The sequence below is a fragment of the Schistocerca americana genome, chromosome 3 (genome assembly GCF_021461395.2).
Source record: "Schistocerca americana isolate TAMUIC-IGC-003095 chromosome 3, iqSchAmer2.1, whole genome shotgun sequence".
Taxonomy (NCBI): Eukaryota; Metazoa; Arthropoda; class Insecta; order Orthoptera; family Acrididae; genus Schistocerca; species Schistocerca americana.
This window is the reverse complement of record NC_060121.1, coordinates 425,820,851-425,965,029: the sequence shown is the minus strand read 5'-3', so window position 1 is coordinate 425,965,029 and position 144,179 is coordinate 425,820,851. Positions and strand designations below refer to the sequence as shown.

Below are 144,179 nucleotides of genomic sequence, written 5' to 3'. Positions count from 1 at the left end.
TGACCTCCGAAACAAAACTGAAGGTACCTTTACAAGAATCAACAGGTAGGTGGAAACGCAAAAGAATCTATCGACCACATAGACAGGGAACGGAAGAGAAGCAGGAATTGTATTATAACAGAATGGAAAAAACATAACGGCCAAACTATCGATGAGAATGAAATAAAAACTGAGATCACCACTCACTTTACAGACCTATTCAAAGACAGCGACGTTAACCCATCTGCGATAAAGAGTTTTCTTCAGGGAACACCTCACATGCTTATCGAACTAGTCTTAACGAGCCCTTCACTTCAGATGAAATTGAGAAAGCAATAAAAACGAGCTCTGAAGGAAAATATCCAGTAGTGGATAGGCTTCGTAGTGAATTTTATCTGAAACACTTCGGTATTTTAGGGGGGTTTTGATAGACATTGCTAATGAAGTCCGTAGTGGTGTCGACATACAGGAAGGACTTCTAAGGGGACACATCACACTGATACCAAAAACTAAAGGAACACCAAATGTACAGAATCTACGTCCGATCACATTGTTCAACATTGACTATAAACTAATCGCTCGGTGTTTTGTTGGGAGGTTAAAGCGAACAATGAAAAAAGTGATCAGTCCGTATCAAAAGTGTGCCGTTCCGGACAGAAACATATATGACGCCTTACCAGCATTTAGAGGTTATATTTCGTACCCAAAAACCGACATATCAAAGGAAGCAGCAATTTTTTTATAGACTTTAAAATTGCTTTCTATAGGGTTAGTCATAAATATAGGGAAGAAGTCATGATTAAAATGTTTTGGCACCAGTTTCACGAATGCAATTGAGAATATTTTGGGCAACGCTTTGTCATAAGCCATTGTTAATTATAGATTAAGTGAGTAAATTCCCATCAAAAGATCGTTCACACAAATTTGTCCGTTGTCTATGGCGTTATATGCAATAGCACTAGATCCGCTCCTCCTTAACTTATGTTGTGAGTGCTAAGGAATTTCAATAGGAAACGAAACGCTCACATGCTGAGCTTACGCCGATTACTTGGGTGTTTTCATGGACAGTTCAAAAGATGTTGATACCTTGCGCAGCATCCTCCGACAGTAAGAAAAAGCTGCAGTGCTATTGTTAGCCCCAAACAGACTGTGATATTGCCAATTGCAAATAATAAGTGGAATATACAGTGGAGCTGGCACACTACCAGAAATCAACACCAAGTGTTAGGCGTCATTATGGCAAATAACCCATAAAGAATAGAGACTCCGAATTGGCGCATAACATTATATAAAATGAGAGCGGTAGTAAAAATCCACGCAGATGGAAATTTAGCTATGACAGGAAACGTTAAGCTGTGTAACACACAAATACTCGCGAAAGCGTGGTACTTAGCTGAGGTCCTCCCGATGCCCAAAAACATAGAGAGGGCTATACAACAAGCGATATACTGGCTAACATGGAGTGCTGAAATCTTTAAGGTTTCTCTGCCGACCTGCAGCCTCAACTTAAATGAGTGAGGACTGGGACTAACGGACTTGCGCGCAAAAAGCGCGGCACTACTCGTCAACAGAACCAAGTGTATAATAGAAAACGGACCACACTCGCCAACTGCTGTACTCTTTCACAAACTTAGCCCAGCATCAGAATTAGCGCCAGCTTACATTGGCACTATCCCACCACCCATTAAACTTCGTCCAAAATTATTATCTCAATAAAAGCTATAAACCAACATACGTCGTAAAACAAAGAAAAGTTCGTAACATGGCCATAGCTCTCAAAGGAATACCAATTCCTAATAAATGGGAGCTGCGACTATCGCAGTACAACTGGAAATCCTGTGGGAAAATTTGGCGATGAAAATGATACCAGAAGACGCCAGGTCGACTTGGTACAAAGTGATAAGCCGGAGAATAGCGACCAACTCCAAGCTTTACTCCATCCAGTTAAAACCGTCAGCCGCATATGGAAATTGTAATTCGGGGAACAAATCGAACATCGCTTTGAGAGCCCGAAATTTGTCGAGATGTAGCACACAGCAAGGGACGTGGTTCGACTGATAAACAGAACGGACATACGCAGTATACATGTTTCTAACGCCATGATATCTGAATGGAAACAGTTTTGCAACTCACTGCGGCACGCAACAATGTGATCATGGCACACACATTTCATGTAATTTTTGGACTTAAATTAACAGACATATTACCTGACATACTTACGGGATGAATACGAGAAAGTAATTCGTCATCCTAAATACAGGCTTACATTGCGAATTTTCTCAAGATTTCAATACGTAAGGCTTATGACAGTATTTTGACATGAAACCTCATGGGAAGAAAAGGAAATTTAATGTGAATTCAATAAATGTTGAATGTAAGAAATAACCCAATGGACAATTTCTGGCAGGTTTACGCACAAAGGACTGAAATGTCGAAGTGTTTTAATGTATATAATTGTCTTTCAAATGAGTTTGTCTTCTGTTATTACCTGAAACTGTTAAATGCTAAATAAATATCTCTGAAAAAAATGATTCATTCAACATTTTTAATTTTAAATCTTTATCAAGATCACTTAGACCATTAATTTTATTCAATTAATTGGTTTAAATGTAATTTCTTATTTTCATTCCTTTATCCAATCAGAATTCTTGTGAATATGAACTTAATTATGTTTATTTATTATACTATTAAATTATTTGTAATCCCGATCCATCAGTTACAAAACAAAAGACCAAATACTCTATTTATACTCACTGTGCAGCGGTGCGAAAAATGTATCTTTTCATTACCAGATGTGGAATGTTTTTGCATCTTAATCGTCATACAAACATTTAAAACGTAAGCTTAACACCTACTGCACAATGGGCAAAATAACGCAGATGAAGATTTAAATGAAAGAAGGGTTTATATGTATACCGAAATTCAAACAAAATGAGAAATAGATATAATTAACGCAATAATGCAGATGAAAATAACATGGCGATAAAACAAAAGAAATTAAATTGAAATAAATGCATGGATGAAGAAAGATTTCAAGCGGAAGAAAAATGAGAGCAAATGAAGAAATTGATATTATGATTAAAATGATGTGACAAAGGAATGGAAATAAAAGATTACATGTAAATCAATTAATTGAATAAAAATGATGACCAAAGTCATTTCGATAAACATTTAAAAATAAAAGAGTATTGCTGCACCTGGCGAAATTCAAGCCTACAAGCTATTATTTGGAGATCTGCTAACCATTACACCACGTAACCAGAGTTACTGTTGCAACTGTTTTAATTCTATTGAGTGTCACAAAAAAATTCGAATTTTGTTTCGTTAGTTACTCGCAAATGAGGGCCCAACAGGGTGAATGGCTGCAGTGTGTGGTATCGTGGATCTTAACCTACGTAACTGGATAGATGGTTTAAAAAAGTCGATCCCACTGCTAGGGATACGTCTTTGTTAGGCACCTTTCCGTCTTTACTATATTTTTTGACTTTCTACTTTTTCTACAATAACTTCTGATAGATTTTCAAGTTTTCTTGCCAAGGGCTCTGACAGCACTGACGAAAATTCAAGTAATCCCAGAAATCGGAGGAGCAGTAATAAAAATAATAATCATAAATTAAAGAATTTTACGTGTAGACAATTTACCATTTCTTTATCTACAATCCTGCTGGTAAGTTAAGTACGGTTAAGAACAGGTAGCAAAGATTTTGCAACAGTTTTTTTCTGCCTCTACCGTTCCCACTTCTGTAGAGAACTAATCGACTAATGTCTAATTTCAAACTGTAACAAAAACACCAAATACTGCTGGCGTGGTGTAGTGATAGCTGTTGCTGTCCACTGAGGTGAAGGTTCTTGGTTCAGTTCTCGGCAACAACCACAAAATTTGTGTTTGGAACAGACTGAAATAGTGGTCTACCATGTTTCAGGCTCATGAAATAAGACTGTGTTACTGATTAAGTGGCTACAGCGACGCTTGCAACTGACAAAGTGGTTTGACGTCGAAAGTTTGGTACTAGAATGTAGACTACTTTGTTGCACTATCCTTTGTAATTATCAATTAGTATACGTGCTCAAAAATCGGGTTTGTAGAGTGTAGCAGTCTCTGGTATGCTGGGCTTGCTTCTGGGAAGACTCCAGAACTTCTGGTCACAACCATAGAGCCCTGCGTCTTTCATTGTCTCTGGAAGCTTCTCATTCAATGATTCTGGTAAAAATGACATCAGAATTGATGTAAAGAGCATCACGATGCCAAGTATCCCAAATAGGTAATGCTGTCCAGCAGTGTTTCCCTAGTAGCAGAAAACGAGCGTCATGAAAGCATATTAGATGAGATATACATGTTCACATGTTGTAATTAATAATTTACATACTTGTTATAGACAGTACAAAATAGCTCGGAATTGTCGATTGCTATTGGATTTAACAATATGAATGACAAAAGTTTCTGCTGTGAAGTAATTACTTAATTTGGATAAAAATTGCATTGCCAGATGGAATGGAAAAGGCGTTAGAAAACATCATGAAAGCTTGTTTGATAGCAAAAACCTCGTTTTGATTTGGACGTTATCAATAATAATGGCTTAACACTTCTCAGCAGTCAGTCAATGCAGCTTCGGCATGAAAAATAATGCGAGAAGCTTGAAATTGGTCTGATTTCCAATAGAAAAATGTAGCAGTCTGTCGACAGAATGGAGACGGATGGAAACAGCTGAGCCGCCAATAAGTTATAAGATCCCGTTCACTGCCAATATTGAGGTTAACAGTCTTCTACTTCTACATCTACGTACTCATTCCTCTAACTACTGTAAGGTGCGTGGCGGAGGGTACCCTGTACCACTACTGGTCATTTGCCTTCCTGGTCCACTCGCAAATAGGGAGAGGGGAAAACGACTATTTGTATGCATCCACATGACCCCTAATCTCTCTTATCTTATCTTCAAAGTCATTGCGCGAAATGTACGTTCGCGACAATACGGTTGTTCAGCAGTCAGCCTCAGATGCCGGTACTCTAAAATTTCTCTACAGTGTTCCTCGAAAAGGAAGTCGGGTTCCCTCCAGTGATTCCCATTTGATTTCCTGGAGCATCTCAATAATATTTGCGTGTTGTTCGAACCTGCCGGTAACAAATATAGCAGCCCGACTCTGAATTGCTTCAATGTCTTTCTTTAATCCTACCTGGTGCAGATCCCAAACGCTTGAACAGTACTCAACAATGAGCCACACTAGTGTCCTACATGCCATCTCCTTTGCAGATGTACTATACTTTCTTAAAATTCTCCCAATAAACCGACGTCAGCCATTGCCTTCCCTATTACAATACGTACAATCTCATTCTGCATCATATTGCTTTGCAACGTTACGCTTAGATATTCAGTCGACTTTAAGTGTTAAACAGCACACTGTTAATGCTGTTCTCGAACATTATGGGTTTGCATTTCCTACTTGTCCGCACTAACTTACTTCTTTTACACTTAGAGGGAGCTGTCATTCATCGTACCAACTAGAAATTTCGTCCGAGTCATCTTATATCGTCCTACAAACACTCACAGACGACACTTCCCGTACAGCACAGCATCATCAGCGAACAGCTGCAGACTGTTACTTACCCTGTCCGGCAGATCATAAATGTATATAGAAAATAACATTTCCCTGGTGCACTCCTGACGATACCCTTGCCTCTGAAGAACACTCCCCGTCAAGGACAACGTACTGAATTCTGTTACTCAAGAAGTCTTTACGCCACTCACATATCTGGAAACCTAACCCATATGCTTTGCACACATCTAGGAATATGAAGATCGCTTGTTGGCCTTCATCCATGGTTCACAGGACCTCGTGTGAGAAAAGGGCTAGCTGAGTTTGAAACAGATCGTCCACTGAGTGGTTGGAAGTACACTCGAATGCCACTACGAGCAGCCACAGTGCTCTCACTATTCTAGATACTGGCCTTACAAATTTCCGCAACAACTGCTTTTGACCAGAAATGCGCTAACTGCCAGGGGCAGCGGTGGCCAGGGGTGAACGAACAGATAATGCGTGGCAAGTAAGACAGGCAGGCTGCGCCATACAAGACTATCCATCCGCGGCCTCCCACCTAAGGGCAGGGGTAGCCAAATGGTTCGTACTTGCCTATATCTCCTATAATAGGACTATCTGGTGGACCCTTCTACCGGCTATGATTGCCCATAAGTGAGCTGATGGGCCTGCGTTCCATGAGGCACCATGGAAACAGCCTACCGCTTTCAACAGAAACAATATGATGAAAGCATTCTTGTTTAAGGATTTTGGTCCAAAAAATCGATTTTTCAAAAATACTACACTCCTGGAAATGGAAAAAAGAACACATTGACACCAGTGTGTCAGACCCACCATACTTGCTCCGGACACTGCGAGAGGGCTGTACAAGCAATGATCACACGCACGGCACAGCGGACACACCAGGAACCGCGGTGTTGGCCGTCGAATGGCGCTAGCTGCGCAGCATTTGTGCACCGCCGCCGTCAGTGTTAGCCAGTTCGCCGTGGCATACGGAGCTCCATCGCAGTCTTTAACACTCGTAGCATGCCGCGACAGCGTGGACGTGAACCGTATGTGCAGTTGACGGACTTTGAGCGAGGGCGTATAGTGGGCATGCGGGAGGCCGGGTGGACGTACCGCCGAATTGCTCAACACGTGGGGCGTGAGGTCTCCACAGTACATCGATGTTGTCGCCAGTGGTCGGCGGAAGGTGCACGTGCCCGTCGACCTGGGACCGGACCGCAGCGACGCACGGATGCACGCCAAGACCGTAGGATCCTACGCAGTGCCGTAGGGGACCGCTCCGCCACTTCCCAGCAAATTAGGGACACTGTTGCTCCTGGGGTATCGGCGAGGACCATTCGCAACCGTCTCCATGAAGCTGGGCTACGGTCCCGCACACCGTTAGGCCGTCTTCCGCTCACGCCCCAACATCGTGCAGCCCGCCTCCAGTGGTGTCGCGACAGGCGTGAATGGAGGGACGAATGGAGACGTGTCGTCTTCAGCGATGAGAGTCGCTTCTGCCTTGGTGCCAATGATGGTCGTATGCGTGTTTGGCGCCGTGCAGGTGAGCGCCACAATCAGGACTGCATACGACCGAGGCACACAGGGCCAACACCCGGCATCATGGTGTGGGGAGCGATCTCCTACACTGGCCGTACACCACTGGTGATCGTCGAGGGGACACTGAAAAGTGCACGGTACATCCAAACCGTCATCGAACCCATCGTTCTACCATTCCTAGACCGGCAAGGGAACTTGCTGTTCCAACAGGACAATGCACGTCCGCATGTATCCCGTGCCACCCAACGTGCTCTAGAAGGTGTAAGTCAACTACCCTGGCCAGCAAGATCTCCGGATCTGTCCCCCATTGAGCATGTTTGGGACTGGATGAAGCGTCGTCTCACGCGGTCTGCACGTCCAGCACGAACGCTGGTCCAACTGAGGCGCCAGGTGGAAATGGCATGGCAAGCCGTTCCACAGGACTACATCCAGCATCTCTACGATCGTCTCCATGGGAGAATAGCAGCCTGCATTGCTGCGAAAGGTGGATATACACTGTACTAGTGCCGACATTGTGCATGCTCTGTTGCCTGTGTCTATGTGCCTGTGGTTCTGTCAGTGTGATCATGTGATGTATCTGACCCCAGGAATGTGTCAATAAAGTTTCCCCTTCCTGGGACAATGAATTCACGGTGTTCTTATTTCAATTTCCAGGAGTGTATTTTATTGATCTACACAGTTTAATCGGTCTTGTATGTGAATTTTATCGTGATAGCAGCTTTAGAAATGCGTTTAAATTGTTAAACTGATTAAATCTGCACTGGCGGCCACTCGCACCTTTTCCGACATTTTGGAAACTGCTTTCTTCAGCGGTATTTTTGTTAGTGTGAAGGCTATTTCCTTTCGATATCTTTGGATGACATCTACATCTCTGGCTGACATCTATATGTGTGCCTGAAAACTTTCTTTTATGTGGTTTATTTACGTTTTGACAATACTGACACACATTACAATGTGGAAGGTTTAATTCGCAAACCTTTACTTGGAAGTCAAGATTTATGCATAATGTTGGTAGAAAAACTGTGTTTAGGAAGGAAATCGGTTTAGGATGGAAATCGGTTTACCAACAAAAAGGGGGAGCACCTAGAAATGAAGAACATAAGCTCTCAGCTTCAGCATCGAAACTTGTGACAGGAGAATTGTACAGGTGCGTGAATGATGTTGCCTCCACTGGGTTCAGACTTATTGCTTTAGAGCCTCTCTGCCAGGCTATAAAGTTTTCATGTTCATGTGTTAGCTGTAAAAATACGGAATGCATGATTGTTGTTGAAGAAAGAAGAGTGGGAATAGCTTGTGTTTTTAAATTAATTTGTAATCGTGTGGCTATTAGTTTTCATTTTCATCCTCCAAAACAGCTGATCTGGTACCTATGTGAGCAATTTTAGGTTAGCATATGCTCTGAGATGCCTTGGACGGGGCAAGGAAGGAGTTAATTTATTTTGTGGTTTTCTGAACATGCCTCCACCTTGTACAAGGTCTGAAAAAATAAATAATAAAGTGTCTGATGCTGTATGCGATACTGCCAAAGTTTCTATGAAGAAAGCAGTGGAAGAATTGGTGGAAATAAACCAAAAAGAAATAGATGGTGGGGGTAGATATTCATAACAGTGAATCTCCTACAAACGTTACTGACCTTTGTGTGTCTGTAGATGGGACCTGGATGAAAAGGGCTCACACATCTCTGTATGGAGTTGCAACTGTTGTTGCTATTGACTCGGGTAAAGTTTTAGATGTAGAAATTTTGTCTAAATATTTCCACCAGTGTGCAACAAGGAAAATGTCCAACAATGAAGACAATGAGAAACTATGGCAAGAAAAGCATGCAGCAGCATGCTCTAAAAATTATAGTGGCTCAAGTGGGATCATGGAGGCTGCTAAAGTTCTGAGGATGTTCTCCAGATCTGAGGACCAGTATAGTGTTAAATATACTAAATACTTTGGTGATCTGGACTCCTCTTCGTTCAAAGCTGTAACAGATAAAAATCTATACAATAGAACAATAGAGAAGTTGGAATATGTTGGCCACATCAAAAAGAGGCTTGGTGGTAGGCTTCGTCGCTTGCTGAAAGAGAAGAAAGGTGAAATACTTTAGATGGAAAATCACGAGGAGGAAAAGGCTTGCTCTGAAAGAAATTGATTCTCTTCAGTTATTTTATGGGAGAGCTATCAGGAAAAACGCACATAACTCAGAGGCAATGAGGCGTGCTGTGTGGGCATTTTTTTCCACAAACTCTTCACTGACGAAACACTAATGCCAACAGAAATAAGACGTATTCATGTAAACACTCGTTACCAGTACCTTTTATGAATGCAATTAGGCTCACGATCAGACTTCTTGCAAACCCTGATTTATTGAGGAAGTGTCTTCTTGGAAAGACACAAAGTGCAAATGAAAGCCTCAATATATAAGTTTTGATTAGATGCTCAAAAAGGACATTCTGTGTAATGGAAGTATTCAAATCAGGTGTCTACGATTTATATTACGATAACGGAAATAATGGCACAATTGAAGCGCTAAAGAGAGTTGGTGTGGGTTCTGGTGTGTTTACAACAAAAGCATTTTACACCATCGACGAGAGCAGGGTCAAGGAAGCTAACAGATTAGTGTCTCACTTGCAAATACAGGCCAGGCAGATTCGAAGAGGAGGGAAGAGAAACCTGGAAGATGAGGAGTACCAGTATGAAGGATTTTAAAATTGAGGTAAGCATAATACATGTGAAAGTATGAAAAGACAATTTTTGAATCTTATTTTCTCTGTTTTACATTTTTTACGTTATTAGAATCGTTTTCTCAAAAAGTATATGCGCTAATGCAACGAAATTTTCAGGAACTGTTTGCAACGTGTTGCTGTCTCCCTAGAACTAAAAAATAAGAGATCCTGCAGTTACATTCTGATTTTTAGATGGTTGTATGTAGAAATAAAGTTAATATTGGATGTGCAAAATTAAAAACTCTGTAAGGCTACAGTTTGACCATACATTAATAATTGTATTTCAGTGGTCTTATAACCTTCTCAGGAGACCACAATAAAATTTTCAGATTAATTGCTTGATTAGAATTTGAGTTACAGCTTTTTATAAAAAAAACACAATAAAAAGAATTAAAAATTCAAATTTCTAGCAAAATGTTAATCCTGAATATTTTTTTATATTTTTCCGTTAAAACATAACTATTTTGCTTTACACATGCAAAATTTTAGATTTTTACCTTAATAAATATGGCTGTAATTATTTTTTAAATAAATGATTACATTTTCTGTTACACGCCCCCCCCCCCCTCCCCCGCCACCCCCCACCCTAAGGGATCATATCTTATTGTATCAAGCCTTTCGACATTTTACTTATTTTCATAAAGATCGTTCATTTAAACATGAATATGTGCACAAATGTGTAATAATTTTCCTAATCCCTTTCCTATATGCTAGACACCAGCACCTGGTTCGAATTACAACAATCATATTCGAACTTGTATTTATAATCAATAAAGTTGGACCTAGAAGGAAGACATTTTATCTTAGTAGCAGAGGTCTTTCTTTTTGCTGCATATAATGACTCAGTCTGGTCCATTTGAAGATGCTTACAAAACAATAGCCAATTCCTACCAGCAGGTTGGTGATAAATAATACCATTGAAAGCAAAATAATTGTAGGTAAAGATTGGTTCTATTGACCCTATAAACTCGATGGTGTTACATTGTGAACAATTTCTTAATTTCAGTAAACTGTTCTTTATAACTGCAATGACTTCTTTTATAGTGATTGGAGTACCAGATTGTGACATCTTGTTTATATACAGTGGATACCATTTGGAACATTTAATTTTCTTATTTCAGTGACAAGTGTGGTACAGTTTATACAGTATTTCATATGTCAAACTCATTTTCAGAAAATGAATATCCTTGTAAAACAGTTTGTATGCAGGCTTATTCAATACATTTATTACTGTTCTAATTGAACATCCTTCCTTGTGTGCTTTAGGGTTTATCTATGTGATGTATTTCTTTTCACATTCTGCCAACATGAAATGTGTCTTCTGTAAGTTCCTTTGATTTTGTTGTAGAATTGTTTTGTTGGATTTTGTTCACCTGCACTGTGCCGTTTTCCATGAAAACTTTAAGAGCTTTTTGTTTCAGTATATTTTTTCATAATGATTATTATATGGCCTTTCTGTTTTATATGCTGATTATTTCTTAGTTCTTTGTTTCTACAACTTATTGTTTTGGAACTGTTTTGTAATTGCCTATATTTAATTTCATGTTTCTTTGGTTCATTCTCTGGGAGTTTGTTTAGTTTGTGACATGTAGCAGATTACTTGTTTCTATTCAGTTTCACAGTGTCTGTTGCCTACTTTGTTGCCACTATGAGCTGATAAATACTCCTTTGCATTATTTTTTCAGACTTTCCTATAATAGGTTTATCTCTTGAGTGAAACAAGAAGTTTCCTGTTATCAGTCAGTATTTAATTTATTTCCAAAATACGTTCCAAAGGTTTAAGCCTCCATCATCATATGGATTTATCTAAATTAGTAGGATATGTTTGTGTTGTGTTACGACTTTGGATAACCTGCGGCACTGTCTAGTAGAGAAAACAATTGAACTTCGCTCAATGGGGTTGGAGGATGGGGAAACTGTCTTAGACAAAAAATGGAATGTAATAGTAAATGTGCAAACAAACAACCAAAATGAAATAAAAACCTCCAGTCATCACAGGCTCCTTACTCTGTCATAGTACATCACATATTAATTGTTACACTTCGCAAACAGATTTGATGTACAACACAGATAGGTGCAGAGAAGTACAAACAAAGTAGAAACACTATTACAAAGTCAAACAGCATATATCAAAACAAAACCATTATTTCAGAGAATTTCTTGAGGCATTGTTGAAATTTTTGATGGAGTATATCATTAGATATGTTTGATTAAATATTTCAAGTGGTGTATGAATCGTTTTTGGTCACGTTTATACAGTTGAAACTAGTACTCATTTATGTAATCAGGTTCTAACATTCTGCATGGTGTCCGTTTGTTCTAAGTCGCGTCTCCCTACCACTTTCACGCAACGACGCTCTGAGCATGTTTTTTAGGGAATTGACTAGTTTGAACCTGGGACCTGTTGTTGGTAAGGAGACGCCAGACCACACATGGCATGTAGAGTTCAGAAGAGTTCAGTGAGACTAGCGATGATATAATCAAATACTTAATGATTTCAGCATCAGCTCCACTGCACTCCCTGTAAAAGAATCTTAATACTAACCAAATTTAGTGGAAGGGTTTCAAGGCCTTCCTATTGTTAGTTAGCTGGTAAAATAACGTCGAAAAAGCAGTTAAGTTTACTACTGGAAATTTTATTCTACTCACAAAACATTGTTTATAAATTGCACTATTGACAAAAGGAAATATCTTAATACAGGATGATAAAAACCAACTGCATTCAACAAAAATGTGACCGAATACTCCCTGAATGGGTTTCCAAGTTCTACAATGGATCGAAGGATGACCTATGCCATATCACATCTACAATCTAGATTTAAGTTAAGTTTCATAAAAGAGAAAACTATCAAAATCGTCTACAGTGAGTCTCAATTATCTTTAATTACTTATCTAACTTGTCATAAATTACAGTGGCTGATGTGGCTTCTCAATAATTATATAATAGAAAAATCATCGCGTTTCAGATTTTAACTTCATGTAGCAAATGTGAATACCATGAGCTTTAATTGACGATCGACACTAGTATTACGCAAAACGGGGGTGTAGCAGATGAGACTTCTGCAGTTCTGAGTGAAGCCTTATGCGCTCTAAAATACGCCATCGCATGCGCTCACTACCTTGTTGGTGTTTAGGCAGCGTCAGGGGGCGGCGGGTGGCGCAGCTCCACACCTCGCCGTCTCGGAAGCAACTCTCTCCTAACTTCTCCTTACTACAATTTACCGAAGTTGGTTTAAAAAATTCTGTCTGGCTGTTTTCAACTGACCAGTCAGGGTCTCAATGTTAACCTTAAGCTCTGCCTACAAAAATTCTGTCTATCCAATGAGAAACATTATACTTTTCATGGTGGGGCAATGTTTTTAACGTTTGCAACGTAACAGAGCCGCAAAAAAGTCTCACGCTAAAACTTGCAGCTGATGTGGCCCTTTTAGTGTTATCGTAAGATCTATACTGTTCTTCTGGAGGGCACTATCTTTTAACATGGGGTGGGGGGGGGGGTGGTTTTGGCGGCCAGTTGGCGACGTGGGTGTTCGTCCCTTATCGTAGGGCCTCCTAGCCTACACGATTCTGCTCTCGGCTTCTCTTCTCGTTTCTCCCCTCAGAATTGCGTCTCTTACACGGTGGGAAGGTATGACAAGCATTTAGGCGTTCTTGTGTTAGTCTGTGGTATTCCATTTGCTCACTCGTTGATCGTATTACTTTGGTTAATTTAATGTAAGGATTTATTTGGAGCTATGTGACATACTGCCGGATTTGCTATCATGCCAGTGTTTTCATGGAAGATGTTAGATTTGCCTGACACCTTACAAGGTGCCAAGTTGAAAAGGATAAGTGCAATAATTATGTTGCCAACAGTGGCAAAATTATACATAAATAACAAGTTAGGTTGGAATTCAGGGCTAGAGGATGACAGGAGTGAGCAATAGTTTGATTATGACACAGCTGCAGGCTTCTTAGGTTCAGATCTGTTATCCATTTTTACTAAGTAGGTGTAGAAGCAATAAACTGATAAGGAATTGAAGATATTCAGGTAGCTATACTATTAATAATATAAACAGATTATGTAGAATCAGGCTAATATAGGGTACAAACTGTTGGGTTTGAATGGATCTGTTGAGTGTTGTGAGCTACAAAAGTGAACTAGTAGTTTGAAAAATATCAAAGGAACATGCAGTTAACTAAATAATTCATGATACCATACATCAGCAATTTCCATCCACCTGCATGAAACAAAACACCATGCTGACAATACAAGTGTCAACATCCTACATATCTAACCTAAAGACAAACAACGAGATATCATTGAAAATACTCCGAATATACGAAGATCAATGGAAACCATCTGATTCCATCATGAATGATAAAAATGACAACATTTACAACAGTACCCTCTCTGTTTTCATTAGCAGCCTGCATTATTAAATCTGAAATGGACACACACACACACACACACACACACACACACACACACACACAGACCTCTTACCTCCCCCTCATATTTACCATAAATTATTAATTATGTTACTGTGATGTTCCAAATAAACAATAGAATTGTCTTGTTGTTGTTGTTCTTATTTTGTGAGTCCAAGAACTCGTTTGAGCCGGCCGCGGTGGTCTAGCGGTTAAGGCGCTCAGTCCGGAACCGCGCAACTGCTACGGTCGCAGGTTCGAATCCTGCCTCGGGCATGGATGTGTGTGATGTCCTTAGGTTAGTTAGGTTTAAGTAGTTCTAAGTTCTAGGGGACTGATGACCACAGATGTTAAGTCCCATAGTGCTCAGAGCCATTTGAACCATTTTTTTGAACTCGTTTGATGGAGATCGCTATGTTGCTCTATCCTGTGCAAGCCTCCTCATCTCTGAGTAACTACTGCAACTTACATCCTTCTAACTCTGGTTACTGTATTCATTTTTAGTCTCCCTCCACAATTTTTATCGCCCACACTTCCCTCCACTACTAAAGTGGTTACCCATGGTGTCTCAGAATGTGTTGTATCAACTGATATCTTCTTCTAGTCATATCATGCCACAAATTTCTTTTCTCCAGAGTTCTATTCAGTGCCTTCTCATTAGTTACACACCTACCCACCTAATCCTACTACTTTTGTGGCACTACATTTCAAAAGATTCTATTCTCTTCTTGTCTAAATTATTTATCATCCACATTTCACTTCCATACATGGCTACACTCCATGTAATACTTTCAGAAAACATCAAACACTTAAATCTCGATTCCATGTTAACAAGTTTCTTTTCTTCACAAACATTTTTCTTGACACTGCCATTTTACATCCTCTCTACTTTGTCTTTGTCTATTATCGTTTATTTTGTTGCACAAGTAACAAAACTTATCTGCTACTTTAAGTGTCTTAATTCTAATCTAATTCCGTCATCATCACCTCATTTTATACGACTGCATTTCATTAACTTGTTTTGTTTTTGTTGATTTTCATCTTACATCCTCCTTTCAAGACACTGTTCATTCTGTTCAACTGCCCTTCCAAGTCCTCTGCTTTCTTTGACAGAACTACACTATCACAGGAAAACCTCAAAGCTTTTATTTTTTCTTTCTGAACTTTAATTTCTACTTGAAAATTTTCTTTTGTTTCCTTCATTGCTTGTTCAATGTGCAAAATGAAAAACATCAGCAGTAGGCTGCAATCTTGCCTCACTCCATTCTCAACCACTGCTTCTGTTTCACATTGCTCAACTGCTGCAACTTCCTTCTGGTTTCTGTACAAGTTGTAAATAACTTTCCACTCCCTGTATTTTACATCTGATATCTTCAGAACTTCAATATATCTGAATCCCAATCAGAACTGTTATTTGTGTGTAATTTTGACATTCTTGGAAAAAATAATTACATAGCACTTACTGTTTTCAACCCATCACCTGATTCCATAAATTAAATGTTTTCAGCCCATTACCTGATTCAATAAATTAGTAGAAGTTTGAGCTATATAAACATGACTGAAAAGGATTTGTGTACCACTTGAAATATTTACTGTAACATATCTAATTATTTATCTCCACAATGCTTTAAGAATCAGCCCAAAACAGTGGTTTTGTTTTGCTATATGTTCTTTGTACTTTGAGACAGTGTTTGGTTTTGCTGTACAGTCTTTGCACCTATCAGTTTCTATACACAATCTTTATTTAAAAGTTTAACTGTTTATGTGTGATGTATTATGACAGAAAAAGGAGCTTGTGACTACTGGAGATATTTTATTTTATTTTATTTCAGTTGTTCATTTGTACATTTATGTTTATGTTCATTTTTTGTCACAGACCAACCCTCAACCCCCACCCCCATTGAGCAAACTTCAAACTTCTGAGATAGTGTATGGTTTTCTCTACTAGACAGTGCCACAGCTTACCCCATAGTCTTGAGACAACATACATATGTAATATTAATACAAATAAACTCACCTGATGATGGGGTTTGAAACTTCTGTAACACGTTATGAAAATAAATTAAACAGTGACTGGTAACAATAAACTAATTGTTTCCTTTGCTATCAATGACAGTCAGGGTAAAGCCTGACCTAAATTTTGACATTTAAAGGTTTATGTCTTTCTCACTGAATAGTATTTTTTTGTTCTTCATTAGTGTACTGTCAAATGTGTAAGTGCTTTCAGCATTGTTACCCTTGTTTCTTGTTTTGATATTACATTCATTTCAGACTGTTCACATTCTTACTGTGTGTGTTACAGATGATAAGGTACAACATAATGTGAACCCCATGTAAAGTTCCATGTGTTCATTGCTTTCTATTAACAAACCTATGTCCAATAGTTACCCGTTTAAAACTGTTTTCGCACTAGATACACCGAATGCATCTACTATTGCAAATATAACCAATTCGCAAAATTAGCTATCAGAACATACATAAAAACATGGGCACACTCTCATATAGAAGAAGACTGTAATCACTTCCAGAAATCATGAAGTAGAAGAATTACAAAATTTTGGACAGTACAAAAAGAAAAGAGATAGCATTCTTGTTGATAAGCTAGAGAGTGAATGGATTAATTTCTTCAGATGTTTCTTCTGTATATAATGCCTCTATTAAATCCATATATATGCTTTTTCCTCCATGCATCACCCTCAGTATTTCCAAGAAGGTAATAAAAAATAGAATGTAAGGCAGAATTATAATTTAAGTAGTCATTGGTGTTACTGACAGAAACTATAATGGGAGGTTTTTACCTGGAGGATAGTGTACCCAGTAACACATGACAATTTTTTGTGGTACTCCAGTCTAGTGAATGATTTTAGAATCACATGATGAAATGTACATTAGAGACTGCCACATGCAGTTTCAGTCATTTTCCACAGGTTTTTTTTGTGTAATAGATGACATTGTGTTTTGTGCAGCGCTTGCGAATATTTTGCATTCTAAAGCTATACGGAATATATTGTTAATCTATTCAAACATATTGTTAGTTCTTCAGGTACAAAATTTTATGAGTAAAATGCTACATATCTTTAGAATTATTTGTACAACATGTGGACAACTAAGCCAGACACTGTCAGTTGTGCAACACCTTGTATATTCTAATAGAAGAGGGTCCATACCATGTAACATGTCATAGTAGCAAAATGAATTGAGTTTCTTTATGTCTTCATCATTTGAAAATAGAAATTGGTTTTTGTTTCCAACAACTTCTATTTCAAAATATTTAATCTGTAAATGGTTTTTTATAATACTTCTGCTAATTTGATTTCACTTACTGATTATTATTGTGTAGTAGAGTAATAATGTAACAGAGAGACATGATTAAATACAATCATGATAAGATTTTTCTCAATTGCAACGATTAAATTTCAATATGATGTTTGTTTCTAGGTACATTATCATGTTGTAACTTGGAACATGTATTCACATTTGGAAAGACATTAATTTTCCTCAAGTAATTTTTGTACTTCTTGAAAAAGACTGAAGCACATAAAAGCAGTTATCATTGTTTAAATATGGGATAATAAAATGTATTTAACTTCTGTTACACAGCTGGGTACAGGCGAACATTTGAAACGTATACTAAGGTACAACACTCTCTCCTAAGCGAAAATATTATGTAAATCATATAATCCACTACAGTGGCACTGCTTTGAATGTACACAAACTTTTGGAAAGCAGTACTGTCATAAAATCTTTGCACTATGTTTTGATTTCACGTTAACAAAATGTGTGAGTGATGGTTTGTTGTGTATGAATTTCTGTTCCATAAAGGATACAGTAAACAAATAAGCAGATGCATGAAAAAACTGTTTTCAGATATTGGTGTCTAAATAATTCCAAGATTTATATCTTCCAATTGCAGTAAACCCATGAATTATTGCAGGAAAGAGAAGCACAAAAAACAACCACAGATATCACATACAAAACCTATGTAAATAGTTGTGCTTGAAGCCGGCCAGGTGGCCGAGCGGTTCTAGGCGTTACAGTCTGGAACCGTGCGACCGCTAGGGTCGCAGGTTCGAATCCTGCCTCGGGCATGGATGTATGTGATGTCCTTAGGTTAGTTGGATTTAAGTAGTTCTAAGTTCTAGGAGACTGATGACCTCAGAAGTTAAGTCCCATAGTGCTCAAAGCCATTTGAACTATTTTTTTGTGCTTGAAACTGGTGATATATTCCTGAAATGCGTCGTTCTATGCTTGAAAATCCGTAACTGGTGCAGTTTTTGTTATTTTAATCATCTGTATTCGTTATCTGAATTGCCTTTTCACCTGAAAGCACACCAGAGCTATATTGCTAGATAGTGTATTCAATGTCTCTGATTGATTTCACGAATTGATAGGGACATTGATTCTGTTAACACGATCTAATGACGTTGATTAATTTTAAGAGCCATCGATTGATGGTGAAGACAAATTCGTACTTGAGTTTATAAATGTTTCTAATAGTTTTATTGTTACTCGTTACATTATTGCCACTTTTAGTCTTACTGTAATAAAACTATTTTCACTGTTGTTACCGTAAAAGTTACATACAATTTACAGAATCTTACTACAATGCTCACACCGAGTGGGGTGGTGCATTTGTTATCACAGTAGACTGAGAGGACGATGGTTCAAAGCAGCTTCCGGTCATTCCAATTTAGGTTTTCCGTGGTTTCCCTAAACTGCTTAAGACTAATGTCGGGATAGTTTCTTCGAGAGGGTACGGCCACTTACCTTCTCCACCCTTCCCTAATCCAAGCTTACACTCTGTCTCTAATGCCCTCGTTGTTGACAAGGTGTTAAAAACTAATCTCCTCCTCCTCCTACCATGCCCACCATGGTGTGACTTTAAATAAAATGCAATATTTTAGCATGATGGCTTCAAATAAGCACACATCAGATTGGACTGATGCGTTATAATCTATATCAGAGTGTTTCTTTCAACACCGACTAATTCTCTGGTCTTAGAAACATCAAAATTGCCTTTCCAGTTTGTCTGAGTGCAAATGCCCCGCGTATTAATTGATAATGAGGAGATTCGAACCCAGTCAGCTCAGATCAGAAATATTTCCGTATTTCATAATTCACCAAGTGGACAAGCACTTGAAAAGTCCTTTTCCCAGTTGCACAGTTACTGCAAAACTATCTACTTCCCAAAATTGAAGAACAGATATTAACATCATATTCACGGCACAACGTGTAGATGCAGTGGTCACGTGAGATTAAAATATTCAGTGACAGGTGGAAAAAAGAAGATAAAGTGTATAATTACTGTTTTCTGACAGATATATCAACACAACAATCACACAAACGCCTTAAGAGCATATAACTGTTTATTCAAGGGACAATGACGATCAAGGAAATTTAAGTTTTTCAGACCGCTAGAACCGAAGGCAATCTACACTGTCAGACAAAAAGGAAGCACCCAGAAGACACGTCAACCAGAGATGTGTAAATAATAAGAGTTGCAAAACTCTGACAGGTACAAAAGCCATCAAGGTGAATTAATTTTGTTCGTGTTTTGTATGTTACAAGGCCTGGTAGGGTGCATAAGGGGCGAAAACAGCAGAAGATGTTGAGCGATGTCTGCAAAGGACACGGATATACCGCGCACTGGTGTGAGATAGCGTTATGCGCACTAAGATTGAATAGGGCCTTATTATGGGCCTCCAGTGGGCTGGTATGTCGAATCGTACAATATCTAGATTTGTGGAGCATTCAAATGTGACAGTGGCCCGATATTAGACAACATGGGGAAATGTGAGGACAGGCATGTGCTTCTTCAAGATTCCCATCAACCACGTCTGAGCACCACAAGGAAGAATCGCTGTATTGTGCGCCGAAGAGTTCGTAACCCCTTCAAATCTGATCCTGCCACCCGAGAACACTTAATGGACTTCTTGCAATTCTCTTACTGCACCATTAGTGGGAAACTATCGGACCACATAATGTCTCCCCTATACATACACTGCTGTTAAAACCACAACACAAACGGCTGTATCCAGAATGGGGCCGTGGCTAGGAAACGTGAACTATTGTTGAATGGCGTCGAACTATGTTCACCAATGAATCGCAGTTCTGCACTATTCCGAATGACCACCATCTGCTAGTAAGTGGTGACCTGGGGAGAAGTTTCATTCTTAGCGTCATGATATGGGGAGTCATTGGGTAATGTCATGTCATGTCATGAACATCCTGCATCCTCATGCATTACTTCTCTTACAGCAGTATCGTGGTGACATTTTTCAAAAGGACAATTCTCATTCATACATTACATGTGATTTATGAACTGTCTGCGTGATGAAGTACTTCTGTTGTCAGCAAGATCCCCATATCCCTCACTCACACAACATGTGTGGGACCATCTAGTACGTCATTCTGTTCCAGTGCCAATATTTAGTATATAAAGGACCAGCTACAACAGCTGTGGGCTAGCTTGGCTCAGAAGACCCTTTATGACACTCTTCCCAACAGGGTGAGTCATGCATCTAGGCCAGAGATGTTGCAACGTTGTACAGTTGAGTGAGCTCATAGTAACTAGTTCTTTGTAAATTTGACTCAAAATTGTGATCAGTGAAATAACATCACATATACTCCCCACACGTGGAATTTCAGTTACTTTCCACTTTCCCTTCTGGATGCTTCACATTTTTTTTTCTCAATCAGTATAGAATATATCTGTCTCGTTGAGTACGCTATCTTCTTTCAACATCCCATCAATATGGAGAGACAATGAAGTTCTTTTTACGAACTTCATGCCTCGATTGGAGGTGCTACAGAGATATGGAATTTCGATTAACTTTATCATGGAGGCAGCACATTAAGGCACTGAAAAAAAAAGAATGTCCCGACTCCTGTGTAAAGGCTGCATCACATAACAGTTACTTCATTAACACTGAACTCAATGCTACCAAACACGCGCCTAAAATCGGACGACGTGGTGCTGTGGGTAAGACACTGCACTTTCATTTGGGAAGAGGATAGTTTTGAGCAAATTCCGGCTATCCAGATTCAGGAATTCTGTTGCTTCTCTAAATTGCTTAGGCAAACGCCGGAATGGTTCCGCACAAAAGGGCACAACCTTTCCCATCATTCCTCAACGTGAACCCCTGTTGCGTCACTTCTGACATTGTCATTGATGGGACGATAACTCTGATCTTCCTTCCTTGGTTCCACATCCTTAAACTTATAGTGAGGGCATATATCGTGTGTAAAAGTAGTTTAAAAAATAGAGCAGACATATAAGCGGTGGTTAAATTCTTTGCTCTGTTGTACAAAGGAATGTAATACTGCTATACGGAACAAAATGAGACATAGCAGTAAGCAAGTGTAGTGGAGGCTATACTGTTTTCGACCCAGAAACCACTGTTTGTCACGAAGAGGTTGATTGTACCTGTGAAGTACCGTTTTCACTTTGCTTAGAAAAAGAACAATTAGTATTTTTGTTCGCTAAATTGCCATCGCAGTGAGGAGCGAAGTTGTCAAGAGTTGCACTGTTATGCACTGTTACTGGCATATTTTCGATTGTTTGTTATTGATCGTATTACATGTTTGTTAATGGTGAGCCTTGGTAAGCGAATTCACAGACGTCTCTAGGCGGTGAGGCATCCTACATCACCAATGAAACCGTACGTTGAGACACATGTTCGGAAACCCAGAAATCAATGGAGCTAGGGCCTCGCGAATAACCTTATAGCTCCAGTGAACAAACATAATGCATAATAACCCTTACATCACTGGTGATTCTTAGAATGGGGTACAAACGCTGTTCATTTGCCAGACTAAACGAAGTATGAGAAGTCCATTTTCTGCCGTCATGTGTGAAAGTGTTTGTTGGTAAGAGCCGCCTACTGGAGAACTTCGGTAAAATAGAGGTAACAGGGCAGCTACGTTGCATTTGCGTATGTAAGTGAGAAGAAGCAATAATAAATCACATCGAAACCAGTATAATTTCTAACATGACAGGTACCATAAGCGAAATTCTTACGGATGCAGTAGAAACCAATAACCCAAGAGGCGACGGGACATCTTTCGCGCCACATAATCAACGAAACAATTCGCACAGAGAGACACAACAACTAAGTAATAGTTCAGTCCTGGAAACATCAGCTAAAACTCTGACATTTCTTAAGCTGTTGAGGTAAAGACGTAGCCAATTAAAGGATGAGTTTTTTTAGAAGAAAGAGAGGCGTAAAATTCTAAGATTTCTACACATGAGAGGGTTAAACGGTGGGAATACATCCACTTTATGTTCGATACGTCATACGGAAATTAGTATTAAATGCTCCATCAATAGGATATTTCTGTTATTCCTTCAGGCAGAATACTTTCCCGAGATAAGATGTGTGATATAAACTGTACGCATTCTTCCGATAGTGTGATGAAGAACAGTCGATCCAACATATAAGACATACAGAAGTTGTCGTAACAGTACAGAAATTCACTAAAAGTACTTAAATCATTTACATGTTAATCTCATGCGAAATTTATTGCAACGTTTGGAAGAATCGATGCTTCTATTGGTTCTTTGGAAATATCATTACTTCGAATGTGTTTTTCCGAGGCAAAAATTCTGTTTTGGTAAAGCCTTGACACTATTATTGAAGTCGGGACGGTGCGAAAAGAATCCACGATCAAATCATCGCATATTCAGTTCTGCTGCTGTTGATCTATTTTGGTGACATTAATGCCAATTTAACCAATTCTTCAACCACAAAAATGACTGTAGATCTAAAGTGATCATTGAATCGACAGTCATTGAATATGTCATCTTCTTACAAATAACACACTTAAATAAATTTTGGCCTATCTCCCAAATCATCTGATCTGCATAAGTAGCTAATTCCTGTGGACGGAACTCAGTCAGCCGAGCGGTCTGCAGTCATGGACTGTGCGGCTGGTCCCGACGGAGGTTCGAGTCCTCCCTCGGGCATGGGTATCTGTGTTTGTCCTTAGGATAATTTAAGTTAAGTAGTGTGTAAGCGTAGGGACTGATGGCCTTAGCAGTTAAGTCCCATAAGATTTCACACACAATGTTTTTTTTTTACATTGTGAACAAGCATATTCTATTCAGTGCTACACGTTTTATTTGACTGTTTTATAAACTTTGGAATGTTGAGAAGTTCAAAACTGAAAATCCAGTTTCGTGTAACTTCTTAGGCGGTAGTACCTCAAAAAGGTGATATCACTGGTTGATCAATGTGGATCTATAAGAAGAAACTTACGTTTGTAACAAGGACATGAACTAATTTGTTACCGTATTTATGAAAAATTTCTTGGTCATTATTTTATGAGTCACTCGTGATTATTCGGAAAGTAAATCACGTTATTAGTATAGTCACGAGCGAAAGGTTTGTTGAAGTGAAAAGCTAAGGAACCCGATCCCCATATCATCTGCATTTCGCTGCTGGAACGAATCAGTTTGATATTTTCTTTGCCTTGAGTTTCACGTCCGTATGCGGAAAATACTGGATAGTTCTACGTTAATACGCTTATAACAAATCAAATGGTACTAAACTGCTGCTGTTTCTAAAAAATATTTTTTGACAAGCAAAGTGCAGCCTTGGTGTAGTAGAATATGACTGCACAATCACAATTTTTCATCTCGTTATCTATAAATAAATACATAGATACATACCAGGTATGAAAGGTACGGATTTGCACACATGACGCAAGAGACAACTAAATATTCGACGGCGATGCATGTTTGGCGTAAACGGGTAGGATGTATTTCCATGCCCTGTAAGTTCGTAAGTAATAACGACGAACTGGAGAAGAACTGTATCATCAGAGACCCAATGGTTATGAGCCATTGTTCAGAAGATACTGGAAAATAAGACAAAAGATTTCGTAAATATATTACATCTCAGTCACTGAACAGTTTTTAACACTTGAATATATTTGTTTTAAAATATCACATAATGTTCTATTTTTTATTTATCATACTCACGTTAAGAGTTACATGCTGTCTGTTATTTTGGATCGGGATAAATATACAAATACTTATATCGTGATATGGCTGCTGTTATTAGGTGAGCCCGAGAGTCGTGCTGTGCTATGATGGACAGAGGCAGCTGTTATGTGTAGCTTGGCCGACTGAGTACCTGCAGCCTTGTGTGCCGCTTTTAGCAATGGCCTTTTCGAGGTATCCGAAGCCACACAGCAAGCAGTTCCCTTCGCAGTGTTTACTCTTTAAGTTATGGAGATGGACCAGCTTTTGCTGATAGCAGTAGTTCCTGGCAGATTGAAACACGACGAGGCATGGACTCGATTGATATCTGAAGTAGTGCTGGAGGGAATTGACGCCACGAATCCAGCAGGGTTGTCCATAAATCCTTAAGAGTACGAGGGGTGCAGATCTCTTCTGAACAGCACGTTGCAAGGCATTCCAGATATGCTCAGTAATGTTCATGTCTGGGGAGTTTGGTGGACGGCGGAAGTGTTAAACTTAGAAGAGTGTTCCTGGAGCCACACTGTAGCAACTCTGGACGTGTGGGGTCTCGCATTGTCCTGCTGGAATTGCCCTAGTCCGTCAGAATCCACAATGGATATGAAGCAGGTGACCAGACAAGATGCTTATGTATGTGTCATCTGCTAGAGTCGTATTTAGAAATATCAAGGAGCCCATATCACTCCAACTGCTCACGCTCCACACCATTAGCCTCCACCAGCTTGAACAGTCCCCTGCTGACAAGCAGTGTCCATGGATTCATGAGGTTGTCTCCATACCTGTACATGTCCACCCACTCGATACAGTTTGAAACGAGACTCGTCCGACCACGCAACATGTTTCCACTCATCAAAAGTCCAGTGTCGGTGTTGACGGGTCCAGGTGAAGCATAAAGCTTTGTGTAGCGCAGTCATCAGGGGTACACGAGTGGGCCTTCGGCTCCGAAATCCCATATCGATCTTTCGTTGAATGGTTCGCACGCTGACACTTGTTAATGGCCCAGCTTTGAAACCTGCATCAATTTGCGGAAAGGCTGCACTTCTGTCGCGTTGAACGATTCTCTTCAGTCGTGTTGGTCCCGTTCTTGCAGGATCTTTTCCCGCCCGCAGCGATTTCAGAGATTTAATGTTTTACCAAATTCCTTATGTTCACGGTACACTCATGAAATGGTCGTCCAGGAAAAGCCCCACTTCATAGCTACCTCGGAGATGCTGTGTCCCATCGCTTGTTCGCCGAATATAACACCACGTTCAAACCCACATAAATCTGGATAATGTGGTGTCACCGCCAGACACCACACTTGCTAGGTGGTAGCTTTAAATCGGCGGCGGTCCATTAGTACAAGTCGGACCCGCGTGTCGCCACTGTCAGTGATCGCAGACCGAGCGCCACCACACGGCAGGTCTCGAGAGACTTACTAGCACTCGCCCCAGTTGTACGGACGACTTAGCTAGCGATGCAACACTGACGAAGCCTCGCTTATTTGCAGAGAAGATAGTTAGAATAGCCTTCAGCTAAGTTAATGGCTACGACCTAGCAAGGCGCCATAGCAATTGATAGTTATCGTATGAAGCATGTCTCATCAAGAACGATGTATACAAATGATGGATTAAAGTTAAGTATTCCAGAAGCTACGTACTTTTCTTTATAGCATTCATTACGTATCCTGTTTCAGACCTCACGCCATCCTGCGTGAGCTTATAGCGTTCATTTCTGCCTTCTCTAGCAATATAACAGATAACCTGTCACTGTAGCAGCAGTAGCCGATTTAACAACTGCACCAGACACATGTTGTCTTATATAGACGTTGTCGACCGTAGCGCCGTATTCTGCCTGTTTACATATTTCTGTATTTGAATACGCATGCCTATACCAGTTTCCTTGGCGCTTCGGTGTATAACCAAAATTCTCGGTGAGTCATTGGGCGGTTCAGACACAACACATATGTTAATAAGAAGTTAATGAGCAGGGGCACTACTTCAGTAGTGTGTGGTATAAAGTTGAGAATTTGGGTCTGACGGGAGGTGTGATAGAGTAATACATGTTGTTGTGGTGTCCACTGTGCCCAGATGGCGTGGTGGTCAGCACATCTTCCAAGTAAACAGGAGACCCGATTCGAATTTCGGTTTGGTTCAAATTTTCAACTTTCCCCATTGATATAAATCAATGCTTACTGGCAGCAGCCTTTAACTCCGTTATGTTTTAATTAATAAAAAGTGATGTAAAATTTTTAATATTTCATAGAAATACTGAAAAAATGCATGAAGGCCACTTTACAGTGACATAATATGAGAATCAGTAGAATTAAATTTAGATACATTCGCTTTGAAACTTCCTCGCAGATGAAAACTGTGTGCTGGATTGTGACTCGAACTAGGGACATTTTCCAATCAGGGGCAATTACTCTACCGATTGAATTAGACAAGCACGACTCACGATCCGTCCTCACAGCTTTGTTTGATATACAGGAAGACCAAAGGTCCGTGAACATTTGAAAATGCACTAATTCACGTATAATGTAGGTACAGAGATAAACCCTCACACATATGCCGGGAATGACATGGGGTTTCATTGGAACTGAAAACGAGTGCAGAAACCGGCCAACAGATGACGTTGCACCGACGAATCCCATTTCACACTCCAGAATTTGGGCTACCGAAAATTCTAGGACTGTCGTGGAAACCCCACTGAATGACGAAAAAGGCACGGAGTGGTGTGGGTTTACCACCTCAGTCATTAACGGTTCTTTTTCTTCGAGGAAAGGCGGAGTGCTGTTTTTCAAACTGTGAGAGTGACGGGCTATAAACACCTGCTGGAAGTTAAGACTTACAGGCAGGATAACGCTCCACCCCACGTTGCTACACGTGTGAAAGGTCTCTTGCGCACACCGTTTGGTGGGGATCGGGTGCTGAGCGGCCACCTCCGTGATGCTTGGCCTCCCACGCCACAGACTTTAATCCGTCTCATTATTGGTTGTGGGGTTACCTGAAGTCGCAAGTCTACCGCGATCGTCCGACGTCATTAGGAATGTTAAAAGGCAACATCCGGCAGCATTTTCTCACCATACATAAAGATATGTGGTACAGTGTTTGTCCCTCGATTACATGTATTGTTGGTGAATGACAGCCAACATCCTGAGCATCTTTTATAAAGAACACCGTCTTGGCTAAAAATCAGCTGATACACTAATTGTTGCTTATGTGTCACATGAAGCGTCACCTGCTTGTTATTTTGTGCACATGTCATGCCAAGCATGTCTATCAATTTTTACCTCGCTGCCAACATCATTTCGTAAAGTACTGAATTTTCAAATGTTAGGTGAATTTTGGGTCACCCTGTCTGTTTGTGATTAAGAGGGACCAAAATATTTACAGCCGACGTGAGATCTCAAAATGCCTCACGTGAAAAGATGAAAAATGTGTGGTAGTATGCGTGGTGTAGTTTTTCTCCAAATTTAACTAATGGTCTTCTCCTAAAATTTACACTAATCTGTTGTGCCTCTAGTGGGAGTAAGCAATCACATAAAAGGAGGCACATTCGGCTACTTGAGGTCTTATCTTGTTTTCCACTAGGAGGAGCAGATTCATGGTCAGCAGGATCTCTTCAGCCTCGGAAACCGTTAAAATTCACAGTGTGAGACAGGCTGTTGAACTCTGTTTTTGAACTCTGGTCTTGAACCGATCGCACTAAAGCTCAATTAGGAAAATTTTACAAGTGTCGCGCGAGTGTTTAAGGTGGTGAAGTTTATGTTGACACTAGAATCTAACACCGCAAGGTATTTTGTTTTCTGAAGGGCTGATTTGGACTGACTCACATTCGCAGCCACCTAACAAAAACTGAACGTTAGTTTGTTAGAGTACCTAACTAGTTTGGAAGAAGACTTTGTGCTACATACTGACATGGCTTAGACCCTAAGATACTTCACTATATGAGTACTGTGGTTGGTGAATTTCAGCAGTACAATACGTTAAGCTCCGATCCGTGACTGTGGCCTGAACTTTATGCTGCAACCTGAAACTTATGCTTAGTAGTTATTTAAAAGCATGTTTGAGCAATGGGAACTTCATGTAATTCAACCTGCCTACTACTTGAAAAATTGCAATCAGGTGTAGCTGAGATCATTTATTTGGCAATCAAATACACACATCAAAAAACGTTTTGCATCACCCCGGTACCCAGAATTCCCGAATACAGACATTGACTGTGGATATTGTACCACACACACAGCCTCTTTGACTGTTCAGAGATGTCACTAAACCCGACCAAAGATGTAAACGACCTTGTGTCAGCAGCGCCTATTAGAAGGAGGGGGTCCGACAGCCAATCAGTTCCGGTCATTTCACCAGGAAGGAGGTACACGGCCTAGACGGTCAATACCGCTGTTCCGTCACGTCCGCATTGTTACTTTGTGCCAGGAAGGGCTCTCCACAAGGGAAGTGTCCAGGCGCCTCGGAACCAAAGGGATGTTGTTCGGACGTGCAGGAGATACAGAGAGAGAGGAACTGCCGATGACATGCCTCGCTCAGGCCGCCCAAGGGCTACTACTGCAGTGGATGACCGGTACCTACGGGTTATGGCTAGGAGGAACCCTGACAGCAACACCCACCATGTTGAGGAATGCTTCTCGTGCAGCCACAGGACGTCGTGTTACTACTCAAACTGTGCGCAGTAGGTTGCGTGATGCGCAACTTCACTCCCGGCGTCCATGGAGAGGTCCATCTTTGCAACCACGACACCATGCAGCGCGGTACGGATAGGCCCAACAACATGCCGAACGGACCGCTCAGGATTGGCACTACATTCTCTTCACAGATGAGTGTCGGATGTGTCTTCAACCAGACATTCGTTGGAGACGTGTTTGGAGGCAACCCAGTCAGGGTGAACGCCTTAGACACACTGTACAGCGAGTGCAGCAAGGTGGAGGTTCCCTACTGTTTTGGGGTGGCATTATGTGGGGACGACGTACGCCGATGGTGGTCATGGAAGGCGCCGTAACGGCTATACGATACGTGAGTGCCATCCTCTGACCGATAGTGCAACCATATCGGGAGCATATGAGCGAAGCATTCGGCTTCATGCAAGTCGAGCCCCCATCGTGCACATGATGACTTCCTTCAGGATAACAACATCGCTCGATTAGGGTGGCCAGTATGTTCTCCAGACATCAACCCTATCGACACTGCCTGGGATATATTGAAAAGGGCTGTTTATGGACGACGTGACGCACCAACCACTTTGAGGGATCTACGCCGAGTCGCCGTTGAGGAGTGGGACGATCTGGACGAACAGTGACTTGATGAACTTACGGATAGTATGCTACGACGAATACAGGCATGCATCAATGCAAGAGGACGTGCTACTCGGTATCAGAGGTACCGGTGTGTACAGCAATCTGGACCACCACCTCTGAAGGTCTCTATTCCAATTTTCTGAACAGATTCCGGAACTCTCGGAACCGAGGTGATGCAAAACTTTTTTATATGTGTATATTATTCCATCAGGAGTTTTACGCGGTGCTACCAACTCCAAGTCGTGCGCTATTATTTGTAGACTAGATCCTAAGAGCCAACTACATTAACTGTTGAACGACTCTGGTAAGAAGAGAGATAAGAGTAAAAGTGTGCGATCTGATCTTACAACGTCACAGATGAGCAGTCGTTATCTAGTTGCGAATCACATATCGCATCCTGGCAAGAAAAGTGACACAAGTCAAAAAACGGCTGTTTTTAGTTTGTCGCTAAAAAATACGTGTGAAGTGCCTCAAAGTGCACGAAAAACTTCAGGTGTCTATCTTGCGCTTCGTCCACCTCACGGCAATAGTGTCAGTTTTGTTGTTTTAAGCGCTTCAATCCGAAACCGCGCTGATGCTAAGGTCGCAGGTTCGAATCCTGCGTTGGGCATGGATGTATGTGATGTCCTTAGGTTAGTTGGGTTTAAGTAGTTCTAAGTATAGTGGACTGATGACCACAGATGTTAAGTCGCATAGTGCTTAGATCCATTCGAACCATTTTTTGTTGTTGTAGGCTACTTCACGATTCGCCACGGCAAGAAGAGTGGGAGGTGTGTATGGATCATTTAAAAAGGGTAGCACTCTTGCCACGCTGTATAAGGTAAGTTGAATGTAGTTTTTAATATCAGTGATTATTACAGTGCCTGTGTTTATACAGTGTCTGCATCTTACATTACAATACGTTTCATAAATGCATGCATGTCTGAAGGAACAGACACTGTTTTGACGATTACAGCTGTTGTAAAGATTACGAAATTTCATGCGTTGCAGCATACAAAAGAATACTGAAATATCTGCTCTAATGAAAGTGCATATTAAATACCTCTCCTCAGCGAAAAGTATTCCCACAGTATATAAGTACATTTATCATTGCCGCCCGGAGTGGCCAAGCGGTTCTAGGCCCTTCAGTCTGGACCCGCGCGACCGCTGCGGTCGCAGGTTCGAATCCTGCCTCGAGCATCGAGGTGTGTGATGTCCTTAGGTTAGTTAGGTTTAAGTAGTTCCAAGTTCTAGGGGACTGATGACCTCAGAAGTTAAGTCCCATAGTGCTCAGAGCCATATGAATCATTTTGATTTACCATTATTTATTTTAGTATATTGCGTTCCTTAAATTGTACCTAATTCATGTTCCACATTATACTGTAGTAATTGGCATAAAAAATAATTTTGCATTTTTTATGTTTCTAGTAAAACCATTTCAACTTTCCCGTTTTTTATTCTAACTTGTATACTAATTCTCCTGATGAAGTATCTAATGTCATACTACAGTAAGTAAAAAAAAAATTATTTGGGGTGTGGAAAAGTGGTAAAAGTATTACACGAGAGCTTGTAAGAAAAAATAGTTTTTATAAAAGCTAGCAAAGTGACACAAATCAAATAACTAATTAATAATTACCTGATAACAACTCACATTCGACGACGACACAGTTACATGGCCATACTAATGTTGTAAAAAATATATGGAATTCAGTATCTAAAATTTGTACTTAAAATTTAAAGGAAGCTTGTACTACTTTAGTGCAAGTTTTATAGCATTATTTGAGTGGATTTATCCCAAGGATTGCATTTTTGAGTTGTGTCACTATTCTTGTCGGGGTGTGAATTGATAGACCAGCAGATATGATAGGCCAGCAGACTATACATTGATCTTTCAACACCTAAGGAAAGCGCGTTAGCTGAACTTGTCGAGTTTATGCTCTAAACCCACGAAACGTTGTCATGAAAAAACAAGCCACCACGTTCGTTAACGTAGCATGCCTTAGTATTCGGAGTAGAGTTATCTCACCCAAAGAGTGATTCCGTAATGAGGTTGCTGGCTGTCCACAAGAGAAATTGAATAACCGGTGGAGAAGCAAGGACGGCCTTTCCTTCAAAACCAAGCGGCGGCGCGAACCAAATACAGATCATGTTATAAATAACAGAGAGTAAGGTAGGGAGGCGCTACTTTCCTCGCTGATGGTTATAAGGCGTTCTGTATTTGGTCAAAGCCGCCGCCTCTTGACGCCCGCTCCTAGCCCAGCCACATAACTGTTTAACAGTAACTTTTCTATCATTACGTTGTGGTGAATGAGAAAAAAAAGCTGACAAAGTTTCAAGACGATAAACAGAATTTTGAAGTTGTTACAGGTTTTTAGAAGTTTTCTTACGGCTGGCAAGAAAGTAAGCGGAAGCTTCAAATTTGGAAGAAAACGTGTAATCTGATATACACTAAGGTGAAACAAGTCATGGGATAGCGGTATCCCCATACACAGATGGAGATAATAATAGGTGCCCAAGGTATAAAAGGGCAGTGCATTGGCAGAGCTTTCTTTTGTACCCAAACGATTCGTGTTAAAAGGTATCCGACATGATCATGGCCGCACGACGAGACTTAACAGACTTCGGACGAGTGATGATAGTTGGAGCTACAAGTATGAGACATTCCGTTTCGGAAATTATTGGGAGATTCGATATTCCGAGATCCACGGTGTCAAGAGCTTGCCGAGAACATGAAACTTGAAACATTACTACTAATCACAGACAACGCAGTGGCCGACGGCTTCACTTAACGACCGAGAATAGCGGCGTCTGCATAGGGTTGTCAGTGCTAACAGACAAACAGCAGTACGAGGAATTACTGCCGAAATGAATGTGGGACGTACTACGAAAGTATTCGTTAGGACAGTGCTGTGAAATTTGGTGTCAATGGGCTGTGTCAGGAAACGACCGAAGCGAGTGCCTTTGCTAACACCACGACATCGCCTTACCTCAACTGGGCTCGTGACCGTTTCGGTTGGATTCTAGACGATTGGAAAACCGTGCCCAGGGCAAAAGCGTCCCGATTTGCGTTGGCAAGAGCTGACGGTGGGGTTCGCGTGTGGCTCAGACCCCACGAAGCCATAGACCCAAGTTGTCGACAAGACACTGTGCAAGTTGGTAGTGCCTCATAATGATATGGTCAGTGTTCGTATGGAATGGGCTGGGTCCTCTCGTCCAGCTGAACCGATTACTGACTGTAAATGGTTATTTTCGGCCGCTTGGAGACCATCTGCAACCATTCATCGACTTCAACGATGGAATTTTTGTGCATGACAACGTGCCATGTCATCAGGCCACACTTTCTGCAAATGGTTCGAAGAACATTCTGGACAATTCGAGCGATTGATTTGGGTGACATGAATCCCATCGACCGTTTGTGGGATACAATCGAAAGGTGGGTTCATGCACAAAATGCTGCACCAACAACACTTCCAAAATTATGGACAGCTATAGAGGCAGTATGGCTCTATATTTCAGCAGGTGAATCCCAACGGTTTGTTATGTCCATGCCAGGTCGTGTTTCTCCGCTACGTCGGCAAATAGGAGGTCCGACGTGATATTAGGAGGTATCCCATGTTTTTTGCCAGCTCAGTGTACAAAACACTTTCAGCAGGCTCATCTTCTTTCATTTCTCTAGCATTTATCCCGTCTTGTACGGAGTTCACAATTTCAGAATTTCGTACTTTTAAAAAAAATTTATTATTTAACTATACGGCAGGATGACTGTTCTGACACCATAATAGCCAAGGTAAGGTAGGGGAGGGAACTCGTGTGCGCCTTCTGTCTGTGATTCGTGTGTTAGCGTATTGCAGCTGTTCGTGGATTAATTCGTCTGAGGCAGAATGTGAGGACCAGCCCAGCATCTGCCTAAACGAGCGTTGTAAACCGCCGATAGTGTATAAAGCGTGATTCATCTGAAAAGGCCACCTGTCGCCTGGCGTGAAAATTCCAGCGTTCGTCGCCGATGAACAGGAGTCAGTATAGGTGACTGAAACAGGCACCCTCTGCGGAGGCCCATACGCAGCAACGTTCGCTGAACGGTCGTTGAGGAGGCCCTGTTGGCAACCCCTTGGTTCATCTTGGCAGTCAGGTGACCAACAGTTGCACATCAGTTCGCCCGTACACGTTTCCGCAGCCGTCATTCAGCACTGTCATGTATGTCCTATGGTACACCTCGACGCTGGTTTTTCGTAGCGCCGGTTTGCTGTGTACGGTGTACTTTAACCAGAGCAGCAGGCAGACAGTTTACAATCTGAGCCTTTTTGGAAATGTTTCTACCTCTGACCCGAAAGCCAACGATCATTCCCTTTTGGACGTTAAATAAATGGCTCCGTTTCCGTATTATGACAATGATTGCACTGATGTCTTCCCGACACGACTTGTATACCCTCCACTGCTAGTGCTGCCACCGCCGTCCGTGAGCGGCTATTGCACTTTGACGTCTAAAATAGGCAGCGATCACATTAAAGTGATTCGGCAGTGTGCAAGGGGAACTCAAATGAAAACAAAATACACGTTGCCAAGGCTGTTCCCGGAACGCCGCAGAAGTTGCGCTGGAAATCTCTTACATGTCCTTCATATAGTCCCAATCTCTTCCAGTGTGGTTTTCATACTTCGGAGCCCTGAAAAATGGCATGTTGATTTGCTTCTGACGAAGAGGTGCATGCCTAGGTACAATTATGGTTCCGTATGCAGCTGCAAATATTTTTCCATGAAATCATTAATCGGTGTCCAGACACTCTGTGACCAAAATGGCACTGAAACAGAGGATGACAGACTAAAGGCCGAAATACTAAATGTCTTTTTCCAAAGCTGTTTCACAGAGGAAGACTGCACTGTAGTTCCCTCTCTAGATTGTCGCAAAATGGCTCTGAGCACTATTCCACTTAACTTCTGAGGTCATCAGTCGCCTAGAACTTAGAACTAATTAAACCTAACTAACCTAAGGACATCACACACATCCATGCCTGAGGCAGGATTCGAACCTGCGACCGTAGCGGTCGCTCGGCTCCAGACTGTAGCACCTAGAACCGCACGACCACTCCGGCTGGCCTGATTGTCGCACAGATGACAAAATGGGAGATATCGAAATAGACGACAGAGGGATAGAGAAACAATTAAAATCACTCAAAAGAGGAAAGGCCGCTGGACCTGATGGGATACCAGTTCGATTTCACACAGAGTACGCGAAGGAACTTGCCCCCCTTCTTGCAGCGGTGTACCGCAGGTCTCTAGAACGGCGTAGCGTTCCAAAGGATTGGAAAAGGGCACAGGTCATCCCCGTTTTCAAGAAGGGACGTCGAACAGATGTGCAGAACCAGGCGTTCTATACAGTTTCCCACAGTCGTTTAATGAACAAAGTAAGAGCATATGGACTATCAGACCAATTGTGTGATTGTATTGAAGAGTTCCTATATAACAGAACGCAGCATGTCATTCTCAATGGAGAGAAGTCTTCTGAAGTAATAGTGATTTCAGGTGTGCCGCAGGGAAGTGTCGTAGGACCGTTGCTATTCACAATATACATAAATGACCTTGTGGGTAACATCGGAACTTCACTGAGGATTTTTGCGGTTGTTGCTGTAGTATATCGAGAGATTGTAACAATGGAAAATTGTACTGAAATGCAGGAGGATCTGCAACGAATTGACGCATGGTGTGGGGAATGGCAATTGAATCTCAATGTAGACAAGTGTAATGTGCTGCGAATACATAGAAAGAAAGATCCTTTATCATTTAGCTACAGTATAGCAGGTCAGCAACTGGAAGCAGTTAATCCCATAAATTATCTGGGAGTAGGCATTAGGAGTGATTTAAAATGGAATGATTATTTAAAGTTGATCGTCGGTAAAGCAGATGCCAGACTGAGATTCATTGGAAGAATCCGAAGGAAATACAATCCGAAAACAAAGGAAGTATGTTACAGTACACTTGTTCGCCCATTACTTGAATATTGCTCACCAGTGTGGGATCCGTACCAGATAGGGTTGATAGAAGAGATAGAGAAGATCCAAAGGAGAGCAGCGCGCTTCGTTACAGGATCATTTAGTAATAGCGAAAGCGTTACGGAGATAATAGATAAACTCCAGTGGAAGACTTTGCAGGAGAGACGCTCAGTAGCTCGGTACGGGCTTTTGTTGAAGTTTCGAGAACATACCTTCACCGAAGAGTCAAGCAGTATATTGCTCCCTCCTACGTATATCTCGCGAAGAGACCGTGAGGATAAAATCAGAGAGATTAGAGCCCACACAGAGGTATACCGACAATCTTTGTTTCCACGAACGACTAGAATAGAAGGGAGAACCGATAGAGGTACTCAAAGTACCCTCCGCCTCCTGGCTTGCGGAGTATGGATGTAGGTAGGTAGGTAGATCGGTGGTGGTAGGTTCCTATGAGACCAAACTGCTTAGGTCATCGGCCGCTAGACTAACACACCACTTAATCTAACTGAAACTAACTTACGCTAAGTACAACACACACACACACACACACACACACACACACACACACACACACACACATACACCCATGTCGCTAGGGACGACTCGAACCTCCGACGAGGGTAATCACGCGAACCGTGGCAAGGCGCCTTTGACCGCACGGTTATCCCGCGCGGCATCATTGACCGTCTTGCCTCACAGTGGGATAAATGAATTAACATATATGGTGATTAGATTTGAAGTAATAAACAATTTAGTTTTTTTTCAACTGTCTCGTTTTCATTTGACTGTCCCTTATAGATGCAGATACAGACACGAGCCCGCCCTCGCCCATGCACGATATGCGCCTCGGTGGACTGTAGACTCATCACGTCATGACTGCTGAGCAGGGCAGGACAAAACTCGCTACAGCTGCCGCCTGATATCCTGTAAGCTGTGGCAGTTCACGAGGGAACCTGTGACAAAAGAGACTGCTAAAACGCCTCCGCCGTGAAATAAAGGGAGCGGTGGAGGCAAGTAGTAACAGAGACTGATTCAACGTAACCGTATGTCTACAACTTGAAGATCAGTCAACATAGAGACGAAATCGAAGAATTCCACCACTCTATTTTGACCAAAGTGTCCTCTGCGAGCCTAGAGAAAAAATTGAACATCCTTAAAGACACACTTGCCGCCAAATTACGACACGTAGGAGATTCTGTGAATGACAATAAAATCGCCACGATAGCTTAATGTCTGTGACTATGTCTTACAGTCCGTTACAAGGGTGACAAGATTCAGCCCGTGTCACCTGAAGAGCTACCAGCTTCACCCCGTCAGCGCAAAACCAAGAAAGTGGCAGGATCGGACGGCATTGCCAACATTGTCCTAAAGCAGCTAACACCTATCGCCGTCCCACAGGCTGCAGATGTCTTCTTTGAAATCCTCGGGTCTGGTTGTTATCCTGCAGCGCGCAAATGCCGATATCCTAGCCATATCCGAGACTGGAAATGACCTTCAACTGGCGAATAGCTGCAGACCTGTTAGTCCAATACCAGCACTCTCGACGACCGTTGAAAGAATCTACCTCTGTTATATTATACGCCACATCGAAGCAGAGGCCTAAAACCCAGACAGCAGCTCTGAATTCAACGTGGTCACTAGAAGGAACAGCAGATTCCGCCCTTGGTGGAGGACGTTTTCGACGCCATGGGTCGCCACGAATACTTTGGAGCCGTCTTCCTGAAATGTCTCCACAGCCTTCCACAGCATGTAGCGTGAAGGACTCCTATACTAGCTTGTCGCCCCAGTCCCCCACGTCTTTGCTCCAAAACTACCTGGCAGACTGTACGTTCCGCGTGAGGCCGCAAAACGACACACCCACTGAACGTCATACCGTGTAGGGTTACCACAGGGATCGAGTGCGAGATGATCCTGTACATTCTGTACGCTGCCGACTCACCAAGAACTGATCAGGTACATATTGGGCTCTATGGAGGTGGCACCACGATGTGAGCAGCCAAAATGTGCCCACTCATTTTCTAGAGCCATCTACAGGGCTCTTGTAAAGACCTCGTTGCCTGGGGCGTCCAGTGGCTGCTCAGTATCAACACGGCCAAAACCTAGTCCGGCATCATCAGCTTCCAACGAATTCCAGCGGCGCTTCAACAAATCAGAGTTCTCGGCAACGTAGTGCGCTGGGAAGCAAGCCACCTTGTCGCGAAGCAGGACAAGCGTCTAACGTAGTGACAACACATCCCTTACATGAGGAAAAAGGCTTATAGAAGAACCACCACCTTGTAACTGGTGTGAATCCAAGCTCGACATTGCGTCCACACCTCGCCGTAATACTGTACAAGCCACTGTTCCCTCCGGTACTTGAGTATGCTGCGATGGTTTTGGGCAGCGCCGCTGAAAAGCGTGTCATGAGACTTCGAACCTTATAAAACCGAGCGATAATGATAGCGCTGGTAGCAGAGCGGTTCTAGGCGCTTCAGTCTGGAACCGCGCGACCGCTACGGTCGCAGGTTCGAATCCTGCCTCGGGCATGGATGTGTGTGATGTCCTTCGGTTAGTTTGGTTTAAGTAGTTCTAAGTTCTAGGGCACTGATGACCTCAGATGTTAAGTCCCATAGTGCTCAGAGCCATTTGAACCTTTTTTTTTTTTCGATAATGATATCGCTACTTCTGTATCGCGGTGTCACTTCTGAGATCGGGCACAAAACTGAGGACGTTCAACATCTTCATGTTCTAAGTTCTAGGGGACTGATGACCTCAGATGTTAAGTCCCATAGTGCTCTGAGCCATTTGAACCTTTTTTTTTTTCGGTAATGATAGCGCTACTTCTGTATCGCGGTGTCACTTCTGAGATCGGGCACAAAACTGAGGACGTTCAACATCTTCATGTTCTAAGTTCTAGGGGACTGATGACCTCAGATGTTAAGTCCCATAGTGCTCAGAGCCATTTGAACCTTTTTTTTTTCGATAATGATAGCGCTACTTCTGTATCGCGGTGTCACTTCTGAGATCGGGCACAAAACTGAGGACGTTCAACATCTTCATGAACGCATCGGCGAAACTGCTGCATCTTTGTACAGAAAAGCGCAGTTCTCGCAAAACTCGAAGATCCATGCGCTCGGGCAAAATATACATATCGAACGTCTACGAAATGGCCGCGCCTGCTTTTTAGCAACTCCGATTAGCAGCAGAAGACTCGAGGGAAATAGGAATGAGAAGCAAAACAGGAAAGAAGGGCAACAACAATCGGAAGAGTAGCCTCAATGTTTAATCTGCATAAAACATCAAGGAACTCTCAATGGAGATCCGATATTAACGGCATAGAAAGATACTGCATGTGATAGAAATAACTTGCACTGCTATTGATTTGCACGTGAGGCTGTACGGATCACTATAAATGGCTGTGTGAGCCGGTTCTCAGGTAAAAGAAAAGCTCGAGCATAGTACGGCACCTAGTAAAACACTACAGTGTCCGGAAGCAACTCAGGTCGATAACAGCATTTTCTTACTATTCAGTTTACTCAGGCTTTTTCATCGAATCTGTTTCATCCTGTGTCTCTTTCTCTCTTCAGGGTGTGACACAATAACACGATATTACGAGTACATGCACGTGAGATGTATGAACTTTTTCTTAATATAGAGATTTTCTGTATGGTCACTGAAAACTTGGAGAAATATTTATGTTTTCACTCTTTGTAGCGCTGTTGTATAAGTTGTCTAGTTTGTAAAGAATTGTTTCTTTTGTAAGTGATGAGAACATGTAATATACCGTCCGCAACTCGTGGTCTAGTGGCTAGCGTCGCTGTCTTTGGATCAGGGAGTCCCGGGTTCGATTCCCAGCCGGGACGGGGATTTTCTCCGTCCGGGAGCTGGGTGTTTGTGTTGTGCTCATCATCTCATCATCATTCGGGCAGTGCCGACACTGGAAATGGAAAGATTTGGAACTTGTACCGGCGCTGATGACCACGATGTTGAGCGCCCCATAAACCAACATCATCATCATCATCATGTAATATACTATCATTGTTTCACGTGTGACGAATGGGTTAACTATTGATGGGTAAGTATTTCATCTATAGTCAGAAACGTAAGAAACGTATCGGAGCAGAGATTCTGAGGCTTAACTTCATCTGTATTCAGTAACAGTAATATAGTCTCCCAAATTGATAGTACATTTCAGTTTTTGTGGGTTACCTTTTCGTAATGGAAGATAGGCGAGAAGTTACTATATTTTGCGCACAGCAGATTATAAGTTTGACCTCAAGTCCAGTGCACGTAGTTGGTATTCTATACGTAGATGAAGTTGTTGCCTTTTGAACCGGCGTTCGGTTTTTTTATTTTTTAGTTAAGCTAAATTAACACCAAATATAGCAGAAAATGTTAATAATTTGTTGGTCATATTTTTGTCAAAAGTGAAATTATTTCTTACTTATTATAAGTACAACAAGGTCATACATAGAAAAATTTGGTAAATTAATAAATACGCGTTTCATTCAGTAGGAAGAGTCATAGCAGTTCAGTACCTGTTGTCAGCGCCACGAGAATGAAAGAAACAAGGGCGCTAATCAGTAATACCAGGCAGTGCGTAAATCGTCTGCCGAGATGGTTTCCAACGAAGTGTGCCAGCATGCAAGAAACCATCATCAAGACGCCCTGGCCGACGTATGCAACGAAAGGATTCTCTCCAAAACTTTTATTGTGGAAAAGTAGAGTGAAAAGGACAAGAGAACCCGCTGACCTGTGTGGAAAAATAATCTTCATGTAATATCTTAAGAAATTAAGGTAGTTATATTTTAACTCTCTTTATTAAACTGATGAATCTGTACTTGATTAGTTTTCAAACAATTATTTCGATTATGCAGTACGTCCTAATGTGATAGACTATTTTACTGTGACCTGTGTTTCACCACAAAAATCTTCAATTATCGGATATGTTGCTGTTCTTTTGGTCGTTCCCTTTTGAAAACTGATGGATGCTTTGCTCTTACGTCATGAAATATTCGTACTAAAACAGTGTTATGCTATAAGAGGGCGACATAGATTACCCGCTAGACAGGAAATATGTTGACTTGTATCCAACTTTTTAATTCAGAAAAACTCCCAGTTTTTTCTCTTGCTTTTGTAATAGTTTTAGTCAAGTTTTCAGTTTGTACAGCTCTTCACGCAAGTGTATACTATGGAATTTTCTTTATCTGTGCATAATTGTAGCAACCTTCATCTAAATGTAGTTGCTTTCTGTAGTCAAGGCTCGAGAAGGGTTTCTTTACAACTTTTAGGCTCCACTCCTGTCTCCATAACCAAGTCGACTATTTCCTGGAGCACCAAGATTTGTCCTATCAACTGATCAACAGATCCCATCCTTCACCAAGCTTATGCCATAAATTCCCTTTCAAAACGATTCTGTTGACTACTTCCTCATCAGGGATCCTGCAGACCAGAGATTCTCTAGCCTACCACAAGGTGTGCAATAGGAGCAACTGCGTCCATGTCCTGTCTCCCTGACAAAGAGAGTGTTCCAACAAAATATAATTTGCATTTCCGATGATAGATACAAACTGTACGTAAGCTTACGAATCAGTTGATACACACTACCGTAGAAGAAATTACATTACTGGCCATTAAAATTGCTACACCACGAAGATGACGTGCTACAGACGCGAAATTTAACCGACAGGAAGAAGATGCTGTGATATGCAAATGATTAGCTTTTCAGAGCATTCACACAAGGTTGGCGCCGGTGGCGACACCTACAACGTGCTCACATGAGTAAAGTTTCCAACCGATTTCTCATACACAAAACAGCAGTTGACCGGCCTTGCCTGGTGAAACGTTGTTGTGATGCCTCGTGTAAGGAGGAGAAATGCGTACCATCACGTATCCGACTTTGATAAAGGTCAGATTGTAGCCTATCGCGATTGCGGTTTATCGTATCGCGACATTGCTGTTCGCGTTGGTCGAGATCCAATGACTGTTAGCAGAATACGGACTCGGTGGATTCAGGAGGGTAATACGGAACGCCGTGCTGGATCCCAATGGCCTCGTATCACTAGCAGTCAAGATGACAGGCATCTTATCCGCATGGCTGTAACGGATCGTGCAGCCACGTCTCGATCCCTGAGACAACGGATGGGGACTTTTGCAAGACAACAACCATCTGCACGAACAGTTCGACGACGTTTGCAGCAGCATGGACTATCAGCTCAGAGACCATGGCTGCGGTTACCCTTGACGCAGCATCACAGACAGGAGCGCCTACGATGGTGTACTCAATGACGAACCTGGGTGCACGAATGGAAAAACGTCATTTTTTCGGATGAATCCAGGTTTTGTTTACAGCACCATGATGGTCGCATCCGTGTTTGGCGACATCGCGGTGAACGCACATTGGAAACGTGTATTCGTCGTCGCCATACTGGCGTATTACCCGGCGTGATGGTATGGGGTGCCGTTGGTTACACGTCTCGGTCACCTCTTGTTCGCATTGACGGCACTGTAAACAGTGGACGTTACATTTCAGATGTGTTACGACCTGTGGCTCTACCCTTCATTCGATGCCTGCGAAACCCTACATCTCAGCAGGATAATGCACGACCGCATGTTGCAGGTCTTGTGCGGGCCTTTCTGGATACAGAAAATGTTCAACTGCTGCCCTGGCCAACACATTCTCCAGACCTCTCACCAATTGAAAACGTCTGATCAATGGTGGCCGAGCAACTGGCTCGTCACAAAACACCAGTCACTACTCTTGATGAACTGTGGTATCGTGTTGAAGCTGCATGGGCAGCTGTACCTGTACACGCCATCCAAGCTCTGTTTGACTCAATGGCCAGGCGTATCAAGGCCGTTATTACGACCAGAGGTGGTTGTTCTGGGTACTGATTTCTCAGGATCTATGTATCCAAATTGCGTGAAAATGTAATCACATGTCAGCTCTAGTATAATATATTTGTCCAATGAATGCCCGTTTATCATCTGCATTTCTTCTTGGTGTATCAATTTTTAATGGCCAGTAGTGTAGTACACCTGGAAACACGGCGTCGTTTTTGATCCGAGGACGACATATGTCACCTGGGGGATAATGGAAGTACTGATAATGATTTCAACGCGCCAACAAATAGCACAGTTGCATAGCTACCAGAGTGCCATCTGTGTCCACCATTTAATGGAGAATGCTCACGGCCAGAAGGGTCAACGTGGTGCAAACGAGTAAAGCAAGCAGGCAAGCGTGCCAAGGAGGCACAATCATGCTCTACAGCCAAATGAGCGAGTGGCAAGTTGGACGTGCTGCGTCAGCTGTGCAACGACGGTGGTATCAGTGGTCACGTGCTCATTCTCACACCTGTCTACGAGGTTCTAGACATCCACGCAGCACCGACGCCCGCCAGGAGCGTCGTATTGCAGGACATCAGTGGCATATCGTACGCCCATCATAGTACAGATAAGATGGCTTGTGTGGTCAGACGTGTCAACACGAACTGTTACGAACCGGTTATTAGCAGTGAGACTATGAGCACGCACACCTCTATCCCGTCTTCCACTCACGCCACAGCATCGACGTCCACAGTTCGACTGGCCCACGATGCTCTTCAACACTGAAAGCAGATTCTGCCTGCATGCAAGTGATGTTCGATTGTGTGTGCGACGTAGATGCGGTGAGTACTGTCTCGTAGGGTGCATTCGTCCAAGACACACTCTGCCCACCCCAGGCCTTATGCTCTGGCGTGCGAAAAGCTACAACTCTTGCTCTATTTGTTTGTTTCTAAGGAATACAAACCATAGCGCTCGTTACGTACAGAACGTTCTTAGACCCGTTCTTTTCCCGTTCTTGCAGCAGGAAGGTGATATATTGTTCCAACTGGATAATGCTCACCTACACACTGCCCTTGAAACTCAACGTGCTCTGCAACACTGCAGAGACTTCCCCGACCAGCACGATCTCCGGACTCGTCTCCAGTCGAGCACGTATGGGATATGATGGAACCAGGAGTGATTCGTGCGACTCGTTAGCCAACAATTCTTACATAATTACGTGAACGGGTCGAGTAGGCATGGCATAACGTATCCCCGGACAGTATTCGCCATCTGTACCATCGGCTGGATGTCAGTGTCAGCGTCTGCGTTGTCGGCCATGGACGCCACGCCACATACTAAGATGGATGTTTCAGCATGTCAGTACCTGGTACCTCTCTCTGAACCGCTTGTGCTACTAATCTCTAAATTTAATCATTTCATGCACTCCATGTGCACTGTTGCAACAATAATTCTTGAGTGAATTTGAAAGCCCTAAAAGAGAGTATAATTTTTTTTCCATCAATGTGCGTCATGGGTCGCACCGAATAACATTCCAAAGTGAGATGCAGTGCCCCCTGTAACAAAACAGACGAGAGAAGCCCTCTCGCTCTTAGTCGTTTGCAGTTCTTGGTTGCAGTCGTATCGCGATCTTCAATAGCGGTAGTGTCGATGCCATTTATATGTCCTCGTGGATGCTTACTGTTGTTACTAGCAGCTATGGAAATTACAGCTCTACTTAGTGCTGTTTCGCATGCACTGTAATGCAATCGCGATTATTTTGGTACATAATTAGTGGAAATGCAATGTTTGCATCTCATTGGGCTAGCTACATTCCAGTAAAGTACTTTTTACTGCCCCTCTTTGGACTACAGTCTACTCAATTCTCGAGGCTATCCATCATTTTGAGGAATATCTCAGTGCATTCTCTCTCTAATCAAGGGCTGGACGAAGTATCAAAACGCTCGTTTATGTTACAATTATTTGTTCCTTTTGTCTCGCTTTGCAGCAAGACTCTTCGGGATAGGATGATCAACAGCGTGTGTGCGCAAGTCGAAATGAAGACGTAACGGGCTACCTACATGTGATTTATTGGAAGAATATACGCAAGTTTTTATCACATCTGTTGGGATTGTGATCTACAGAATTCCTCTGTTGCTTCCTCGAACTCTTGCACTTAGCACTCTGGAACTCCTGCTGCACAAGATGGGGTCCAATTCTGGCTACGGTCGTGACAGAAGTAATTTAGCATGGAAAGCTACTAAATGTACCTGTTAATTGGGAATAGAGGACAGGCAGTTTTTCATCAGTTCTACTAACAGTATCGCCACGTTCTTTTAACAGAACACAGCAGTGTCTACAACCCGATCTGCACATCTGATCTTCAGCTTTTTTCTGTGGTACTACATTTCCTAAGCTTCTATTCTCTTCTTATTCTATCTGCACAGTTTAGAGTACACAATTACCTGAGACAAATTAACATGATTATTACTATCAGAAAACTTAAATTTATTTTAGATGTTGAAATACTTTTCAGGAACCCTCTTCTAGCTATTGCCAATCTATATTTTACATATATCCTTCCTGCTTTGGCCGTTGTTAGCTTCCTGCCCAGGTACTAAAACTATATTAATTTTAGTGCCTCGTTCCCTGAATTGACTACCTGAGTATAGGATGATTAATCCGACTACATTGCCCTTCATTTACTTCTATTTTGTTTCCGCAATACTGTTTTCAAGTTTCTTTCGTTTATATACTCTTTCTATATATATTTTTTTCCACATTTCAGTCTACAGGCTTTCCTTAATACCAGACCGCCGTAAGAGTTCTTAATAATTGTTCTTTCCTGCAATTTCTAATTTAATTTCTCTACTTTAGTCAGTCGCTAAATAATGCTCCATTTCAATCTCAACAGCTTCCAGTTATTTCAGCTTTCCTCTTTTCACTCCTTTCCGTCATTCTGTATTCTCCTAATGTTTCCTTCTCCTGCTTTACCTGCTATCGAACTCCTGTTCCTCATCACAATTAAATTTTCGTTTCTGTTAATTAAGTAAATAATTTACATCGTCTCATTACCCATTATTACAGTCTCTTCAGTCATTTGCAGAGCTTTCAATCAGTGGTGGAATTAGGACATATACATACTTACACTTCTGCAGTTGGTCTTGGCTTCATGTCTACTTTACATTTGTTAATATGATCACTACACTGTTCCTAGTAGTTCGCCCACACACTTCTTTTTATTCTTTATTAGACCTGGTACTGTGACTCTGTGTTAATCTTGCTACCATCTGGACCCAAACGAACAGACAGCCGGTACTCAACAATGAAGCATAGCGGATGTCCTCAGTTATGTCCTGTCTGTAGAGTCGCATGTGCGAGTAGTATTTTATTACTTCGTCGCCGCTAATTCAGAGTCCATCACAGCTTATATAACATGGCACATTTATACAGACAAACCACTATAAAGCTTACAGGGGAACCTCCCCATCGCACGCCCCTCAGATTTAGTTATAAGTTGGCACAGGGGTAGGCCTTGAAAAACTGTACACAGATCAATCGAAAAAAAACAGGAAGAAGTTGTGTGGAACTATGAAAAAATAAGCAAAATATACAAACTGAGTAGTCCATGTGCAAGGTAGGCAACATCAAGGAGCATGTTAGCTTACGAGCGCCGTGGTCCCGTGGTTAGCGTGTGCAGCTACGGAATGACAGGTGCTGGGTTCAAAGCTTCTCTCGAGTGAAAGGTTTAATTTTTTATTTTCAGATAATTATCAAAGTTCAGGCTCTCACACATAATCAACTTCGCTCTCCCAAATTCCAGGACATGTTCAGATTTGCTTGGACATATACAGGATTTGACGGTCTACGCACGGAAACATTTGAAAACGTAAAAAACATATGTTTTGACAGAGCACAGGGAAAACTGTGCGACTGTGAAACTGTTGCATTCATTTGATGCAGTTTATGTGACAAACTCATCACTTTTTTGGGAGTGATTATCACAGCCACAAGGAAACCTAAATCGGTTGACCTATGACCTTGCGATCAAATGGTTTCGGTTCCTATTGGTGCACGTCCTTTCGTCTACTAATCGCACGGTTTTGCGGTGCGGTCGCAAAACACAGACACTAAACTTATTACACTGAACAGAGACGTCAATGAATGAACGGACAGATCGTAACTTTGCAAAAAAGAAAGTAAAATTTTCACTCGAGGGAGGACTCGAACCAAGGACCTTTCGGTTCGCATCTGCTCACTCTAACCACGAGACCACGGCGCCCATCAAACAACATTGTCCTTTATGTTGCTTATCTTCCATATGGACTACTCAGTTTGTATATTTTACTTATTTTTTCATAGTTCCACACAACTTCTTCTTGTTTTCTCGATTGATCTGTGTTCAGGTTTTCAAGGCCTATCCACTGTGTCAACTTATAACTAAATCTGAGGGGGGTGCGATGGGGAGGTTCCCTTGTTAGTTTCCAACCCGGGCCGGCCGAAGTGGCCGTGCGGTTAAAGGCGCTGCAGTCTGGAACCGCGAAACCGCTACGGTCGCAGGTTCGAATCCTGCCTCGGGCATGGATGTTTGTGATGTCCTTAGGTTAGTTAGGTTTAACTAGTTCTAAGTTCTAGGGGACTAATGACCTCAGCAGTTGAGTCCCATAGTGCTCAGAGCCATTTGAACCATTTTTCCAACCCGATCATGCACGGCCATGAACTTCCGAAATTGAATGTTTCGTACATGACGACGTTAAAAGTGATTCACAAGACATATTCGGTATCCATCTCTCTATTATGAGCAGTTCCGTCTACATCAAGTTCGTCAGTGATGAGGTGTGCAACAGAATCGTGCACGCAAACGCAAACAGTCTTAAATTAAAACACTGGGGCAGTCTCTAACGATCAAGAAAGGCTCGGCTTCTGTGTGATGTGAGTCATCTAAATCCCATTCAAAATACCTCTGGACGATGTCACCGTGGCTTCCCAGTCTTATAGCAAAGAGGTCAGCCACTGGACTGAAAAATGGGCCACTTTCACAATACACCAGTTCCTCAACACGTTACGAAAGATTAAAGCTGAATTGACAAAACAAGTGGCAGGTTACTCCGAAAATAGCAGCTCTAGGGCGATTATTACAGACAGCCATATACTTGCTCTGGGTGTGGCCAAGAAGGACACAACAGTTCAGCGTTTCTACACTGGTGACTTGCTCAGATCCCAATAGATGAGTTTGTGATCATCCTATGATCACGATTCTCCCCCCACAATTACGCACAGGTTACGATCTGATGGCCATACTCGTCAGGTAGACGCTCCTGACAGGGAGGACATGGTGGAGTCCGAAGTACTGGATCCAACCACTATGATGGCACCTCTTTCAGAAGATAATTAACAGTCGCTCTTGAAGGAGGTTATGGAAGAGATGATGGGCACTGACGCATGGTTAGTGCCGACCGCAGCCTTTCTTCCCAATAACAGACCAGTCGAAGAAATCCACCCACATTCGGATGCTGAAACACACGACCACAAACAGCATTCCCTGCAAAGACACAAGAAATTCCGACGTACTGTGTCAGATGACTGCCTGCTACAAACGTCTGAAACGGATTGCGGACAGTCTGACAGCAGTGACGGCGATACAAAGGCCGCAGTAGCACCACACAGTGTGGATCGCACTGGCGACAGCCTCAGTTCTTCCAACGCTTCTGTAAGGTGGAATCTCATGGAGATACCTGCAGCAGATTACCAGCCAGTAGTGACGGCGGAGTCTGCACCGACAGCCATAGCTGAGATAACCCATCGACAGTCAGCGGTACCTCATGGCGACCGAGCAGGTGACTGTGCAGAAGACTCATCGTACGTCGTGCTGGACACCACTCTAGGGATTTCACCCCATCAGTGTTGATCCCTTCCCACTGTTGGTGACTGTGATGAGACACCGAGATGCAAGGAGCCCACACCACGTTTGGTGATGCTGATGGCCAACACAATGCCACTATACTTCTACAGGAAGGAATAGTGGTGGACGATATGCACGATCTCGCCAGGGCTCAAGAAATAGCGCTCATAGCGTTGGGCATAAGGCTCATCAACATATACACACCTTCTGGCACGGACGGACGTCGCGAACGTTCACGTTTTATTGCAGAGGAAGTCGCGTAGCTCTTCCAAGGCTGATATGACTATTTAATATTCTCAGGTGACTTCAGTTCCGCCTGGCATCGAACAACCAGCTCCCATGACACAGTCTGTGCCCGGAATGCAAGACACTAATCTGGGATTTGTAGGTGGTGAACACTCGAAAACGTATTAACGACCACCGAATTCACTTCACACACTCCACGAGTCACTCTTCCAGTCGTACTGACTGGATGTACGTCTTTCAACTACTGTGTCTACTAAGAAACAGGATATGGAACTGTGGCCTGCTGCCTTCTCAGTCAACTCGGCTTACATATATACCGTCATCCTTCATTGACAACGAGTGTGAAGAAGGGATAGTCTGTTGAAGTTAAACGTCGCTCACCAAGCTTACCCAGAATGCCGCCAAGCCATTGGGGTACCAGATGTTCATGTGACATCCGCCGCCAAGCATATCCTATGACGATCTGCTAGTGATTGGACTACTCCCAGCCAGCCTTGCGACGAACGTTGATAAACTGTAGTCGAGACCACGCAGCTTGGCGTAGACGTACACTTGAAATGCATACCACCAGCAACCGGTATTGCATTGTGCACTGGATTCGAAACAAAACCAGCCGACGACCCATCCTCAGTTACGACGAAAAATAAAAAGGAGAGCACATATCGCAGCACAGAGCAATAAATAACATGCCGACCTCGTGAAGACAAGGGGTAAGACCACGAGGAAGATGAACAAGAAGAGGAAGAAAGAAAAATCTAGTAACTACCCAACCACAAATTCGGTTCATCTTGCCAGTGCAGTTCACTAATATCTTCTATATTTAACTACAACATGTCCATTTATCTTTTCAAGTTCGTTACCCTGTCTACCCAAGTGACAAATTTGCCAGTCTATACTCCGAACCGCGGATCGCCAGATTTTTATTTTCATTTATTTCTTTTTTTTATGATGGGAGCAGTCTCCTGAGTACTGCTACCTAAGATCCTAATGGGGGACTGCTTTTACTCCGGAGCATTTCATCCAGAAGGATGCCATCGTCATTAAACCACTGCTGTACAGACCTCAATATATTAGTGTTGTGTCATTAAATATAACGACTTTATCGCTCCCTCTATTTGTTTGAGGTAGTTGGTTGTGTGTTTTCAGGTTTTCTTCAGTTAGTTTGGTGGTTTCATTAACAGGGAGCCAACTGCATATACTTTCTAGTTGAAAGGATTGCAGTCTTGTGCACAGGGTTTTAATTTCTTACGTCTTCTATTACCTGACTGGTATTTCTTACTGTCCTATCACATTCAAATTTGTAGTATTGGGGTGAGCTGCGAATGCATTTGTTTTGCTAGCAGACACCCATGAGACAAATATTCCCAGTAGTAAATTTCAGAGCATCTCCACGTACCTACTAGTACTTTAATGCCCAAATAAATATTGGAAGCAGGATACTATATAAAATAATGAAAAAATTACATAGAAAAAAAATGCATACCGTTTAACATCCTTCACTCTCTCACAGTCCCACTTCATGTCATCTCACCTCTTGCTATTATCCATTTTCCTCCAACTCACTTTCTGTCCTAGGACTTTCTCACTATTCACTCTTCTTGCCTCCTTCATCCTCCCACTACAAATCTCCCTCACCTTCCCAGAAATTAGATTTTCAGCTCTGTCACTACTCCTTCATTTGTCTTACACTTTAACTAAATACTTGGGAACGATTAAATGAAAAACAATGCAAATGAATTCTTCAGAAAGGAAAGAACAATTTTAAGTCACAGAGAAACTAGTGTTAGAGTTAGTAACACTACCCAAATCACATAATACATATTTAGATACAAGGATACAAATAAACAGTAGTAATGCTACATAGTAGTCTGTTTACCATCAGAAACGCATAGTTCTGCAAAGCAGTGTAGGATTAGACCAGAATCAACAGTGACAGACGAAAGTATAACGTGAAAACTTGCAAGCAGGTGGGGTTTCCTAATGTGAGCGAAAAACCAGGCATGAAATGCTATGAGTAAGTCAGCATCTTCTGCAAAGAACTGTTTTCCGATCTGAAAATCAACATGTAAATATTTTTCATGATAGGCCACTGATGATCTTTTATTTCAATATGATGAAATGCGTTTGCTGGCAAAAACATGTATCCTCTAGTAGTTACAAAATTTGAATTAAAACACCATCAATAACTGTAAAGTAACTATGGACATGTGGACAAACAATTGAAGAATTTAATGATGTCTTGTCAGGCATTCACTATCGGCCTAAATTATTAGTTGATGAAGATTAATCTTTATCCATTTAAAATCATGTAAACCATCAGATTTAACAACCATTGCAAATGTAATAGCCTTATGCCAAAGTAGAAAAATGTAAAGATCAAAACAGCTCGAAAGGAAATAATAGCAGATCACAGAGAAAGGTTTAAAACACATCGTTGACCCATTATTATATATTAATGACTTGCCATTCTATATTCATGAAGAGGCAAAGTTAGTTCTCTTCGCTGATGATACAAGTATAGTAATCACACCTGAGAAACAAGAATTAACTGATGAAATTGTCAATACTGTCTTTCAGAAAATTACTAAGTGGTTCCTTGTAAACGGACTCTCACTGAATTTTGATAAGACACAGTACATACAGTTCCGTACAGTGAATGGTATGATGCCATTAATAAATATAGACCTTAATCAGAAGCATATAGCTAAGGTAGAATATTCCAAATTTTTAGGTATGTCCTTTGATGAGAGATTAAATTGGAAGAAACACATTGATGATCTGCTGAAACGTTTGAGTTCAGCTACTTATGCAATAAGGGTCATTGCAAATTTTGGTGATAAACATCTTAGTAAATTAGCTTACTACGCCTATTTTCACTCATTGCTTTCATATGGCATCATATTTTGGGGTAATTCATCACTGAGGAGTAAAGTATTTATTGCACAAAAGCGTGTAATCAGAATAATAGCTGGAGTCCACCCAAGATCATCCTGCAGACAGTTATTTAAGGATCTAGGGATATTCACAGTAGCTTCTCAGTATATATACTCTCTTATGAAATTTGTTATTAACAACCAAACCCAATTCAAAAGTAATAGCAGTGTGCATAACTACAATACTAGGAGAAAGGACGATCTTCACTATTCAAGATTAAATCTAACTTTGGCACAGAAAGGGGTGAATTATACTGGCACTAAAGTCTTTGGTCACTTACCAAATAGTATCAAAAGTCTGACAGATAACCAACAAGTATTTAAGAAGAAATTAAAAGAATTTATGAATGACAACTCCTTCTACTCCATAGAGGAATTTTTAGATGTAAATTAAGAAAAAAAAGAAAAAAAAACAAAAATATTAAATAGAAATAAAAAAATAAAATAAAATAAAAAAATAAAAATAAAAAGTAAAGAAAAAAACACAAAAAAATAAAGTTGTTATATTAACTTAAGTATGTTGTTAAATTTACCTAATTATGTCATGTATTGGAAAATTCGACTCGTTCCACATCATTACGAAATATCGTATTCATGATCCATGGAACTAGTATTAATCTAATCTAATCTAATCTAATCTAATCAACAACAAATGAACAACAAATAGAAGATCACGTTATAAAATCTGATTATATTCTCACCACAGGAGAAGAAAATGACCACAGTAACGCAAATATAGGACTGACCAGAGAATTAACAAAAAATTAATTACAATCGCAGCAACATAGTTGAAAAAGACAGCAAATAATTCAGAAACTATTGAGATGGATCAAAAATCTATAGTAAACCCTGTAAGCAAAAAACATTATAATAACAAAATCGAATAAAGATGGTACTGTTGTGCTCATGGAAACAAAAGCATACATCGAAAAAAGAGGAGTTAAGCACCAGAAATAATATTAAAACATCGAAATCAAACCCAATAAACAGATATAAAAACATCAAAAATGCACTCAGAAACATGGAGCATACATTTTGAAACAAGAAGAAAAAGAGATTTCTTCAAGAAAATCTTCAGGTACCTGAAGTGAGATACCAGCCCAACAGTAAATTTCAGAACAGGTCCCACATACCTGATAGAAAAACAAATGGAATCATAGCTCACCCAATACTACTAACTTGAAAATATGATAATAAGAAGTACTAGTTACCTAATAAAACACATAACAAATATAATAACCCCATGCACAGCAAAAATGCTGCCCTTTTATGTAAAAATCATTTAGAGCTGCATCACTATTAATGGAACTATCGTACCAATTGATGAAACCCAGTAAACACACTACCAGCTACGTAATAAACAGAAAGATGAAACAAAATTGTTGCAGTTAACAATAAAAAATTGTGTTGTAGCTTATCATGAGTACTAAATATAAGATGGAGGTTTACCCAAGGGTTCATCTATTTCAAGAGCACTAGCCAAGATCTTCATGAACCATATTGAAAAACTGATATCTGAAGATGGAACAATAAAGAAAATCTAGATCATGTACAGGTACTGGTACATGGATGATATAATATGCATGCCAGATAAACCCTAAAACAAAATATAACACTTATATAAAAACATAGTATATATAAGTAAATAAAGGTTACAACAGAAGAAGATTTAGAAAACGAACAAATATTCCAATATGTAAGTATAAGAAAATACATCACACCACATATTTGACAAATATAAAGAACCTACAACAGACATAATAATAAATGCAGGCTAAAATCACCCACAGTGTCACAAACACGCTGCAAACAGACCCAATAAGATTCCACTAAACATTTGTAATTAGCAAAATGTGATGTACATGTACAAGGGTTCCACATATCAAAAAGACAGCGCCCAAAAACGGATACAGTGAAACATTAGTAGGTAAACTTGACAGAATAATAAGGACAGAAATGTGACTCAAACAAAACTACAATTGCATCAACACATACAAGCAGTACTATCACAATAGAATTACATACAGTAATCTACCACTACAAATTCACACACAAGATAGACAACATATTAAAACAAGGGCCTAAGAATTCCACTCGAACAATTAATTCAGTACAAAAATACATCACTAAATTAAAATCAAAACCAGACAGATACTAAGTATGTGGTATATGCCACCTTAGTTGCAGAATCTGTGGAAAAATTTGCATAAATATAACCGGCAGGTCATTTGACACAGGATATGAAGAGCAAATTAGTGCATATAGAACAAATCATTCGATATTTGTGTGTTCTTCAAATAGGAACACCATAGACAAATCGCTATAGAAAAAGACATAAATATCACAAATACCAGTAAGGACAGCCAGCTCCTCAAAGAAAACTTCCATATGCAGAAAGGACTAACACACAATAAGCAGTTACTCAATGACCAAATAAATATTGGAGGATGGACACTGTATAAAGTAACTGGAAAACGACATAAATAACAAATACTTCCCCTTTCTCATCCATCACACTTTCCAAACCTCTTTCACCCCCTCCTCATTTCATTTCACTTTTTCCTCCTTACCCTTTTTCTCCAACTCACTCTTCATCCCGCTATATCTCTGGTTAGCACTTTCTCTTCACTCATCTTTGCCTCCTGTCTCCAACCGCCCCGCCCTCCCGCCCCACAAACACAACACTAGCTAGCAAAAAAAAAATGGTTCAAATGGCTCTGAGCACTATGGGACTTAACATCTATGGTCATCAGTCCCCTAGAACTTAGAACTACTTAAACCTAACTAGCCTAAGGACAGCACACAACACCCAGTCATCACGACTAGCTAGCACTTAGATTTTCAGCACCATCACCACTTTATTACCGTTACACATTAAATAAATAAATAATAACACAATTTAATGGGTCAATAAATAAGTGACAAGAAAAGAATACTTTCAGAGCACAGAGAAAGTAGTAGTAAAGATGGTGACCCTGCACAAAACGCACGATACATATTTGGCCTAACACAAAAACTGCATAGTTTGTTGTCCAAAGCAGTACGGGATTTGAACAGAATCAACAGTGACAAATTAAGGTATAACCCAAGATCTTACAAGCAGATGTCGTTTCCTGATGTGAGCGAAAAACCAAGCATGAAATGCCATAAGTAAAAGTCAGCATCTTCTGCAACGAAGTTTTTCGATCTAGAAAGCAATTCAAACTACAAATGCATCTCGTTACCGGCCGCTGATGATGTTATATTTCAATATGACGTAACACATGTGGTAACTGAAAAACGTATCGTCTTAAAGTAGCAAAGGCTGAATTAAAATACCCACAATACCCACAATAATTGTGGTGCAACTACGGACAATGCGGGCACGCAAATGAAGAATTTAATGATACCTTGTTAAACGTTCCCTACCGGCCTAAACTATCAGTCCATGAAGATTCATCTTAATCTGTTTAAAACTGTTGCAACCATCAGATTTAATAACCGTTGTAAAAGTATATATCCTACGCCGAAGTACATAAATGTGATGATCAAAAACTGGTCGAAAGCAGATAACAGCATATCTTAGAAAAAAGTATAGAACACAACGCTGACCCACCAGTAAATGAAAAACAAATAGATGATCACATTTTAAAATCTGCATATATTCTCACCACAGTAATGCAAACATGGGACTAACTAGTAACATGAATAAATGTGAAACAAAGCAAGTGACATTGTGCAGAAAGTAAAGAATGGTTTTAGAACACAAGGAAACCAGTGGTAAAGTTGGTAACACTACACAAATCACACAATACATATTTAGCAACAAGGATGCAAATAAACAGTATTGTGTTTAGCATCAGGACTGCATATTTCTGTAAAGCAGTGTGGGATCAGACGAGGTAGAACATTGACAAACGAAGGCACAGCCCAAAAACTTGGAAGCTGACTGCGTTTCGTGATGTGAGCGAAGAACGGGGCGTGAAATACCGTTAGTAAAAATCAGAATCTTTTGTAACGAACTATTTCTCTATTGTTAATATCTTTCTTTACAGGCCACGGATGATGATTTATTTAAATAAAACGAATCGCGTTTGTTGACAAAAACAAGCATGTTCTTGTGGTTGCAATGGCCGTATTAAAATACCCTCAATAACCGTAAAGCAACAAAGACAAATTGAGTTCTGCAATAAATTGAAGATGGTAATAGAGAATACTCTGTTCAAGGATCAGAAGAGTAGGTATACTTGGAAAGAAACGAAACACATGGGAAGGTTCCATTTGGATTACATCATGCTCAGACAGAGATTCCGGAATGAGTTATTAGTTTGGAAAGCATTCTCAGGTGCAGATATAGACTCAGAGCACAATTTAATAATGATGAAGAGTACATTGCAGTTTAAGAGAATCGTCCGAAAGAACCAGTGTGGTAGGTAGCGGGATATTGAGGTACTGAGGAGTGACAAGATAGTTTGAAGTTCGCTAAGGATGTGAATAATGCGATAGGGAGCAACAGAATAGGCATCTGATTTGAAGAGGAGTGGTCATCTCTAAAAAGGGCAATCGCAGATGTTGGATAGACGAACTTAGGTACAAAGAAGGTAGCTGCGAGGAAACCATGGGTGGCAGATGAAATACTTCAATTGATTGACGAAAGAAACAAGTGCAGAAATGTTCAAGGAAATGTAGGATTGACTTGGGAATATAGGAATCGCTTAGGAATGAAATAAATAGCAAATGCTTCGGACCCAAGGCGAAACGGCTGCAGGAAAGATGTGTAGAAATCGAAAAATAAATGATTATCAGGAGGACTGATTCAGCATTTAGAGAAGAGTCAAAACAACCTTCGGTGAAATTAAAAGCAAGGGTGGTAGTTTGAAGAGTAGAATGGGAATTCCACAAAGTACGAGAGTGAGCAGTGGAAAGAGTGTATTGAAAGCCTCTATGAGTATGTGGTCTTGTCTGAGGGCATGTTAGCGGAAGAAATTGTAGTCAATAGGAATGACTAACAGATCCAGCATGAGGATCAGATTTTAAAAGAGCTCTGGAAAATATATGGTCAAATTAGGCAGAAGGGATAAGCAACATTCCATCGAAAGTTCTAAAATCCGGCAAGCGGTTTGCGCGGCCCCTCCCACAGGCATGTATGTGTGTGTGTGTGTTGTTCTTAGCATAAATTAGTTTAAGTAGAGTGCAAGTCTAGGGACCGATGACCTCAGCAGTTTGGTCCATTGGCAATTCACACACATTTGAACACATCTTTCTAAAATCAGTAGAGGAAATGGCAACCAGACAACTATTCAAGTTGTTATGTAGAATCTATGAGACTGGCGATGTACAATCAGACTTTCGGAAAAATATCATCTACACAATTCCGAAGACAACAAGGTGGGATAAGTGCGTAAAGTATCGCACAATCGGCTGAACAACTGCTAACAAGAATAATATACAGAAAAATGGAAAAAATTAGGAATAGTTAAATGACGATCGGTTTGGCTTGAGGAAACATAACGGCACCAGAGAGGCAGTCCTCACGTTGCGCGTGATAATGGAAGCAATACTGAAGAAAAATCAAGACATGCTCCTAGCATTCGTCGATCCAGAAAAAGTATTCAGCAGTACAAAATGGAGTAAGCCATAGGGAAAGACGGGTAATATACAGCATCCGCTAGAACCAAGAAGAAACGGTAAGCCTGGAAGACAATAAACGAAGTGGGCAAATTGAAAAGGCTGTAAGACAGAGTTGCGGTCTTTCGCTCATACACTCCTGGAAATGGAAAAAAGAACACATTGACACCGGTGTGTCAGACCCACCATACTTGCTCCGGACACTGCGAGAGGGCTGTACAAGCAATGATCACACGCACGGCACAGCGGACACACCAGGAACCGCGGTGTTGGCCGTCGAATGGCGCTAGCTGCGCAGCATTTGTGCACCGCCGCCGTCAGTGTCAGCCAGTTTGCCGTGGCATACGGAGCTCCATCGCAGTCTTTAACACTGGTAGCATGCCGCGACAGCGTGGACGTGAACCGTATGTGCAGTTGATGGACTTTGAGCGAGGGCGTACAGTGGGCATGCGGGAGGCCGGGTGGACGTACCGCCGAATTGCTCAACACGTGGGGCGTGAGGTCTCCACAGTACATCGATGTTGTCGCCAGTGGTCGGCGGAAGGTGCACGTGCCCGTCGACCTGGGACCGGACCGCAGCGACGTACGGATGCACGCCAAGACCGTAGGATCCTACGCAGTGCCGTAGGGGACCGCACCGCCACTTCCCAGCAAATTAGGGACACTGTTGCTCCTGGGGTATCGGCGAGGACCATTCGCAACCGTCTCCATGAAGCTGGGCTACGGTTCCGCACACCGTTAGGCCGTCTTCCGCTCACGCCCCAACATCGTGCAGCCCGCCTCCAGTGGTGTCGCGACAGGCGTGAATGGAGGGACGAATGGAGACGTGTCATCTTCAGCGATGAGAGTCGCTTCTGCCTTGGTGCCAATGATGGTCGTATGCGTGTTTGGCGCTGTGCAGGTGAGCGCCACAATCAGGACTGCATACGACCGAGGCACACAGGGCCAACACCCGGCATCATGGTGTGGGGAGCGATCTCCTACACTGGCCGTACACCACTGGTGATCGTCGAGGGGACACTGAATAGTGCACGGTACATCCAAACCGTCATCTAACCCATCGTTCTACCATTCCTAGACCGGCAAGGGAACTTGCTGTTCCAACAGGACAATGCACATCCGCATGTATCCCGTGCCACCCAACGTGCTCTAGAAGGTGTAAGTCAACTACCCTGGCCAGCGAGATCTCCGGATCTGTTCCCCATTGAGCATGTTTGGGACTGGATGAAGCGTCGTCTCACGCGGTCTGCACGTCCAGCACGAATGCTGGTCCAACTGAGGCGCCAGGTGGAAATGGCATGGTAAGCCGTTCCACAGGACTACATCCAGCATCTCTACGATCGTCTCCATGGGAGAATAGCAGCCTGCATTGCTGTGAAAGGTGGATATACACTGTACTAGTGCCGACATTGTGCATGCTCTGTTGCCTGTGTCTATGTGCCTGTGGTTCTGTCAGTGTGATCATGTGATGTATCTGACCCCAGGAATGTGTCAATAAAGTTTCCCCTTCCTGGGACAATGAATTCACAGTGTTCTTATTTCAATTTCCAGGAGTGTATTTTTCAGTCTCCTCATTCAAGAAGCAATGACGGAAATGAGAGAAACGTTCCAGAGTGGAATTAAAATTCAAGGTGAAATGTACATCAGTGATAGGATCCGGTGATGAAACTGCGATCCTCAGTGAGTGTGAGGAAGAATTACAGGATCTGTGGGATGAAATTAACAGTCTGATGAGTACAGATTATGGAATAAACTGGAAGAAGACAAAAGTAATTACGTGCAGCAGAAATGAGGCTAGCGAGGAACTTAACTGCAGAATTGGGAATTACGAAGTAGACGAAGTTAGAAATTCGCTTCCTTGAAAGCAAAGTTACATATTACGGTCGTAGCAAGAATGACATAAGAAGCAATCTAGCACAGCAGAAGAGGACGTTCCTTGCCAAGAGAAGTCTATTGGTATCAAATATTCACTTTAATCTGAGGAAGAAATTTCTGAGAATGCACGTTCGAAGCACAGTATTGTATGGTAGTGAACCATGAACTGTAGTAAAACTGGAACAGAAGAGTATCGAAGCGTTCAAGATGTGGTGCTACAGAAGAATGGTGAAAATCAGCTGGACTGATAACGTAAGGAATGAAGAGGTTCTATACAAAATTGGCGCAGATAGAGACTTATGGAAAACACTGAGAAGAAGAAGGAATAGGATGATAGGGTATGTGTTAAAGCATCAGGGAAAATAGCCTCCATGGTCAGAGAGGGAACTGCAGAGGGTAAAAGCTCTAGGGGAACTAAGAGAAGGTAATACATATAACATCTAATGCGGACGCAGGGTGCTTCTCTCAGATGAAGAGGTTCTACATCTACATCTACATCTACATGATTACTCTGCAATTCACATTTAAGTGCTTGGCAGAGGGTTCATCGAACCACAATCATAGTATCTCTCTACCATTCCACTCCCGAACAGGGCGCGGGAAAAACGAACACCTAAACCTTTCTGTTCGAGCTCTGATTTCTCTTATTTTCTTTTGATGATAGTTCCTTCCTATGTAGGTTGGGCTCAACAAAATATTTTCGCATCCGGAAGAGAAAGTTGGTGACTGTAATTTCGTAAATAGATCTCGCCGCGACGAAACACGTCTTTGCTTTAATTACTTCCATCCCAACTCGCGTATCATATCTGCCACACTCTCTCCCCTATTACGTGATAATACAAAACGAGCTGCCCATTTTTGCACCCTTTCGATGTCGAGGTTACTGCAGAAGAGGAATTCGTGGTGGGCTGTATCAAATGAGACTGATGACTCAAAAATATTATTTGTGGCTTGAGGTCCTGCGTTGGAACTCACGATTGGATTTGAAATAAAATCTTTTGCTCGAAAATAATAACTTATGGGCCAATCAAGAACTGGGCAAATCAAAGCCTTCTTTCATCTAAAGTTCATAAAGTTTATTTGGAGTGCTTTTGGACTGCAGCATAATATGAATGCAAGCAGGTGGAGTCAACATAATTGATTTACCTAGACGGCACTGCAGCTGAGAGCCGGCCACCGTCTGCCAACATGCACGCGCGGCCGATGTGCTGGCTGCGTGTGGGCCGTTACTCGACTTTCCTCGGTCAGTCTCGGAAGTACTCGGTACAGCGCGTCATTTCACGAAGTAATGCGATGCGGCACTGTTTCTTTCGGAGCACGGTGCGGTATTTTTCGAAATGCCAGGACTGTGTATTCCTCGCTATATGATTGTGGTGTAAAGGAAGTATGATGGAAATGTGGTTGCTGCAATGACACATACACTCAAAAAGAGTCAGTCCAGCAACGTTTTGTTGCGAGCATTTAAAAATGATTAAGAGTTACAGTACTTTTTCGAACAGAAGGATAGGAAAATTCTCAGTGTCTATTATAATCGCCAGGCACCGCAAATAAGCTAGAGAATGGCAGTACACCATAATGCACAAGGTATTTAAAGACTTGTGGATCGTGTATTTAAATGAGGGACCTAGAAACGATGGAGAGGCTTCGTCCGCCGTAGCCCTCAGTGGTTCACAACACCACAACAGGCCACAGCAGTCCACCCACCCCACCGCCGCCCACACCGAAGACAGTGTTATGTTTGCATGGTACAGTAATGATGGTGTTTGCGTACGTGGAGACATTGTTTGCGGAGCAATCGCAGACATAGTGTAACTGAGACAGAATAAGGGTAACCAGACCGCATTCGCCGAAGCAGCTGGAAAACCGCCGTAAAAACCATCCACAAGCTGGCCGGTACACCGGACCTCAACATTAATCCGCCGGGCGGATTCGTGCCAGGGACCGGCACGCCTTCCCTTTCGGGAGGCAGCGCGTTAGACAGCGCGGCTAGCTGGGAGGGCTTTAAAGATTTAGTTGGCGACGAAACAGGAAACAGGTTGGCGCACCTCCAAAAGTGCAGTGCTGCACAGCAAGCCGAACTCAACGTAACATACGAAAATCATTGTTTGTGCCGCTTGTATTTGTACCTACTTGCTCATAGAAATCCAATGTGTTTACTGTGGTGTCACCGCCAGACACCACACTTGCTAGGTGGTAGCCTTTAAATCGGCCGCGGTCCGTTGGTATACGTCGGACCCGCGTGTCGCCACTATCAGTGACTGCAGACCGAGCGGCGCCACACGGCAGGTCTAGAGACACTTCCTAGCACTCGCCCCAGTTGTACAGCCGACTTTTCTAGCGATGGTTCACTGACGAATTACGCTCTCATTTGCCGAGACGATAGTTAGCATAGCCTTCAGCTACGTCATTTGCTGCGACCTAGCAAGGCGCCATTATCAATTGCTATTTATCTTGTGATGCATGTACCGTCAGACCGATGTTCACCAATTATGGATTAAAGTTAAGTATTCCAACAGCTACGCACTTTATTTGAAAGACTCAAATCCTTTAACTGTTCCAGACCTCACGCCAGCCTGCGTGAGCTTAAACGCGTGCCTTTCGGCTTCACCTCCTAGTGACTTGGCTGTCTTGTCAAGTCACAACAAATGACGACGAGGATTTTGCGTTCGTTTTGATCTTGCCTAAATTACTTGTGTCATGGCTTCGCCACAATCTCCAGATGTACTGTCCGAATTTTATCGCTTGCAGAATCAGCAGACGCAGGCCTTATTGGATGCACTTGGACAGCTCGTCCAGGGTCAACGTGCAACGCAAAATGATGCGGCAGCCGCCGCTTCACCGCTCATGCAGCCCCAACACGCAGTTGCACCACCTTTTCGTCCTTTTGATGCGGCATTGGAAAGCTGGATGGAGTGGTCACGCCAATTTGGATTCCATCTCGCCGCCTACAGAATTCAAGGTAATGAGTGGCAGCCTTTTCTCCTTTCCGCCGTAGGCGTCCAGACGTACTGCGTGTTAGTGAAATTATTTCCCCGACGCGACATAGCAACTCTGTCCTACAAAGAAATTTTGTCTGCATTAGATGCATATTTCAAAGAATCAGTCAATGTCGTTGCCAAACGGTATACGTTCTTTCGTACAAAACGTACAGCCGGTCAGACTAATAGGGAGTAGTTTGCAACTTTGCAAGCCCTTACTAGGGATTGTGCTTTTGAGTGTCAATGTGGCCTCCCTTATTCAGATACTATGGTACGTGATGCAATTGCACAGAACGTTTCTGATGTTCGTATACGGGAACAGATTTTGAAACTAGTCAATCCCTCCCTTCAAAAAGTGATGGACATATTGGATCGGCAAGACACACTTGACTTTGCTCAGGAATCATTTGAAACTTCACCAGCCGTGTGTCACATTAACCGGCACGCCGAACGATACACGGAACAATAAACAGCCCTCGCACCCGTCCGCGCCGCTGCCGCCAAGCTCTCCACCACGTGTGCCGCGCAAGCAAGCAAATGCAGTGCTAAAATCATGCCCGCGGTGTGCTACTAGACATTCGCGTGAGAATTGCGCGTCACGCCAGGCTATTTGCTTTTTCTGTAATAAAAAAAGGACATGTTCAAAGTGTTTGCCAGAAAAAGCTCCGATCGGAAGCTCAAAACCATTCCAGGCCCTTTGCTTTGCGCCGGAATCGGAATCGAACCAAGAATACTCAGGCTCGTGAACCATCGCCCATGAAAATTCATGTAGTTCATTCCACTCTGCCCAGTGCCACTCTCTCTAACAGTGACTGTGTTTGTCCCACAAAAAGTGTGTGTCAACATCGACGGACATCCCGTCAAGTCACACGTGTTTCTGTATCAGTGTCCGTCGCTCTTGTCGTCAGCGGTCCAATAAACTTTTTGTAGACTTGGACATTACTGGCAACGTGATACCATTCCAGCTCGATACCGGAGCTGCAGTTTCACTGATCAATCATGACACGTACAAACAGCTGGGCACACCTCCGTTGCGTGCCACAAATGTTAAGTTAAGGAGTTATTCAGGACAAGCGATCCCTGTGTTAGGACAGTGCAGCCTTCTTGCAACATACAAGGGACAAATAAAACTTGTGTCATTGTATGTCCTTCGTTCTTCTTCTGCAGTGAACTTGTTTGGTTTAGATTTGTTTCAGTTGTTTGCTTGTCTATAGTAAATCAGGTCCTATCAGTGAACCAGACTGTGCCTTAAGACAGTGTTTCTCGTCTATGTGAAGAGTTTGCAGACATTTCTGCACTGGGCCTTGGTTGCACTAAGGACTATAAAGCACATTTGGAACTGAAAGTAAACGCGCAACCGAAATTTTTCAGAGCACGCAATGTTCCCCACGCATTGCGTAATGAGGTCGCAAGAACATTGCACGATTTGGAATCACAAGGTGTGATTGAACGTGTGCAGTCTTCTCTCTGGGCATCACCCTTAGTAATTTTGCCAAAACCTTCTGGAAAATTGAGACTTTGTGTGGACTTCAAGGCAACAGTGAATCCACAACTAGTGATTGCAACTTTTCCTTTACCCCGCCCAGAAGATCTTTTTAACAAACTGTGCTCAGGTAAATATTTTTCGAAGTTGGACCTAGCAGATGCGTACTTGCAAATACCGGTGGACGAAGACTCCCAGCGCGTTTTGATGGTTAACACGCATCTTGGTTTGTATCGATTCAAACGACTGCCATTCGGGTGTGCATCCGCCCCTGCATTGTTTCAGCAATATCTACAAACTGTTTGTGCGTCGGTCCCTACTGCAGCAAACTATCTGGACGATATTGTGATCTCCGGAAAGACGGAAGAAGAACATTTAGCCAATCTCAGAACATTATTTCAGGTCTTGCGCCAAAATGGTCTTCGCTTGCGGAAGGACAAATGTGTGTTTTTTGCTCGTGACTTACCCTATCTGGGCCATGTACTCAACGCCCAAGGCATACATCCCAGTCCAGAGCACCTCCGTGCCATACAAGACTTGCCTTCGCCGCAGAATTTGAAGCACCTACAGAGCGTGCTGGGAAAAATCAATTACTATCATAAATATGTGCGCCACGCCTCTTCCATTTCAGCTCCGCTTCATCGCTTACGCCGTAAAGATGTTCCGTTCGTCTGGACGACGGAATGCAAACGCGCCTTTCGCCAGTTGAAATCGGCGTTGCTTTCCAATAGTTGCCTTACGCCATTCGATCCCCGGAAGCCCCTTTTGATGATGGTGGATGCATCGGATTTCGGGATCGGTGCTGTGCTTGCGCACAAAGATGGTTTACACGATCGCCATATTGCCTTTGCGTCCAAATTGCTCTCGTCTGCGCAAAGAAATTATTCACAGATCGAGAAAGCAGCACTGGCTCTCGTATTTGGTGTTACTAAGTTTCATGATTTCTTGTACGGTCGTCACTTTACCATCATCACAGACCAAAAACCTTTGACATAACTTATTCATCCGAACAAGCCTGTACCTCCACATACAGCGCAGAAATTCATTCGCTGGTCTATTTTCCTCTCGCAGTACCGCTACGATATCTTGTATCGGTCCACTGTTAAGCATGGAAACGCCGATGCGTTGTCCCGTTTGCCTGTTGCTGAGGATAGAGCATTCGATTCTTCCGAACTTGCTTGCATGTTCATTGATTCGGAATCCGATGACGTGGTCGAATCGTTTCCGATTGATTTTCGTCGTGTAGCTACAGCCACAGCTGCTGACCCTGTCCTTGCTACCGTTTTGCGTTTTATTGCTACGCAATGGCCTTTGTCAAAGTCACGGATCGAGGATCCGTTGGTTCGCCGATTTTTTGCTCACAAGGAGAGACTTTTTGTACGACGTGGTGTTTTGCTGTTGCGTTCTGATAATGATCAGTCCAGGGTCGTGGTCCCACTTTCGTTACAGTCCTCTGTCTTATGGCTTCTTCACCAAGGACATTGGGGTATAGTGCGAACGAAACAACTTGCTCGTCTGCACTGTACTTGGTTCGGAATCGATGCTGCGATTACGAATATGTGCTCTTCTTGCATGGCGTGTGCCGAACAACAATCCGCACCACCGCGAAAATTCTTTGCATGGCCGAAAGCCACTTCCCCTTGGCAACGCTTACACACCGATTTTGCTGGTCCCTTCTGGAATGCTCGATGGTTGGTTGTTGTCGATTCCTTCAGTAATTTTCCTTTTGTTGTCCGGATGTCTTCCTCGACGTCTTCTGCCACCATCCAAGCGTTATCGGCTATCTTTTGCATTGAAGATCTGCCACAGACTATTGTTTCCGATAATGGCCCACAATTCATGTCCGCAGAATTTCAGTCATTCTGCAAAGCCAATGGTATTCAACATCTGACGTCCGCGCAGTTTTCGCCGCGGTCAAACGGTGCCGCTGAACGATTGGTCAGGACTTTCAAGTACCAGATGTTGAAGTTGAAAGAGTCTCATTCTCAGGAGGACGCCTTATTGCTCTTTTTGTCCACGTATCGCTCTCAGCCCCGAGATGGTCGCTCGCCGGCTGAGTTGCTCCACGGTTGTCCTCATCGAACCTTGATGTCTTTTCTACATCCGCCGCATCAGGTTCCTGTGCAGCGGCACACACCTGCTATTGCCCCAGGCGACGTTGTATACTATCGCAACTATCGAGGTTCACGGCGTTGGCTCGCAGGGCGCATTCTTCGCTGCCTCGTCCGCGCTATGTATCTGGTTTTGGGGGCCTCTGGTGAGGTGCGTCGGCATCTCAATCAGCTGCGCCTCTGTCGTCGCACGGGTTCTGCCGCTCCCCGTCTGCTTTCAGCGACGGTGCCGTCCGGTCAGCGCCCTGGGGACCCATCTACTGGCTCGCCTCATTCCCAGGTGTTACCGACGCTGCCTTCCATTTTGCCCCATGGCGACGCGCCGCCGCCTGTTATCCCGCAGGCCACGCCCGCAGTGGACGCGTCGCTGCAACCGCCGGGCGCCTCCCTGGGTCACGCGCCGCCGATCGCTTCCCGTGACCAGCTGTCCTCCGACATGGAACTCTTGCCCGCTCCGGACCACATGGCGTCTTCGCCCGTCGGGTGCCCCGACCCGATGGAGGTCGACCCTTCGGCCCATCCTGTCCCTTTACGGGCGCATACACCGCATGTTGGCGTGCACCCTGGACTAGGTTTTCAGGCGTTTCCTAGCTCCCCTCGGACCGAATGGCAGGGTGCGGGTGGCACAGCCTCGCCTGTTGTTACGCTCCCCACCTCGTCGCATACGTCAACATGGGGTCCTCCCCACGGCGGGCGGAAGCCTTATAACACAACCGTACGCCGATTTGCGGGGGAGGAATGTGGTGTCACCGCCAGACACCACACTTGCTAGGTGGTAGCCTTTAAATCCTTTAAATCGGCCGCGGTCCGTTGGTATACGTCGGACCCGCGTGTCGCCACTATCAGTGATTGCAGACCGAGCGGCGCCACACGGCAGGTCTAGAGACACTTCCTAGCACTCGCCCCAGTTGTACAGCCGACTTTGCTAGTGATGGTTCACTGACAAATTACGCTCTCATTTGCCGAGACGATAGTTAGCATAGCCTTCAGCTACGTCATTTGCTACGGCCTAGCAAGGCGCCATTATCAATTGCTATTTATCTTGTGATGCATGAACCGTCAGACCGATGTTCACCAATTATGGATTAAAGTTAAGTATTCCAACAGCTATGTACTTTATTTGCTAGACTCAAATCCTTTAACTGTTCCAGACCTCACGCCAGCCTGCGTGAGCTTAAACGCGTGCCATTCGGCTTCACCTCCTAGTGACTTGGCTGTCTTGCCAAGTTACAACATTTACAGTCAGTTCTAAAGTTTCTTGTTTTCTGCGGGCAACCAACTGTAGAAGCCCATTATTAAAACCAAGCTATAAGATAGAACTCAAAACTGTCAGATCTAATAAACCTTTTACCCATGACGAGTTCATTACAGAGTGCACTGTCGAAGCCGGCCGGAGTGGCCAAGAGGTTCTAGGCGCTACAGTCTGGAACCGCGTGACCGCTACGGTTGTAGGTTCGAATCCTGCCTCGGGCATGGATGTGTGTGATGTCCTTAGGTTCGTTAGGTTTAAGTAGTTCTAAGTTCTAGGGGACTGATGACCTGAGGAGTTAAGTCCCATAGCGCTCAGAGCCATTTTTTTTTTTTTGCACTGTTGAAGCAGTGGAATTCGTGACGCCATTGGAGGACACATGTTGTCCGAAATTATCCTTTCGCGACAAACAAGAACTAGCCACATAGCTGTCGTGGTATCAGATGTCTACAGGCAGTAGATGGTGTCGTAAGTTCCATGCGGCTTTTCGCGGATGATGCTGTAGTACACAGAGAAGTTGTAGCATTAGAAAATTGCAGCGAATTGCAGGAAGATCTGCAGCGGATAGTCACTTGGTGCAGGGAGTGGAAACTGACACTTAACATAGACAAATGTAGTGTATTGCGAATACATAGAAAGAAGGATCCTTTATTGTATGATTATATGATAGCGGAACAAACACTGGTAGCAGTTACTTCTGTAAAATATCTGGGAGTATGCGTGCGGAACGATTTGAAGTTGAATGATCATATAAAATTAATTGTTGGTAAGGCGGGTACCAGGTTGAGATTCCTTGGGAGAGTCCTTAGAAAATGTAGTCCAACAGCAAAGGAGGTGGCTTACAAAACACTTGTTCGATCTATACATGAGTATTGCTCATCAGTGTGGGATCCGTACCAGGTCGGGTTGACAGAGGAGATAGAGAAGATCCTAAGACTAGCGGCGCGTTTCGTCACAGGGTTATTTGGTAAGCGTGATAGCGTTACGGAGATTTTTAGCAAACTCAAGTGGCAGACTCTGCAAGTGAAGCGCTCTGCATCGCTATGTAGCTTGCTGTCCAGGTTTCGAGGTTGTACGTTCCTGGATGAGGTATCGAATATATTGCTTACCCCTACTTATACCTCCCGAGGAGATCACGAATGTAAAATTAGAGAGATTCGAGCGCGCACGGAGGCTTTCCGGCAGTCGTTCTTCCCGCGAACCATACGTGACTGGAACAGGAAAGGGAGGTAATGACAGTGGCACGTAAAGTGCCCTCCGCCACACCTCGTTGGGTGGCTTGAGGAGTATAAATGTAGATGTAGATGAATTGAGAATGCCAACATGTTCATTGCATTCTCTATTGCTCTGGACGAATCGGTCGTGAATGCGAACACGAATCAACTTGTGATTTACACTGAGAAGCCGAAACATTACGACCACCTGCCTAGTAGCTTGTTGGGCTATCTCTCGAACCCAGTACAACACCGATTCCACGAATCACGGATCCGTCAGTTTGTTGGTAAGTTTGTGGAGGTTGTGGCACCAGATTTCTACGAATAAGTCATGTAATTACCGTAAAAACGGGTTGCTGATTTGTGGGCGCGGCGTTGGCGCCTGATGGCGACCCAGATGGTTTACACTAGATTCACGTCAGGCGAATTTGGTGGCCAAGATATCAACGTGAGTTCACTATCATGTTCGTCAAAACAATGTAGCACTGTTCTGGCTTTGAGACACGGACAATTATCTTGATCAAAGATGACGTCACCGTCGGGGAAGACATTAAGCGTGAATTGACGCAGGTGGCCAGCAGCTGTCAACTTGTCTTCGGTTATTACCATAGGTCCCATGTGAGCGCAGCAGAATGTGTCCCACAGCATAAAATTGCTCCCACCAGCCTGCGTCTCATGGCGGGGTGCACGTTTCAAACGGCCGTTCCCATGGGGGACGGCATTTGCGGAGACGACCATCGACCCGGTGTGTCAAAAATGAGATGCAGCCGATGAGGCGACAGTTTTCCATTGATCCAGGATCCTCCCGACATTCCTGAAGCCACTCCAGTCGTAACTGACGATGTCGTTGAGCCAACACGTTAACAAATAGGGCCCCATGTTCAACAATGTACGGTGAACGGTGTGCTCTGAAACCATTATGCGTGCACCAGCATTGTGCTCTTTCGGCAGAGATGCCACAAGATCGCCATCTATCCTATTTACAGAGCAGGCTAGCTTCCGAATCCCACGGAAGAGTCGTGGACGTCCATCCATTTATCGCCAGGTGGTAGCTTCACTGTCATTCTACCACTTTTTATGGATACTCAATACAGCAACCCGTGAACATTCGACCAGCTACGCCGTTTCCGAGATACTCTTTCACAGACTCGGGGTAATAATAATATCATCTTTGTCAAAGTCGCGTATGTCAGTACATTTCCCAATTTGCGGCCCGTATCGTCGCCGAGCCGAAACAAGGCCCCGGGAGTAGACAACATTCCATTAGAACTACTGACGGTTCAAATGGTTCAAATGGCTCTGAGCACCATGGGACTTAACATCTATGGTCATCAGTCCCCTCGAACTTAGAACCACTTAAACCTAACTAACCTAAGGACATCACACACATCCATGCCCGAGGCAGGATTCGAACCTGCGACCGTAGCAGTACGCGGCTCCGGACTGAGCGCCTAGAACCGCTAGACCACCGCGGCCGGCAACTACTGACGGCCTTGGGAGAGCCAGTCCTGACAAAACCCTACCATCTGGTGAGCAAGATGTATGAGACAGACGAAGTACCCTCAGACTTCAAGAAGAGTATAATAATTCCAATCCCAAAGAAAGCAGGTATTGACAGATGTGAAAATTACCGAACTATCAGTTTAATAAGTCACAGCTGAGACACTTAAAGTAGTAAAGGAGTTTTGCTATTTGGAGAGCAAAATAACTGATGATGGTCGAAGTAGAGAGGATTTAAAATGTATACTGGCAATGGCAAAGAAAGCGTTTCTGAAGATGAGAAATTTGTTAACATCGAGTATAGATTTAAGTGTCAGGAAGTCGTTTCCGAAAGTATTTGTATGGAGTGTAACCATGTATGGACGATAAATAGTTTGGACAAGAAGAGAATAGAAGCTTTCGAAATGTGGTGCTACAGAAGAATGCTGAAGATTAGATGGGTAGATCACATAACTAATGAGGAGGTATTGAATAGAATTGGGGAGAAGAGGAATTTGTGGCACAACTTGACGAGAAGAAGGGACCGGTTGGTAGGACATGTTCTGAGGCATCAAAGGATCACAAATTTAGCATTGGAGGGCAGCGTGGAGGGTAAAAATCGTAGAGGGCGACCAAGAGATGAATACACTAAGCAGATTCAGAAGGATGTAGGTTGCAGTAGGTACTAGGAGATGTTGAAACTTGCACAGGATAGGGTAGCATGGAGAGCTGCATCAAACCAGTCTCAGGACTGAAGAACACAACAACAACATCGTCGCTAGAATGATTTCACATCCATCTTTTATCCACTTACATACTTTCCTAATTGTCTCACATTCCAACAGCGCAACCAGGCGACATCCCACCTCACGGTGGGCAGTAGTCATAATGTTTTGGGTTAACAGTGCATGTTCGTGAAGTCACAACAGTTTACACGTGACAGAAGAACTGTTAGATCTGGTGCCAATGAAAGACAAAACGGGAAGTATCGATTAGGTGAAAACGACTGAAGAGGCAGTTGAACCCGTTGGCCTGAATTGGTCTGTTACCACCGATGGAGCGCCTGCGATGGGATGGGCACAAAATGGGCTTGTAGCATTGCTGCAAAACACAGTATAAAGACCAACAAACGATTCGTACAGAATTCATTGTTTCGTACATCAAGGAGCACTTTGTGCTAAATTTTCTGGGATGGAGCATGTCATGAAACTGGTGGCCCGAACAGAAAATTATCTTAAGTCACATAGGTCTTTATATCGCCAGTTATAACGGTTTTTAATGGAACTGCGGTAACAAACTGGAGACATTATCTACTACTGCGAAGTACGTTGATTAAGTCGAAGGGCATGCCTGGAAAGAGTTTGTTCAATTTATGAATGGAAAAGAAAGGCAGAAAACATCGTTGTTCAATTTATGAAGGGAAAAGAAAGGCAGAAAAGAACGTTAGAAGACTCGGAATGGGAACGAGTTTGTTCCATTTATGAAGGGAAAAGAAAGGCAGAAAACAGCGTTAGAACATTCGGAATGGATTGGGGACCTCGCATGTTTAGTTAACTTGATTGCATGCTTCAACGACCTCCGTATTGTGAAGTATTTAAGTGTTCGCTAGAAGCAATTAATATCTGATTTAAAACAACAAAGGTGGATGCATTTAAAACCAAAATCACACTGTGGAAGGAGCAACTTCTGATAAAGGTGCTAACTCCGCCATATTTTAATTTATTATTTTTATTGATGTATGCTCTTTTAACAGCAGATAGTAACAGTATAACGCCGCTCTCTATGATAGACAGCTTAAGTTTTTCGAATTTCATGATAGTAGCATAACATGAAGCCAAGACGCATGACGGCCAGTCACTTATCCGGGCGTAACTGTTCTGCCTTCTAAGCGACGCGCATGCATTTCCGCCACTGTTGCCACTCGGACAACAAAGCAGGATGGTGTGGGTAGCGAGTAGTCAGACGAGAGAGAGAGAGAAACCAACGTGTCAAAGCACCGCCCACGTGCCGAATTCCTGGCCACATCTGAATGTCGCTTAAAATTTCGAATGAAATTATTTCCTTTGACTATTAACTGTTGAAACAGCATTGCAAGCTGGCAGGCAATGCACACAGAGCTTCACTAATACCCCACTAAATAACGAAAAAGTTCGTTTCCTACTCTTATAACTTATCTTAGCACAGACACCTAGCGAAAACTTAACAGTTCACAATACAAAATGCTTCACAAAAACGTCAATGACGTCAATGTCCCACACTGACTTCTCTCGCAAAGTTATCTCGACTATAGTAACAACAACTATTCTGTACCGTCCTTACACAAAGTCTTTGCTAACCCTCCCCTCTCTCCATTTACTCCCTGGACGGAGTGTCCTCTCTCATCCCCAAACAACAACAGTCATCTAACCCTTTCATCTAACATGTACTCCCCCTACACAGCTATCTAGCCTGTTGTTGGCTGCTGCTTTTTATTACTTCCCTTCCAGTCATGTACACAATGTAATATACAATTTTCGAGACTATTCGTTGATTTACATTAATGAAGTCTTTTATGAAGTATGCTAAAATACATGACAGTTTGATGTTGTACAACTTATAAATATTCAGTTACTTCTTATATAATGTTAAAACTGTAAACATCGCTAAGTTAGTCTTTTCATATCCAGTAAATTAAATGACTGTAAAACTATAGACATAACTTACTACTAATATATAATGCATGGTGCAACTATACTTACTTTCGGTTCATTGACGACATAATAAAATTGGTATCTTGTACAAACTGTTGGCTCTCTAATAGGCTACAAATTTACGCAATAATTTTGCTCAGGGACTACTTCTACTTAGTGGATGTAGGATAGAGGTAATGAGGTTCCCAAATTTGCGTGCCCTGGAATAAAACCGTATGTTATTCACTGCAGCTGAGCAGAATTTCGATCTTGCTGTGGATAATTTGGAATCTTAAGCATTCTCTATACACCACCAATATGTCCTTGTGTGCGTTTCCCTTCACAAGTTGTCCGCACTCGAGGTCGGCAGAAATAAAAGACCGTGGCAGCAAATCTTCACTGTTTGCCGCTAAAGCACTCCTCATTCCAGCTTAGCACCTCAGACAGCACCCGCCCAGCTAGCCGTGCAGTCTAACGCGCTGCTTTCCGAAAGGGAAGGCGTGCCAGTCCCCGGCACGAATCCGCCCGGCGGATGTGTCGAGGTCCGGTGTGCCGGCCAGCCTGTGGATAGTTTTTAAGGCGGTTTTCCATGTGCCTCGGCGAAGGCGGGCTGGTTCTCTTTACTCCACATCAGTTACACTATGTCGGGGATTGCTGCGCAAACACTGTCTTCACGTACATGTACATCATAACTACTCTACCATGCAAACATAAAAGTGGTGAGGTGGATGGACTGCTGTGGCCTGTTGTGGGGTTGTGAACCACTGAGGGCTACAGCGGGATGAAGCCTCTCCGTCGTTTCTAGGTCCCCAGTTCAATGCACAATACACCTGAGACAGCACCAAGCCATTCCCGTTTCCATTCATATACTTGCAGAAAAGTTAACACAAGTGCCTTCTAGTTGGACTGAGCTCCTAGACCTAAGTGAGCCTGAGATAACGTCTGTGCACAACTCCTCTTGCTGGAATTTTACAGAGCACACACAGCAGGTGTCCAAACTGGTAAATCCTCTCAAAGGTCAAACTTTCAGACAGGGGCTCCAACGTTGCCCAGCACTTATATTTCAAACTTGGGGAAACTTCTCCCTTGCTTAAAACAATTCCAGGTGCAAGGGTTTCATCTTACACAGTCGCTTTGAAAGCTGGTCACAGACCAGGTTTCATGCCAAAGACTGTACGTAATTAATCTTTGAGTACTATTTTCATAAGTTTTACTGATAACTTACAATATTTTTAGGAAGCCTTTGTACTTTTTCTTTCAGTTTAGAATGTTTACACTTTGAAGTTGTAAACAAGAATACTGTATCACACGTTGTGCCTAAATGACCACATAATCTGTACTGGCAAGCTATACCCACCACTGGCAAGAAAATATAACAATCGGTTAAAGATATGAACGCTACACTGCTGTTTGTGATGATTGCCCCACAGCCTCACACTGGTAACTGGATAATTATGTGTTCACAGTTTAGTGTTGCATTCAGTGAGAAGACGCTGAAAATAACTACATAAGTAACTAAGGCGTTTATAAGCAGCAAAAACCACAAATTTTCAGCTGCAAACTAAGATCAATTTTTAAAAGCCTTCCATATATAGAACAAAAAAGCACTGAAATCGCAATTAATTAAATATGTACCAATATCAAATGTTACCACTAAGAACGATCATCGTTTTCTGTTATCAGAGGGTGACTGTAGTGTGCTGAGATTAGTCTTTCAACTGTTTTGTTCACTGCGGATCTGATGATCTAGAAGTATATATTCATTATGTAGCGTCATAAATCACCATTTTCGTTCGAGTTACAAAAATTATATGAAAAGCGATTTGCATTCCCATACCTGCTAATAAGCAACAAAACCGTGTTTTTAAAGAGGTTCCTGTTCGTAAAGATGCTTCTGATGTCCATGCGTGGAGTCCTCTGCTCGGACAGGTAAGCAAGCCTCATCCACGTGTCACAAGGCAGGGGCTTTCCATTTGTTGCTGCTACGCTCTCCAGGACCTTGAGAGCTTCCTCTGGTCGCCCTTTACCGAGCAGCCATCTGGGAGATTCTGGCAAATACCTACGGAACATAAGAAGATATCAGGCTGCACAGCCCACCTCTTCCATAAAACTGCATCAACGCTATTGCATACCCTTACGATGTCAGTAATCTCCAACCCTATCTCATGAGTGAGAAATAAAAGAGGAATCTAGCTTGAATAAAGCTCCTAAGACAAACATGCACTTTAATAACTTGAATGAATCATTCAGTTTTTATCTCAGCACTTCTCACTAGCCTAATGGAAGAAAATGAATATACTGGTACCATTATTCTTACTAATATTATGTAGGAGTACAGCAGAGGAATTTTGTCATGAGTATCAAAAGGAAAGAAGGAAGATTAGCGTTAAAAGTCCTCTCGACAGCGAAGTTGTCAGAGCTGGAGAACGACTCGGGTCACGAAAGGACGGTGAAGGAAAACAGCTGTGCCGTTTTTAATGCAACGAGCCCGGCATTTGCCTGGAGCGATTTAGGGAAATCACGAGAAACCTAAATCTGGATGGCCGTGTGCGAATTCGAACCGACGTCCTGCCGAGTTTTGTGTGCGAAACACAGCGCCACCTCGCTCAGTACGAGTATTAAAACCCAAGAATCAGAACTAGAAAAATAATGAGCTAATTAGCATAACCTATGAAAAGACAACGGAAGTGACTGACAACAGCGAGTCGTTCAAGATGTAACCTGAAGGTTACACAAGAGTGGGAGGGGGGTTGGGGGGGGGGGCGGCTAGAATGAAAGAAAAATAACAGCAGAAGAGCAAAAGTAAAGTAGAGGTGGGAAAGAAACAACATTAGCAATAAAAACACAAAGGAAAAGTAAAATGTGATGTAATAAAGGGAGGAGCTATATTAAATAATTACAGATGACTGCATGAGACATGCAGTGAGAAGACAAAAAGCGCGGGATACATCCTAATATCGTGACGGACCTCCTTTTGCCTTGCGTATTACAGCAGTTCGATGTCGCATGGACTCAACATGTCGTTGGAAGTCCCCTGCAGAAATATTGACCATGCGCCCTCTATATCCATCCATAACTGCAAAAGTGATGATGATGATGTTTGGTTTGTGGGGCGCTCAACTGCACGCTTATCAGCGCCAGGACAAATTCCCAACCTTTGCTCAGGCCAATCTCGCCACTTTTCATGAATGACGATGAAATGATGAGGACAATACAAACACCCAGTCATCTCGAAACGGGTGAAAATCCGTGACCCCGCCGGGAATCGAACTCGGGACCCCGTGCTCGGGAAGCGAGAACGCCACCCCGAGACCACGAGCTGCGGACAACTGCGAAAGTGTTGCCGATGGACGATTTTGTGCACGAACTGATCTCTCGATTACGTCCCACAGATATTCGATGGAACTCATGTCGACCCATCTGTATGGCCAAATCGTTCGCTCAAATTTTCCAGAATAGTCTTCCAATCAACCGCGAATAGTTCTGGCCCGTTGACATGGTGCATTGTCATCCATAAAAATGCCATCATTGTTTGGAAATATGAAGTTAATGAATAGCGGAAAATGGTCTCCAAGTAGCCGAACATAATCAGGGTCCGGACCATTCCTTGTAAACACAGCCCACATCATTGTGGAGCCACCACCAGCTTACACAGTGCCTTGTTGAGAAATAGGTCCATGGCTTCGTGGGGTCTGCGCCACACTCAACCCCTACCACTACATCTTACCAACTGAAATCGGGACTCATGGTTTTCCAGTCGTCTGTGGTCCAACCAACGCCATTAACGCCAAATGCCACCACACTGTCCGAACGGATACGTTCGTCGTATGTCCGACATTGATTTATGCCATTATATCATGAAGTGCTTGTCTGTTAGTACTGACAACTCAACGTAACCACCGCTGATCTCGGTCATTAAGTGAAGGCCGTCAGCCACAGCGTTGTCCATAGCGAGAAGTAATGCCTGAAATTTGATATTCTCGTCACACTCTTGATACTGTGGATCTTGGAATATTGCTTTCCCTAAAGATTTTCGAAATGGAATGGCTCATGCGTCTAGCTCCAAGTGATGTTCCGCGTTCAAAGCCTGTTGATTCCCGTAGTGCGGCTATAGGCACGTCGGAAACCTTTTCACGTGAAACACCTGAGTGCAAATGGTTCAAATGGCTCTGAGCACTATGGGACTTAACATCTGAGGTCATCAGTCCCCTATAACTTAGAACTACTTAAACCTAACTAAGCTAAGGACATCACACACATCCATGCCCGAGGCAGGATTCTAACCTGCGACCGTAGCAGCGATGCGGTTCCGGACTGAAGCGCGTAGAACCGCTCGGCTACAACGGCCGGCTGAGTGCAAATGACAGCTCCTCCAATGCACTGCCCGTTTATACCTTGTGTACGCGATACTACCGCAATCTGGTTACGTGTATATCGCTGTATAATTAATTTTGTCACTTACGTCTCTGCACTAACGAGAATAAAAGAAATATTTTCAAAAGTTTCTGAACCTCTTAGACGATCCATTTCAACATTTACGAATTCTGAAAGCAGACCCATGGCTGTGTAATGCAGTAGTATCGAAGACAAGTAAATAATAAAAATAAAACGGAATACATTACAAATTCGCCAATCTTTGTCTCTATTTGCCTTGCTGTTTTTTTTCTGCAGCAACATAGTGTTGTCTTGACTGTGTCATCTTTTGCTTCCTTCAATACCTGTTTACCTTTTGTGTTACGTTACATTTTCCAATGGCAAATATATTTACCTTTGATTAATTGTCAGCAGTATCCTATTCTACCTAACGATCGACTGGTTTGTACTCCACAGATTTCAAGGCAATATGGCTGCTTCAAATTTATTGTTTATTGTATTATTGCTGCCAAATACTCAATACCAACGCAGCCGCTTGCACGTTGTCAGATTAAGAGCTATGAAACATTTCACGTGAATGGTAGCATCAAATGCACACACAATTCAGAAACATGAAATGCATCTGTCTGTGTTTGTCTGTGTCTGTTGAGTGTAAAATAGGGTGTTCAGATAAGGACGAGATTGAAAGAAAAAGTTTAGGTGTTAATATAAAGGAAAAACATTTGTTACACAATAGTATGAATATGATTTGCCTGTAATTGTAAAATAGACTCGTTAGATATATATAGAAAATCGCTGGTTGTCTCGTATGATATTCGTGAATTCTGTTTGCAAAAATAAATTGTTTCATCATAATTAATAATGAATTGCTAATAACAATTACATTTACACCTACAGCTGGATGCAATTAAGTGTTTTAAAGCATTTCCCACAGCCATACCATCAGATGAAAAGTTTGAATTAAAGAAGTAAATGGTACATGATTGACTAAGTGAAACGAATGGTTCCCGTCAACATTATCACGTTGATGAGTGGTAGTTATCACTACAATGTGTCCGAGAAAATTAATGAAGGATAATAGCACTTCCAAATGGGATTTAATAATTTGATGTGGAACATCTTAAGTGTGCCAGAAACGTAGCGTATTTATGATTTCATTTGTGAAAGACTAATCCGTACAGTATACTGAATGATATTCAAATAAGCAAGGTTAATGAACATTATTGTCAGTTTTTTGTTTTGCTTATGCTAAATGAATAAAAAGTATATTTTTTAAAAGTCTGTGTTGTTTCTAGAATTAGTATTGTAGTGATTTTCATTTAACCTACGTTCTTTCTATAATATTTTAATGACTTTCATGTCTGTGGCGGTGCTGTGCACAACAAAATTTTTAATGAATAAAATCAAATACTACAAACCGTCACGCTGCTGAAACAGCGAAGAATTATTCTTGCTGGACCAAAGATGCATTTGACACCTCGCAAGCTACACTGAATCGGCAATAAAACTGTTACAGACATGCGTATTCAAATACAGAGACATGTAAACAGGCAGAATATGGCGCCGCGGTCGGCACCGCCTGTATAAGACAACAAAAGTCTGGCGCTGATGTTACATCGGTTACTGCTGCTACAGTGGCAGTTTATCAAGATTTAAGTGAGACTGAACGTGATGTTGTAGACTTCGCACGAACGATGGGACACAACATCTACGACGTAGCGATAAAGCGGAATTTTCCCGTAAGACCATTTCACGAGTGCACATCGCTGCTGCCGGAAAAAGATCCTGCAAGAACGGGACCAACGACGACTAAAGAAAATCGTTCAACGTGACAGAAGGTGCAACCCTTCCGCAGATTGCTGCAGATTTCAATGCTGGGCCAACAAGTGTCAGCGTGCGAACCATTCAACGAAACGTCATCGATATGGGCTTTCGGAGCCGAAGGCCCACTCGTGTACCCTTGATGACTGCACGACACAAAGCTTTACGCCTCGCCTGGGCCCGTGAACTCCGACAATGTGCTGTTGATGGCTGGAAACATGTTGCCTGGTCGGGCGAGTCTCGTTTCAAATTGAATCGAGCGGATGGACGTGTATGGGTATGGAGACAACCTCATGAACCCATGAACGCTGCATATCAGCAGGGGACTGGTGGAGGCTCTGTAATGGTGTGAGGCGTGTGCTTGGAGTGATATGGCACATCTGATTCGTCTAGATAAGACTCTGACAGGTGATACGTACGTAAGTATCCTATCCGATCGCCTGCATCCACAAATGTCCAGTGTACGTTCCGACGGACTTGCGAAATTCCAGCAGGACTGTGTTAGATGACACCCCACACGTCCATAATTGCTACAGAGTCTCCAGGAACACTTTTCTGAGTTTAAACACTTCCGCTAGCCGCCAAACTCGCCAGATATGCACATTATTGAGCATATGTGGGATGCTTTGCAACGTGCTGCTCAGAAGAGATCTCCGCCCCCTCGTACTCTTACGAATTCATGGACAGCCCTGCAGGGTTCATAGTGTGAGTTCCCTCCAGCGCCACTTCAGACGTTAGCCGAGTCCATGCCACGTCGTACTGCGGCATTTCTGCGTGCTCGCGAGGGCCGTATACGATATTAGACAGGTTGGCTCTTCAGGGTATTCACGTTTGCAGAGGCAGGTGAGGCTACGATTATTTTTTCCTAAGTCGTCTGAGCCAATAAATACCAATAGCACAATGAACACATCGAGCAAGTCATCGACTCTGTTGTGCAAGCTAATAAATTATTACATTTACGTTCAAACGTCTTCATCATCATCTTCTTATTATTATTATTATTATTATTATTATTATTATTATTCATCTGTCTTACGAAAGTTTTCAAGTGGAAGCTCCCAAACGTGTCCTGTTCTAAACATCTTCCTTCATCTGTTTGCATGTTCATGGTGTAATTTCCTCCACGTCATCCATCATTCTCCTTATCCTTTCCATCATTCCTTCTGGTTTTCCCTCTATAATTCTTTCTTGCCGACAATTGCTATGCGGTATACCTCCCAGCGACAATTTTTTCCTCTTTCTGATCACTTCCAATAATCTTCCATCGTCAGCTATTTCCATCATTTTGTCAACTCACTTCATCTTAAACATTCTTCTCCTTAGCTTCCTAATGATCATTCTTCGTTCTTTTTAACTAGGCTTACATATTTTTTATCTGAGACGTGAGAAATAGTTCTCATGTCTTTGTTCTGACGGCGGGTGTAACGCAAATGATGGAAGTGGAAATCCCCTACCAAATATTCCCAACTGGAACTTTCTATAACCTATGATAGTTCCTTTTATTATATGAAGACTTGAGTGTCTTTGAAAGCACTTCAACCTTCAGTGCCCGAGCTTATCGTAAAAATGTAAACGAGTCTATTTCGGATGACCCAGCTATATCAGCACGACGACCGTACTCTCTCGTTCGCCCTCTACCCACCTTTCTCAGCTTTACAAACATCGCTTCATCTCTACATTCATAATTGTATGTCTTCTTTAAATGTCTACAACCCGTTAATATAGTCGTAGGCTAACCAACCATTGATTTTTCTTCCTCAACATCCACCTCAGTCTCCACTATCATTGCGCAAGTCTTACCAAGTCTTACTAAAGCGATAAAACAGCTGAGCTGATTTTCTTCTGCAGATTTATAAGAAAGCCTATCTTAGAAACTGTCTAAAAGGAAGTTGGAAATGGCTTAAACCATACTAATACATGAATTACATCCCGTCACCATCTTCCGGAAATTCTGCCCCCTATTTTAATCAGACTGTATTAACCCTTGAACGAAGATCTCTAAATCTCACTTTTTGCGTCCGTCATCCACAGGCGTCCTTCTAATTAAGCTCACAGCATTCCGCAAACTTGCAAACGTGAGCTACCAAATCCCGTTATGTCTTCTCTACTCGTTGCTACTGGCACATTGTACTACGTGACGAGAAAATGCCGCACTGCGAGGTCGCCATGCGAATCCTCATACAGATTCAAGGCAAGTTTATCTAGCAAAATCAAAGAGGGCGAATTTTGCAAACACATGTATGAAACCGACGGTAAGAAATAATTACACAGGGAAACGTATAAGGAATGAGAGGAAGTGGTAGGAAAACAATGGATACTATTAGACGACGGGCATGTAAACAAACGAAGGAGGAAGATGCTAGATTAGAACACGATGGAGAGCCTCCACATGAAAGTTGTCATAAGACAGACAAAGAAGAAGAAGAAGAAGAAGAAGAAGAATGCGATGACGATGATGATGATGATGTAAATGTAATTAAAAACTGCAGTGTCACATCGTGCAGCGCATCGCAGTGCACAGAGAAACGAGTATCACTCTGCACCACCATACCGGCTGTTTTAGCTCACTGTGTGGACTGATAGGGCATCAAACCCATATCCATTATGGAGCTATGGTTCCTACAAAAAAAGAAAAAAATGCTGTTCAGATTCATTTTTTACTTTTTAGATGTCCTTCCCCATTTCTCGTCGTTTATAAGCAGGACATTACTTTGTCACATGACAACAGCCTATCACACGAGAGTGGGATACATTAAACTGGATTTGTGTGTCTAAAGACTGCACATTGCGCAACCATAATTGGTCCCCTCAAGTTCATGTAGGGCGGCTTCCCGATGCAGTACACAAACGACGAATATGTCGATATGCTTTTGGTGCTGGGTGCATCTGCCAATCAAGCTGCTGCTGCTGCTGCTCGTATGTGTGCTTCATGGTACCCTCAAAGCCACCATCCCAATAAGAATGTTTTTCATCGCCTCGGTAAACCAGTCATCTTCGTCCACAAGTAACGGACAGAGGTCGTCCAAGTGTAAGCATATTGTTATATCGCTGGCTTGGTTGCGTGGTATCTTTGCGAGCGGCTGTTTTGCAGAGTCGAGCACGGGACACGGAGCTGCTATGTTGTGTTGTGGGTAGTTCTTCATGGGAAAGGCATTATTATGGAAGATCAAGTGTGGATGCAAGTACTATCATCGTGAAGTAATGAGATACGGAAATGGATTCAGTGAAAAGTGCGTAAACCGGCCGCTGTGACCGAGCAGTACTAGGAGCTTCACAGCTTTACTCTGGAACCACGCTGCTGCTACGGTCGCAGGTTCGAATCCTGCCTAGGGCATGGATGTGTGTGATGTCCTTAGGTTAGTTAGGTTTAAGTAGTTCTAAGTCTAGGGGAGGTATGACTTCAGAAGTTAAGTCCCATAGTGCTTAGAGCCATCTGAACCAATTTTTGAGAAGTGCGTAAACAAGTAATTAAGTATGAGCAGAGCCGCCGATAACGTATTAGAGTAGCTGCCCGTTTGCGCGTCGTACGGCACATCACTCATCCACGTCGTGTTCGGCCTCCCAGAATGAAACTAATGCAAATAAGTAAAATAGTTTACCACAAAGGAGAGCAATCAGGTGCCAGTGTCTTGAAGCGAGCGTAAGAACAAGTGTTCGGTCATCACGTTTCCCCATAATCAATAATCAGCCACGTCGCGACGGTTACGCGTACGGTCGTCCAAGTGCTAATTGTGGACAGGTAATCATCATCATTGCCTGTGTATCTATCACCGTAGGTTCGGCCAGAGTAAGGCTGTGAAATACTTGTGACGGCGCGAAGTACAACAGTCACAGACATTAAAGTCGTCAAGAATACTGTACAATAATAAGGGAATGATAATTATGACTTCTCATCAAATTAGCAAGAATGTTAATTGGCATCAACACTTACGACTTAGTGTGGAAACAGTTCAACCTGCGATTTTCTTATCGTCTCAGAATATAACTTCATACCAGACGTAGGACAGTGTTGTGTTTAGTTCAAATGGTTCAAATGGCACTAAGCACTATGGGACTTAACATTTGAGGTCATCAGTCCCCTAGAACATAGAACTACTTAAACCTAACTAACCTAAGGACATCACACACATCCATGCCAGAGGCAGGATTCGAACCTGCGACCGTAGCGGTCGCGTGGTTCCAGACTGAAGCGCCTAGAACCGCTCGGGCACAGCGGCCGGCTTGTATTTAGTGTTGAGTGGCTCCTCTAAACACGCATGCATATTTACATACATAATTTCAGGCAAGCCAGCAGCAGTGTGGAGCAGAAATAATACGACTGCACGGGAGTACCAGGTATGTGGGGTAGACAGGGCACATGGTCAAAGCCAGAACAGTTTAAGCGTCCCCCACCAGTTGTCCGCCAGCCGTGTTACACAAGGACTAAGACATATTCTACTAACAGAGGACACATTCCTTGAAACTTTTCACCTTGGTGAAGTACACGTGATATTGCAAGGCAGTCTCAGATATCTCAAAGACTGCTTATTGAATTGTTTGCACGATGAAGAACTGCATCCACATCATTGCATGTTGACTCAGCACCAGTGGGCAGAAGACCGAAGTCGACGAGTATAGTTTTGTGAATGGCTTTTGCACCAAGTGGAAGATAATGTGATAGAGACTGATGAATCTACCTTACTCGTGAACGTATTTTCAACCCCCCCCCCCCCCCCCCCCCCCGAACAGCCATTATTGGTCGAAACATCACCGATACCAGCTTGGCATAAGCCTGTGGGCTGGGATCGAGAAAGGAGTTCTTTTTGGCCCTTACCTATTACCAGACAAGTTGAATGCGCCTCTGTATCATAAGTTTCTTTGCAATACTTTGCATGACCCATCAGAAAACGTTCCACTTCGTGTTCGGCGACAGCTATGGTTTTAGCATTATAGTTCACCACCGCACTTTGGGATTAATGTGTGTAATTATTTAAATGAAGCATTTCCAAGGAAATATATTGGTCGTGGAGGTCCAATGTTCTAGCCTTCACGTTCCCTGGCCCTTAAATCACTAGATTTTTATTTGTAGCGACCTTTAGGAACCAGTTCGTAATACTCCACTCGCTGATGTAAGCGATGTAACAGCTCGCCTGCATGCCACTTCAGCAGTGGTGACTGCAGGTGTGTTGGGTAGGGTCCAGCAAAGTGTGATCAAGCGACTAGCGAAGTGATTGCAAATGCAAGGCGGTCGGTCGCCTTGGGCTTCTTCTCCAAAGTGAACGTTGCCCGTAACTGTACGTTCCACCTCTGTGAACATAAGCCTGGACGTCAAACGTATGGAATGGAATTATTGTGCATTGCATAATGTGCAGTCTAGTGCAGCGTACCTGTTGTGTTTTTATGCCTCATTGGATGCAGATGATGTTACGGTGTCTACTATTACCCTCTATTGGCTATATTTGTGTCATGGACGAAACAAATGGTCGTTTAGGTCTGTGAGAAGTTCATGTCATGTCTCAGTGTTTAAAAACAGGCATCAGTAACAGAAAGAAATTCACAAGACACTGCGTTGTGGAGATGTAAACTGGATATAGTTTGATGCTTTAACTGAAAAAAAATTTTTTTTTTTTTTTGGAGCGAACGCGACTCAAATATCAGCGAGTTTACATATTCATTCTTTACGGCATTGCTTCGTCTCACTCAGGTAATGGGACAGCTCCGTCAGGGCGCTGAGTTCATGATACATGTTCTTGGCTACACTTCACGCAGTTACAGCGTTGCCGAAGCCCCGTTTCTTAAATCACATTTCTCTTAAACCTATGGGCGGGACTCCGTTTGTTAGAAACACTTTTGTCTTGCATTGGGATGAGAAATCGCATGCTCACCGCTAAGTACATCTCCTTCTCTTCAGTGTCATGCATTGTAAATTTTACCATAGGCAACTGCCTCTTCTTCGTCCAGAAATTCTTGCTGGAATTTATCCTTAGTTCCATGTACAGCATATTCCTTCTCTAACTGTTCTACAACGTAAGACTCGGTTAGAAATTCTATCATCAAACTTTCACAATGCTCAAATCACGTTCTTGATACCTCCACAACCATATAACATTCCAACCAACACATTCATCGACCTAATTAACGACTTCCGTCACGAAACGATCACCTTTCAGCAGATTTACTTCTTTAAGTCAGTGTAAACTACACACATATCTATTTCTTCTCAGTTCTTATATTTTAATCCTTTATACAAACATAACTTTGAAGATTTCTTATATCATAAAAATATAAACTGGAGACGTCGATACGGCTTACGACAGTGTGTCCACATTGAAAGAGAACCAATAGACCAATAAAAAAGTGCAGAACGTTAATTCATAACTGAAGTACTTACCTGTGTAGCAACAATGGAATGAAGCAGGGGACAGATGAAATCAACAGAAACTGAATCCAGTTTCGTAACAACCATGCTGCTAGCGCCATAGAAATTGTTCCCAAACAGTAAAAGGCAAATGCCAAAAAGTTGACGAGCGAGCGATGTTTGATGCCAGTCAGTTCGATTCCTGAAACAGATGTATCGATAATGGATTACAATTCCTGTCATAAAATACTCTGGTGCTGCAGCCGAAACCACATACCTCAAAATTTAACAAAAAATAATGCTAATATTCATTTCGACAGCACATTTGGAATAACTAATTTTTATTATTTCTGTCCAAGACTTATGGGGACGTTGTATGTCCCATGCTGCCAACGTTAAATTATCGAATGTTGTGACACATTATCTTGGAAACTTTTAAAGACACCAACTTACAATTTTCCATAATTATTGAATGCACCTTTCTAGATGCACTAAACTATAATTATTACTAACATTGTATTGTGGGGCATGTTATGTTTTCTTTCAAACACCTAATTTTTTGACAGAATTTTATAAATAAATGAACATAAAAACAAAACAACTCAGGATATTTTAATTATTCTACTTCCATATGTGTTGAATCTCACACTTGGCAAGCTGTGAAAATTTCATGTCTCTACCATCAATACTTTTTTTAGAAAACGGGTCATTTATTGGAAAAAAATGTAGTTCAGAGATATTGAGGTTTAAAATTTTTTTATTACAAATTCTTATACAGACTTACATTTCTGCTTCTTTCATGCACTAGAATTGCCCTGGCTCATAGTCTGTGTCTTCTTCAGTGTCACAACAACCCAGTGCTTGCCTCCTTCTTTTCTTTCTTACTTCTTTTGTCATTTGCTGAGCAGCTAGCTCTGCTTCACGTACAAGAAGCTCATCCAGTTCCCGCAGTCCTTTAGCTGTATTCCGTCCAAATCTTACACCTAACCTCTCCAGAACCTTAAGTCTTTCATAATTACTAATTACCACCATTAAAAGTTATTACCCCCCCCTCCATGAACCATGGGCCTTGCCGGCGGTGGGGAGGCTTGTGTGCCTCAGGGATACAGATAGCCGTACCGTAGGTGCAACCACAAAGGAGGCGTATCTGTTGAGAGGCCAGACATACGTGTGGTTCCCGAAGAGGGGCAGCAGCATTTTCAGTAGTTGCAGGGGCAACAGTCTGGATGATTGACTGATCTGGCCTCGTAACACTAACCAAAACGGCCTTGCTGTGCCGGTACTGCGAACGGCTGAAAGCAAGGGGAAACTATAGCCGTAATTTTTCCTGAGGGCATGCAGCTTTACTGTATGATTAAATGATGATGGCGTCCTCTTGGGTAAAATATTCCGGAGGTAAAATAGTCCCCCATTCGTATCTCCGGGTGGGGTTACTCAAGAGGACGTCGTTGCCAGGAGAAAGAAAACTGGCATTCTACAGATCGGAGGGGGGAATGTCAGATCCCTTAATCGGGCAGTCAGTTTAGAAAATTTAAAATGGGAAATGGATAGGTTAAAGTTAGATACAGTGGAAATTAGTGAAGTTCGGTGGAAAGAGGAACAAAACTTCTGGTCAAGTGAATACAGGGTTATAAATACAAAATCAGATAGGGGTAATACAGGAGTAGGTTTAATAATGACCAAAAAATAGGAGTGCAGGTAAGCTACTACATAGAGCATAGTGAACGCATTATTGTGGCCAAGATAGACACGAAGCCCACGCCTACTACAGTAGTACAGGTTTATATGCCAACAACCTCTGCAGATGACGAAGAAATTGATGAAATGCATGATGAGATAAAAGAAATTATTCAGATAGTGAAGAGAGACGAAAATTTAATAGCCATGGGTGACCAGAACTCGATAGTAGGAAAAGGGAGAGAAGGAAACGTAGTAGGTGAATATGGATTGGGGGTAAGAAATGACAGAGGACGCCGCCTGGTAGAATTTAGCACAGAGCATAACTTAATCATAGCTAACACCTGGTTCAAGAATCATGAAAGAAGGTTGTAAACATGGAAGAAGCCTGGAGATATTGGAAGGTATCACATAGATTATATAATGGTAAGACAGAGATTTAGGGAGCAGGTTTTAAATTGTAAGACATTTCCAGAGGCAGATGTGGACTCTGACCACAATTTATTGGTTATGAACTGTAGATTAAAACTGAAGAAACTGCAAAAAGGTGGGAATTTGAGGAGATGGTACCTGGATAAACTGACTAAACCAGAGGTTGTACCGAGTTTCAGGGAGAACATAAGGAAACAATTGATAGGAATGGGGAAAAGAAATACAGTAGAAGAAGAATGGGTAGCTTTGAGGGATGAAGTAGGGAAGGCAGCAGAGGATTAAGTAGATAAAAGACGAGGGCTAGTAGAAATCCTTGGGTAACAGAAGAAATATTGAATTTAATTGATGAAAGGAGAAAATATAAAAATGCAGTAAATGAAGCAGGCAAAAAGGAATACAAGTGTCTCAAAAATGAGGTCGACAGGAAGTGCAAAATGGCTAAGCAGGGATGGCTAGAGGACAAATGTAAGTATGTAGAGGCATATATCACTAGGGGTAAGATAGATACTACCTACAGGAAAATTAAAGAGATCTTTGGAGAAAAGAGAACCACTTGTATGAATATCAAGAGTTCAGATGGAAACCCAATTCTAAGCAAAGAAGGGAATGCAGAAAGGTGGAAGTAGTATACAGAGGGTCTATACAAGGGCGATGTTGTAGAGGACAATATTATGGAGATGGAAGAGGCTCTAGATGAAGATGAAATGGGAGATATGATAGGCCCTACTGCGTGAAGAGTTTGACAGAGCACTGAAAGACCTGAGTCGCAACAATAATTCCAATCCCAAAGAAAGCAGGTATTGACAGATGTGAAAATTACCGAACTATCAGTTTAATAAGACACAGCTGCAAAATACTAACGCGAATTCTTTACAGACGAGTGGAAAAACTGGTAGAAGCCGACCTCGGGTAAGATCAGTTTGGATTCCGTAGAAATATTGGAACACGTGACGCAATACTAACCCTACGACTTATCTTAGAAGAAAGATTAAGGAAAGGCAAACCTACGTTCCTAGCATTTGTAGACTTAGAGAAATCTTTTGACAATGTTGACTGGAATACTCTCTTTCAAATTCTGAAGGTGGCAGGAGTAAAATACAGGAAGCGAAAGGCTGTTTACAATTTGTACAGAAACCAGATGGCAGTTATAAGAGTCGAGGGACAGGAAAAGGAATTAGTGGTTGGGAATGGAGTGAGACAGGGTTGTAGCCTCTCCCCGATGTTATTTAATCTGTATATTGAGCAAGCAGTAAAGGAAACAAAAGAAGAATTTGGGGCAGGTATTAAAATCCATGGAAAAGAAATAAAAAATTTGAGGTTCGCCGATGAGATTGTAATTCTGTCAGAGGCAGAAAAGGGTTTCGAAGAGCAGTTGAACGGAATGGACAGTGTCTTGAAAGGAGGATATAAGATGAACATCAACGAAAGCAAAACGTTTCTGAAGAAGAGAAATTTGTTAACATCGAGTATAGATTTTAATGTCAGGAAGTCGTTTCTGAAAGTATTTGTATGGAGTGTAGCCATGTATGGAAGTGGACGATAAATAGTTTGGACAAGAAGAGAATAGAAGCTTTCGAAATGTGGTGCTACAGAAGAATGCTGAAGATTAGATGGGTAGGTCACGTAACTAATGAGGAGGTATTGAACAGAATTGGGGGGAAGAGAAATTTGTGACAAATCTTGAGTAAAAGAAGGGATCGCTTGGTAGGACATGTTCTGAGGCATCAACGGATCACCAATTTAGTATTGGAGGGCAGCGTGGAGGGTAAAAATCGTAGATTTGGCAGAGATGACGACACTAAGCAGATTCAGAATGATGTAGGTTGCAGTTGGTACTGGGAGATGATGAAGCTTGCACAGGATAGAGTACCATGGAGAGCTGCATCAAACCATTCTCAGGACTGAAGATCACAACAACAACAAAAGTTATTACAGCATCAGATACCGCTAACTTTAGAGTCATAAAGCCAACAAATATATTTTTAGGCACACGGCACCACACGACATGATCGAAGTATTCATTCACGTTCTGGGTCTCCCATGTAACACTTCTTTAGTGGCTCACGTACAATGTCCTCTTAAACCATGTATCATATTTGTTAGAAGCTCACTTCACGCATTTTAAGAATCTAACTTTTAACCAGATTTAGAAAATACTTTCACATCAAAAATACGTCTCAAGACGATTATATTGCAACACAACGTAATACAAAATAAACATATTAGTATCAACACACAGTGTAAGATAAAGTAGACATGGTTGCATACATGTTTCAGAAAGGGAAAAAAGTTGTAATTCTACAGAAACTCTTGAATCAGCAGTCCACTTCTATGAAACTAATGAGAAGAAATTAACATATTCTTAAATGTTTCAGCAAATATAAACGAAACTACAAATCTTTTGAAGATGTATATCCCACACTTTTCAGTTTTAATTATTTTGATCTAATTCCTACTTTCGAGTGAATAGTAGTATGCAACTACGTTTTAATTTCATTCTTTCGAAGTCAGAGAAGCTTACCGATGGCTATAGCTGATTCTGAGCTAGGCATGCCTGGACTCTCTGCCACCGCCGAGAGAGCGACGTACAGTGGGAAGACTGACGCTGAAACAGTTAGCAGTGATCGGGATACTGCCATCAAGCCCACGCTCATAAGAAACTGTATCCTCCGGCCAAATCTGAAACGTATAAACAGTTTAACGTTTTTACTTCGAATGGATTATGCGCCGGCACAGTGACAAGTGAAACAGAAAAACTCAATGGATAGCATTAGGGAAACATAAGAGAAATTGTTCGAAATAAGACTAACTTTCTGTTGAAATAGAAGCTCTACAGTTTCAAAATTATTCTGTTTCCATCTCTAGCAGATTGTCACTACTGTCTTTAAGTAACTAGTAAAAGTCAATGTACAGACATCTGATGGAAATTACTTAGTTACATATAAACCTGCATCAGTGAGAGGGGAGGGGGTAGCTTTTGGGACAAAGGTTACATTCTTCTTCTGTAAGCAAAACGGCCACTTGCACCAGCTCTACTTATGTAAGCCGGCCGCGGTGGTCTCGCGGTTCTAGGTGCGCAGTCCGGAACTGCGCGACTGCTACGGTCGCAGGTTCGAATCCTGCCTCGGGCATGGATGTGTGTGATGTCCTTAGGTTAGTTAGGTTTAACTAGTTCTAAGTTCTAGGGGACTGATGACCTAAGATGTTAAGTCCCATAGTGCTCAGAGCCATTTGAATCTACTTATGTAAACAAACTACTGCCTTGGGCTCTTACCCTTGTTTATATAGATTCTAATTAATGTCGCATAAGTGTCGTTTTAATTACGATAGTTTGCGATCCAAGATTGAAACCATGTGGTGAGCCTATGATCTTGTTTAGACACGTCTCTAAATGCTTTTAGCTTAATCATAATTATCAAATTTATGAGCCAAATTATGTTTAATATTAATTACCAAAATTTATTATCCAAAAATTTTAGTCCCCCCTCCCTTATTTGCGCAGTGCACTCCTATTGATACCCCACGACCAGCATCATGAGATGGACCTATCATTCGTGCTATGTATCTAACCGATCAAAAGCATCAGATTCAGGTGATTTATACAGTTACAAAACCCATGTAAATACTGAACAACCATTGCCACTGTGCAACAAACAGTGTAAAATTACTACATTGTAACAAATACATGGTTACCACTTCGTCTGCTAAAATACTACTGGCTACCCTAACAGTATAGCTTATACGACATTACAACAGCATGCAGATATACACCGAAGTGCCAAAGAAACAGGTACATGCGTACGTATTCATACACAGAGATATGTAAACAAGCAGAATACGGCGCTGCGGTCGGCAACGCCTACATAGGACAACAAGTGTCTGGAGCAGGTGTTGGATCGGTTACTGTTGCTAGAATGGCAGGTTATCACGATTTAAGTGAGTCTGAACGTGGTGTTATAGATGGCAAACAAGCGATAGGACACAGCATCTCCGAGGTAGCGATGAAGTGAGGTATTTCCCGTACGACCATTTCGCGAGTGTACCGTGAATGTAAGAAATTCTGTAAAACAATAAGTCTCTGACATCGCTGCTGCCGGAAAAAGATTCTGCAAAAATGGGACCAACGACGACTGAAGTGACAGAACCCTTCCTCTGGTTGCTGTACATTTCAATGCTGGGCCATCAACAAGTGTCAGCGTGCGAACCATTCAACGAAACATCATCGATATGGGCTTTCGGTGTCGAAGACCCAGTCGTGTACCCTTGGCAACTGCACGACAAAGTTTTACGCCTCACCTGGGCCCGTCAACGCCGGCATTCGACTGTTGATGACTGGAAACATATTGCCTGGTTGAACGAGTCTCGTTTCAAATTGTATCGAGCGGATGAATGTGTACGGGTATGGAGACAACCTCATGAATCAATGGGCCCTGAATGTCAGCAGGGGACTGTTCAAGCTGGTGGACGCTCTAGAATGGTGTTAGGCGTGTGCAGTTGGAGTGATATGGGATCCCTGATACGTCTAGATACGACTCTGACAGGTGACACGTACGTAAGCATCCTGTCTGGTCACCTGCATCCATTCATGTCCATTGTGCATTCCGACGGACTTGGGCAAGAGTAATAGGAGGCAGATTTCAGTCTACCTAACAGATCAAAACGAAAATTTCTGTTCCGACACTGACAATGTTGAGTGTTTATCGAAAAAGTTCAAGGCAATCGTAAAATGCCTATTAGACAGGTAAGTGCCGAGTAAAACTGTGAGAGACGGGAAAAACCCACATTGGTTCAACAACAAAGTTAGGAAACTACTGCGAAAGCAAAGAGAGCTTCACTGCAAGTTTAAACGCAGCCGAAACCTCTCAGACAAACAGAAGCCAAACGATGTCAAAGTTAGCGTAAGGAGGGCTATGCGTGGAGCGTTCAGTGAATTCGAAAGTAAAATTCTATGTACCGACTTGACAGAAAATTCTAGGAAGTTCTGGTCTTACGTAAGTGGATCGAAACAGCATATCCAGACACTCTGGGATGATGATGGCATTGAAACAGAGGATGACACGCGTAAAGCTGAAATACTGAACACCTTTTTCCAAAGCTGTTTCACAGAGGAAGACCGCACAGCAGTTCCTTCTCTAAATTCTCGCACAATCGAAAAAATGGCTGACATCGAAATAAGTGTCCAAGGAATAGAAAAGCAACTGGAATCACTCAATAGAGGAAAGTCCACTGGACCTCACGGGATACCAATTCGATTCTACACAGAGTACGCGGAAGAACTTGCCGCCCTTCTAACAGCCGTGTACCGCAAGTCTCTACAGAAACGGAAGGTTCCAAATGATTGGACAAGAGCACAGGTAGTCCCAGTTTTCAAGAAGGGTCGTCGAGTAGATGCGTAAAACTATAGGCCCATATCTCTGACATTGATCTGTTGTAGAATTTTAGAACATGTTTTTTTTTTGCTCGCTTATCATGTCATTTCTGGAAACCCAGAATCTACTCTGTAGGAACCAAAATGGATTCCGGAAACAGCGATCGTGTGAGACCCAACTCGCTCTATTTGTACATGAGACCCAGAAAATATTAGATACTGGCTCCCAGGTAGATGCCATCTTCCTTGACTTCCGGAAGGCGTTCGATACAGTTCCGCACTGTCGCCTGATAAACAATGTAAGAGCCTACGGAATATCAGACCAGCTGTGTGGCTGGATTGAAGAGTTTTTAGCAAACAGAACACAGCATGTTGTTCTCAATGCAGAGACGTCTACAGACGTTAAAGTAACCTCTGGCGTGCCACAGGGGAGTGTTATGGGACCACTGCTTTTCACAGTGTATGTAAATGACCTAGTAGATAGTGTCGGAAGTTCCATGCGGCTTTTCGCGGATGATGCTGTAGTATACAGAGAAGTTGCAGCATTAGAAAATTGCATCGAAATGCAGGAAGATCTGCAGCGGATAGGCACTTGGTGCAGGGAGTGGAAACTGACCCTTAACATAGACAAATGTAATGTATTGCGAATACATAGAAAGAAGGATCCTTTATTGTATATCAGTATATGATAGCGGAACAAACACTGGTAGCAGTTACTTCTGTAAAATATCTGGGAGTATGAGTACGGAACGATTTGAGGTTGAATGATCATATAAAATTAATTGTTGGTAAGGCGGGTACCAGGTTGAGATTCATTGGGAGAGTCCTTAGAAAATGTAGTCCAACAACAAAGGAGGTGGCTTATAAAACACTCGTTCGACCTATACTTGAGTATTGCTCATCAGTCTGGGATCCGTACCAGGTCGGGTTGACAGAGGAGATAGAGAAGAACCAAAGAAGAGCGGCGCGTTTCGTCACAGGGTTATTTGGTAAGGGAGATTTTTAGCAAACTCAAGTAGCAGACTCTGCAAGAGAGGCGCACTGCATCGCGGTGTAGCTTGCTGTCCAGGTTTCGAGAGGGTGCGTTTCTGGATGAGGTATCGAATATATTGCTTCCCCCTACTTATACCTCCCGAGGAGATCACGAATGTAAAATTAGAGAGATTCGAGCGCGCACGGAGGCTTTCAGACAGTCGTTCTTCCCGCGAACTATACGCGACTGGAACAGAAAAGGGAGGTAATGACAGTGGCGCGTAAAGTGCCCTCCGCCACACACCATTGGGTGGCTTGCGGAGTATAAATGTAAATGTAGAAGGGTCATTCAAACTAAGGACAAGTGACCTAGTTCTTCCGTGACATTATCTATACAGTTTGCAACAACATACTGAGTGTGCTAGTAATGTGTATTTAAACTTATTACATCTAATGGCACCTGAGTTTGGGGAAGCCCAGAGCGCTTATTAAATTTCTCTACTTTTACAGCTGTTTACAAGAGGGCTCAAGGGTTCTAAACTTGAGTCTTGGTGCGCGTGGTCTGTGGAATCGATAGAAGTGTGTTGGGGCAGGGGGAATGTCTGTACGGAGGAGGCTCGCACAAGAAGGCTATCTCACCTTTTTAAACTGGAATTATCCACCGGGGCAGGATTCTATACTTATCACAAGTGACATGTCAGTCCTGTAGCCTGTGTCCATAACTCTATATCCTCCATCTTGGCTTTTATACTTTTTTTAATTCAGGTTCAGTTCCACCATCTTGGATTTTTTTTAATTTATCACCGATGGGACAATTGCTCATCTTGGAATTTTTGAATTTCCCACCATTTAATACTTAGGACATTTGGACTCTTAGCACAAATGAGCTATGATGTCAGAGGGGTTTAGGAAATCCTGTTTTGAGCTTACGACAGTTGTACTTAATGAATATCGCATAATTTTTTTAATTTCCTGGAAGTTTAAACGGTACTACTCGGCTACGTCCACCACCTTGGAATATGACACCATCGGTGTGGGGGAGGACTGGTAGAATGAAATCCGGCACTGTCGCTTGACGTCATTCGGTTTTGTCACTACCTATAGCATGCTCTATCAAGAGGAGACCTACAATTCTCCACCCCGTAACCCAGGTAGTAATCAATGAGAACTTCAGTCGCAAACTATCAGTCAGCAGAACAGACTCACAACTATGGGTGCAGTTACATTTGTTACTGTAATAAACATCTGCAATTCCAGTAACAAAAATATGAATGTGAAAATGATGTTATCTTTGTTTGCTATCTTTGCATTGAAGAGATGATTAATATACCTAAGTCGATGAAGTTTTTAAAAACTAATCAGTCACGCTTTGCACGAAACTCATCAAACATGATCGACTTTCAAATACAAAACGAAGTATTCTTAATACTGCACGGAATTCATTGGCTCATCTGATAGCAATTTACCCTGCTCCTGTGGTTTCGCGATGGACAGGAACTTCGGTTGAGGTAAATCCACCACCACAGTATTGACACGTAGTCCCGATTTTAGGAACTCAGAGTGTGTTAGATTAGCATTGCTTAATACGACGGCAGAATAGTGTTCTGTGTGCTCTCAGTGAGCAAACATTTTAGATACAGTGCAAATGAACAGAACGGATGAATTACGAAACTCTTAGAGTTTTAGAACTGTTATGAAAATACTGTGCTATTACTTGCATAGAAGTCATAGAGGAGGAGAAAACTAATTTCAACATACTAAGTTTGTGTTTGATATATTGTCTCAAATAGACTTTTTTTTGAAAATTATACATTACGTGCAGTTCATTCTTTCTCATCGAACCCATGTCTTTTTTAATGGCTGAGATAAATTTCTATAGTGTCCTTAAGAGAAAAGTACCCACTATTACATTTGAGTATTACCTGTCACCAACGTAGAAAAGCAGAACAGCAAAACCGATGGAGATAAAGTGACTGACAGAGTATATGGTGTTAGGATACATTTCTCTTTCGCATACCCAGTCTTCCTGGGAAGCAGCAGTTGCAGAAAACCAAGTGTCGTCATATTCCCATCCGTACATACACGGTGCTGTTTCATTCGTTCGGTTTGGTACCTTCATCTCGCAACTGCTGTACACTTCTTCTTTCCTAAAATACAAAAATTACTGCAATAATTTATTTTAAACCTAAATAGGTGCTGCAAAGTAATGTACTGAATTTATATTGCAGGAATCCCAGTTGTTTACCTCACTACGCGAAAGCATAGGATAACAGAAGCCATTGTATGGTAAATTTAGAGGTATTTTGCTAGAATGCTGGAGTATCGACTGTTTTTGTTCGATAAATACTGTTAAATGAAATAATACAGGGTAATAGCATTCTTTGCACAATTACAAAAACAGAACTTGGCACTAACGGAATTTAACGTCTGGAGAAATAAGATGATGACTTCCCTCTAGCTCAGCATGGACTCAGCATGGAAATCGCCGAAGCCAGGAATAGTAAAACAAACGTTTGGAGTGGCGTAACTACGCATAAATTTTAGCCAATAACACTAGGTCTTGTGGTAAGTGGTATAAGCGAGAGATGGACATCCAGTTGAATTCAGTTTCTCATGGAGCTCGTCTCTAAATGATTACTGGGTGCGTGCTGTTGGAGAAGCTCTGTTCAACGATTGCAGTTAAGCCACTTTCCTTAAACCACGTAAAAAGAGGAGGCTTAGTTTGAAATAAAAATTAAAACAAAAATCATTGTGGGATATGCTTACACTTCATGGTCGTTCTCTAAGCAATTGACCATAAAACTCACTCAACATGAATATTTATTAATTTTGTAAACCAAATAAGTAAACAGCTTGCTGAAGCAGTAGCCCATTTATCTGTGTTCACAACAGTGAAAGCAATCTCATTAGGGGACACTGTCCTAATTTTTAGGACCTGCTGTTTTACTACATAGACACGTCCTCCATTACATTGGACACTCTTATTTTGTTATAACCATATATCTGCACTATTTTCTTCGATGAAGGAAAGAAAGTCTAGTGCTCCTTATTTTATGGAGTTTCAGTATTGTCGTAGAACGTTAATATAGCCACAAGTCTAATTTATCTTCGAAAAAATCGTTATGGAGGTACTAAAGTAAGAAAACTGAGATTAAATTCATGTCATGTTACTTACCTTGGTATTGTCACTTTCTTCCACATTTCTATGGTTAAATTGGTACCTTCTCTTTCTGGAACGTGGCACCAGTGTTCAGGTACTGTAAGGGCAATGAGCGTGCCGTAGGAAGACATTGAGGAAAAAAATTGTGTCAGGCAACAGAAGACAATGCTCAAGCGTATTTGGAACTTCCCGTAGCTGCCGATTTGCTCTAATATCTCCTCAAATGAAGTATTCTCAATGTGGGATTTCTCAAACTCCACCTCTTCGACGACTTTATCCTGAAAACATATCAATTCGTTAAGGGGAGTTGGAACGCCATATCCCGACAATGTTAAATTTAGTGAATTGGCTTCCCTGTATTTCAGGAACCACTGTAGCCATTGACATGAAACTCTTACAGGACATTAAACTGTATGTTCTGAGTCTACTGAACTACACAAATTGCATTTCAGCCACTGCTTTCGGAAATACAAATTTTTAGTTACACTTTTAAAATTTTGTGTACTTTTTTGTACGTTATCCTAAATAATTTTAATTATACATAACATTATGTTCTTCTTTCAGTTCAGTGGACTCAGAATATGTATGTTATTACTCTCTGAAAATTCGAATACTCTACTCGAAATGGTTTCTGAGATTTATGGAACAATGCAACAGAAAATTTAAATTTTCAGGAACGGTTTCTACAGTTTCAAAAGACTGTTTCTCACTTAATATATGTTTAATTTTTTATTTTTAGTCACTCAAAAGCACCCTGCACCATAATGTATACCATCCTCTTGATCTTTTTCCAAGATTTTTCCATCTTTTCTTCTTTCTGGACTCTTTATTGGCCAACTGTGCTGCATACTCTGCTTTATCAATGTGAACCTTGTCCATCCGTTCAATTTTTCTGGTGCAGTTTGCTCCAGCATTAATTCCCATACGCTGTAGCACTTTCACTCTACCAATGTTGCTATCATTAAAAACAATAACAGCATCACTGACCCCCCCCCCCTCTCTGCTTTAGTGACTTCATTCCAACAAAAACATTTTTTGTTAAGCGAGTCCATATAAGATTATTGAATGACTCATTGGGATTTTGAGTCTGACCATGCAGACACTTCTTCAGTAATTCAGGATTTGCCAGCTCTCTGTAAATATGTTTTATGATATCCTTGACTGATGCTAGGATGGAATGTTTATGGCTATATGAACTGTTTGAGTACTGGGCATTGCGGTGATTGCACCATGAATCGGGTCCAGTAGGGGTGGTGTGCTGGTTTTTCATCAGTTGACAGTCTGTGGAAGAAGGTAGCCCATACTGCCTGCTTCATTTTCAACAAATTCTCAGTATTATTTCTAATGGTCATCCCATAATGCTGCTGTAGTTCATCAATCATTTTGTCTGACAGCCTGCGTTTTATGGTTTTACCATCAGAAAGTTTCTTGTCTCTCAAACTTTGTTTCAACTTCCTCAACCTGGTGCCTATCCTCTTCTGGACATGACCTTTATAACACAGCAGTCTACAGCCTTCTGTATAAAAAAATTACCGATTTTATTAGATCTTGAAGTAATCTACGTAAAAATTTTAACATTTTCAACCAATGTAGTTTATATTTAAAAAAATAAAATAAAATACTTCCCAGGTGAGTCTATAAATTCGGAAAATAGCAAATTTTATAATGAGATAAAAGTCCGAAAATGTGAAAAAAATTTATGTTCCAACGCCCCTTAAGTTAGAAAATATGAGCGTTTTTCTCTCATATGCATGACTCTTATATTATTAAAGACTTCTCACAATCCCCGCAATTTATGATTCACATTGATTGTGGTACCTAAAATAAACATTCCACCACAACTGAGGTCCGAAATTCATGCTTCTAAGGATGATCTAGAACTATGGGTAGCCACTGAAGTCCAGATGACTTAAGAGTTTTTTATCACCAGTGTGTGGCCACCAAGGGGAAGAACAGACAGCACTGAGACATTCACATTCAGCATACTATGCATCAGTTCTGTTTCTGAGACTCCACACCTCATCTTGCTGGTTGATGAGGAGTGAAACTCATATTTTATGACACATTTGTCGTTCTGCCTGCCCTCTGGTGCTGTCACAGCATTTAGTTTCACCAGCAGATGTGGTGGCGATTTTGGAGAAGCAGCACCATGCAGAGTTTTCCTGTGGTGGCGTGATACAGTGGCTGGCAGTTGGAACTACGGAGCTGGAGTGGCAACATCGACTTGAATCAGCACCAGAGGCCACTGTGAGCGGCAGCTGACAAGTCGTGGGTTGTCGCTAGGGACTTGTACGGAGTAGTTCCACACTTGCTTTGCTTTGGCATTGCTGCTCCGAGGAGCAGCTGCAGAATATGGTTTGCTGAACAGTGTGGTAAGTTCATTGATAACCACCAACAGACCCCAGGGAAGCGGAGTGCCGTGGAAGTAAGAGCACCATGGCAGCAACACCAGTGGACTGCAATGATCAGTGTGGGGTGCAGCTGGTTATAAGACAGATAGTGTCAAGCTGTGTAATAAATGGCGTCTTACTTCCAAAGTCCACAAGAAGATGGCAGCTCATAGACAGAGAGTAAGAACAGTGGGGAGTTTGGATAACAGTAATACAGTGCAGAGAATAAAGTGACATGAGGTTTTATGTGTGCTATAATTGCAGTTTCAAAGTGTTGGTAGTTATGGGAGTTTCGATCTACCAAAATACAGTGTTGCAGCATACATAGCACACGCCCGTTGGGCACTTTGATCACAATAGCCATACATCAACACGATATCGACCTTTTCCGCAATTGGTAAACGGTCCATTTTAACGCGGGTAATGTATCACGAAGCAAATACCGTCCTCACTGACGGAATGTTAGTGATACCACGGACTGATACGTTTGTGGCTATTACAGCGCCATCTATCACAAAGCGAAAAAAGTGGTCCAACTAAAACCTTCATATTTCTTTACGTACTATACGAGTATGTAATAAAAAATGGGGGTTCCTATTTAAAAAAAAAGCGCAGTTGATATCCGTTTGACCTATTCCAGCGCCATCTAGCGGGCCAACCATAGCGCCATTTAGTTTCCCCCTTCAAGTTAGACGAGTTTCGTTCTTTGTAAATTTTTCATTTGATGCTTCTTTCGTGAGATATTTGGCCCGGTCACTATCAATGGACCACCCTGTATAACAGCGATATGTCACTCTACCTTCTCCTTGTTTATGCATTTTTTCTTGTAGATTCTATAGTAGATTACATATCCTGGTAGCCTGTGTTGTTACATCTGTTGTCTGCCTGGGATGAGGTACAGGTGTTGGTAGTAGTCGGCTGTAGTTCATCGTAGTGAGCAGTATGCTTGTTGTTAATGTGTTTAGTTGTCTATTTGTAAAGCCGTTTGCAGACAGAAGCAATACTGTTTTATCTATTTCCTGTTTTAAGGGGCAAATAATTGTTTTGTTTTTTAATATGCCGTTTTTTATCTGAAGTTAATTATTGCACGCGATGGAAGCGATGGTTTTCTGTATTTGTATGCGCTCTGGTATTGTAAATGGCTGTTTCATGAAATCAAAATTGATTAAAAGCACACGCTTGCACAACCCCAAGCCAGACTCCACTCCCATCCAAACTCTCCGCCACAGCGTTGGTAGCGGAGCAGGAGTGTGCGTTATGCTGACATGGTGTCTGAGATAGCCAGGTATATTTTCTGGAATCTGTGTCTAGTGCCCCTATGCCATTAGGGATGTGCTGGGCGCCTCTTGGTTGTGCATAGATGATTTGGCCTACAAAGTGGCCATTTGAGGGAAGGTACTTGGAAGCACTGTGGTGCAGTTAACCCAACAGTTTCGCCAGGGTGTCGGAGAGCCATTGCAGTTGACTTTAGAAGAGCAGCTAGATGTGAGTAAAGAAATAAATAGTATTCAGTTAGTGTTGACATTTTTCGAGTGGACGGGGCGCTCGTGCGTGCGGTTACACGGATTACAGGATAGGGCCACGCACGCATATGTAAATAGGGTAAGTATTTCATACTTTAACGAAAGAGAGAGCAAGCAAGGGGATCTTAGATGAATTGCAAGGTAGGTCAGTGTGAGTAGATATTATTATAAATAATATGCATTCAGCAACATCCTTGCAGGGAAGTAGAATGAATCTTAATATGGTTCAGAAGGATTATATTGCTCAGGTAACAGAGCTAGACGCATCAGAGTTGGAAAACAGGAGGTAGTATAAACTGTTTGCTAGATTACTTCACTCAATGCATGTACGATGAATAATCGTTTCTTCATTGACTGAAAACCGGAAATGGTAAAGGGTCTGTATTACATGGTACCCTTAAGCGAACAAAAACAGATGTCCAGGTTGTGTGGTGTGAAAATATTGCAAATGTTATACCCATATGCCATGGAGAGTTTAGTAAAATGAGTATCAAGTGCTGTCCTTGGGAAGGAAATGGTAGCAACCTTCCATGAACAGATGTGGAAGAAGGTAATTCCATCTAGAACAATGAGATAATTAATTGACTCATGGGCATGGCACAGGCTATTTGGCTGGCCACTATCCTGTACAAAAGTAGGAGTGCTGGACCAGATCTTCTCTTTACTCATGATTATACTGTTTGTTTAATTGGAGCCTCTGAGGGAGGCACAGGTCTAATTCTTATTGTCCTTTTTTTTTTACTTGTAGTACCTATCCAATGGTTGCCATTCCCTCTCGTGCAGTGGAAGTGGCGACCACTTGTGTAGAAGGGATGAGAAATAGTATCATGTTTGAAATTTCGTGACACGTGTGGCGGAGAGTTGGCAGAGGCAACACATGCCGTGCCTTCCTGTGGTGTCACAATTCAGTAGTTAGCGGTTGGAGCTACAGAGCTGAAGCAGAGACACGGACCTGAGCCCTCACAGGGGGTGTTGTGGGCAATAGCTGACAAGTCATGGAGTGGCGCTCGCACGGAAAGCTTTAGGTATTCGTTTCTCCCACGTGTTGTTAGAGTGGGTAATAGTCGAGAAATAATCTGAAAGTGATTTTGTGAATCCTCAAGCAAGCACTTAAGTGTGAATCGCAGAGCAGTCATGTGGATGTAAATGTACATCTGACCCAACCCCTCCTGCTACCAGGACCCAACAAGTGGCTGTAGAACCAAAAGCTGGAGTAAGATCTGTCAAAAAGGAAGTTAAAAAACCGAACTGTACATAATGAGTATGGGGAGTTACCAATCTTACATTACATACAAGGGGCAACTACAAGGAGGCCTCATTTGTAATAATACAGACCATTCAAGCAGGACAGCCCTAGGCCTGAATTTCATCTTAGTATGAATTTAACTAAACTAAAACTTTTACTTTCCGACCTTGTAGCAGGAATAAGTGGAAAAGCGGTATGAACCAGTACCACATCAGCTGAAAGTAATTCAGTTGCTGTTAATGAAACCAAGATTGTAAACAATGAGCCTGAACATAGCAGTGATGTTCCAAATGTTTTAAACGAAGGTGCGTTTCCGTCTTTAGGCGTACGTGGGAAGGCCACGATTTAGGAACGGTAAACACTGATCCATTACCTCACAGTGTAGCCCAGGCTAGTAAAATGGAAATGAGTGGCTGGGAGGCCCCCTGCGGGGAAGTTCGGCCGCGAAGTGCAAGTCTTACTCCAGTCGACGCCACATTGGGCGACTTGCGCGCCGGTGATGAGGATGAAATGATGATGAGGACAACACAAAACCCAGTCCCCGAGCGGTGAAAATCTCCAACCCGGCTGGGAATCGAACCCAGGCTCGCTTGCATGGCAGAAGAGCACGTTGCCACCCAGCTAAGCAGGCGGCCGACCAGGCTAGTAGTAAAGTAAGTTATATCACAGCTGATACTCGCAACGTCGAGGCAACAAACTGTAAAAGCTCAACCACCAAAACAGCATCGTAGTCGTAATCTGACGATTTACAATAACCTACTCAGAACTGTCGTTCGGGACGACGTGTTGGACAGTGCTCTGGAATCAAGTCTTGAAACGCAATCAATGGCACATCCAGCGGAAGCATTTGCGTCTCCACCATCTGAAACAATAGAACAATTATTAACGGGCACGACTAAGATTGTTGGTACAAAAAACCCGAACCAAATTTTGACTGAAAATCCTAAGAGGAAAATTTCTGCGAACGGAAACGAAGAGAGACAGAAAGATATAAACCAAGAGACCTCAACAACTTCCAATAGTGACCTAGGTGAAAGCGAGGTAGCAGAAATAGCAATTTCCAACTGGGAAGCGATCTCCGAGTTTGAACACCAATTGTCTGTAGACAACTGTAAGGGAGGAAAGAGAATGCACAAACAGGAGACGGAAATTTAGGGAAAGAGAGGAGAAGCCTATTCTCAGTCCAAAATTCACCCCTATTACAAGATTAAGAAGAACAAGTATAGACACCGGAACTGAGAACAAGTACTTCACAACCAAAAAAGACATAAATGACCTACTAAAATTTAAAAAACTGACATAAAATATCAACTGAATATTAACTAAGCTAAAGCTGACGTTTCTCTACGCGGCTACCCCGCGCAGTCTATGGCGTCTTGCCACGGTTCGAGTCCTCCCTCGGGTATGGGTGTGTGTTGTCCTTAGCGTAAGTTAGTTTGAGTTAGATTAAGTTCTGTGTAAGCCTAAGGATCGATGACCTCAGCAGTTCGGTTCCACAAGAACTTACCACAAATTTCCAAAATTTTCTCCAAGTCTTCATAGGCGACCAAAATCGATAGAGCGCTATAGCAGGAAGCTGAGACTAGCAATCCAGATGAAGTTGCAAGGTACAATGCCCAGCAACATTAACACGTGCGGTATTCAAGTGGTAAAGCTCGGAGACTTTTTAGAGGTAGATGAATATCTGCATAAATAGAACATATTATCTTTGTGAATATGTATGCTCCATCTGGAAGTAGTCGTAAGGAAGTGAACATCGAGTTTCTCAAACACGAAATTATATCTGTTTCACCACATACATAAAGCAAAGTTGTATTTCTTGATGATTTTGCGTCTGTTGTTAATAAAATAGATAAAAACTGAAATTTCAACACATGCAAGTGGGCCCACACGTTGCCAAGGTTGTTTGACTACACTGCAGAAGTTTGGCTGAGAAGACTTTACACATCCTTTATACAGTCCTGATTTCTCCCGACACGCTTTTCATATTTTTGGAGCCCGAAAAAAGACATTCGTGGCTTTCGATTTGCTTCAGGCGAAAGTGACACACTTCGGTACAACCGTGGTTCCGTGGGCAACCACAAAAGTTATTCCACGAAGGCACTGACCATCTTATCTCGCAGTGGAATAAATATGTTAACATTTATAATGAAACAATAAACAGTTTACTTACTTTTGTACATCTGACTCGTTGTCATGAGACTGTTACGATACGGGTTAGTCGCCTGACGTTGAACGTTGAGGCAATATTACACTCCGCCTTCCTACTCCGAAATCTCCATCCGTCCTCCCCTCCTTCCAGCTCTCTTAGCAGGCCACTTGTTCTGTTTTTATTTAGATCTAATTTATTACCAGTTTATTCCAATCTCCTATTACTCCATCTCCTCTTTCACCCTCTCTTTGCCTATCACCTCCATAACTCCCTCTGTATCAATCTCTTCAACCCTTTCCCTGTCTACATCCTCCACCCTCTGCCCTTCTTACCCTGTCCTTCTTTCTGCCCATCTCCCACCCCCCTTTCTATGTACATCTCCTCATCCCCCAATCTCTGCTCACCTCCTCCTCCTTTTTTTGTGCTCATCTCCCCCTCCCCCCTCTCTCTGACTAACTTTCCCACTTTCCTTTCTCTGTACATTTCCTCTTCCCCCTACACCTTACCCATCTACTCCTCTTTCCTCTATCTGTTCATTAATCCTCCCCCCTCTTTAGCCATCTCCTTCTCCCCATCTTTCTATCCCCCCCACCCCTTTCCTCAAGCCCATCTCTTCTTCTGCCCTTTTGCTCGCCATCTCCTCCCTCCCCTTCCTCCTCTCCCCTTTCTCTTTCCATTCTCCTTCCCCCTCTATCCACCTCCTCTTCCCCCTATCTGGGTCCATCTTCTCTTTCCTCCTCCCTGTCTGCCCATCTCCTCCAGTTCCTTCTCTCATCACATTAACACCCCCACCCCAGCAGGAGGTTGCTGCTGCTGGTTTTTCCACTGTGTTTCTTTCCAGATAGTAACTAATGTGAGTACCAAGATCCAGGGGTTTAAGATGAGCTTTCTCCCATGGCTTTGTCCACATATCCACATGACACACATATTTCACCTGTATTTAACGTATTTCATACGTATTTGTACATGTATTTCACCTTTATCTCTAGTGAATTTACCCCTGAGATCTCATTTTCACAGAGCTCATTGTGTATGTCGCCTTACCTCCTGAACTATATGCTGTACAATGAGATAGCTTTACAGATACATTCAATGATATATGTGGCTACTATCTCCGAAATGTATTGTGAATAGAACTAGTAGCAAATAAGTAATAAATTAAAACTTAGTACATCTAGTGTTTATGATGTCGTATCTCCTGAACTATTGTGTCTTACAAAGACATATTTTTCTAGATACATTCAGTGGTATATGTGGATACTGTGTGCGAATAAAGTTAGTACCAACGAAGAAATAAAATTAAATATCATGCCCCATACGGCAGTTTTTCACGTAACTCAGTGCTTATGACGTCATATCTCCTGAACTCTGTGTCTTATAATGACAAGTATGTGAATGCCGTCTGGAAAATGTGTTTTGAGTACAATTAGTAGTAAATGAAAACGTCTTTGTTTCATGCAGCAGTTTTACAGCATGAACAGCGAAAAATGTAATAAGTGAGAAAATTTTTCTCACTTTCATCATTTTGTGGAGTTCGTCTGTGAGCAAAGGTTTTGTACAGGTTTGAAATTATTTGTAAAGTTTGTTGCAAGTGCTCCCGTTCTCAAATACTGGATGCTTAAAGTGTGGGTATTCGCTTTTTCACTTGCACCCCCATTCCTTTGATAGGTAGTTTGTTCTTACCCTCACAGCGACAATTTCCAGACAGTAACTGACATGTGTACCAACTATGGCTGAAAACAGTCCAGTGGCTTAGTACCAGATCTGGAACATACATATATATTTACATACATACAAAAATATGTACTTATATACGCTTGCATACATTTTTATAAAATAGATGGATTAGGGCAACCATTTTCCTGATCACTGCAATTTATTATTCTTACCACAGATGTCTATTACTCAGTTAGTATACTTCATGACACAAGATGGCGCCCAGTGTTAGTAACAAGCTCATTATCGCACACAAGATACAGCCAGTGCTGTGCTAACGAGTAAGTATAAAAGTACATGAAATTCCATAAATGCATGATATTTCGCTAGTTACAACAATTACTAACATGTTTAGCGCATTATTTAAGCTTTATAACTTTGAGCATTGTAAAATATGAAGCAGAAATTTCATATTTACATGAAGAAATTAAGTGCTGTAAGGAACTCACCAACCGCTTGTGCTTCCAGTAGATAACATTATCAGCACTAACTGAGATGTATGGTTGCTTTATCAACGTTTTAAAACATTAAGCAAGCGTTTGCACATATCACATACTTCAGTATAGTGCACACAGACTGCTCATGCTCCCCTACCAAAAGACACATGCCACCAGCTACAGATGCCATCCAGCTGCTGTAGCACACTTCCACACATTGCCACCTCACAGCAGCCTGGAAGTAGACACAGCTGCACTGTCTCAGTCAGTACCTCTCCATGCGTGACCCAGTGTGACCTGTGTATCCTCATGTGGCACACCCACTGCCTCAGCTGACAGGTACGGCCTTTACCTTATCTCCATCAGACATCTCATGCTTCCATATGTTTTTGCTTCAATACGTTAAGGCACCCTTCCACAAGCACAGGCAGAGAGGCTTTGAATCGTACATACCAGACCTGTAGGCATAATACTGCCTAGACACTATATCTCGATGTCTGGACGTCATTCAGCGCCAGCATATGCTCTCCAGACACTTTGTCGTAGCGTCTTGACAACGAAGGCCAGCTGTATAGCCTCCAGATGACTGGAGCTTATCAGAGAAGCTTTGGGAACTCAAATGGGAGTGACTGGAGGAAAGGCGACGTTCCTTTCAGGGAGCACTGTTGAGAAAATTTAGAGAAACGACATTTGAGGCGAGACTGCAGAACGACTCTGCTGAAACCAATGTAAATTTCGCCCAAGGACCACGAAGATAAGATTAGAGTGATTAGAGCTCCTATGGAGATATATAGACAGTCAATTTTGACTTTCTCTGTTTGTGAGTGGAACTGGAAAGGAAATGACTAGTATTGGTACAGGGTACACTATAGCATACACCATACATACAGTGGCTTGCAGAGTATGTATGTAGATGTAGATGTAAACAAGCCGTTCAACAATCTCTGCCTATTGGAGGGTTTCAGTGGTTGACCAACGATATCGTCAGATTACATGATTAATCAGATGTGGCGGCGGCTTTTGATGTAGGATATGTCATGGAGGCAGACATAACATATCCTACTAGTTTGGATACAATGCGTAGCTGTTTGCTGCTATGCCCAGACTGCCTAGTTTCGCAAAACAGTTACCTTCCCAAGTTGATGACGATACTGGAGGATGAAAGTGATCTATGTATCATAATAGAAACCTCCAGCAGCGTTGCAGTTTGGTTCATCTACATCTACATCTACATTTATACTCCACAAGCCACCCAACGGTGTGTGGCGGAGGGCACTTTACGTGCCACTGTCATTACCTCCCTTGTCTGTTCCAGTCGCGTATAGTTCGCGGGAAGAACGACTGTCTGAAAGCCTCCGTGCGCGCTCGAATCTCTCTAATTTTACATTCGTGATCTCCTCGGGAGGTATAAGTAGGGGGAAGCAATATATTCGATACCTCATCCAGAAACGCACCCTCTCGAAACCTGGCGAGCAAGCTACACCGCGATGCAGAGCGCCTCTCTTGCAGAGTCTGCCACTTGAGTTTGCTAAACATCTACGTAACGTTATCACGGTTACCAAATAACCCTGTGACGAAACGCGCCGCTCTTCTTTGGATCTTCTCTATCTCCTCCGTCAACACGATCTGGTACGGATCCCACACTGATGAGCAATACTCAAGTATAGGTCGAACGAGTGTTTTGTAAGCCACCTCCTTTGTTGATGGACTACATTTTCTAAGGACTCTCCCAATGAATCTCAATCTGGTACTCGCCTTACCAACAATTCATTTTATATGATCATTCCACTTCAAATCGTTCCGCACGCATACTCCCAGATATTTTACAGAAGTAACTGCTACCAGTGTTTGTTCCGCTATCATATAATCATACAATAAAGGATCCTTCTTTCTATGTATTTGTCTATGTTATGGGTCAGTTGCCACTCCCTGCATCAAGTGTGTATCCGTTGCAGATCTTCCTGCATTTCGCTACAATTTTCCAATGCTGCAACTTCTCTGTATACTACAGCATCATCCGCGAAAAGCCGCATGGAACTTCCGACACAGTGCGGAACTGTATCGAACGCCTTCCGGAAGTCAAGGAAAATAGCACCTACCTGGGAGCCTGTATATAATATTTTCGGGGTCTCATGAACAAATAAAGCGAGTTGGGTCTCACACGATCGCTGTTTCCGTAATCCATGTTGATTCCTACAGAGTAGATTCTGGGTTTCCAAAAACGACATGATACGCGAGCAAAAAACATGTTCTAAAATTCTACAACAGATCGACGTCAGAGATATAGGTCTATAGTTTTGCGCATCTGCTCGACGACCCTTCTTGAAGACTGGGACTACCTGTGCTCTTTTCCAATCATTTGGAACCGTCCGTTCCTCTAGAGACTTGCGGTACACGGCTGTTAGAAAGGGGGGGGGGCAAGTTGGTTGGAACTGATTACTCATCCTCACTATTAAATTTGTTCCATCAGCCTGATTGAAGAAATACATTGATGTTAACTTTGCTAAGAGGACTTTTGCAACATTTGGTGTTGGGAAAGATTTTTACAATATAATTTTCGGGAAACCATGACGAAATTCACTTAACAGCTAAATGGATTGGCTGTTGTGGCGTAAAAACTTAAATAGCTAGGCAAAATTTAAAACAGGCCACAATCTTCTACAAAGAATTCGTCACACTGTAGATGGCTAAGGTTTTGGCAGAGTTCGCGAAACCTGTTTACATCAATATGTGTGTGCCACACTTATCCAGACTCAACATGTACCAGTTTCACTATAAGTTTCAAAAACTCGTTTTGCACACCCGAAGTTACTTTATACATATATGGACAGCTAAGTATATTGGGTGTATGGTTGTATATGCAGTATGAAGATGCCACACCAAAATAATATTTATGGCATAATAGTAACAAACAGCGAAGTTATCGCAGAAATGAATGATGTACCTAATTGCCACTGGCTGAGGAGTTTGTAGGTCTTATATCGAAAATGTACACATACCATTCAATACACAAGCCACTCAAACATGGGCAAAGTGTTTACAACATGAGGTCTCAATAGCTCTCACAGTTGACAATTACTCAAATTCCATTGCAGTAGTACTGGTAGAGTTCCATCTCCTCGTCCACATATAGCATACCAAGTTAATATTCAGGTCGTGAGGTAGATACTGCATCACAGCTGAACATTGGCCTGTCACCTCATGTCATTTGTGAGGACCACTTAGAAACCATCTCATACTCACACTATTCATTTGAGTGTCAGCAACAGAGTCAATTATTCATTTGTGTGTGTGTGTGTGTGTGTGTGTGTGTGTGTGTGTGTGTGTTTGTGTGTGCATTCTATGTATCTGTCTGAGCTGATTGCACAGTATGTGTGCGTCTGACTTATGCATATTACAAAGTTTCATTAGTTTTTATATTTTGCAATTTTACTAGACCCCAAAATCAGTATTATCAGTTTTTAGTGGTGCACAGTTTTTTCGCCTCCCTTTTAAAAATGTCACTCTAACATTGCAGTAGCTATATCAAAGAAATACAACTCTAACACAACAACAACTGTATTTTTAAAAAAGAATGATTACTGCAACATTTCAACAACTATATCAAAAAAGACAAATTGTTAACTTTTAAAGCCTCTCATGGGAAACATATTTAGCTGCACACTATCGGAAGCATATATAGATTCTTTTAACTCTTCATTAGTGTATGTATTTGTTCTCAATTTAATGCTGCTAGTCATTATTATTAACAGTTTTCATTTCCGATGTAAAACCATCTCTAATATCTCAAGGAAATATCATATAAAAATTGTTACCACAGCAAATATACTGTAAATAAATCAAAAATTAATTCCTTATTGTATATTACTGCTGTTCTTATTTACAAAATAACCCCTAACACATATGTAAGTACATAGATACATATGCCAGCTTCCTGGCAGTGTCCCTGTGTATTACATGCTAATTATGCACTACCCACGTGATAGTTCCTTGTGTCTTGGCACATTTCATGTCTCTGAATATTTCAATGATGCAGCGTTTGTGGAGAACATTGTGATAAGACATCCTACATTTGTGTATATGGAAAAAGAAATATGCTTATATACAAATTGCCCTAATTCACTGTAGAAGCCTTGACTGTTGGTGCTGAATAAGAAACATAATCTCATAATTATTGTTTAAAGTTGCTGAAGGAAAGTATCTGTGGGAGAAATATTCCTGACATATAATTCACCCATTGTACTGAATTTCAGCTGCTATACTGTGTGACATCATTCCATTGTTTCAAGCATATCAAGCTAAGAAACTCGTAATTCTCTTATGTTGCAACTGAGAAGTGGTGCACTGATGGCTGTGTGTGACGATTTTATACTTTACACTCATGTTTCTGCATCTGCTTGAAGTGCTGATGTATTGTGATTTCTTCACCGCAAAAGTCGACAAGATTCTTGTTTTGGTCTACAGTATTGAACTCAATACAGTCTAATGCCTGGTAGCCACTGGGAGGTATATCTCATTCATGGGCAGTTCAGTGGTTTTAAAGGCTAAGCCCACCCTATGGAAGAATCAATTGAGGTACACATTTATTGCAATGTTGCACTGGACACAAATCTAAATGATATTGGGATGCTGTTTATGTACCCATCCCTGTTAATGCAGTTTCCCGTGCCCCCTTGTTTAAATCAATTGGTGTAAAGTAATTCATATATAGAATTAGCAATCATCCTTTTAACCTGATAGTGTGTCACATAACATCTAAACCTCAACTAACACAGTGACGTGCATGGTGCTAGTTTTTACGCAGTCGTCATGAGGAATGTAAGTTATCCATTTCAGTTACCCTTGTGTTGAAATTTTCGTTTATTGCTTCAATTTTTCAAAATAACTGTGTACGATATCAGTGTACACGTATGAGAATTTTCAAGGTGTCATTGTGAGCAAGTCTGCTACATAAAGTAGCAGTCTACCTGTGGCTAAATATGGCTCTGTTGGTGATGCTAATTTTAATTTCATTGCATCTGCCAACGACTCAGAATGAATTCCGAACTGTTTTGGCTGTTGTGTTTCTGGCTTCGTAAAGGTTGCCAGGACTGTGTTCTGCCAGCTGACAACCATAAGCGACTGCAGTTGTTTGGTGAACATCGGTAATATAAATAGAGTGGGTTAAAGTTTCACATACTCATTTGAGACATTACACATTCGTTTCCCCTTTACTTGTGCACGATAAAATAATGTTAATAAAAACTAATAACCGCTTCACCCTGCAAATGAAAGGTTTCATGCATGCAGTCAGAACCATTGTTTTAACGTTGATCACTGATCCCTGGTAGCTTATTATTTTAATTATATGTCAACAAAGGAAACAGTCATCAATTACATCACAACTAGCTTATATTTGTCAACTATCTATACTTATGTTTTAGTAAATATGTCAGCCACAGTTTTTAAATTCAGTGGAAATAAAAAGGTTTCATGTGTGCAGTCAGAATTATTGTTTTAACGTTGATCACTGATGCCCAGTAGCTTATTATTTTAATTATGTGTCGATATAGGAAACAGTTATCAATTACATCACAACTAGCTTATATTTGTCAGCTATCTATATTTATGTTTTAGTAAATATGTTAGCCACAGTTTTTAAATTCGGTGGAAATGGAAAGCTTTCACGCGTGCAGTCAGAACTATTGTTTTAACGTTGATCACTGATGCGCAGTAGCTTATTATTTTAATTATGTGTCAATAAAGGGAACAGTCATCAATTACATCACAACTAGCTTATATTTGTCAACTATCTATTCTTATGTTTTAGTAAATATGTCAGCCACAGTTTTTTAAATTCAGTGGAAATAAAAAGGTTTCATGTGTGCAGTCAGAATTATTGTTTTAACGTTGATCACTGATGCCCAGTAGCTTATTATTTTAATTATGCGTCAATAAAGGAAACAGTCATCAATTACATCACAACTAGCTTATATTTGTCGACTATCTATACTTATGTTTTAGTAAATATGTCAGCCACAGTTTTTAAATTCAGTGGAAATAAAAACGTTTCATGTGTGCAGTCAGAATTATTGTTTTAACGTTGATCACTGATGCCCAGTAGCTTATTATTTTAATTATGTGACGATAAAGGAAACAGTCATCAATTACATCACAACTACCTTATATTTGTCAACTATCTATATTTATGTTTTAGTACATATGTCAGCCACAGTTTTTAAATACAGTGGAAATAAAAAGGTTTCATGCGTGCAGTCAGAACTATTGTTTTAACGTTGATCACTGATGTGCAGTAGCTTATTATTTTAATTATGCGTCAACAAAGGAAACAGTCATCAATTACATCACAACTAGCTTATATTTGTCGACTATCTATACTTATGTTTTAGTAAATATGTCAGCCACAGTTTTTAAATTCAGTGGAAATGAAAAGGTTTCATGCGTGCAGTCAGAACTATTGTTTTAACGTTGATCACTGATGCGCAGTAGCTTATTATTTTAATTATGCGTCAATAAAGGAAACAGTCATCAATTACATCACAACTAGCTTATATTTGTCAACTATCTATACTTATGTTTTAGTAAATATGTCAGCCACAGTTTTTAAATCCAGTGGAAATGGCAAATGGAATGAAATCTTCAGTTTATGGATAACCACTAGCAAAGCATCACGCCAAACAATTGTCGTTCTCGTACAGCTCCGGATAGGCGTATGGCGGTTGCCTGCAAGTCCGCTGATGCCGCATCTGTGCCTGGTCTGGCGTCCCACTCTCTCTCTCTCTCTCTCTCTCTCTCTCTAATACTCGAAAATGGCAAACGCTGAGCGTCCATCATGGCCTAGTTCAAGCGCCAGTGGAGCGTCAGTAGCGAAACGGCGTGTAGGTTTTTGCACAGTTCTTGTTTTCCATTCCTTACTGAGTTATTAGTTTCGGCAGTCTGATTCAAAGTAAAAAAGGGTATTTTGTGGTATTATTCGTGAAATTTATTTACTAAGCAGAAGTGTTTGTGTGATTTGAAAGTGGAAAAGCAGGAAGAAAGTGAGATTTCCCCTGTGCCATGTAAGTCTTGTTTACAGACAACTCCAACAAAACGCACTCTGACAGCAGGAATAATGCGACTGAAAAATGCAACTGAGTTTCGACGGCAAAACTAATCCAGAATCCACAATGTCTATAAATATTTATAACACGTTGTAGCAATGATGATAAAATGTTAGCATCAACACACATGCTCGTTAGGAAAGGTAGACATAATCAATAGCACCGTCATCAAGCAATGCAGTCGTATTACTACATAAAATTCACACTCTAACAATGGCGAAAATGTGTTCAGCACACAGAAGACCTACAGAAAAACGATTTTGAAAAATAAGTCGTCCGAGGCAGTGAATTGAGCCTGCAATCATCAACTGCAATGATAACTCAACAACTACAGATGATAAGAGCAAAAACGGAATGAGGTAGATGACACAAGTGAACACCACTTTTCCCTCAATTAACTGTCCAGTTATAACAACAACGTTTCATAATGAATAATTTAATAAAATATTATATTGTAAACGAATTGTATTATTAGTGTTTTGTATTCATTTGCAAGCAAAATCTGTACGTATATCAGACTGGATTCCATGGGGAACGTTTATGCTCAGAGACTGCACAAACATTTGTAAAACAAGGTAGGTATTTACTGGAATCAGTTGCGTAGTAATCTTGTTGTTTGGCAGACCTAGATTTCAGCTATCTTAGAGTTAGAGTTAACGTCAGTGCTTTTAGAAAGTGTCACACTGACCAATTATGTGTCTTCGTTAGCCTGTTTCTCTGCTTGAAATTACAGTAATTACATTTTTTACCCTGTGCATTGAAAAATGCAAATAACGACTTGAATGAGACGGTTTTTAAAATGTTTTTAAATTCCAGTAATGTACACATACACTGCATGATGCGTTACACATAACCAAAGCGGAAACTATTATAATGAGTAATAGAGGTGCATGTGACTATAAATGATTTTCGCTTCCGGTGTGACAACTGTGCGCTAACAGCCACCCACCAGTATGACTGAGCAGAACTGTAGCGGGGTAAGGATTGTAAAGAGAATCGAATCTGCTATCACTGCGGGATGCAGGGTCATGTCTCGAGAGATTGTCGCAGCAAGAAGAATGGTAATGAGAACAACAGGCAATCTGCCAGATATTTAAACGAGTACATCTACATCTACATCTACATTGATACTCCGCAAGCCACCCAACGGTGTGTGGCGGAGGGCACTTTACGTGCCACTGTCATTACCTCCCTTTCCTGTTCCAGTCGCGTATGGTTCGCGGGAAGAACGACTGTCTGAAAGCCTCCGTGCGCGCTCTAATCTCTCTAATTTTACATTCGTGATCTCCTCGGGACGTATAAGTAGGGGGAAGCAATATATTCGATACCTCATCCAGAAACGCACCCTCTCGAAACCTGGCGAGCAAGCTACACCGCGATGCAGAGCGCCTCTCTTGCAGAGTCTGCCACTTGAGTTTATTAAACATCTCCGTAACGCTATCACGGTTACCAAATAACCCAGTGACGAAACGCGCCGCTCTTCTTTGGATCTTCTCTATCTCCTCCGTCAACCCGACCTGGTACGGATCCCACACTGATGAGCAATACTCAAGTATAGGTCGAACGAGTGTTTTGTAAGCCACCTCCTTTGTTGATGGACTACATTTTCTAAGCACTCTCCCAATGAATCTCAACCTGGTACCCGCCTTACCAACAATTAGTTTTATATGATCATTCCACTTCAAATCGTTCCGTACGCATACTCCCAGATATTTTACAGAAGTAACTGCTACCAGTGTTTGTTCCGCTATCATATAATCATACAATAAAGGATCCTTCTTTCTATGTATTCGCAATACATTACATTTGTCTATGTTAAGGGTCAGTTGCCACTCCCTGAACCAAGTGCCTATCCGCTGCAGATCTTCCTGTATTTCGCTACAATTTTCTAATGCAGCAACTTCTCTGTATACTACAGCATCATCCGCGAAAAGCCGCATGAAACTTCCGACACTATCTACTAAGTCATTTATATATATTGTGAAAAGCAATGGTCCCATAACACTCCCCTGTGGCACGCCAGAGGTTACTTTAACGTCTGTAGACGTCTCTCCGTTGATAACAACATGCTGTGTTCTGTTTGCTAAAAACTCTTCAATCCAGCCACACAGCTGGTCTGATATTCCGTAGGCTCTTACTTTGTTTATCAGGCGACAGTGCGGAACTGTATCGAACGCCTTCCGGAAGTCAAGAAAAATAGCATCTACCTGGGAGCCTGTATCTAATATTTTCTGGGTCTCATGAACAAATAAGGCGAGTTGGGTCTCACACGATCGCTGTTTCCGGAATCCATGTTGATTCCTACATAGTAGGTTCTGGGTTTCCAGAAATGACATGATACGCGAGCAAAAAACATGTTCTAAAATTCTACAAGAGATCGACGTAAGAGATATAGGTCTATAGTTTTGCGCATCTGCTCGACGACCCTTCTTGAAGACTGGGACTATCTGTGCTCTTTTCCAATCATTTGGAACCCTCCGTTCCTCTAGAGACTTGCGGTACACGGCTGTTAGAAGGGGGGCAAGTTCTTTCGCGTACTCTGTGTAGAATCGAATTGGTATCCCGTCAGGTCCAGTGGACTTTCCTCTATTGAGTGATTCCAGTTGCTTTTCTATTCCTTGGACACTTATTTCTATGTCAGCCATTTTTTCGTTTGTGCGAGGATTTAGAGAAGGAACTGCAGTGCGGTCTTCCTCTGTGAAACAGCTTTGGAAAAAGGTGTTTAGTATTTCAGCTTTACGCGTGTCATCCTCTGTTTCAATGCCATCATCATCCCGTAGTGTCTGCATATGCTGTTTCGAGCCACTTACTGATTTAACGTAAGACCAGAACTTCCTAGGATTTTCTGTCAAGTCGGTACATAGAATTTTACTTTCGAATTCAATGAACGCTTCACGCATAGCCCTCCTTACGCTAACTTTGACATCGTTTAGCTTCAGTTTGTCTGAGAGGTTTTGGCTGCGTTTAAACTTGGAGTGGAGCTCTCTTTGCTTTCGCAGTAGTTTCCTAACTTTGTTGTTGTACCACGGTGGGTTTTTCCCGTCCCTCACAGTTTTACTCGGCACGTACCTGTCTAAAACGCATTTTACGATTGCCTTGAACTTTTTCCATAAACACTCAACATTGTCAGTGTCGGAACAGAAATTTTCGTTTTGATCTGTTAGGTAGTCTGAAATCTGCCTTCTATTACTCTTGCTAAACAGATAAACCTTCCTCCCTTTTTTTATATTCCTATTAACTTCCATATTCAGGGATGCTGCAACGGCCTTATGATCACTGATTCCCTGTTCTGTACATACAGATTCGAAAAGTTCGGGTCTGTTTGTTATCAGTAGGTCCAAGATGTTATCTCCACGAGTCGGTTCTCTGTTTAATTGCTCGAGGTAATTTTCGGATAGTGCACTCAGTATAATGTCACTCGATGCTCTGTCCCTACCACCCGTCCTAAACATCTGAGTGTCCCAGTCTATATCTGGTAAATTGAAATCTCCACCTAAAACTATAACATGCTGAGAAAATTTATGTGAAATGTATTCCAAATTTTCTCTCAGTTGTTCTGCCACTAATGCTGCTGAGTCGGGAGGTCGGTAAAAGGAGCCAATTATTAACCTAGTTCGGTTGTTTAGTGTAACCTCCACCCATAATAATTCACAGGAACTATCCACTTCTACTTCACTACAGGATAAACTACTACTAACAGCGATGAACACTCCACCACCGGTTGCATGCAATCTATCCTTTCTAAACACCGTGTGTACCTTTGTAAAAATTTCGGCAGAATTTATCTCTGGCTTAAGCCAGCTTTCTGTACCTATAACGATTTCAGCTTCGGTGCTTTCTATCAGCGCTTGAAGTTCCGGTACTTTACCAACGCAGCTTCGACAGTTGACAATTACAATACCGATTGCTGCTTGGTCCCCGCATGTCCTGACTTTGCCCCGCACCCGTTGAGGCTGTTGCCCTTTCTGTACTTGCCCAAGGCCATCTAACCTAAAAAACCGCCCAGCCCACGCCACACAACCCCTGCTACCCGTGTAGCCGCTTGTTGCGTGTAGTGGACGGGGACGTACAGGCCACCACTCCGTCCGCCCCTTGCCAGAGACAGTGATTCCTGTTAGTTTCAGCGAAAATCAGACCGAAAATGACTTCGTGATTGGTGCTGCATATCGTGGGAGAAACATCAAACTACTTATTGACACAGGAGCACAGCCGGCCGCTGGTGGCCGAGCGGTTCTAGGCGCTTCAGTCTGGAACCGCGCGACCGCTACGGTCGCAGGTTCGAATCCTGCCTCGGGCATGGATGTGTGTCATGTTCTTAGGTTAGTTAGGTTTAAGTAGTTCTAAGTTCTAGGTGACTGATGCCCTCAGATGTTAAGTCCCATAGTGCTCAGAGCCATTTGAACCATTTGAACAGGAGCACAGACCTCATTAATGTGGTGTTGCATAAATAAACGGAAAAATTGAAACCGCCGCTATTAAAAGCGCAAGGGTTAAACGGAGGAAAGCTACGTAATTATGGAGAATTAATTCTTGGCCAAGGCCAAGATGAAGGTGAAAATAAAGATAAATACACAGCAAGGGTGCAAGTAGTTTCAAATAACGAAACGCGTTACGACGGCATACTTAGATTTGATTTCTTGTCCGCTAACGAGGCAGAGATATTTGTCACAGAAAGAAAGATCAAACTAGGCCGTAGCAACTACAACTTACGAAATTATACAACCTAGGAAATCAGATCGTACTCAAAGGAGCATCAATACTGACGTCATGGAAATGGACCGTCCAAACGATGCATTAGTTCAAACCGTCCGAGTCGATGTTCAAATTGATAGCCTCGGCAAATTCCCAAGGGAGCAGGAAAGACAATCTACGTTGAAATTAAGTCACCCCAATGCAAGGAAGGAACTTTGTTATTAATTGAGCGACCCGAGAAAAGTGAGTTACTGGATACAATGCACTGTTATGTTGCTAGAAGTGTAGGTATCGTTACAATGGTGAGACAGAATATCGCAAAAGTCCCGATTACAATAACGAATATGAGCAATGAGGATGTAGCTTTGCCACGTGGAACGAAAGTTGCTGAAGTGTCGAACGTAAGTAAAAGTGACGTAATAAGATTCCAGACGAGGTAACAAATGCCGCAGTTATAAACACAGATTTTCGTAACAGTACCGCAAAATTACAACGAGGAGACGAAGTTAATAATGAACTGAAGCGCAAGATTTGGGAAAAGATAGAACTTTTGGCAGCTGATGAACAGAAGATTTTAGCGCCTGTTTTGTTGGAGTATGCAGATTTATTCCAAGAACGTGCAAAACTACCTGTCACTCATTTAGTTCAGCATCGTTTTCATTTAGGGAATGCAGCCCCAATCACACAGAAACCTTACCGGATACCATTTAGTCAAAGAGAGTTGGTAGAAGACTTGGTTAAAGAACAATTAGAAACCGGAATTATAAAAACAAGAGATCCTTCAGACCCACTGTGATGTTCGCCTGTTGTAATTGTAAAGAAGAAATCAATTTCTGGAGAACCACAGTTCCGTTTTTGTGTTGAGTACCGATCCTTGAATGCTGTGACCGCACTTGACATTTACCCCTTACCAAATTTAGTGGAAACCTTGGATTGCTTGGGTAGATGTCGAATTTTTCCAGCATGTGATTTAACAAGTGGTTATCACCAGTTAACAGTGCATCCAGATGATCAAGCAAAAACTTCATATGTAACAGCAGCAGGAGTATACAAGTATCTTCGTATGCCGTTTGGACTTCGTAATGCTCCAGCAACATTTCAACGCCTGATGGAATCAGTTTTACGAGGGCTCATCCCAACACAAGCACTTGTTTTCCTTGATGATGTAATAATTTTTGGTGAAATCATGGAGCAGCGTACTGAGAGACTACAAGCTGTTTTTGAGCGTATAAGAAGCAGTCCTGTCTTTATCAATAGATAAATGTCATTTTGCACAAAGTAAAGTTAACTATCTTGGTCATGTTATAACCAGTGAAGGTGTTCGATCTGATCCAAAATTAATTGAAGATGTAAAGAATTTTCCTGAACCACAGAATTTGAAAGAACTACAATCATTCTTGGGATTGTCAAATTTCTACAGACGATTTATAGCCGGTTATGCGAATATAGCACGTCCAATGACACAGCTACTGAAGAAAGGAGTCACATTTTATTGGTCAACAGAGTGCAAAAAGGCAATGGAAGAACTTAAAACTGCTCTAACCACAGCACCAGTGTTACTCTATCCAGCTATCAGTAAACATTTATTCTTTCAACGGATGCATCCAATTTTGCCATAGGTGCAATCTTGTCTCAAGAAGTTGATGGTCATGAACATCCAATCTCATTTGCTTCCAGACAATTAAACAAAGCAGAATGTAATTATACTACTACTGAGAAGGATCTTTCTGCTTTGGTTTTTGGTGTAACACGTAACAGATGTTTCTTAAGAGGAAGAGAATTTACAGTTATTACAGATCGTGCCGCATTTAAATGGTTATTGAGCTTAAAGGATCCAAATTCCAGATTAGCAAGATGGGCATTAAGACTCAGTGAGTACCAATTTAAGGTTATTCACCGACCTGGTAAACAACATGTGAATGCTAATGTTATGAGTCGAAAAGTCAATGTTTGTGTTACAAGGAGTCGAGAAGAAGAGTTAAAGTCAGCTCAGGAAAAAGATCCGCAATGCAAATTACGGAAAAAAATGATCAACGTTTTGTCGAAAAAGATGGATTATTGTACAAAATCACTAGTAAAGGAAAAGGCCTAGTTATTCCAGAAAGCATGAAAGAGCAAATCATGAGAGAGCAACACTATTCTTTACTATCAGGACATTACGGTAAGAAAGCAACAAACATTAAAGTAGCTCAAATGCTTTGGTGGCCGAGCCGCAAAGCTGACATTTCCTGTAACAGACGGAATTATGCAGGGAAAAGTAGAGCGCCATTGCAAGAACCGCCAGAAACAAGTGAACCATTTGAACGAGTAGGACTAGATGTCGTAGGACAGTTGCCTTAGACAAAAGATGGAAACAAATACGTATTGACAATTTTAGATTATTTCTCTAGATACCTTCTCATGATACCAATACCTGATCAGAGCGCTGAGACTATAGCTAAAATTTTTGTAAAAGAATGGATTCTTAAGTTTGGATCACAGTTAAGTATAATTAGTGATCAAGGAACGAATTTTATGAGTGAATTACTTAAACAGATTTGTAAGCTTACGCAAATAACTCGGTTAAGGCCTACACCAGCACACCCTGAAGGAAATGGAAGAATCGAGCGAGTCCACAGAACAATAATTAAAATGGTTAGCCAATATGTGAGCAGCAAACACAACAATTGGGATGTCTGTTTACCGTACTGGTATGTTGTTACAACGCCAAAATGCACAGCACAATTGGCCTAAGTCCATATGAGATCGTCTACGGAAGAAGAATGCATTCACCTTTGGACTTTGAACGATTGACTGCCGGAATCAGCAATGAACATGTAAGGGATCTAGCACGCAAGCTAAAGGAAGCATGGAGGGAGTGAAACAGCGGAATCATCAATCCTTTCTTCGGCAAGCAAGACAACACGACCGCCAAGCAGCAGTGCCACAGTATCGAGTTGGAGATCTTGTGTATCTGAGCAACGTGGTGTTAAGAACCAAGTCAAAAAGCTTTAAGAAGTGTTGGAAAGGACCATATCCAATCTTGGAGGTGTTGTCACTCTTAAGCTCCAACTGCCCTTTCGTTCGATTGTCGTTCATATCAATCGTGTAAAGCAATTTCTGGATAGATTTCCTGTAGTATCGCAAGACGACGAGGACCGACCGAGAGGCAGACCTGCTGTTCTCAAATCTAGGAAGTGAGAATTGCGAGGTCGCAGTCCAGACTCCGAGGCCGAGGCATCGCCACGTTCCGGGCGATCCTGTTCCAGACACCCCTACAATCTGCGTAAACGTGTGAGAGTGAAATGCGTGCGTATATTTCAGCCATGTGCTTACGTGGACGTGTTGTGAAAATTTAGTATAGAAGCTATTGCACGATTGCACAGGTGAAACTAAACCTTTTATTCCAGAGGTTACCACAAGAAACTCTTATTTTATGTTCATTGTTAACTCTAGTATTTAGAACTAATTAAACATGTTCATTTTTATTCTAATGCTTGCTATGATAGCGTATTCTACTAATTCTGTAGTAATAGTACCACAGAGTACAGGTGTTTTGTTTGAACCACGTTCAGACATGGTAGTTTCAACAAGTAATACAAAACTTGTCCTCAAGTACAATCTGAGTGAAATCCAGCAACAGTTCATTTATGTAAACAAGCAAATTGACCTAATTCGTTCTGTTAACGGCAATGATACAGCTTTGGAAATGGGTACATCTTGGTATAATAACCGGATCACAGCCAAAATGCAGGTAGTGTCTACATTTGCTAATTATGAGCAAGAGATTTACTGTTTTTTAAAGCTCAAAACTTTAATTAGGAGTAAACGTGCCTGGTTTGATTTTGGAGGAAGTATGCTTCGTACTGTATTTGCTACTTTAACTAGTCGAGATCTATGGGAAGTTAAAGGCAAAATATTAGCTCTTGAACAACAGTCCAGTACAGATTCAACTAACCTCTCTAATGAAATTATCGTATTAAAGAATATGCAAAGAATCATTACTAACCACACAGTTTTCATTGAAGAGATTGTAATGTAATTTTATGCAAAGAATCATTACTAACCACACAGTTTTCATTGAAGAGATTGTAATGTAATTTATCTCACATTTCCACGTACTTCGTAATGAAACGATCGCAAATATCCAAGAACTATTCCAAGGATTAAATGCTGTGAGTGCACACTTAAATTTAGACACTCTTTTGTTAAGGATTACTGATGGTTTATCAAATGCTAGAAGTGATGCTCTTAACTTAAGAACAGCCTTAGAAAGTAGTTTAAATTATTGTTGAACAGCTTACTACTACATCCAGAACAATTTTTACACATTCTACTATCAATTGAACGAAAGCTAGATGCAACATATACTATGATTTACCCTGTTACAACTTATATGCTTACTATAAGTTAACCACCACACAATCCTTCATGACTGAAGATGAATTAACTGTTATTGTTTCTATTCCCATTGCTAGATCAAAGCATAATTTTGAAATGTATAAGATTTATACTTACGCCGTGAAATGGAGACAGGCAGGTATTCATGTAAAGTATGTACTGAATGATTATCTACTGATCAGCAAGTATCGTAGATATTTTGTGTCCCTAAATGAAAATGATTTGCATATGTGTAAACGTAATCATAAGCTAATTTGCCCTGAATCGGCAGTATTCTTAGACAGTAGAGTGTACAGTTGTGAGAAAGAATTATTTATGAATCATCCCCCCAAGAGATGATTGCCCTAGAATTTTAACGCATCTTTATCATCCATTTCGTAAACAATGTTCTGAAGGTATAATTTTCTCATTTAACTCCACCCTTGATGGCACATTTGGATGTAAAAACTATGATACACCTGAGCTACCCTTTGCACTAAAATTGAACAACAGTGGATTAATCTTGAATGCCACACATTGTGATTTATCATGTGAACTATTTGATATGCCTAGTGTGTTGCCAACTACATTTCATGCAACTGGACATTTGCCATTAACGAGAATGTTATCTGTTTATTACAATGGTTCATACGTACTAACATATGGAAAGCATTCCTTATCAAGTTTTTCTGATGACAATAATTTAATTAAGGACATCCATTAAATTGTAAGCTCTTCAAATAATGAGTTAAATTTCATTGAAGTGGCAAATAGAATTAAGTCCTTCAATTCATCCAGTAATGTTAATGCATACTTGATTGTCAGTATTGTGTTTTTACTGCTTCCATTAATTTGTTTTTTGTCAACAGCATTTGTCATGTATAAAATTGTCATCTTGAGGGCACACTTCTCTGTACCGAACGTTACTGTGTCTGCAAATGAAATACATGTTGCAATGCCTTCTGATGCCACAAATGACGAAAAAGATTCATAACGCCCAGGAGGTCGTTTTGAGCCACCTATGGTTGCCGTTTTTCTTTGGGGAGAGTGATGTAAGGGTCCACGGATTGCGCGCAGCCGTACGGTACGTTAACTCGCGCTCGCCAGCCGACCTACCTGGAATGCTGACAATCTACTTGGTCAGTAGACTCGTGTCCGGCCGCACTTGACAAATTTCTTTGAGATTTGTGTTTTTGACTGTATGTCTTGGCGGATCCCTCATATTATGAAGTGTTCTTCTGTTCAACATATCGATCCTGTGCTTGGTCAACTTTTTTTTTCTTTTAATTGAGCCACAGTTCTTCTACAGAGATATGACACGAGCGCCTCTTTTTCTAGATTACTGGCAGCCGTCCGCAGGGGGCAGTATTAACTAGCGCGGCCTCGGACACGAATATGTCTCTTTTCTTAGCTCACCATGGAGCCTTTTGATACGACCGTAATTAGCCGGTGTTAGGATGTCAGACACAGTGTAGCGTAGCGTAGCGTGCGTGTTTTATAATCCGACTTCGTTAATAAAATTGTTTAAACTTACCTCTCGTGTTCGCGTATTGCCTTACCTCAAGGACCCACCGCTTACAAATCCTGACAAAATATTCGTGTGATCATCATCCGGGGCATCAACACAGACTAACCCCCTTGTAGTAGGTTACCACTTAGCAATGACATCGGTACATATGCCGCCCGAAGTATCACCGTGTCAGTATTGGCTCTTGAACGAAATACTTTCATGACCACTGGTCTAAACGCACTAACCTGGAGGGCTTAGTATGCGTTTCGAGATTGTAAGAGAAAGAAAATTAGGAGATAAAGCGTTATCGCTTACCTTGCAGATTAAGGATCATTAATATTGCAATGTGCAGGGGAAAACCAATTCCGTGTTTCCGCTTTTGCTTTTCTACGCTCAGTTTCAGTCCCTGTGTTACACATGAGTACCTGCACAATAATTTAGGTGCCAGCGACAGCCTTGACATATGACCAGAATTTCTTTGAGATTTGTTTTTTTGACTGTATGTTTTGGCGGATCCTTCGTATTATGAAGTGTTTTTCTGTTCAACATATCGATCCTGTGCTTAGTCAACATTTCTTTTTTTTAATTGAGCCGCAGTTTTTCTGCGGAGATACGACACAAGCGCCTCGTTTTCTATATTACTGCAAACGTAAATGTTCCCAGTTACTGTAACTGGTCTTTACAGAAAGTAGTGATAGTCGCTACAAATGATTCATAGTTGTTGATAACTCAATATGGATACCCTCAAAGATGTGAGGTCTATTTGTTGCCATTAGGTCTAACGCATTTCCATCATGAGTCAGCTTCCAAATATCTGTTGTAGGTGGTAATTACCTCTCTTAGTGAGGAGATCTTGACAGGGTTGCAATTTAGAATAGATTTAGCACATACCATATGAAGTTCATTTATGTAAGAGAGCTACAGGTACAACGTTTTTGTGTTTCGGCTTTATAACAACTACTGTTCATTTCTCCACATCATGTTATTGAGGCTCTAAGTTGTGAATTACTTATCGGACACTCTACAATACCAGAAGACAGACAAGATAGCTTAATACACAGCACCACGAAAAGTACAACACACGTGTCATTAAGACCAAGCTATAAGAATATTTCGAAAACTAAAATTCTTACTGGAGCAAGGTCACAGTGCATCAGAGAGAAACTAATACTCTCGTTGATAATTGTAATACTGTGCAATACGAATATTCATAAATGTCCACATAAATATGTCAATTTTATTGGTTATACAAAAATTAGCCGGCAGTTCCTGATACAACACACCTTTTGTAACTGTATTGTAAGAGTCGTGTGTGTTCTACATACCTTAAATCGTGAGTACCATGGTTATGTAGACATGTACTGATTATTTCTGGGTAGCATTTGTGCTATTAACCAATTTCTGGCTAAATATTGAACGAAATTCGTCCATCCTTCGTGCAAGATGTCTGAGCCAGGCGAAATACCCTCAGACTTAAAAAAGAATATAATCATTACAATTTCAAATAAACCAGGTGCTGACAGGTGTGAGTATTACTGAACTATCAGTTTAATAAGTCGTGATTTAAAATACAAACATGATTTCTTTACAGAAGAATGGAAAAACTGGTAGAAGCTAACCTCGGAAGAAGTTCAGTTTGGATTCCGGAGAGATGTCGGAACACTTCAAGCAATATTTACCTTACTACTTAGAACATACTGTCGGTTATGGAAAAGCAAACCTCCGCTTATAGCATTTGTAGTCTTAGAGATAGCTTTTGACAATGCTGACTGGCGTACACTCTGAAATTCTGAAGGTGGCTGGGGTAAAATACGGGGAACAAAAGGCTATTTACAACTTGTACAAAAACCAGACGGCAGTTATGAGTAGAGCGGCTTCATAGGGAAGCAGTGGTTGAGAAGACAAGGAGACAGAGTTGTAGTCTATCGCCGATATTATTCAGTCCGTACACTGAGCAAGCAGTAAAGGAAACCAAAGAAAAATTTGGAGTAGGAATTAAAGTTCACGGAAAAGAAATAAAAATTCAAAGGTTTGCTGATTACATTGAGACAGTAAAGGACGTGGAAGAGCAGTTGAATGGAATGGATAGTGTGTTGAATAGAGGAAATACGTAGGTTGAACGTCAACAAACGCAAAACAAGGATAATGGAACTTAGTCGAATTAAATCAGTTGTTGCCGAGGGAATTAGGTAAGGAAACGAGAAACTTAAATTAGTACAGGAGTTTTATTATGTGGGCAGTAAAATAGGGGATGACGGTCGAAGTGGAGGGGATATTAAATGTAGTCTGGCAACTGCAAGAAAAGCGTTTCTGAAAAAAAGAAATTTGTTGAAATCTAATATAGATTTAAGTCCTAGGAAGTCTTTTCTGAAAGTATTTGTCTGAAGGTTCGCCACGTATGGAAGTGAAACAGAGGCAATAAACAGTTTAGACAAGAATAGAGTAGAAGCTTTTGAAATGTCGTGCTACACATGCATCCAGAACATTAGTTGGGCAGCTCACATAACTGATGAGGTGGTACTGAATAGAACGGGGGGGGGGGGGGGGATTGTTGTGCAATTTGATTATAAGAAGGGATCAGTTGGTAGGACACATTCAGAGACACCAATTTAGTATGGGAGAGAAGTGTGGAGAGTAAAAACCGTAGAGGGAGACCAGAAGATGAATACGGTAAGCAGATGTAAGTTTCATTAGTTACTCGGAGATGAACAGACTTGCGCAGGATAGAGTAGCGTAGAGAGCTGCACCAGATCAGTCTTCGCACTGAATAACACAACGCACAACACATTCAACGATGTTGAGATACTTCCTGGATGATCATTGATAACAAATTTTTGTTATGGATTTCTTATTGTTCTGGTTAGTACAGATTACGATGCTAAAGCTAATCCTTTAACATTTACTTGTGCAGTGTTCAGTTCCATATGTGAGGAACAGACACGGATACACAGAACGCAATGTAGTAAGAATTACGGTACGTGCAGGAATCAGTGAACGTGAATCATTGAGGACAACACATTAGAACAATGTAATACTCACATCCGCAGTCATAATAGTGAAGTCGCAGAAGTGTTTTCTCTTCGAACTGTTGTTGTCTTCTGCTCGTCCTTTTGTGGACTGTACTAGAGTACTTATCTCCTGTTGCCCAAAACTAAAACTGATAAGCATAATTAGCAGTAAAATATTAACTTCCGACTTTATCTTACGTACAACGCAAAGTGACAACTAAATTTACGTTGTGTTGCTTGTAAATCTAAACTTAGAAAACTAAACTCATGCGATAGTAGGTTGGAGCATTAGCAAAACGGCGCGAAAGTTCATGCCCCATCTAATGTGAGAGCCTTATAGCTACCTAGTGAAATTAACAGTTCTTTTCTCAGCTGATACAACACTGACGGAAAAAGTCACAACACCAAAAAACATTTAATGTAGAGTAAAGAAATTTCGGGAATACGTTTGTCTAGGTAGCATATTTAAGTGATTAATACTGCAAGATCACAGGCTAATATAAGAGCAAGACAAGCCATCACAAATGTGAAATGGTGGCACATTAATAACCGGTGCAAGCGCCAGGATGTTGAATCCAAGCACACAAACGTGCATGCGTTGTGTTGAACAGGTGCCGGATGTCAGTTTGTTGGATTGTGTTCCATGTATGTTGCACTTGGTCGGTCTCGGTCAATACAGGGACGGTTAATGCCGTTTGTGGATGACACTGCAGTTGTCACCCGATGATGTCCGCAAGGTGTTTGATACAGTTCCCCACAGTCGTTTGATGAACAAAGTAAGAGCTTATCAGACCAATTGTTTGATTGGAGTGAAGAGTACCTAGATAACAGAACGCACCATGTCATTCTCAATGGAGAGAAATCTTCTGAAGGAAGAGGAGTGTCGTAGGACCGTTGCTATTCACAATATATATACAGGGTGTTACAAAAAGGTACGGCCAAACTTTCAGTAAACATTACTCACACACAAATAAACAAAAGATGTTATGTGGACATGTGTCCGGAAACGCTTAATTTCCATGTTAGAGCTCATTTTAGTTTCGTCAGTATGTACAGTACTTCCTCGATTCACCGCCAGTTGGACCAATTGAAGGAAGGTAATGTTGACTTCGGTGCTTGTGTTGACATGAGACTCATTGCTCTACAGTACTAGCATCAAGCACATCAGTACGTTCATCACGAACGTGGTTTTGCAGTCAGTGCGATGTTTACAAATGCGGAGTTGGCAGATGCCCATTTGATGTATGGATTAGCACGGGGCAATAGCAGTGGCGCGGTACGTTTGTATCGAGACAGATTTCCAGAACGAATGTGTCCCGACAGGAAGACGTTCGAAGCAATTGATCGACGTCTTAGGGAGCACGGAACATTCCAGCCTATGACTCGCGACTGGGGAAGACCTAGAACGACGAGGACATCTGCAATGGACGAGGCAATTATTCGTGCAGTTGACGATAACCCTAACGTCAGCGTCAGAGAAGTTGCTGCTGTACAAGGTAACGTTGACCACGTCACTGTATGGAGAGTGCTACGGGAGAAACAGTTGTTTCCGTACCATGTACAGCGTGTGCAGGCACTATCAGCAGCCGATTAGCCTCCACGGGTACACTTCTGCGAATGGTTCATCCAACAATGTGTCAATCCTCATTTCAGTGCAAATGTGCTCTTTACGGATGAGGCTTCATTCCAACGTAATCAAATTGTAAATTTTCACAATCAACATGTGTGGGCTGACGAGAATCCGCACACAATTGTGCAACCACGTCATCAACACAGATTTTCTGCAAACGTTTGGGCAGGCATTGTTGGTTATGTCTTGATTGGGCCCCATGTTCTTCCACCTACGCTCAATGGAGCACGTTATCATGATTTCATACGAGATACTCTACCTGTGCTGCTAGAACATGTGCCTTTACAAGTACGACACAACATGTGGTTCATGCACGATGGAGCTCTTGCACATTTCAATCGAAGTGTTCGTACACTTCTCAACAGATTCGGGGACCGATGGATTGGTAGAGGCGGACCAATTCCATGGCCTCCACGCTCTCCTGACCTCAACCCTCTTGACTTTCATTTATGGGGGCATAGGAAACCTCTTGTCTACGCAACCCCGGTACCAAACGTGGACACTCTTCGTGCTCGTATTGTGGACGGCTGTGATACAATACGCCATTCTCCAGGGCTGCATCAGCGCATCAGGGATTCCATGCGACAGAGGGTGGATGCATGTATCCTCGCTAACGGAGGACATTTTGAACATTTCCTGTAACAAAGTGTTTGAAGTCACGCTGGTACGTTCTGTTGCTGTGTGTTTCCATTCCATGATTAATGTGATTTGAAGAGAAGTAATAAAATGAACTCTAACATGGAAAGTAAGCGTTTCCGGACACATGTCCACATAACATATTTTCTTTCTTTGTGTGTGAGGAATGTTTCCTGAAAGTTTGGCCGTACCTAGTTCACTGAGGCTTTTTGGGGATGATGCTATAGTATATCGAGAGGTTGTAACAGTGAAAATTGTAATGAAATGCAGGAGGAACCGCATCGAATTGACGCATGGTGCAGGGAATGGCAGTTGAATCTCAATGTAGACAAGTGTAATGTACTGCAAATACACAGAAAGAAAGATCCTTTATCATTTAGCTACAATATAGCAGTTCAGCAACTCGAAGCAGTTAATTCCATAAATTATCTGGGAGTAGGCATTAGGAGTGATTTAAAATGGAATGACCATATAAAATTAATCCTCGATAAAGCAGATGCCAGACTGAGATTCATTGGAAGAATCCTAAGGAAATGCACTTCGAAAACAAAAGAAGTAGGTTACACTACACTTGTTCGCCCACTGTTTGAATACTGCTCACCGGTGTGGGATCCGTACCAGATAGGGTTGATACAAGAGATAGAGAAGATCCAACGAATTATTTAATAATCGCGGAAGCGTCGGAGATGACAGATAAACTCCAATGGAAGACTCTGCAGAGAGACGCCCAGTAGCTCGGTACGGGCTTTTGTTGAAGTTTCGAGAACATGCCTTCACCGAGGAGACAAGCAGTATATTGCTCCCATCTACGTATATCTCGCGAAGAGACAATGAGGATAAAATCGGAGAGATTAGAGCCCATACAGAGGCATACCGACAATCTTTCTTTCCACGAACAATACGAGACTGAAATAGAAGGGAGAACCGATAGAGGTACTCAAGGTACCCTCCGCCACACACCGTCAGGTGGCTTGCGGAGTATGGATGTAGATGTAGATGTAGATATGTGCTCGATTGCAGACAGCTTTGATGATCGAGCAAGCCAAGGAAACATGTCAACATTCTGTAGAGCATTTTGGGTCACAACAGGGGTATGTGGGCGAGCATTACGCAGATGCTGTTCATAAATGGCAGCACGGCAGGTTGAACCACCAGACTGACGTACAGAATTGCAGTCGTGGAGCGTGGGATACCTGCGACAGTGCTGCTGCTGTCATACGAAATCGGATCCCAGACCGTAACTACAGGTGTAGGTCTTCTACACAGGCCGATTGGTTGCGGGCCTTCAAATAGCCTCCTTGGAATCCATACATGGCTATCTCTGGCTCCGAACCAGAACCAGCTTTCATCATAAAACATCAGACCTCCACGCTACGCTCCGATGAGGATGTAGGTTGCAGTAAGTACTGGGAGATGAAGAAGCTTGTGCAGGATAGAGTAGCATGGAGAGCTGCATCAAACCAGTCTCAGGACTGAAGACCACAACAACAACAATACAGAAAGTACATCCAGCTTCTCATAGCCCTATTACACGACTTCATTCAAGCGCTGTTATGTGCTGACGATGGCAGCTTTGTTGTCTTAAAGGCTGTCTTGACTAATATCAACTCTCGACGTCCTACCTGAAAGGTAACTAACACTCATGACCGTTACTGCGATTATTTAAAGCAAACCTGATTTACATCCTCATAATGGCGGGAAATTTGAATTGACATCACCTTTCAGAAGGCGAAACACGCCTACCAACCTTCGTTATGTCGCAAAACTCCTTCTTTGCGTACTTACACTGCTGGCCACCGTAAATGCAACACCAAGAAAGACAAGAGGTAGCACAACAAGATTTATTTTGTAGATAACATGTTGACCAAGTATCAAATGATTCCGTTTACAGACGTCTGTGGCATGTGGTTCCTGCCAGAATCAGTAGCCAGAGTAGCCGCCATTGTTGGAGATCACCGCTGCCACACGTCTCGGCATTGAGTCAAAGAGCGTCGGATGTGTTCCTGGGGTACAGCAGCCCAAGCAGCTTCCACACGTTGCCAAAGATCATCTGGTGTGGCAGCTGGGAATGTAATCTGGGTCACTCGTTGAGCAACCATGGACCACATGTTTTCTATCGGCGAAAGATCCGGAGAGCGAGCTGGCCAGGGAAGCACTTCAATCTGGTTATTGACGAAGAACCTTTGGACAATGCGTGCCACGTGTGGTCGCGCATTATCCTGTTGAAATATGGCTGTGGCAGAGCCCTGAAGGTAAGGAAGGACAACTGGCTCCAGCACCTCGGATATGTAGCGCCGGCTATTTAAATGCGTACTAGAGGCGTGCGAGAGTAATATCCAATACCGCCCCATACCATAACACCCGGTGCAAGACCAGTGTGGCGGTGCATAATGCAGCTGTCCAGCATCATCTCTCCACGGTGTCTCCACACTCGAATCCGACCATCGTGGTGCTGCAGACAGAAGCGTGCCTCGTCAGTAAAGACAACGTCATTCCATTCTGCCGTCCACATCGGTCTGTCATCACACCATTGGCGACGGAGGCGTCTGTGGTTCTGCGTCAATGGTAGACGAAGCAATGGACGTCTTGCGGACAGACCACTCTGCTGTAAACGGCGTCGAATGGTACGCGCAGACACTGGATGATGCGTTACAGACGCAATGTGCTGTGCTATGGTTCGGGATGTCACTGAGCGATCCGTCACTGCCATGCGCACAATTTGCCTATCAGCACGTGCAGTGGTGCACCGAGGTGAATGCGATCGACCACGTCGGTCCGTCGTACCCTCCTGCATCCAATGGTCACATATCCGCATTACAGTTGTTTGGTTTCGTCCAACACGACTAGCGATTTCTCTGTATGATAATCCACAATCTCGTTAAGCCACTATCCTTCCTCTGTCGAACTCGGATACTTGTTCAAACGATGTTCGCTGTTGTCTACGAGGCATAACTGATCGTCTTGTGAAACAACCACAAGGTAAACAAACGTGCCGAACGTACACTCGTCGAAATCGCCAAGCCTTAAATGGCGCTATGAAGTGGCGCCACAGGCGCGCGTGATGTGCGTCTGCGCTGAAATTCTAATCAGTTGCATATCTCATCGCTGCAAACCCATGGTGTAAATTTCACTTGATTCGGATGCTTCCTTCAGGGTGTTGCATTTACGGTGGCCAGCAGTGTATATGGATATGGTGTCTGTTCTTTCGGACATGTCCGAAAGAACAGACATGTCCGAAAGAAAAGACACCCTATCCATATAAGTATATAGTTCTGGATATACCGGCCATGACCTTCTTCTTCTGTGCGGATGCACACAAATTACCCGAACTCATACGGGACTTGGTAAGAATGTCTTCCACGAGTAGTGAGTGTGTCGGGTAGGGACACTACGAATGTAGTGTGTGGACATACCAGGGTGAGTCAAATGAAAACCTTAAATATGTTTTTAAATATTATTTATTGTGCAGAAGTGGTACAAAGCTGTGTCATTTTTAAACATAATCTTCCCCACGCTCAATCCAAGTCCTCCAGCGCTTACAAAGTGCATAAATTCCTTCAGTAAAAAATTCTTTTGGTAGTCCGCGCAACCACTCATGCACCACGTGGCGTACCTCTTCATCACAACGGAACGTCTTTCCTCCCATTGAGTCTTTGAATAGTCCAAACATATGGAAATCACTTGGGGCAAGGTCTGGTGAGTATGGTGGATGAGGAAGACACTCAAAATGCAGGACTGTGATTGTTGTAACTGTTGTACGGGCAGTGTAGAACCTTGCATTGTCATGTTGCAAAAGGACACCTGCTGACAGCAATCCACGTCGCTTTGATTTGATTGCAGGAAGCAGATGAGCTTTTAGGAGATCTGTGTATGATGCACTGGTGACAGTGCTGTCTCTAGGCATGTAATGCTCCAAAATGACGTCTTTTTCGTCCCAAAAGAGAATCAGCATAACCTTCCCTGCTGATGATTCTGTTCGAAACTTCCTTGGTTTTGGTGATGAGGAATGGCGCCATTCCCTGCTCGCCCTCTTCGTTTCTGGTTGGTGGAAGTGAACCCAGGTTTCGTCCCCAGTAACGATTCTTGCAAGGAGGCCATCACCTCCTCGTTCAAAGCGCCGAAGAAGTTCTTCACAAGCATCAACACGTCGTTCTCTCATTTCAGGAGTCAGCTGCCGTGGCACCCATGTTGCAGACACTTTGTGAAAGTGGAGCACATCATGCACAGTGTGGTGTGCTGACCCATGACTAATCTGTAAACATGCTGCAATGTCATTCAGTGTCTCTCGGAAGTTTTCCTTCACTATGGCTTCAACTGTTGGAATGTTCTGTGGAGTTAGAACTCGTTGTGCCTGTCCTGGACGAGGAGCATCTTCCACTGAAGTCACACCATTTGCGAACTTCCTACTCCATTCGTAGACTTGCTGCTGTGACAAACATGCATCACCGTACTGAACCTTCATTCGTCTATGAATTTCAATAGGTTTGACACCTTCATTAGGCAAAAACGTAATGCAAGTCGCAAGTGGGGCGGCCATCTTTATACTGATACTGCGACGGTAGGTGTGCATCTGCACTATGCCGCCACCTACAGGCCATTCTGCACGCCGTTTGTAGCACGCTTACTAACTTACAGGAGAACGGCGCAAAATTTCGATTTGTTATTACAAATTTAAAGTTTTCATTTGACTCACCCTCGTATAAGGTGAGAATGTGGGTCTCGCGTGAGGCGTGTGCGAGATAGTCTCTGCAGTCGCACTATCCTCTGTGCCCTCGGTGGTTCAGATGGATAGAGCGTCTGCCATGTAAGTAGAAGATCCCGGGTTCGAGTTCCGGTCGGGACACACATTTTCACCTGTCCCCGTTGACATATATCAACTTCCGTCAGCAGCTGAAGGTATTAATATATAATTCGGATTCCTTCTAGGCGTTGTGATTTTGTTCTTTTTCCGTCGTTGTACATGCAGAGCTGGAGACAGTCTAACAAGCACAGCTCATGGCCTGCTCCGTTCTCTTCCATTTTCTCCACACTTAAAGGATTTGTAAATCAGAGCCCAAACATCAGTTTGCTAAAGCACTAAAAGCAACACGATGCACAGAAAAGCGTCGAAATAATGCCGCAGATGATTTCTTAGTGCTAATAAGCATCAAACACGGAAAACATGCTTTGTGCCAAATCTGACATTTGTCACGCATATAACGAAACAATGTATCTCTGTTTCCATGTTCTCATTTGTATCCACAAAACAGAAAACGTGCTCTGATACAAAAGAATCATGCTGCTCATCGTGTGGGCGCAAAAAATAATGAGACAATTAAGAAAATCTTTTGATCTTTGTGACAGGGGTGTCCAATAAGCTGTCGCCGCGGGCCGCACGCGGCGCAAAGCAAATTTCAATGCGGCCAAGAATGGACATGTAACAAACGACTGCTGAAAAATAAATATTCCATAAAATTCTGTTAGTATGAAATTATGATAAACCGAAACATAATCCTAAGGACAGCATGAAATCCGCAGCCATTCTTTTCGAATTGTTGCAAGAATCTGAAAACTGATTTCAGGATCTTCGAAAAAATAATCGAAATTTTTGTATTTGTGTGATCCTTTTTTCAAACAGTGTAGATGCGTTACCAGATGATTTTCAGATGGAATACATAGCGTTGAAGTCTGACTTCAACTAAAAGAAAAAATTGATCATCTATCTTTGTTGGTCTTTTACAAATCATACCTGTCCTGAGACAAACATCCCTTACTTAACAGCATGCGTTATATACATCATTATTGTTTTAAAGCACATAAGTTTGTGGATGCTTATTTCCAAGAGTAAAGCACACAAAGAGTAACAGTAGAACCAAAATCTCAGATGAAGACGTTGAGAGCACCCTGTGAAGTGTAAGCTCTTCGATTGAACTTGAAACTGATACATTAGTTTCCCAAACTCAAAAACAAATGTCACATTAATTAAGTGATTTGTAATGACTTATATATAAAATTATTAATTAAATCTCATCCATAAAATGTTACATCAGTACCACGTTGCTTCTTTACAATAAAGAATCATAAAATTTGAATTACTTTAATGTGTTAACTATAGACTCCCACCAAACAGCTTTTTTTTCTTTTTTGCTCAGTTCAAAAACATTCGTTTTCTTACAAAGTGGCCCAGGTAAGCTAGAAGTTTGGACACCCCGCTTTAGAGATTGGGCCATTGATCCTGACCAAGCAAATCATAAAATTCATTTATGACGAAAGTTTTAAGTGCCATAGAGGGAAAGTGATACTTTCTATGTACCAGTAAGAAATTTTTTACAAGCTGACGCTTACAAAGATGAAAACAGCATCCATCCACTGTTATTATTATATTTAATTACACAAATAGCACAATTTCAAGTTTCGAACTGACAGGTTCATCTTCAGACCGTTGTTCGTGTTTACATTACATTTGTTGTTGTTTAATAATTCTTCGCTCTTTTTTTAAACAACAAAGGAGAACGAGAATAAATATAATATAAACGTGAACAGCCATCTGAAGATGAATATGTCACTTCGAAACCGGCAACGGCATTCTTCGTGTAAGTGAAATGAACTCGTATTTTGAACACAGCCACGGTCTGAAAAATGTCAGTTATCCACAAAATAGCAGGAATAAAGAGTTTGTACTACGTACCATTAATACTGAGGCGCTACGTTTTACTAGTAATAATACAAGTACGTAAATACAGTATTAGGTTTGTAACTAGTAGAAGAATTGTAATCAACAAAAACTATTTGTCGTGTCTTGTAAGATTTGATAGAACAGTGCCATCCCGTAAGGTACCCTTCATAGTGGCAAATAAGTACATGGCACCAAAAAGACGTTACCTTTGCAGTAACATCTTCTACTGATTTCGTATTCTAGGTAACAACTGATATTTGCTGTGCCCCTGCCTGGAAACAGATAAGGGACTATGATACATCAATATCCAACCACTGTGGTGATATTTACGATTATCTTCCAGAGAGCGTGGTTGTCATTTCTGCTGGATGACGCATTGAACCAGATCATTGTCTGCATGTATATGTAGAACTACTTACAGTGGATAGACAAAGATTTGGGAAAATACAAAACACGACACACTGCCGTGCCTAATACAGTGTAGAAAACCTGTTCGCATGCATAGCAAATTCCACTTGCCACAGAAGGGGTAAGTATACGTGTTTTATAGCTTTCAAGGGGAATCTTACAAAATTTTTCCCGCAAAATAGTGAAAAGTTCAGCGATGACGGAGGGAATAGCTACCACGCGTCCTTCTCTCCAAAGTAGACTATACAGGGTGGTCCATTGATCGTGACCGGGCCAAATATCTCACGAAATAAGCGTTAAACGAAAAAACTACAAAGAACCTAACTTATGAATGTCGTTACACGTATTGCCAAATGCATTGAGGTTGACGGACATCATTTTGAGCATTTATTGCATTGATGTGGTATTTACAGGTAATCATGCTGTAACAGCATGCGTTCTCAGAAATGATAAGTTCCCAAAGGTACATGTATCACATTGGAACAACCGAAATAAAATGTTCAAACGTACCTACGTTCTGTATTTTAATTTAAAAAACCAACCTGTTACCAACTGTTTGTCTAAAATTGTGAGCCATATGTTTATGACTATTACAGCGTCATGTATCACAAAGCGAAAAAAGTGGTCCAACTAAAACATTCATATTTCTTTACGTACTACACGAATACGTAATAAAAATGGGGGTTCCTATTATTAAAAAACGCAGTTGATATCCGTTTGACCTATGGCAGCGCCATCTAGCGGGCCAACTATAGCGCCATCTGGTTTCCCCCTTCAAGCTATATGAGTTTCGTTCTTTGTAGTTTTTTCGCTTGACGCTTATTTTGTGAAATATTTGGCCCGGTCACTATCAATGGACCACCCTGTATATAGGCATTTGGTGACTGTGGTCGCCGGGGGAGATATGACATTTCATCTTCGTGCTCGCAAAACCAGCCCTGGACGACGCGAGCTGTGTGAACAGAGACCCTGCCGTCTTGGAACACAGCTTCACCACTGGGGAACAAACATCGTACCATGGGGTGGACCTGATCAGCCAAAATAGTCACCCAATCCTTGGCAATAATACGACTTTGCAGACTACTCATGGGGTCCACGGAATACAACGCTACGGCTGTCCAAATCATCACCCAAATCCTGCAGTATTTCACTCTTGGGATGTAAAATCGGCCATAAGTTGGAAATAGAGTGAACTACGACCCATCAGACCTAATTACTTCCTTCCATTGCTTCATAGTCCACCTTTTATGGCTTCGGCCCGATGTTTTTCCGTTAAAGGCTGTAACGGAACTGAAATGATGGTGGGCTGACAGTAATTTGGAGCCCGCGCGTCGGAAACGGGCGCGCTGGTGTGAGACTGCCAGGGAGTGCACCCTGATGCCATCTATTGGCGAAACTGAGAATTAGCGCTGTCTCAGACAATGCGCTAAGCTATCGGAGTCAAATGTATTCTTTTTCTTGGTAATTATAAGCTATTACTGTATGATTTAATGTTATAAGGCGCTAGTAGTAAATTATTATGACTGGTATGAACTCCAGGGTAATAAATATAAATATTCTTAAATACTAAATGATTTCGGTGAAAAGATGGTAGGGGAACGCCCCCACTCTTGGTGATACGAGTGTAGCTAGAGGTAGCTGGAGACACAGGGACGGAACAATGGAATGGCCTGGGGAGTGTTGACGTGAGCGGACGTGCATAACTGTGCTCACGCAAAAGTGACTGTGCAACAGCGAAAAGGAGAATATCGTCGCCGTTTGTGGAGTGGAACGCGACGAATGGTTGTCGAAGCCGTCTCTATGCCACTGGGGCTGATTGTAAGAGTTCCTGCGCCCAGATTTTATGGCGGACGCGCAGTAGCTTATACGAGTGCTACAGCTCGTAGTTCCAGCCGCCATTAAGGGCACGAGGCGTGAAGAGGAAGAGCTGCGTTAGCCACATGCATCTCACCACCAGCACCGACACGTCTACCCAAGGCAAGACTGCTTGAAATTGTTAAGTCGAACTTTGTATACATGTAAAAGGAGAATACCAGTTTTCTTTTGTGCAAGTGCAGAAGGCAGAATATAGTAATGAGTAAAATTACGACGCATGTTGTTCATTGTAAAGTGTAGTAACCTCAAATATAGTGTAGTGAAATCAGACTGAGGCCACCATCGCCTCTTTCATTTACAATTCTTTTGGGTGTAGAATACTTTAGCGTATAAGAATTTTGAAAAGAGCAATGGTCATACCAGAATGAGTCGCCTATTTATAGTTACTTAAATTTTTCTGAGTAACCTTTCAAGTAAAGTCACTTAACTAATTCTATAGCAATTGTCCAAAGAGTAATATCCAAAATCATTAAATAAGTTGAAGGATAGAATTTTGTTAACCTAAGTTGCATAAGTTGTCTTGGTGGTAATTACCAAGCCAACTCACAGAAATTGAGAGAGTATTTGCTTTGTAGAATCACCTAGAATGATCAGAAATAGTAATATTCAGAATTAAGTTTAAATTCAACTCAAGCCGTTTCACTTTGAAATGAGCCAAAAAACTGATTTATTCTTTTGCTCCTTCAGAGCTGGCGACCGTAGTTATAAGTATTTTCAGGAGGATTCGACGGTAAGTCTGCTGCTCTCGTCGTGCTGATAGGATTACCCACTGCTGCTAGCAGTGGTGATTGGATACATAAGCTCACTACCAAGTTAAGTGGGTCAGGTAGGCAGTGTTACCGTGTGAACTGTAGGGCACTGTAGGCCGTGGATCGAACCCGTTCAATCATCACAGCTCTTTGAGAAATAGTCCGGTTAGGAGTGTACTAATCCAATAGGTAAATACTGGCGAGTAACGGTCAAAAATGTATACGCAAGTGAATTTAGCAAGGTCCATGTAGCACCTAGTTAATGTGGTGCAATGGCGAGGGTAGGAGTGGTGTAAAAGTGAGCTGAGCTTGTGGCAGCTGTGCTGTCTACAAAGATTAATAACGTGAATTCACTACTACCTATTACCATTAGGGCTGAGCTATTTACGGTTAAAATACGTAGCAGTAAGCGCAAAGGCGTGACAGCTACAAGTCCGTATCGGCTTTATACATACGGAAGTAGGAAGCGGGTCATTCCGTCAGTGGAGGGGGTTAAAACATCGGAGTCACTTGAGAACATACCCCATTTACTGATGGAAAGATTCGGCGGTTCGATCGCAAGGCATTTACACCATCGATGAGTTGTTTTTGGAATTCCAGCTCGCCCTGTGACTTCCTACATATGAAGCTCTATTCGCGTTGTTTTGGCGCCGGCACGGTTGGCGAGTGCTACGTTGACTTCTGCAGAGAATTTTGCAGCTGTTGTCCTCTTCTGTTTCGTCACAATCCCCTTCAATGGCCGTCTGTCGCGGTCACTGAACACGCGCTTTCGTCCGCGTTGCGACTCAGCGAATGACGTTTTCCCGCTTTCCATGTATGCGGTATGAATCTTCTATACGTTGTCTCTTGAAACACCAAAGACTTGGCTACTTTTCTTGCGGAAGGACCCGCGCATGAATCAGCCCAAGTTCGAATTCACTTCGCTTCGACATAATACACTACTGGCCATTAAAATTGCTCCTCCAAGAAGAAATGCAGATGATTAACGGGTATTCATTGGACAAATATATTATACTAGAACTGACATGCGATTACATTTTCACGCAATTTGGGTACATAGATCCTGAGAAATCAGTATCCAGAACAACCACCTCTGGCCGTAATAACGACCTTGATACGCCTGGGCATTGAGTCAGACAGAGCTTGGACGGCGTGTACAGGTACAGCTGTCCAAGCAGCTTCAACACGATACCACAGTTCATCAAGAGTAGTGACTGGCGTATTGTGACGAGCCATTTGCTTGGCCACCATTGACCAGGCGTTTTCAATTGGTGAGAGATCTGGAGAATGTGCTGGCCAGGGCAGCAGTCGAACATTTTCTGTATCCAGAAAGGCCCGTAAAGGACCTACAATACGCGGTCGTTCATTATCCTGCTGAAATGTAGGGTTTCGCAGGTATTGAATGAAGAGTAGAGCCACGGGTCGTAACACATCTGAAATGTAACGTCCACTGTTCAAAGTGCCGTCAATGCGAACAAGAGGTGACGAGACGTGTAACCAGTGCCACCCCATACCATGACGCCAGGTGATACGCCAGTATGGCGATGACGAATATACGCTTCCAATGTGTGTTCACTGCGATGTCGCCAAACACGGATGCGACCATCATGAACTGTAAACAGAACCTGGATTCATCCGAAAAAATGACGTTTTGCCATTCGTGCACCCAGGTTCGTCGTTGAGTACACCATCGTAGGCGCTCCTGTCTGTGATGCAGCATCAAGGGTAACCGCAGCCATGGTCTCCGAGCTGATAGTTCGTGCTGCTGCAAACCTCGTCGAACTGTTCGTGCAGATGGTAGTTGTCTTGACTCAGGTATCGAGACGTGACTGCACGATCCGATACAGCCATGCGGATAAGATGCCTGTCATCTCGACTGCTAGTGATACGAGGCCGTTGGGATCCAGCACGGGGTTCCGTACTATCCTCCTGAACCCACCGATTCCATATTCTGCTAACAGTCACTGGATCTCGACCAACGCGAGCAGCAATATGGCGATACGATAAACCGCAATCGCGATAGGCTACAATCCGACCTTTATCAAAGTCGGAAACGTGATGGTACGCATTTCTCCTCCTTACACGAACCATCACAACAATGTTTCACCAGGCAACGCCGGTCAAAAAAATGGTTCAAATGGCTCGGAGCACTATGGGACTTAACATCTAAGGTCATCAGTCCCCTATAACTTAGAACTACTTAAACCTAACTAACCTAAGGACATCACACGCATCCATGCCCGAGGCAGGATTCGAACCTGCGACCGTAGCAGTCGCGCGGTTCCAGACTGAAGCGCCTATAACCGCTCGGCCACACCGGCCGGCCAACGCCGGTGAACTGCTGTTTGTGTATGAGAAATCGGTTGGAAACTTTCCTCATGTCAGCACGCTGTAGGTGTCGCCACCGGCGCCAACCTTGTGTGAATGCTCTGAAAAGCTAATCATTTGCATATGACAGTAACTTCTTCCTGTCGGTTAAATTTCGCGTCTGTAGCACGTCATCTTCGTGGTGTAGCAATTTTAGTGGCCAGTAGTGTACAATCAAAACTACACAGAACACTGTTTTGACCATGACTGACACTTGCAACGTATTGACGACTTTGCAAGGGTGCCGTTCTTGACCAAACACAACAGCGCAAACTGCAGGCTAGACTAGCGTCCGCATTTATGTGTAAGCATGTATTTCTCGTGGTATTTTCGTATCGTCGTCCAGCACCTGTATGTAATCCATCAAGCCATAGTACCGTGCATGGCGAAGGGTACATCATACCAATATTGTCGATTTTCACTTCAATTCCATTTTCTTACTGTGGGGGGAAATATGATCCTTACCTCTGTACGTGTTCTAATCTGTCTTATTCTTGTCTTCCCTACGTGAAATATGCAATGATGGTAGCAGAACAGTGGGACAGTTTTCTTTAGGAACTGGTTCTCTAAATCTACCCGATAGGGTTTCGCCTCAGTATTGTCGCCTTTCTTCCAAGGATTCCCATTTACGTTGCCTGAGAACATCTGTTACTCTTTCGCGTGGGCTGTACTCACATGATCCTAGCAGCTCATCTCTGAATCGTTCTGTGCCACGCCTACTTGAAAACCGGTCTCACCTTCGCCTTGTATGCGATTTCCTTTACACATGCATTGCATTTTCCTCGGGACCCTCAAAAGAAATCTAAGTATTCCATTCGTCTTCCCCAAAGAGACAGAATACTACCGAGAGGCAACACCGCGACGAGAGTGTAGCAAATTGTACCACAATCCGCCCTGTTTTCAGAAATACAAGGGTCACTCCAAAACAAATGCACACTATTTTTTTTAAATCCATCTTTTATTCTACATGTTTGAAAGTTTTACAGTGTGTAGATACATCCTTTAGAAACAACATTTTCATTTGTCCACATAATTTCCATCCCTCTCAACTGCCTTACGCCATCTTGGAGCCAGCGCCTGTATGCTCGCACAATAAAATTGTGGACCAACCTGTTGGAGCCACTGTTTGGCAGCGTGCACAAGGGAGTCATCATCTTCAAACTTTGTTCCACGAAGAGAGCCTTTCAGTTTCCCAAAGAGAAGATAGTCAAAAATGGCTCTGAGCACTATGGGACTTAACATCTGTGGTCATCAGTCCCCTAGAACTGAGAACTACTTAAACCTAACTAACCTAAGGACATCACACACATCCATGCCCGAGGCAGGATTCGAACCTGCGACCGTAGCAGTCGCGCGGTTCCGGACTGCGCGCCTAGAACCGCTAGACCACTGCGGCCGGCGATGATAGTCACATGGAGCCAGGTCAGCACTGTAAGGCAGGTGTTTCAGTGTTGTCCATCCGAGTTTTGTGATCGCTTCCATGGTTTTTTGACTGACATGTGGACGTGCATTGTCGTGCAACAGCAAAACATCCTGCTTTTGCAGATGTGGTCGAACACGACTCAGTCGAGCTTGAAGTTTCTTCAGTGTCGTCACATATGCATCAGAATTTATGGTGCTTCCACTTGGCATTATGTCCACAAGCAAGAGTCCTTCAGAATCTAAAAACACAGTAGCCATAACTTTTCCAGCAGAAGGTGTGATTTTGAATTTTTGTTCTTGGGTGAATTTGCATGATGCCACTCCACTGATTGCCTCTTCGTCTCTGGTGAAAAATGATGGAACCATGTTTCATCACCTGTCACAATTCTGCCAAGTAATACCTCTCCACCATTCTCGTACTGTTCCAAAAGTTCGCTGCATACCGTTTTTCTTGTTTCTTTGTGAGCCACTGTCAACATCCTGGGAACCCACCTGGCACAAACCTTTTTTAACGCCAACACTTTCAGTATTCTACAAACAGTTTCTTCCCCTATCCAAACTTAGCGTGACAATTCCTTCACTGTGATGCGTCTGTCAGCAGTCACCAATTCGTTAACTCTCTGCACATTGTCTGGAGTGTGTGCAGTACGAGGCCTGCCGCTGCGAGGACAATCTTCAATATTGCCGTGCCCGCTTTCATCACGTAACCTGCTTGCCCACCGACTAACTGTACTGCGATCTACAGCAGCATCTCCATACACCTTTTTCAGCCTCTTGTGGATGTTTCCCACTGTCTCGTTTTCACAGCACAGGAATTCTATGTCAGCACAGTTGCTTCTGACGAACGTCAAGTGTAGCAGCCATCTTGAAGACATGCTTGACGGCGCCACTCACGGGAACAGGTTGAACTAAGTTTGAAAACAAGCGGGAAGGATGTATCTACACACTGTAATACTTTCACACATGCAGCATGAAAACTATATTTTTACAAAAATAGTGTACATTTCTTTTGGAGTGACCCTTCGTAAAACCAAAGAGGCGTGGTACATTGTAGTGCGTAAGGAAATTACGAAACCTTGGGTAATGGACTCAAGACAAAAAAACGACACACCACGAAAGAATTATCTAAACGGACGTAAATCGGTAGATGTCATGTACATGTGTAGACAAACAGATTATTACAATTTCAGAAAATTCGTACGATTTATTTTAGAGAAAGACCTCCATAAATTCAGCAAACCAATAACGCGTCGGTCCACCTCTGGCCCTTAAGTTACTCGGCTCGGCACTGATTGACAGAGTCGCTCGATGTCCTCAGAAATATCATGCCAAGCTCTGACCAATTCGTGCATTAATCGTCAAAATCCTGAGCTGGTTGGAGGGTTCCAGTCCATAATGTTACAAACGTTCTCAGTTGAGGAGAGATCCGACGACATTACCGGCCAAGGCAGAGTTTGGCGACCACGAGGACAAGCAGCAGAAACTCTCGCCGTGTGCGGGAGGGGTTGTCTTGCTGAAACGTAGGCCATAAGTCCAGCAAGGCTTGCCATGAGGAGCAACAAAACGGGGTATAGAAATCGTCGATGATCCGCTGTGCTGTCAGGGTGTCGCGGATGACAACCAAAAGGGTTCTGCTATGAAATCATTCCTGGTTGTGAGGCCCTATGGCGGGGGACAGTCAGGTTGGTATCCCACCAGCGCCCGGGGTGTCTCCAGATACATATCCGCTGTTCAGTGGGGCCCAATTCGAAGCGGAATTCATCACTGAAGACAACTACTCCATTCAAGGAGATTCCAGGTGGAAGACGCATCCGGAGACCGTGCAGTCGTTTTTTTATCTTACAGTAAATAAACTCACATATTCACGTAAAGTTAAACAGGTGAAAGTTCGTTCTCTGCTGGTAGAGGGTGTACAGCTTTGCTTCAGCCATTTGCTGATGGGTGGCGACAACGGTAAGCAGTGGCCTAAGGAAACAGATCGCAGATGTCAGCCAGTTAGCTTCGACCTTGGTCAACATAACCTCATTCAAACATTTGTCGATTTGTGTCTGCATCATAAAGTTGTTCTTGATTGAAAATGTCAGTTTACAAGCCTAATTCTCCTGAGTTGCGGGAGGTATTACTGTTTTGTTTCAATATGAAGAAAACAGCGGCTGAGTCTCATAGACTGCTCTCAAGTAAGTATGGAAAGGACGCTATTAATGAAAGAACGTGTCTTGAGTGGT

General features: G+C 42.2%; 1 protein-coding gene across 1 annotated transcript; it reads right to left on the bottom strand.

The window, feature by feature from the left end:
• Positions 1-23,865: 23,865 nt before the first annotated feature.
• LOC124607440 (carcinine transporter-like) lies at positions 23,866-89,171 on the bottom strand. The gene is made up of 4 exons (XM_047139770.1): positions 89,101-89,171; positions 84,504-84,672; positions 73,776-73,997; positions 23,866-24,035 (listed from the first exon to the last, which is right to left on the bottom strand). The coding sequence occupies exons 1-4, from the start codon at positions 89,129-89,131 to the stop codon at positions 24,026-24,028; spliced, it is 432 nt and encodes a 143-aa protein (XP_046995726.1). The 5' UTR covers positions 89,132-89,171; the 3' UTR covers positions 23,866-24,025.
• Between the last annotated feature and the right edge of the window lie 55,008 nt (positions 89,172-144,179).

Coding starts and splice junctions, on each gene's coding strand:
- LOC124607440 (XM_047139770.1), bottom strand. CDS start 89,131: ATGCCTAGCTCAGAATCAGCTATAGCCATCG. Junction 84,673..89,100: donor AGAATCAGCTATAGCCATCG/GTAAGCTTCTCT, acceptor CATCTGTTTCAG/GAATCGAACTGACTGGCATC. Junction 73,998..84,503: donor ATTCCATTGTTGCTACACAG/GTAAGTACTTCA, acceptor TATGTTCCGTAG/GTATTTGCCAGAATCTCCCA.